We start from the raw sequence: 144,179 nt of genomic DNA, 5'->3' as shown, positions 1-144,179 counted from the left end.
ACTGACCGCTCTCTTAACCAATCGTGGAGCCGATTCAAGGAGAAAGTCCCGCCTTTCAGGAGAAACAGCCAATCAGCTTGCAAAGGAGGGTCAGTGTGGGAAAGCCCCCCCCGTCGCTGTGAGTTCAGGCAGCTTGTTAGAGCAGCTGATGTTAAAACATACATGGATATACAGCAATTTTTCTAAAAGAAAGGTAACGGTAGGCTAATCATGTAAACTGTGATGAGATTTTTCTGATAGCTGCTTAAAAATACAACTTGTGACTTTAGAAAAAAATACAGCTTGTGACTCTAGAACTAGAAATGTGGAGAGGACCGAAATTAACTGAACTGATCAGGGGTGGAGTGATCAAAAGAAAGAAGTATTAATTAAAAATTATTGTGTAGGCCCCTTAGGACTCATTTTTACTGATGGAACATATCTGGTCCATGTCCTTTTAGTAAAAGCTCATGATACTATTTTTAGTTCACCTACAGTCATTTTGCAGAATTTGTGCACCCTTTGTTCAATTTTAAATCCATTAAATAAATAAAAGCTATATCATATAAAAGAGTGCATTTATTACAAAAAGACATGAAATCTTAATTTTTTAAAAAATAAATAGAAAAGGGTTTTTAATTTGGCTGTATTAAAAGAATGACATATGTAGGAATGTCCACAACATTTCAGATTCTGATCATCTATTTGTAGTGTGTAAGTGGTTCACATGTCGTTATTTTAGATTTTTTGTAAACCCGTCTTAAAATGTAAGGGATACTGAACCTTCGTTGGGCTGGTGGGACGGCTTTAGGAGTACAGAGGAAAATATCCCTTATTCTTAAATCTAAAACTTGACAGGTATGTGAGAATCACTGGTAAGAAACCCAGAAATGTAAATATTTTCTTTGTTAAAAGTGACGATTAGCACTATATTACCATAGTTTACTGTGTAGTTTCAATGTTTTATAGCCAAATTCTTCATAACAAGCATACAAAAGATCGCTAGTAGTTTATCTCAGCAGCTAGCTAGCTAGCTAACTTTCCTGTTCCACCTTAAATGTTGCAACAGAGGACAGGGGATGCAGCATTTAAGGCGGAACGGAAAAATAAAATTAAAACTAATCAAAACTAATTTCAGCTCCCCTTCACAGAGGAATTAAAGAATGAACAAAAATAATTCGTTTCTGCACTCTGAAGAAAAATATTGCTCTAAAGATAACTAGTTAAGCAGCAGCTATAGGTTACTGAACCATAGTGATCCTGATGAAGTATCGGTACTTGAAGGGTTGTCCCAATTCTTAAGGTGGAGGATTTTACCCCTTCCCCTCGTAGCTCTGTTCCGAGGGGAAGGGTTACACTCGAAAACAAGGGTTAGGGGTAAGTGGTAGGGCTAAGGGGTGAAATGGGATTGGACCCTAATGTACGTGTGCTATTTGGGACAGCACCGTGTTCACCTGTGTCCGGTCCAATATAGAGGTGCAGTTCCCCGCTGTGTCCGCTAGGTGTCCCCTGTAGAGAGAGAGAGGCGCGTGGGCCGGTGGAGGGAGGGACTCTGACAGGCGGCGGACTTCAGCTTGGTGTGTTTTTCTGAAACGGACCAAATAAAGGCCAGCATATCCGAAATGTGCAGCGCGGTGGAGGAAAGCGCGCTGATTAAAGCGCTGAAAGAGCTGGTGAGCGCTGGTCGCGCTTTTCTCGGCGGGGTGGAGAAGGAGCTGGTCCAGGGTGAGTCTCTCAGACCGAGCTTAAACTCACTAAACCCTTCAGAAGCTGAAGAGGAGAGGAGGAGGCCCAGCTGCTGCTCCTGCAGTCCAGCACAGGTTTCACCCCCTCCCCACTGGACCCAGGAGATCTTATTGCTCTCTGTTTCTCTCGGGAAATATTTTTATTTGTGTGTTGTTTTTCTGTTACTGCAGTTCCCACCTCTCACATAACTCCCTGTGTATGAAGTAGATCTGTAACAACACCATACTTCTAATTCTATATAGCAGAAATAAGATTTTTGGGGGTAAAAGGAAAACACTGTACAGTAACTAATATACTAATGTCTTATGGGAGATTTTTTTTCTTTAGGAACGTTTTAAAGACGATTATTTGAATCAACAATGCTTTATCATTATTGCCCTAACAAAAGTGATCTACACACAAACCCTGTTTAAGTAAGTTTACAATAAGAATGTAAGAATACATTATTTTGTACATATACATATTTTAATTTATAACCCACTTGTACGCTTCATTGTATTGGATGTAGATAGGCCTTATAACATTTTTATATAAATAAATAATTAAATAAATATAAAACACATTTGATATGGCATGGAATTTGTGTATAATACCCAATAGATGTACAGTATATTAAAGCAGTGATTCTTTATAACTGCAGTGTGGACTAGCCCCACATTTAAGTACTTTTTAAAAATATATATATTTATTTTCTCCCCAATTTACAAGGCCAATTACCCAACCCACTCATTAGCACTCCCCTTATCACTAGTGTTGCCCCAACACCAGAGGGTGAAGACTAGCACATGCCTCATCCAACACATGTGAAGTCAGACTCTATTTTTGAACTGCTGCTGATGCAGCATTACAACACACTCTGAGGAAAGCGCAGCGACTCGGTTCTGATACATCAGCTCACAGATGCCTTGTGCTGAGCGACTTCACACTGTAGAGTGATGAGGGCCATCTACCCACCCAGTGTGCTCTCTTACAAGAACAGGATTCGAATCGGCAATCTCCTGATCGTAGCAACGCTTAGCCCACTGGACCACTCGGAGCCCCACGTTTTAGTACTTTGATTTAAAATTAACTCTTACCAACTTTGACACATTATTTTGCTTATATTATGAAAAAATAAATATGCACCAAAAAGGTAATTTGCATAGAATAACCAATCCAGCTTTGCCCCACAACACTTAAATAAATGCTTAAAAACCTGTAATGGTTCTGTGGCAACAAATGTTTTTTGATCCTTTAGTCCATTATTTCTCCTGTTAGTTCAAGTTTACATTAAGCTGTATCCTGAAACACATTTGTCCACAGATGTTGCAGCTGGGCCTGTAGATCTTGGCTTACCATCTGTATTGTCCTGGTGAAAAATAGCAGTTGGTAGCCACAGAAGAATGTCCTGCATATAACACTGAGCTGTTAATGGCCTTTGTATCAATATTGGGGTGATGACTGTCATACTGTATGTGATTGCTTCCCAGATCATCACCGATTCGTTGTAGGGTTGTAGGGTTGCCTGGTATCCACTTTTTGTTTTACAGTTTCATAACACTGCCACAATATACAGTTTTACGGAGTCAAGGATTTGCATCAACGCCGCAATTCCTGTGTTACGTGGCTACAAAACCATCCAATTCTGGGTTACTTTTAAACTGAAAAATAATCAAATACGTCATTCAGTTTGTTAGTGCACACACATTTACTTCAGTCATACAGTAAATGTTAAACCATCAGTCTGACGATTTAGAAATAGTTAGCACAGCTAAATCAAAAGGTTTTACATTCACATTTAAATATGTATTACAGGTGGATCTCAGGAAGATATCGCTAATCAGATAATCCATCCAATGTTTGGCCTGATGGCGGCAGGTGCCACTTTCTTCAACAGGTAAGAGGAACATGTCCTGCTTTCAGACTTTTGGTCCAATCATATTTTAAGTTTGTTTCCTGCATATTGTTGACATTGTCTCTGTAGGAATGTTGTTTTTCTTGGTATGTCATGGTATCTCTACATTTTTCATGTTTTTTCAGTCTTTCTGTGAAAACCAAGGGTGAAGCAGAGAGTCTGTGGGAGCAGCACTTTCAGTAAGAACAAAGGATGAGCTTTATTGTCACACTGTATTAAACATGATTTCTCCTTTTTGCATTTGATTTCTTTCCATGAGGTTCAGTTATAAAACCTGCACAGATTTATTTTCTAGAAATGGTTAAAATATTTGCACCACCAGTTTCCTTTCTTTCAGTCTTTATACCTTAGAATCAATCAGGTTATACAGATGTAAAATAATATTTCCAGAATTTGTTTGATACATTGCAGCTTACTTTTAAATCATGTTACATAGGTAAATTTAACGTTGGCATTCTTGCCCATGGACTCTTAGTAGTGTAAAAGTGTAGGCTTAGTAGTATTAGTTCTGTAACCTGTGTCCAGTCAGGTAATAAAACACTAGTCTGCCCTGCCAGTCTACTAGAGGAAAGATAAATATAAATGAGCTGTACTATAGGAATACAGTGTTCAGTGATCATTACATACAATTTTATAATAAGTAGATAATAAGTTATAATAATAATAATAAGATAATAATAATAATAAGATAATAAAATTATAATACTACTTATTATAATTTTATAATAAGTAGTAGCAAATGCTGTTCAATTCCAAGTAAAAATGACCCCATGGTTCAAAGATTGTCCCTATAGCTATGCACATAAAAAGTTACATTAAATTCTCATTTTGTTTAGCTTATTTTTTAAGCATTGTTTGTTGTTGCACACAAACTTACTTCAATTAAGATTTAATTAACTGCACTTTATAAGAGAGATACATAAACAAGCTTTAGTGATTGGCTGTCATTTAATGAGCTGAAGCTCCTAAAAAACAACTCCAAACAACTCCTGAGAATGTGAATGGGAATGAAATTAAGAAACAATGTATTGTTATTATAGTAAAGTTTAGTAAGCAACTTCCTAAAATAAATTATGTTTAAAGTAATTGAAAATAAATGGTTTAATGAAAGTGCATATGGGCTGCTGGTGTTTTGCTCATTAGTTGTACCAAAATGTTTTGTTTCTGTGAATAAAATGTGCTATTACACTTTAATCATAATAACTAGACAAATAAACGGAAGCACAGATAACTCTGTAACTATTAAAAGTTTCCTACAGTTTTAAAAGATGAGGAAAAATGTGGGTGTTGCTGACCCACATGGCAACGCCTTTAACTCAGCCTAACATCGGTAAAGTTTCAGCAGTAAAGAGAAGACTTTAATTTTTTATTTTTAATAACAACACTTTGTCCTGTCCATTAGGAACTCAGAGGTCCGGGACAACGTTGAAGAATTGCTACAGCTGGAAGTATGTGATATTCAATACCGTATTATTTTAGTGTACTCATGTGTGTTATCAACGTATCTATTGAGCAGTACCTTAGAAAAGGTGTGTACAAGAAGGATGCGAGTTCCTAGCTGGGTGGTAAGATTTTCAGAATGCATTGTCTTTGATAGGTTGTACTGAGTAATTCAGATATATTATCTTTGTTCTGACAGGCAGAGTGGGATGGGTTTCTGGCCCGCTTGGACTCTCAGACCCAGATGAGTGATCAGACACTTTCACTTGTTCCGCCAGCACACGCTTTAAGCCCTGACATACAGCTCACTAATGTTAGGACTAAAAAGTAAGTATTACACACTTCACTGTGTTTACATCAGTTTAAAGCACTTAACTCAATTAAAAATCAACAGTTAACTTAATACTTTACAGACTGCTAACACGGATATCATTAAGGAAATGTCAGGAGGAATGATTAGTGTTAGAATTAGTTAATTAGCTTAAGGTTTTTAATTTTTGCAATAAAATGAAAACATCTGTGGCTGGGGATTAATGGTGGCCATGTTTCCCGTCTTCTGAATGATTTGATTAATGATACTGAGTTCACATTTCATTTTCATATTTTTAAACAGATGTGATTTAAGGAAATTATTATTTGTAAACAATTGTAGTGTAACATACTCTGCACAAGATTTGATTTAATTTACGATTCTGAATTCACAATTTAATTTGTTTCCTAATATTTGGAACACATTTTGAATACAATCATTTTTTTTTATTTTCCTTAACTGTATAAACAAATCTAAATGCACCTTATATAAATACTCCTTGTATAAATATTTGTATAAATGCTGTAAATAAGTACTTTTACTCGAGATCACTTAAAAATATCATTGCATCATTGTATCCGAGCTGATCAGTAGTGGACGGATATCGAAATAAATAAATGTAAATACTCTACTTAAAAAGATTTTTCATCTTTACAGAAGTTAGAATTTTGAATTAAAATAAGACATTTAGAATGTGCTGGAGCCTTATGCAAATGCTAATACATACATGCTTTAGAAATCATAGCACATTTACCATTTCCACGAAACTAATATTTTAAGAAACGTCACTTCTAAATGCAGAATGCCTTTTTTTCTTGGTAACATATAAAAGTTACTAAAAACGAAGATAAACTGTTTGACTGTATAGTTGTATTGACTGTATAGTTATACAAACACATATTGAACTGGATTAGTCTGGGCTAATGCTGAGCAATAAGATACTTTAATCAGATCAAGGGGCAAAATAAACTGGTTGGGAATGTCTGTTGAATATTGTGGGTGTTAATATAAGAGAACATTGAGTGCTGTGTGTGTGTGTGTGTGTGTGTGTGTGTGTGTGTGGTGTGGTTTTGTGAGATTAGAAGTGTATCTCTGGGTCAGTTTCTGGGCAAGGGGCAGAAACTGCTGCTGGTTCTGCTCAGGCATTTCGGATGACTGCCGTGACGAGACCACCTGACTGAGCTTCAGGACAACAAGGTAAGAGGACTGAACATCAAACACAAGGTGTATGTTGACTAGCGCTACTTTTAATTTTTTTTTTTTATTATTATTATTATTTATTTTTTTGACAGAACAACTGTCCAGACTATACCTGTCATAAAAAGTATGTTATTATTATGTTATCTGAAGATACATGGACATGACCTTAGTAACATTTGCTGCCCATAATCTTTTTTTTCTTCTTAGCATTAAGCTAGACCCATTAATGTAATTGAGTAGGTATTTATTTTATGCATGTTTAATTATTTATAATTGTTTCTATTCCAATTACAGTGTCTAAATATTCTTATTAAACATTCTTTGCTTGTAAAGTGCATTATATTACATTAGTATTATTGTTAATATTATTATTAATATTATAATTATTATAGAATTGCATAATGTTTATATCAGCTGCTTATAATGATTTAAAAAAAATAGTAGTGGTTATCTCAATTATTTATGTGATAATATATCATCCAAATGAAATTTTAGTTATTGTAACAGTCCGAGGCAGGAGTGATGTTGAGCATTTTTTATTTTAACCCGTAGTGATGTTGTCTTTGTAAATGTGTTCTGTTTTGTTACCTCATTCTACTCATTAATGTGGTCTATTGAAGAGTAGTGTGCATGTGCACAGAACTAGTATAATATAGCAACCGTACTTTAAAAATATTTTCTTGTGGTTATTTTGTTTTATGTATTTTTAAATAAGTATGATTTTGTTAATATTGATTTACAAAGACACACTGAATAGGCTGGTGTCGCTTTTTCCATATAGTCTATTATCAGTTTATCTTCTTTAAATTAACCTTTTTATACAGTGATTTTATTTTATTAAAATAACACAAAATATAATATTTTAATTCTGAGCTGTAATTATATGGTAGAGTACCAATCCATTACTGATTTATAGATTTATCTGTATCTTCAATAAGAAGCACTTTTTTATTTAAATATATTAAATTGGCATTGTATCAGTCACTGGATTTATATCAGACAGTCCTGTTATTTATTATCGTATTTTTAGCTTTATTGTGTAATTGCTATGGTTTCAGATTCTTAATTTGAGTCTGGACACTGCTGACCTTGCAGTCCTCAGTTTCTCTTTGATTGTTTCCATGTTTTGCTACATTCTCTGGCAGAGTCCTGCTGTGCAGTGATACGGCTGCCAGAAACTGTGGAATTTAATTTCCATTTGGAACATTTTCTGCTGCCTTTTAGTGCCAAGAAACTTTCACTTCCTATCTCTCTCCCTCTGCCCCTCTCTCTCCCTCTCTCCCTCTGCCCCTCTCTCTTCCTCTCTCCCTCTGCCCTTCTCTCTCCCTCTCTCCCTCTGCCCTTCTCTCTCCCTCTCTCCCTCTGCCCTTCTCTCTCCCTCTCTCCCTCTGCCCCTCTCTCTCTCTCTCTTTTCAGGCTGTCCTCGAGGCTCGGTCTGTGCAGGTTGTGGTGGTTTCGTACGGTTCTTTGGAGGGAGCAGAGTTTTGGTTGACTCAGACCGGCTATGAGTTCGACATGGTCTTTGATCCTGAGCGTAAGGTTAGAAAGGTCATAGATCACACTCATATCACTCAAGTATCTGATATCTCTTACTCTTTAAAATTCACATATCTAGTCATGGTGCATCAAGGTGACTAAAGTTTGAAGCCATATGTGCTGAAAGCTGAATGTGCTTATGATTATAAATAATTCATATATAGCTCTGGACAAAAATGAGACCACTTAAAAATGATGAGTTTCTTTGATTTTACCAAATTGAAAATCTCTGGAATATAATCAAGAGGAAGATGGATGATCAACAGAAGTGTTCTCTTAATTTTTTCCAGAGCTGTAGTTCGAGATTACAGAAATAATGTCAGGTAATGACAGTTTTTTTAGCCTATGCTGCCTAAATGCCTAAAAAGCCCAGTTTTTTTTAGGATAATATGTTTGGTTGCTGGGCAGCATCTGCTTTGACAGCAATAGGAACATGGCTTTGAAGTTGTGCCACCTGACTCAGCAGTGCGGTTATAGCTCTGCCTCAGATGTTTGGCTCTAGGCCCTTTGGATGTTTATAGTTGTCTGTTTATACACTTGATTGCGTCTGATTCACAGTTAATTAAAGCTTAGTGTACAACCTGTACCCACACACAATTTATGGAGCATTTCTCTTTCCAACACAAACTGTGTTTTAGGAAGGACAACAAACTTGAAACCTTACCAACCATGAATTTGTATTTAGTTAATTTGTTTTTAATCTGTTATACCTACCTTGTTCTGTTTGGAATTTTGATTTGAGCCAAAATATCAGGTGTGAAAGCACTTATCCAAGTTTCTGGATAAGTTTATCTTATTTTGCTATTTATAGGTAAATGTTTGAGTAAAATGAACATTGTTATTTTATTCTATAAACTACAGACAACATTTCTCCCAAATTCCAAATAAAAATATTGTCATTTAGAACATTTATGTGCAGAAATTGAGAAATAACTAAAATAACAAAAAAGATGCAGAGCTTTTAGACCTTAAATAATGCAAGTTCATATTTATAAAGTTTTAATAGTTCAGAAATCAATATTTGGTGGAATAAACCTGGTTTTTAATCACAGTTTTCATGCATCTTGGCATTTTCTCCTCCACCAGTCTTACACACTGCTTTTGGATAACTTTATGCCACTCCTGGTGCAACAATTCAAGCAGTGCAGTTTGTTGTGAGGGCTTGTGATCATCCATCTTCCTCTTGATTATATTCCAGAGGTTTTCAATGTGGTAAAATCAAAGAAACTTGTCATTTTTAAGTGGTCTCTTATTTTGTTCCAGAGCTGTAAGTTAATGGCCGTGAGATAACTTCTTCTTCTCTGTTGCTTTAGGTCTATCAGGCATTCTCTCTGGGCTCCTCCTTTGCTAAAGTTACGAGGTTTAGCAACATGCTACGCTACTCGGAATACTATGTGTCGAGGCGGAGCTTTCCCCAGATTCCACCGCAGTTTATTGAAGACCTTTTTCAGGTATGATTTCTCATTTGGCGCTGTTTAGCTTGGGCTACATCTGCAGCAACACTGCTACGTCAGTTGCAAATCACTGACGTGTGTATGAATAGGTTCCCTGTAGCTGCAGGTACAAGTCTGTAAATGTTTCTGATTAAATCTTGGAAACATCAGGCTTGCATCTTTTCAGGAATGTTACTCATGTGAACAGAACGAGCTCCGGTAACCCAAAGGAAACAAAATTCCTCGGAAATCTTGCTTAAGACTAACCGAAACAAAAACATGTTTTCTTTCATTCTTTCTCCCTGTCTTGTTATCGTATTCCCTGTTGGTCATGTTTTCTTTATTTCATTTTCTCACTCGCTATCAATCTTCCTCCTGTTCTCTCTCTCTTTCTCTCTCTAATAGATGGGTGGTGATTTTGTGCTGGATGAAGGAGGTACAGTGATCTTTTCCCACCAGTGTGAGAGCCCAGTGGACCGGCCTTCGGTTCAAAACATCCTGGCTGCCCTGTCGGCCTCTTCTTAACACTTGATTCTTCTGCTTGGAGCAACAGTTCATATCCCCCATGCCTCATTTTCTTCAAATGCCAGTGATAAGACAGTGTTTACTGTCTTACATTCGTGTCTTTAATTTTGCACATAAATTAATATAGGCTATGTAACATTGGTAACAAGAAACGAAAATTAGTTTTTTACCACACCAATTGGCATTGTGTTAATTGTTCGGCTCTTGTCATAATTTTTTCCTGCTTAGAATCTGAAACAGCTGAAACTACTACAACACTTGTCATATAAATAAAGGATTTTAATGTTGAGCTTTTGCAGTTTAAAAAGTCATATACAAAAAATAAGAGACCACTGCAGTTTCTAAATCAGTTTCTCTGATTTTGCTATTTATAGGTATGAACATTGTTGTTTTGTTCTATAAACTACGAACATTTCTCCCAAATTCCAAACTAAAATTGTCATTAAGAGCATTTATTTGCAGAAAATGAGAAATGGCTGAAAAAAAGATGCAGAGCTTTCAGACCTCTAATAATGCAAAAAAAAACAAGTTCGTATTCATAAAGTTTTAAGAGTTAGAAATCAATATTTGGTGTAATAACCCTGGTTTTTAATCACAGTTTTCATGCGTCTTGGCATGTTCTCCTCCACCAGTCTTACACACTGCTTTTGAATAACTTTATGCCACTTCTGGTGCAAAAATTTAAGCAGTTTAGCTTAGTTTGATGGCTTGGGATCATCCATCTTCCTCTTGATTATATTACAGAGGTGTTCAATTTGGTAAATTTAAAGAAACTCATCATTTTTAAGAGGACTTATTTTTTTCCAGAGCTGTATAATCCTAAAGTTTGGCTGAAATCACACTGTCAGCCGAGTATCTGCAATAAAAATCATTTGTACTGTCACACAGTGTCTGGAAAATCAGCCACGTGTACCAAGGTGTTTTTTTTTCCCAGAGCTCTACCTCAGTAATCATCAACAGCAAAACAGCTGCTTAGAGGCTTTTCCTGCTTTAACACCTTATTCACCCAGTAATGATCAAGACCTTCAGGAGTCCAGTCAGTTTGAGTTCATTTGAGAAGTAGCTTAGCATACGTTCACTTTTCAGAGAAGAAGTGAATTCTGCAGACTCCAGAAAGAGACATAACTGTACCAGAGGCTGTGAGAATGACGAGGTGACTCTAATTCAGGTAGAAGAGTCACTTCTGAAACAATTGCACATCTTCTGGTCCACTCAGCTTCTCTCTTATAGAGTCTGCAGGTGCGCTTATTCTAATTAATTCTGGCTAATCAACACAGCCATGTATTATTAATCACACTATTTTTACAGATCACACTAATTTCAGTATGACTAGCACAATATACATTTTTACAGCTGCTGAATAAATGTGAAGCATGGAACAATGGATAATAAATGTTTTAATGGTTTAAAACAATATTTCTAGTGCTGGAGATTTATTGTGAAACCTAAAAAAATATGAAAATAATACCCAATTTATTCTTTTAATATATAACACTTTTTGTATTATTAGAGTATGTGTTGGGGTACACTGATAAGCATATTTTAATGGTTTACAATTTCCTTTTAAAGTTTTTTTTATAGAGTTTTAAAATATTTTGTTGTTTTGTGTCATGTCTTAATTAAAACAATCAAAACGGTTCTATTTTAAAAAAAAGCAAGTTAATTTTGAATGTTATTGATGAATGTTTGAATGTTATTTCTGATACGAACAAACTGTTCATTGGAAGAAAAAATATAGTTTTTATACATCCACAAAAAAGATTAACACTTCACTATCCTGTGTGTGGAATGTAGCCACGGTTAAATAAGTAAACGTAAATTTCTATGATATTTATGCTCTATTTAAGTAATTGTCATATACAGTAGTGGGGTTTTGCAGACTGATGTTGACTGTTCTCTTCCAGAGCTCATCATCAAAAAGCTCTTTTTAAGAATTCATCAAATCACTGAATCAGCCACTTTACACCCCAATTTACACGGCCAATTACCCAACCCACTCATCAGGTCTCCCCCTATCACTAGTGATGCCCCAACACACCAGGAGGGTGAAGACTGACACATGCCTCCTTCAATACATGTGAAGTCAGACTCCACCTCTTTTCAAACTGCTGCTGAAGCAGCATTTCCAAGTAGCATCACAGCGCATTCGGAGGAAAGTGCGGCGACGTGGTTCAGGTACATCAGTTCACAGATGCTTTGTGCTGATCGACATCACCCTGTATTGTGATGTGTGAAAAGAGCGCCATCTACCCAACCAGAGAGAACAAGGTCACTCTTAAAAGTTTTTTTTAAGTATCCCTCTGATAAGTGTGTTCTGTTTTTTTTAGCCTGTAGATGACCTTCATTTGCTGTCATATATTAATATTTTTAATGAACTGCTAGCAAATGTAATGTCAGCATCCAATCCAGTTCTTCTGTGTCATTAATTTGTAATGAATTAAGGAGTTGAGCCTGTAAATTAGGAGATTGTATAAACAAATAAATAGCTTTAATTTCTCTTAAATGTCTTAGTCTTTGAAAAAAAAAGATTGATTCTGAATTAAATAATAATAATAATGTTTATTTTAAACCCTTACTCATTAATAAAAGGATATTTTCCCTCATTAGCTACATGTGCGACAACTGCAAGTAAACAACACTGGATAGCTGCCCCCCATACCTTTACATACAATAAAACAAAACAAGAAATGCTGTAAAATTCCCAACTCCTCTCGTCTAACCTGCTTTGGCCGGGTGGTCAAAGGTCAAGCATCGAACTCGCACAGGTAGTACATACGCCGGTCGCAGTAATTGTCCCACCAGTCGCCATCGTCTGATGACATGGCCACACAGTTCTCCCGCTTGCCGCCGTCTGGCTGGCTGGACAGGAAGTGCTTCCTCCACTGGAAGTATGTGACTCGGGTGGTGTCCTCAAACAGGTAAAGACCCTCCGAGCGCAGGTCGTTGATGCCCAGCCACACAGGCCAGTTTCCGGGGTGGAACTCAGACTTCACGTAATCTGCCAGGGCCTCCTGTTCCCGGCGGTCCCGGGGCATGGCCATGCGCCCCCCGCGCTCCTGACAATTCTGAGATGCTCCTGCATATGTCTCGTATATCCGGTAGACCAAGAAGCACTTGTTTCCCACCTTCTTGCCTTTTACACAGCCTGCCACACAGAGAAAGAGCACAGATTAAAGCACTTCTTTAGAGTATATTTGTATTTATGATTTTAGTCTATCAGACTAACACTACTTTCGCCTTGTGTATATAATCTTATATTATTAATTAATACAGTGTAAATCATCACACAAATTTTAAATTATCACACACTTGCCTCAAATCATCCAAATTTGTCTTAAATTATCACATTTATTTAATATAATCCCACATTTGTCTAAAGTAATTCCACACCTGTCTCAAATGATCCCGCATTTGTTTCAAATTATGTTTTTATAATCACACTTGTCTCAAATGATCACTTTTCTAAAATAATCCCAGATTTGTCTTAAATGATCCTGCACTTGTTTCAAATTATGTTTTTAATTTATCACACTTGTCTTAAATAATGATAGTCTTGCACTTGTCTCAAATTATCACACGTCTCATATAATCCCTCTCTTGTCTCAAATAATCTCACACCTGTATAAAATTATCACTTTTCTAAAATAATCACACATTTGTTTTAAATAAATCCACACCTGTCTTAAATGATTCCACTTGTCTCAAATAATCCCGTACTTGTCTCAAATGATCCCACTTGTCTCCAATAATCACGCATTGTCTCACATATTCCCACACTTGCATCAAATCTCACACTTGTTTCAAATCATCACACACCTGCCTCAAATAATCACAAACCTGCCTCAAATCATCAGACTTCCCTCAAAACCCAATGAGTAATTAAATAAAATTTAGGCTTCAAAATGGCTTCATTAAAAGTATCCTTTGTGTGATCAACAGATTATAAGAGACTAAAATTCTGATTTTCAGGGATACATCAGATTTTATTCTGGTTCATTTTAAACACAATTAAGAAACAAAATATAGGTAAAGATGACCTGGCAGTTTAGCTGCACCAGACTCAATACCCTGGAAATAACTGGAATGCTGCTGTGCATCAGAAATGTATTTTGCACATGATTCTGGTCCTGTTTACCTCAGTTTTTGAAAATATATAGTATAAAATAGCGGCTGTCTCTAACATACAGTTTAAGGTCTGTGGGTGTAAACTACACAAGGTTCTGAAAGTGAGTGGAAAAAAGTAAGCCAATAATATCCTGGAAAAGGCTATAGCTTATAAAAAATTTATAACAAGTGGGGAATCTGTTTCATGCACATATATTTTATGCATGTCTTTATGGCACTATTTATATCTATGTGACGTATGTTGGCATCATTCACAGAACACTGACAAAAACACCATTCAGTCTAATTGCAAATTGCGGCACAGTTTTATAGTCGCTTCTTAAAGTTGAGTTTCCAGCTCATCTACTGAGCTCAGAAACAACAGACATTAATTAGCCATCTTTGTAATATTGGCACAGTCACATGACAAAATACGCTACTACATCCAATAGAAGTAACCTTTTAAATGCATACAACTACATATGATTGGAATTAAGAACTAACTTTTTAACAACTATAAATCAAGCTATGTAGTAGAGTTTTTGACTGTTCTGCAAAGCTTTTGAATGTCTCTACAGTGGCCCAGAAAGGCACATCACGTCAACATTTACAAAAAAAAACAAAAAGATGACAATGCAACCACATTAAGAAAACGCAGCATTTCAGAAATGCTGCCTTAAAGGAAAGCAAATACATTTGACACACGTAAATGCTCCCGGCTGCTAGAGGGCGCTGCAAATACTACTAAAAAAACCTCCACAGCCCACACCAAATTACCAAATTTCTAGAATTACGCCCATGAATAAACTTCTGTTCTCCGCTCACATGTCTAGGCTCAGCCAGCACAGTAAAGCTAGCTTCTGGCACAACGTCAACAGCTAAACAGCGCCCTCTAGCAGCCAGGAGAATTTACGGTGTGGCATATGTATTTGCTTTCCCTTAGCGCAGCTTTTCTAAAATGCTGCATTTTTTTTATTGTGGTTGCGTTTCCATTTTTTGTTTGCTTTGTAAATGTTGTTGTGATGTGCCTTTCTGGGCCACCGTATGTCTCCACTTGTGTGGGACCATAGAAGATTCAGCAGATAGATTACTGTACATTAAGGATTGGGTTTTCCTGAAAAGCAGCTTCAGATTTTTTATCCTGCTCTTTGTTCTTATAAGCTTACATAAGTACCTGGTCAGGGGTTGCTGCAGATGACTGTCTTAGTGCAGTAATAACCACATGCCTGCTGAGTGTCCTCCGCTGCTCTCTGCTGAGCCGGTGAGAGAACTGAATAGTTATTTTTTGTGGAACACTGCCTGTGACTGTGCTCCGAGATTTGGCAGTAAGCACAAGAGTGTTGGGTCAGCCAGGGTGCTGTTTCTGAAGCTCTGCCACAGGATGAATACTGTTTTCATCCAGTTAAGTACCATTTGACCCATGCTCCACCCATGAAAATGCTGCTAAGATTAATGGAACATCTTCTGCAAACTAATAATACAGTACTGGTGTGAATTACCCTCTGTAGTACTATTCATACACGATTTGTTTTACTGATTATTGCTTGTTTAGATTGTAGATTCCTACTGGATTAACATCAACTGATATATAAAATCACAGTGGAACTTCTCCAACTCTACTAATCCTTATACTTCATTCCACCCTCTTTAAAACAGTCCTGTATGACTCAAACTCAAAGGTCTCATTCAATCATTTTTTAATTCATTTTGAAAATGAAGTTGTGGTGTCTAGAATAAATAAATGCCATGTGAGCTGTTTTTCTTGAAAAAAAAAAAGATCCGATGATGCGGTTTAACGGTGCAGTCCAGTGGAGGAATGGGTGGGGGTGGGGGTATATATGCAAACATATTGCCTCTGATTGGCTAACGGTGAGGCAGCGAGATGAACAACAGGTAGAAACTGCCACTGACCTAGTCTTAGAGTCTCTGTAAAATGTGAAATCCACCGGAGATCCTATTTAAACCTATGTAAACAAGCAGAGCTGAGTAGTCCAGGTCCAGAAAGTAAAAATTCACACCGGGGTTGGCTGAGCCGCAGCAGAGCTGTGCATTTTTATTTTTAACTACTGTAAACAGGACTGTTCTAAACATATACCTACCTAGCTCAATTGTACTTTGCTGGTGGTGTTCCATATACACTAATTTCTATCCTAATTGTTCCTTAGCTCTGAATTAATGGGGAAAGCATTTACCACTAATGTGATTTTTGCACAAATAACAGAGGAACAAACTGATACACTGGACTCTATAAAAAGTAATATATAACAGATTGTGTAATGAAAAACAATATCTGATCCGCATTTTGTAAGTTGCAGAAAGCCACTTAAAACTAGCCCATCGCTACTGTATGCTCTGCTTATCCTGTATGACTTTTAAAAGCCAGTCAGATGCCTTGCAAATGACTGTACTGGACTTCCTGTGATAAAAACGAACACAGCTGGAATATAGCTTTGGCTAAAATGCTGGAAAACAGCTGATTTACTTGATTACTAAACCTGTCATTTAGATGTTTATATCTAAAAACCTTAGTTGCAGAACAAAAACTAAATCCAGTGAGCTCTGCTGAGTGAATGTGATATTTGAATAATGAATGTTATTTACTTTTTGTTTTCAGCACCTGCCCACTGACATCTATTATGAACATTACAAGACATTTAAAGCTGATGACTTTACATTTTGGGATTTGGGGGATTGAGGGCCCCCTCTGGTGAGAATGTGTAATTGCACAGAGCATGCAGAGGAATCATTTTAAACTGGGCAGGTGTGATGCGGTCTCCTTTTAGAGCCGATGAATCCGATTCCATGTTATGTTCAGTCAGAGAGAGAGAGAGAGAGAGAGAGAGAGAGAGAGAAAGCGCTCAGTCAGAAACTTCACTTCAACTACACACTTTGTTTTATACTATAATTGAATGAGCTACTGAGGTCTGAGTTTCCCCCTCTGAAGTCTCCATTGCACCACCAGCAGCTCGTGTTCAGTAAAACTGAGCCGGTGTGACATAAGTACGTAAAGACGCCTGACCTGAAGAACTCCCGCAAAAACTGACATGACACCCCAGTTTTTAGAATTAATATATAAGGCTTAGCAGTGTTCCAGCACACTGGTTCCTTCCTTTGGTTCCTTCCTTTGTTCCTTCTCCCCTCAGAAATGCTTCTGCTTTCAGTTTAGAAACAAAATACTATGGACTAAGGGAAGTAATGTGAAGGAACCACGCACCCTCCAGACGGCCAATCTCTTTGCGGTTGTCCTTGCAGTAGGTCGAGACCTGCTCGATAGACTCCTCAACAGTGGTCACTTTGTTCTCCAGCCGAATCAGCCTTTCCAGCTGCTGGATCACCTTGACGTCCAGTGTGTAGTGACCCACGTTCAGTTTGTGGATCGCCTGGTCCATTGAGGCCAGCCTGGACACTGAAAACAAAGAGAAAGGACCCTCAGAAGTGTTCACTTGTACTTATTACGTAATATTTTAAGCCCTATGCTTTATGATTTGATGTTTCGACAGGATTGTGGCTGTTTTATTTGTACTGGGGAATATACATTGTATATATGGATCAATTGATTGGCCATATATCAGTATTGGGCTATTTTCTAGCAAAATATGCAAACAGTGCAGACAACATTTAACCACCACAAGAAACAAAAGAACCAAAAGAACATCAGCAACAGTCAGAAGGCTAAAGAAATCACATCCAATCCAGTGTGAATTAAATTTTTCTGCTGGCTGTTTCCACTTTGAGCTCTACAGCGCAGTTCTGAATGCGAAGCAACTGTGTTTTAAATGTGGTTGATTTCAAAAAGTAAAGAACATTTAACTTTGGCAGACAATCCAGTAACATTACAGAAACCCTGCCTGAAGACGCTTTACCAATTTTCTTGGACATTACCTGTATTCTTCACCTGTATTCACAGTCAGCCAATCACAATGAAGAGTAACTGCCTTTGGCCCTAAAAACTTTGATCTCAGTTCATCTCTAATGAATGATGTTTATTGTCCACTGACAAGAAAATATCTAGTACTGAACAGGATTTCTGATAAGATTCAGCAAGCACAAATTTATTTAAATATTTTATGTGCTTCTTTTTAGGCAACAATTGTGTCTTTTTTTCTTCCCCATTGTTAAAATATATAAATTCATTAACTTTAATAAGATACTCAAATATCAAAAGTTAGCAGAATGCACTTCCCTTGAGCTGACAATACAAAAAGGGGATTCAATGGATGGCTTTTGGCTCTATACCCAAGGTTGGGTGTTATCAAAATCTGCTAAACTGCTTTCTATTTTTACTACTGTTATGTAAAACATTCTTATATATGAAGCAAACATTTAAAATTAACGTTTAAACGGTCACTTTTCATGCATACCCAGAGTCAGTCTGATGTTCACAAACATTCATAAAGAGTACTGAGAGTGTTTTGAGTCTATGTGTGCAGTCTATAAAAGATCTATAAACATCTATAAAAGAGTCCAAAATCTATAATAGAGTGTTAGAACTGAAATGACCACTCTTCCAAGTCTAGGGAGGTGTGGAGTAAACACAGGAAACATTTGAAATTACTGACATCAGTGATGAATCACATATTTCATTTTTTTAATGTGTGGCAGCTGCTTTAAATCAGACTTTTGGAGGAGAAAGTCTAAAACTGCACTTATTTTAGGGTTTCAGTACATGTCTCCAAGGAAAAGCTTCCTGAAGTACAGGATTTTACTGCCTAAAGCAAAAGGTTGTTTGGTGCAGAGTCGCTACAGATCAGTCAGTTAAAGTTAAAGTTATGTGGCTAACATGTAATGGAGGCTTGGACCCTCTCCAAATAAAATTACAGAATGTTTATATATATTATTTTTAAATAGCTTTGCTTCTTTTGTTTCTGAAACTGTAAGATATTAGTCTAGCTAAAAACAATAGTATTAGAAAACTAAACTTCTACCAGTAAAAAGCGAATCTGCTAGCAAAAAAAGCTAAACTGAACAGAGGAGCTTCTTTTTGTTTCCATCAGGAATCATGTGAAGAACTGAAGATAAACCCTCATTTTTTTTACAACTGTCACTAAAACATTTGCCTTACCTTTGATAGGATTGTTCAGAACATTAAAAAGCTAGTCGAACATTTAGGCTTGAAAATGACAAGCCAAATGTGCACAATCGAAGTTAGCTTTGAGCTAAAAGCAACCATTAAAGTTAGCTACACCAAACATGAAAGAGTTCCGATGAGGCGGTGTGTTCATCACAAACAGCGTTAGGTACAGAATCTGAGAGTGTCTTTTGCTGCCAGCTCAGCTGATTTGCATGTTAAGTGTGGCTTGCATGCGCCTGTCCTGTAGAAGAACAGGCATGCCGTTGCTGGGCTAAACTGTGTGAAATACAATGGCATTTTTGGACGCACACACATAGTTGTAGGTGTTTTCCAAGTCAGACATGGCAACCGTTGGTTCAGGTTCGGGTAAGGGTTCAGGCACAGGTTCAGGCTCGGGTTCAGGCTCCTCCTCCTCCTCAATGTCTGGTGTGTCCCCTCTCCCTCTATGACCGGCATCGTTCTGCAAAACATGTTAGCCATCACATTCACACAACAGTCTGAATCTTTGAAATAAATCTTCCTAAAAGATCTGTATGAATTTCTGTTTAAATAAACTTGCTGTAAACATTGTAAGTACTGGAACAGTGAGGCCGATCCCTTAATTTTTTCTGTAGGCTAAAAAAAATTTTGGTTTCACATTAAAAGTTTCTAAGAATTTGAGACAAAAGATCAATTATTCAGAAAATTTCACCTTTGTTCTGAAGCCACCCATTTTTCATGGAAGCTAAATTATTGGAAAATCTAAATGTCAAGTATGTTATGTAGCTCAGGTCTGTTCTGATACATTGATTATTCACACAAAATATAGAGTATATGTCTATACTCATTTTCAGATTTGGGTTTTGCATGTGCAGACAGCATTTATTGCATTTATACTTAAATGAGTAACAACATGAAAACCAGAGAGCTGACTATGTTTGATAAACAAGCATTTGTAAAGCTGAGAGAAGGTGGAACATCAATCAGAGCATAAATATTGTCCATTGCCAGTTCAACCGACTGGAATGTCCTGAATAAGAAAGTCATCACTGGTGTACTAAGTGTACTAATTATTTAATATCAAACAGGTAGATCAAACAGATGATGGCAGAAACATTGTGAGTTCTGTAAAGATAGACCTGTTTTGACATCAGCAACTCTTTACAGAGGGCAGGAGTGAAGGTAACATAATCTACTCTTCATAGAAGACTTCATGAACAGTTCACCTGTACAATGTACAGATGTTTTACCAGTATATTCAAACAACTAATAAACCAGAAGAGTAGGAAGGCCAGGGTGGAATTTGCCAGACTAGGTTTTAAGAACTGATGAGACAAAGATTATCCTTAACTTATGTAATTATGGAAAGACTGAAGTTCTTACACATGCATTTCTGGACATGCTGAGCGAATCACTGAGAGTGAAAAAAAAAAACAAGTGGACTGATATTACAGGATTTTACACAATAACTATTATGGTTATTATGATTGTTGTCCTGCCAGGTTTACAAAATTACATAGCTCTCAGCAGCATGCTGAGCCCAGAGTAGAAATAATAGAAATACTGTCAGGGAGGCATCAATATGATTTTAAAGACATGAAAAATGCCAGTCTAGGAAATGACTGTGTTCAGTCTAGGAAATGACTCAATTTGACAAATATGAACAAATGCAATTGTTGCAAGAATGGACAAAGCATTGACACAAACATCAGTTTTTGTACAAAACATAACAATTTAAGTTGGAGCACTACAGAGCTGTGAGATGCCAGTTCCTCATGCTGTCCTATTGTGATCGACCCTTAGTAAAACTAGTCAGGTTGAACAAGACAAGTATGCTAATGTTAGATTGATTTCATCACAAGAATTATACACAGTATAATATTACTGCCAAATCTTTGACAAAATAAAATGTAAAATATTAAATAGGATTTATTTAGTTTTTTATTTGGTTAAATGTTATTTGTGCTAGTATTTGGTAAAGCTTGTCCAACCTAGCAACAGTTGCCATGAAAGAATTTGTGGGCAGAGCTTGGAAAGTCTGGAAAACTGATTTATTTATTTATTTTTTTGCATTAGCTTTTGTTACCCATTAAAATGTATAACAATGTGTGTATATAAAGGTCTTACCTGGACGTCAGAGACAGTCTGGTCTTGGGTCAGTGTTGTACTGTTTCCTACATTATCTGTGCAGGACACACAGGTCAAACCCACCAACACCACCAGGAGCACAGCTAACACCATCTTCTTCCCTCAGGTCACTGTAATTATAGCTGGACACGTCTCTGCCGGTTTCCTCTCTTTTGATTTTTGTCTCTCTTTCACTTTCTCTCTCTCTTTCCTTACCGCCACCTTCCTTCTCCCCTCTCAACTGACTTCACCCTCTCTTTCTCTTTCTCTCCTCTTTCTCGCTCCCTCTCCTCCTGCCGCCCCGTCCTTTAGTAAATCTCCACCGACAACAGGAAACTCCTGTCCCACCTCCTACTTCCACGCTTTGTGTCTCCTTTAAACACTCACACACACACTCCCTCTTATACACACATACACACACACTCATACAAACAGAGAGTGCCTTGTGTTAATTCTTTAGGGGGTGTCATCACTGTTGGAGCCCCTCGGGCCCGTGTTGTTGGGGAGTGTGTGTGTGTGTGTGTGTGTGTGTGTGTGTGTGTGTGTGCGTGCAGTTTGTGGCCGCTAAAGAAGCCACTAATGAGTTAGTTTCTGCAGCAGCTGAGATCCTTCTTCACATGGAAGGAATTTCCATGGCTGGGCCACACAAAACGCTCCTGCTCTCACAGACACACGCTCTCAGTTCCACAGACTCACGTGGGTTTTTATATACAGAGTGAGGATGTGAGGTCATGTCCACATGTCCACTATAAACTATATATACTGATCAGCCATAACATTAACACCACCTGCCCAATACTAAGTATGTCCTCAACACAAAAGACCTGACCGTCCTCGATTAACATTTACCAGTTAAATGGAAAGGCAGAAGTTCTTACACATGCATTTTTGGACAAGCTGAAAGATTAAGAAACATCACTGGGATTGAATGAACCATGTGGACTGATAATACAGGATTTTACAAAATGACTCAGGTTATGCAACATGATGCAGTTCTCGTGAGTCCCAGTCAGTGGAGCATCAATATGATTTTGAAGACTGGAAGAATGTCAAATTTGATGGCTAATGTATTCAGTCTGGGAAATGATTAAACTTTACAAATAGGAACCAATGCTATTGTTACTCGAATCAGTTTCTCTGATTTTGCTATTTATAGGTATATGTTTGAGCAAAATGAACATTGTTGTTTTATTTTATAAACTACAGACAACATTTCTCCCAAATTCCAAATAAAAATGTTGTCATTTAGAGCATTTATTTGCAGAAAATGAGAAATGGCTGAAATAACAAATAAGATGCAGAGATTTCAGATATGCAAAAAAAACAAGATTTTATTTAAGTTTTTAGAGTTAAGAAATCAATATTTGGTGGAATAAAACTGTTTTTTAATCAATGTTTTCATGCACCTTGGCATGTTCTCTTTCACCAGTCTTACACACTGCTTTTGGATAACTTTATGCCACTCCTGCAGACAAACCAAGTCTCCCTGAAGCTGCGGGAGTCTCCCGCATTTCGGTAGTGGCTCCCTGATGCCCGCGAGTCGCATATAATCTCCCGGAATTCAGAACAGGGGACAGACTTTTTTTCTCTAATCGCGTGTGGGAAGGAGAGAGAGAAAACAGAGAGGGTTCTGATTGGCCTGTTTTCTGCAAAGAGTCTGTGAGACAGCCAATCAGTTTTTAGTGTGGGCGGGCAGTGTTTTTCCCCCCTCCCGGACGGGATTTGTTCAGTCAGTGAGAGAAAGCAGATCATGGCGGAGGCAATATTAATAATTATTATAATATGATATTAAATGATTTTGATGTTTTGCAATTTTTTGTGATATTGTAACTGTCAATTTTTGTCAAATAAAGGCTTTTTTTCCAAAAAAAAGGAAAGCAGAGGCCGGGCCTTCCAAAAAGAAAAAAGATAAAACTAATTTCACCTCTGAATACTATAAATTTAATTTTTAAAAAAGTATAATTAATTAATATAAAAGTTTTGTTTAGTTTTCCTTTGGGTGTGTGTGTGGGGGGGGGGATGTTAACCTCCCTGAAATCAACTTTTGCCACTTGGGATGTCTGCTCCTGGTGCAAAAATTTGAGCAGTTCAGCTTGGTTTGATAGCTTGTGATAATATATCTTCCTCTTGATTATATTTCAGAGGTTTTCAATTTGGTAAAATCAAAGAAACTCATTTTTAAGTGGTCTCTTTTTTTTCTAGAGCTGTAAGTCTGTAAATTGTGAGGTTAGGCCTCCATGAGTAGCATCAACAAGCTTTAAATGCCCATGACTCGACTCAACTGTAGCTTTTTTGGTAGGTATTGACAACTGCGTTCCAAAAACACCACAAAAGACCTTCCTGATGTTTCATAGATGTTCTATATTTTGAAAAACAGTGCCATTTTGGACGCACACACATAGTTGTAGGTATTTTCCGAGCTAGACATGGCAGCCTTCAGTTCGGGTTCAGGCATATGTTTATGCTCAGCAGTCAGAGATGTTCATGAGCTACAGACTTAGGGCTGTGAAAATGTTAAGTATTAGTATTTTAGTATTATTAATGTTATTCAATGGCATGGATTCCACAAGACCTCTGAAATTGTCTTGGTGCTTCTGGCACCAAGTCACATAAGTTTGTAAGTTGTGAGGTAAGGCCTCCACGAATAGCATCAACAAGCTTTGAATGCCCATAACTCAATGTCAATCACTTGTTTAACAGAAAGTCTACAGTGCAAATTATAGAGGATGAGAGTGTCTGTTGCTGCCAGCCAGCTGATTTGCATGTTAAGCATCGCTTGCAAGGTGCTGTGCTGTGGAAAAACAGGCATGCCGTGTTTTTGTGGAAAACACTGGCATTTTTGGAAGCACACACATAGTTGTGGTGTTTTCCAAATCAGACACCGTCAACTTGGATTCGGATATGTGTTTAGGCTCCGGGTTCCGCCTCAGCTATGGGTTCAGGCTTAGACCATGTTTCCCATGCTTATAGACCAGCTATAACATACAAGGTTCCCACAGGTCCGTAAAAAGTCTTAAATTGTCTTAAATTTTAATCCGGGTAATTAGGTCTTAAATTGTCTTAAATTTACTGTCTTACATTTGCTGTAGGTATTACATTTTCAGATGTAGCTACATTATCTAGCTACATTAGTGGGGAGAGAACTAAGGTTAGTGGAGAGCTAGCTAACATAGTTACATTAGCAATAAGCTAGCTAACATGCTGACATAACAATAGTAGCGAGTTAGCTACGTTGCCAGGGAGAGAACTAAGGTTAGCGGCAAGCTAGCTAACATAGCAACGTTAGCAGAGAGTTAGCTATGTTACTGGGGAGAGAACTAATGTTAGCGGCAAGCTAGCTAACATAGTAACGTTAGCCGAGAGTTAGCTATGTTACTGGGGAGAGAACTAATTTTAGCGGCAAGCTAGCTAACATCACAACGTTAGCGTTGAGTTAGCTACGTTACCGGGGAGAGAACTAAGGTTAGTGGCAAGCTAGCGGCGAGCTAGATAGCATAGTAACATTAGCGGAGGGCTAGCTAACATAGTAACGTTAGCAGAGGGCTAGATTACATAGTAAAGTTAGCAGCAAGTTAGCTACGTTACCGGGGAGGGAATTAAGGTTAATGGAGAGCTAGCTAACATAGTAAAGTTAGCGGCGAGTTAGCAACGTTACCAGTGAGAGAACTAAGGTTAGCGGCAAACTAGCTAACATTAGCGATGAGTTAGATAACATAGTAACATTAGCGGCGAGTTAACTATGTTACAGGGGAGAGAACTAATGTTAGCGGCAAGCTATAGCTAACATAGTAACGTTAGCGTTGAGTTAGCTACGTTACCGGGGAGAGAACTAAGGTAAGTGGCAGGCTAGCTAACATTAGCGATGAGCTAGATAACATAGTAACATTAGCGGCGAGTTAGCTATGTTAAGGTTAAGTTTTGATTTTTACTACAAAACAAAATAATTTCTACCAAAGAAAATATGGCTAGATTTTTGGGTCCTAAATGTATTGCAGTCTAAAATTATCTTAAAAAGCATGAAATTTGACTTTTAAAATGGTGCCAGAACCTACATAATTTATACTGGTCAGGAGCTAAGCTAAGTTAACCACCTTAAAGTTAAATTTAGCTTTTTTCAGGAAGTTATGGAAATGTAATAAAATCTTCAAAAGAGCATTTTTCATGAACACACACACAGAGACACACAGTCTGTATTTTGGATGGGAGTGAGGATGTAAGGGGTGGAGTCTGGCCTCAGACAGATCCGTTCATTACATAACTCACTCCACTTCTGTAAATCTCTCCCAGATGAGAAAGTAGGCTGTACACAGAAAGTGAAAGCATGCCCACAACAAAGAAAACCCATTAATACATGATCACACACTCATTCAGCTCCATCCCCTACAGTTAATGAGCCCATTGGTGCATAGAGGGAACCTCTATAAGAGCCAAGGCTATTAAATGTTTCTGCTGTAAGCACCACAACCATGTGTGCTGCCAATGCTAAACTCACTTTAGTGGGTTTCAGTAGTAGAGCTGTAGAGAAACAACCAACGTCCAGACTTCAGATTACAATGGACACTCTGGCTTTACCAGGTTGGTTCATTGTTTCCACAATGTGTTTTTTATTAGCTTTTTTTGTGTGTAGCCCAGCTGATGGAGTATTAAACCCAACATGGCCAATGAGCTAATTATCAGCATTATTTAACAGCACCTGAGGAAGTCCAATAAAGCCAGTTACAAGCTCTTATACATATACATATATATATATATATATATATATATATATATATATATATATATATATATATATATATATATATATAAACATAATGCTTAAACTGACTTGAATTAGTGATAAAACACAGACACATAAGCTGCGTTCAGAATTCCTTTTGTAGACATAATGCACTATATGGTGTGTCTGACATTTTTAGTGCTGACTAAAAACACAACAGTATATTTATTGTCTATATATTTATTGTTTTGTTAAACACGTTTATTTATTTTTTGTTTGTATTGGAACACCAAAAAACATGCAAAACTTAAAGGTCTTCTGAATTTGAAAATATATATTTTTTTAGCAAAACATTTTAGACTAGTTCAGAAAAGTAAGCTTGGAACATTATGACAATATTTTGTTGAAGTAATTAGCAAAACAATATTTTAAATATCTAAAAAAAAAAAAAAAAAGGTTAAAAGACGTACAAAAACACGTTTGAAATCACCGTAGCGCCCCCTTAAGGCTAATTGGGCTAACTTCTTGCAGCTGAGTAATGGGTAGGACTGCTAGCAGTTGACCAAGTTTAATGTCTCGAGGCCTTAAGGTTTAGTCTGTGCGATTAATAGTAAAATTAAGTTGAAGTGGAGGAATAATAAAAATCTGAACAAATACAATAAATATGAAAAAGTAATAACAATAAACTGACCTAGAAAAATATTCCAAAATTACCGGGAATATGTGTTTACAATGAATTCCATTTAAAGTAAAGGAGGGGACTTATTCTCATTTATAGCTTATGTTTTGAATAGTTTTTTTTATGACAATGATGATATATAAACTAGATTAATAAACTAAAACATGAACAGTGAGATATCTGGACTGACCTTCTGCTAATTTAAAGTTTTTTTTTTCCACAGAGAAATTTAGAAGTGGTTCAAGTAGGTCAGGGGTCAATGAGCTTTTCAAACAAAAATGTATGTCCCAGTAATTAGTGCTAAAGAAATTCAAATTAATAAAACGACAAGGGTGCCCAAATGTAGGCACCTGCCTAATTTAGTTTAAAGAATTATTGCACACTTTCTGTAAATCCTATAAACTTTATTTTACTTCTCAAATATCTGTGTTCTTATATGATATATTTAACTGAAATTGCTGATCCAAACAACCAATGATTTATAAAGGAAAATTATGACAATTATCAGAGGTGCCCAACTGTATGTATGTATGTATTTACTCTCTGGAATTAATTGGTCACCCAAAATCACTGTTTAAAGTTGTGTAGAGTGTTATGAAGCAGCAGCAGAGAGGAAACTTCTAACCAGGTACAGAAAGAGTTCAGTAAACTTCACTAAATCAGTTTTTCTACTTCAACCATATACATTTTCCAGCTTTATATCAATTTACACTCACTTCTACACTGCCGCAGCTTTTCTTCAAAACATTGCTACACACATTTTGAGACATTAACAGACTGGGAAGGTTAAACAGCCGGTCTGAGGGACTCGACAGCTGAGGAGGCTGAGGAGCTCTCACTGCTGATTACTAATATATCTCACCACAGCCCTTTACACAGAGTCTGCTCACCCTGTTTCCCTCGGTACAGCAGATACTGACTGTGAGCCGCTAGAGGGAGCCCGCGAGTGAGACCCGAATCATAAACAGGAGTAAACGGAGCTTAAACTCAGGGAGAGCAGCAGCAGGTTTATCACATGCAGAAGTGTTTTAATAATATAACCTCAAAAATACAGAACAAAGTGTGTCTTTAACATGGAACACGTGTTTTTAGTGTCCAATTAAATGACGATTCTATATTTTATGGGATGGCTGACAACCCTAGTTGACAATGCATATCCCATCAGCATGAAAACATGTCCAGACTGGTGGAACAAGTGCAGGGGGCTAGGCTAAAAACTCTAATTCATAATAGTTTACTGTTTTCTTTGTTCAGTATATAACCTTTATTTTAGAGAGTAATTAATAAAGTAGCGCTAATAAAACATGCCCTTTTGTCATCTCCAAATGTCCCTTTGAGCATCGCCTTTAATCAACTTTTGGAATCTCCAAGTGTCCTTTTGGGTATCTTCTGGTACCCTTTGGGTATCTCCAAATGTCCCTTTCAACCTCTTTATTTTTTCCACCAACCGCACAAAACTGCGGGGTTTATACCGCAGTGTGAACCGAACCTTAATATTGTATCGTTACACCCCTATCTGGAAGTGAAAAAAAGAATTGAAATCAGCTAAATAAAATTAGACACTATAAACAAAAAAGTTATGACTTCAAAAACATAAAATCTGCACCTGAAAACTATTTCTGAATAACCATATATGAAATCTAAAAAAAAATAAAAGTCTTAAGCTTGTAAGGCATATCATTATAATATAATATAATCAATGTTGTACAAGTCCAGCTTTTCTGAACTAGTTCAAGTTCAGTTCATACATGCTCAAAGTGAACAGTTCACGTTCAAAGTTCACAATTTTTATTCTGAACTAGTTTAAAGTTCAGTTCATTTTACTTTTCTCGTGAGATATTCAAATAAATACTTTTTTCACACTACAAGCTAGAAATCACTATATGTTCTTTGAAACTGCTCATTGTAGACATTTGCTCATGACACTGCAATTGTGGGTTTCTTACCAGGTGATGAAACTTGCAGCAGTACAGACAAGGTAGACCAGTTCTATACTTAGTGAAATGAAATCTACCAGCATTTAATTAAAAAAAGAATATATAATATGAAATATGTATTTTTTTTTTAATTGCAGCGCTTTCTCTGACTCTCGTCATTGGTCTGTCACTCTCTCTCGCTCCTCCAGCCCTCCGCGCTGCTATGTGGCGTTGCTATTGCGCGCACACAATGTCAAAACCATTTCTGTCTGGTGATACATGATGTAAGCGGCACCAGCGAGAATAAATACGTTCATTTACAGTGATGTCTGCCGTTCATGACACATAATGTGAACTAATTCACGTTCAAGTTCTTTATGAAAAAATGTGTTGCGTTTAGTTCAGCGTTCACGAAAAAATGAGCATGTTCAATGAACGCGTTCTTTTGAACTCGTTCACGCACAACACTGAAGATAATCTAATATATAAATACAAAATACAAATAAGTGCAGAAAATGTTTTTTAGCTTGCACAAGTTTGATTAAATTTGGGAATTGTTTTAAATAAGTGATTTGTTTTCATTTTCACACTCTTGTGTCAGGTGCAAAATTTATTTACTTATTTTTCTGGTTTTAATTTTTTTTCCACTTTTTGACTTTAATCAAACTCAGGCTCTTGCTGCTTTATTCAAAAAGACAATTTGCACATTTTTATTTCCCATGAAAAGACTACTTAAAGTTCAAATCTGTTCATTATTTATTTGACCTTATGGATACACAGAGCACCTTATTTAATGTCATGGCATCTATCAGTTAAAAAAAGTAGAGTTTTTATTTGTTTATTATTTATTTTTATTATTTATTTTAATGTAAAGTTGTAAACAATACTAATATCACTAAAATATCAGAGGTCTTCATTGGCCCCTAAAGGATAAAAAAAGGCTAAAAAAAAGATAACTGGACTCGTAAATTGAGGTACCCAATATTTATTATCTTTTTGCATTAACAATATCAGAATGCAGGAATACCAGCTCTAACACATGGTTTATTTCATGTGTACAAGTGTTTTGCCTCGTCCACAAGCCTCAACAACACTTTCCTCATCCTTGCCTGCTTTGCCAGATGCCCAGCGCAAGCAAAAATCTCTGATTTTTCAGATCTGCTGTGCTTAGTCCCAGTTCCTGCCCACCCCATTTCTCTAGGACACCTCAGTAAGCTTATCAAAACTATCCTAGGCCGAGTCAGGTGTGTCAGAGCGGAAAATCCACAAAAACGTGCTGAGTGTGCGGTCCTGGGATTAAAAACAGCTGCTTTAGTTTGTATTGCTTGAATCCAAATTGTTTTCCTTCAATATCTGACCAGATGTTTGCTGAAAAGGCTTTTCACCATGAACACTAACAGATAAAATCAGCAAAAAAGTAAGGTATGGAACATATATTTTACAATATGACAGCTGAGGTGTTATATAACATATTTAATAATTATTGGTGAAATTATATCTGGACAGTTTAATTTTTTGTTGATGATTGTGACATCCAGTACCTGTTAGCCTAGCATGTCTTTTCTTAACTTGAGAAACAAATTTTAGGTACCAAACATGTCTTGTGTAATCTACTACATCTGGTGATCAATCACAATTAACTGACATTTCACCAAAGTATTTCTTTTGTTTTAACCTGCCAAGGCATAATCAACAGTTAGTTTAATGTTACAGACTAAATTGAAGTGAATGGAATTTTATATCCCATTGTTTACACAGAGAAAACCGGGTGTTTGGAAAAGAAACATGCCGGAATAAGTAGAATAATAAGCATTTATCAAAATGCATCTGGCCCTCAAAAAAAAAAAAAAAAGCCCAAGTTTTAAATGTACCAGTAACAATATGATGAATCTAATTCTGGAGCTACAGCTCAGGCCACAAACAGCAATCAACACACAGACTAAACCTTCAGGCACAGCCTGTTATTTTACTGTACACATGCAACTTTTAATACATCTGGTCCTTGCTCAGTCTTTCTCCTGCCAAGATAAGGAAACATATCGTTTTAGAGGATTTGGGACGAGGCCTCATAAATACAAATCTGAACAAAAAAAAAAAAGAGTCAAGAGCGCAATACATGATCATAAACAAAAAACAACAAACAAACGAATGAAAGACAGGTTGTGTATAAAAAGTCTACAAAATTGACATATGCTTGTAGTGTAAAATGCATCACTTTAAAACCATGCTAGTGTACATCCATATCTGCTCTCTAAAGCATTGCAGCACTAGTACTGAGGTCTAAATAACAAAGAGAAAGAAGGAAACGCCAGGCAGTGAGGCAGAGCTACAAGGCAGACTGCTCAGTAAAGAGAAGAAACAAACAAGAAACACTCAAAGGAATACCACATCTAAAAATGCTCACACGCTAACAAGGCAAACCAGCCATTTCTTTATCCTTGCATAAATCCTGCAATGCTTTCGAACTAGCACTTTTGGGTAAAGTATCGCTTCATCACCTTCCACATAGACCCCTTTCAGGGTCTTATCCAGTTCACATGGAGATCGAATGGTAGCTGTACATATTATTGCCCTATTACTCACACATTCATCCATGTTCATTCATTTAACAACATGAAAGAAAAGGTTTAGCATAGGGCTGCACGATATATAATTGGTTAATTACTGACTGATATCTGATGGACTAAATACATTTTCAAATTGATGCACCTTTCATCCTATTTATTAAAATAATATTTTTAACACACTGAAAGAAATACTACACTCTTAATATGCAGCAATATAATCGCAATATTAGATTTTATCCATATCGTGCAGTCCTAGTGTATAGTAAGTGTGTATGAACAGGAATTGAGCTAAGAAAGAGTGAATAACTGTATCTGCGTCCAAAACCGTGCCCTATTCACTATATAGTGCACTACATAAAAAAAAATCCATTTTAAAACCCGATAGAAAATCTAGTGCCAAATTTTCTGTGCACTGTAACAACACATGTTGTGTTTCAACATAAACTGAACCTGAACATGAAAAGCAACTGAAATGCTGTATAAATGTTTCAATCAGAGCCTTTTGGATTGTTTCATGTAGGGAATAGTGAATAAAGCAGAGTATCAGACACAGTTGGTATTTTAAAGCTACAATCAGTAAGATTCAGGAATACATTCCTTCATTTGAGTATTAGAGTTCACTATAATCAAAATCTGAAATAAGTTGAAAACGTTAGAGTTGAACAATGGGGGAAAATTAAATAGAGAATGAATTTAGATGTCTTCCACTGATTAACATCTTAATTTTTTGGATGCTGTCAACTTATTTAGAATGCTGTCAAAGTATTTTCACCGCCATGCCCTATTTCAATAACGCACAGTAAGAATTGAGGATCGATAGGTAAAAACATAGTTCAGTATACATAACAGACTGACTGTAGCTTTAATTAGAATCTATAAATAATGAGGAACTGCTCTGTAGTGTGAGAAGGTTGTAGGTCCGTTATCTCAGGAATGGATCCACTGCTCCACGTGTGTGTTTAAGTGTTACCAGTTGTCCAAGAAGTCAAAGCCAGTCTTCAGGATAGAGCTACTTGTATTAAACTGTGTTAGAGAAGAATAAAACAGAAAAATGAGAATTAATCATTTTTAAACAAGTAAAAGCTTTTCACACACTGGCCTCAAATCATAAACATCTCAAACAAAATTGCTTATGTGATTTCGGACTCTATCTACATAGTCAAAACACATAATCGTAATCGTTTTCTTTTTTTTGTTTGGGTTAACCTTCAACTAGAGCTGGGTATCATTTTTAAAAAATTTATGTCGGTACAATACTTTGATTTCGTTACTGATACCCAAAATCATTTTCTAAATTGTAACCAAGAAATACAAAAAATTATAATTATTCTCACAAAACATACTTATTTAACAGCCAACATGAGTAATCTTATTCTCACCCTGTCTCCCTGAGACTACATCTTTTTGGATCTTGTTGGAACGAACAGTGAGCATGTTTGTGACATTTCAAAACATTTCAGTTTTAAAAGTTCTTTTTAAAAGATATTAGCATTACACTGACAAAATCTAATTAAATTATATTAGTGGTGTCAATCACTTAAAAATGAATTATAATAGTGTTTTTTTTTTAAGTGCTAGTACCCTGTATTTTTGAGATGGTGGTTTGGTTAGGCAGACTATAGCTCTTTTAACTCTAGTCTAATGTCTCAGGAGAGACAGGGGGGGGTGATGGACAGCATGAATGAGAGAGAGGTAGAGACAGCGCGAGCGAAAGAGGGAACATTTTATACCCAGCCCTACTTATAACTCTTAATGATATTATATAACGCATCTCTTTGTGTGTGACAGAAAGAGAGACGACAAGAGATCCAGAGAACAAACAAATAAATCAATAGATAAGAAGGACAAAAAAAATACATAGGTAAAGTAAAGTGAAGAAAAACACTGGAATTCTAAGACACTTGCAAGTAGAAGACAAAAAAGGGATAGAAATAGAAAACAAAACAGTGGGAGAAAGAGTAAAAAAAAAAAAAAAAAAAAAAAAAAAAAGGTAATACATACATGAAAACAGGGAGAAAGAGAGGGACAGTAAAAAGAGATAATAAAGAAAATAAAGAGTCAAAATTATAGAGTTAGAAGGTAAAAGAAATAAACACATGGCCCTCACTTGTGAGAAGGTAGGGCTGGCAGCTGGTGTCGTGTTTTCTGTTCTCTCTGGCTGTTTAGCTGGAATGGGGTGAGGCTGAGTCTTGGTGGTTAATCCTGGGCTAAACACATCATCCAGCGGGCTGTTGGCAGCGGGCAGCGTGCTCTGGGATCTCTCCCAGCCTCCAGATGGCGCCGGAGGGAGGAGGACAGGGGCAGGGGCGACATTCAGGGCTGCAGGGGTGACGCTGATGGGTGCAGGTGGAGGTGGGGGAGGTGCCGGAGGTTTAGGGGCCCTCTGCTTTGCGGGTCGAGGGACTTGAGGGACCTGAGGAACCTGTGGAGCCTGATGCTCCTCCCCGCCGGCGTCCGACCGCAGGTACGAAGGCAGCGGCTTTTCTCCTTTCTCCAGAGACTTTATCTGACTAGGGGTCAGAGACTGGAAATCTGCCTTTTCTCCCTCCAGCCTGGAACGTTCAGCACTGATTTTCCAGAACGAGGACTCCTCCTCCCGCCGGCTGCTTTGGGATGTCTTGGGTTTGGATTCGGGCACAGAGGACGAGAGGACTGTCTCTGGAGCTCCAGAGATTACACTAAAATCCAGCTGACTCTGTGTGCAAAAAGAAACGCATGAGATTACCACAAGTGTATTGGTTAGACTGGCTATTTTACGGCAGTTCCTAAAGATCAATTTGATTGGCTGAGGCACATTTAGATCTACCATGAAATATTCAGACATATTTGGAACCAGTAACTATTTGGACATGATGAGTTTCTTTGATTTTAAGGAAATTGATAACCTCTGGAATCTAATCAAGAGGACGATGGATGATCACAAGCCATCAAACCAAGCTGAACTGCTTGAATTTTTGCACCAGGAGTGGCATAAAGTTATCCAAAAGCAGTGTGTAAGACTGGTGGAGGAGAACATGCCAAGATGCATGAAAACTGTGATTAAAAAACATGGTTATTCCACCATATATTGATTTCTGAACTTTACAAATATGATCTTGTTTTCTTTGCATTATTTAAGGTCTAAAAGCTCTGCAGCTTTTTTGTTATTTTAGTGATTTCTTATTTTCTGCAAATAAATGCTCTAAATGACAAAATTTTATTTGGAATTTGGGGAAAATGTTTTCTGTAGTTTATAGAATAAAACATCAATATTGCTATAAATAAAGAAACTGAAGTGGTCCCTTATTTTTAGCCTAATATTTACTGTGAAGTTTGTGAAGGATATGTCTATAAACATAAAATAAATAATTACATCACATTATTTATTCATTTATTTTGTTACATTATTGTTATTTTATACAAAATCAGAGCATTGGCAACTGCTGAATACAAAATAGACAAAAGTTACAGATTTTTACTGCATGTTTGAAACTGTTGTTTTGTTTGGATCTGATTTTTTCATTTTGCTGACCAGACAATCAAAAAATCACTCTGTGTACAATCTACTGATACATATGCCAAAAATGTGGGTTGACAGTCTGGACACAGTCTGTCAATCATTCTTAGTCAAAACAAAGTTTAACCACTGTACCTCAGTTTTTTTTACAGTAAATAGTTTGGAATGAAGCATTGTGACACTATGTTAGTCTGTGTCTATACTGACAAATGACAAAACCCTGCTGTTTTTCTTAATTCACTGGAACAGCCATGTAGGCCAAATGCTTATATTTAGCAGCGGTGTCCCACATACTTTGGTCTCCCAGGAGAAGGGTGCTGAGTGCTCGTCCTGCCAAGTTAAATCCTTTAAAGAGAAGAAAAGGAGGATGTTAGGAGCTGCCATTACATTAAATACAATTTTAGAAACAGAAACAGAGTTACACCCATAGCACTACATCACAGACTGGGTCTGGTCCAGTAAAGTTTCTGTGGTAGCTCGCTGGACTGGCCTAACTTTAGAAATGATATGACACACTGAAGAGGTGAAAAACAACGACATTAGTTAAGAATATAGAGAAAATATGAGCTCAGTCTGTGTATATAGACTCTGTAGAGCTGTTAGTGTGGGAAAGTGACAGAAACCATCACTGCTTCTATAATTAATTAAAGCTTTAGGTTATCTAATAGCTAGCTCAGGCTAACAACACAAACAGAGTATAAACAGATCAGATCTACAGAAAGAGCTCAGAACACTGTCTGTCTGTCTGTCTGTCTGACCTCCTCTCCGAAGTGTACGATCTTCTGTCCGGTCTGGATCAGCAGTTTGGGGTAGCAGATCACCTCCTCCCGGTCCAGTCGGTGCATGGCGTACCGGGCGCGGACCTTAGGGTCCATCATGCCGTCGTCTATGGCCGTGTCCTGCTCGGCCGGGCTCATGTCCTCCCAGGCCGGCCCGAACTGCTCCTTGATCTTCTCCCGCTCCTGCATGATCTTCCGGGCCATGGAGTTGATGGAGGAGAAATACTCGAACTTCTTCGCCTCCATCACGGGCCCGTCCACCCCGCAGCCTGCCAGCGCCGTGGCCGCCATTTTGTGAACAGCTGGATGTGGGAAAACAAACGAAGCGGTGACGGAGGAGCTGCCGCGGTCCCGTGTCAGGAGGGGCGCGCTCCAACACGGAGAGCTGTGCACTAACTAGGAGGCATATCGAGTGCACTAGTACCCGAGACCTCAGTTAACCCCCTTAACAGGACAGCATCTTTGACAGTTTTCTGCCTGATATTACACACCTAAATCTTGAAGATTTCTTTTCAAGTGTAAATCTGGGCTGATGCACTTACTGTTCACACACACACACTTGACTTCTCCCACCAACCACAAAGCAGAACAGATATTTACACAAATAAACAAAACATTATTTTTCCTTTTACTGTTGTAGTATTATGATTTTAACTGCAACATTACATTATATAATTTTAAAACTATTAAAACCTTTTACCTATTTAGTATATATTATAAGCTTACACAAGCATTACATAAAAAGGTTTCATGTTTGATAACACACGTTCCTACAAAGTCTAATTGTAATTGTAATATAAATTATTTTAAAAATATTTACGTAAATCTGCAACTTTAAAAATGTAATGAATAACAATCATAAAATTGGCTCTGTCCTAAACTTTATTTTAAAATCAGTATTTCCCTGAATACAACTCAAACATGTCCCCCAAACCTTTCATTTCGTTATGTTTTTACGTCTATATTTTCAAACATGCAGAATTTGATTCCTTGTTTTGATTCCTGTTGCTGATCTGAATTCTTTTTTTTTCTCCCAAATGATTTTTATTGATGACTTCAAGGAAAAAGCAGACCAGCATACAGTCAAAATATTTGTTCATCCATTTTCATATTTAACAAAGAATATACATTTAACACACAACAAAATGGTAAAACTTTAAAATAGAAGCTAAAAGAAGGAAAGTCTAGAAGTAAATTCCAAAAAGAAAATAGTAAACAAAAAAACATAAAAAAATAATAATAAAAAAATAATAAAAGAAAATAAAAGAAAAAGAAAGAAAAAAGAATTAACCCTCCTCCCCCTCAATTGTTAGCTCAGTAAGAGTCGATCTGAAATAATTAAGTGGAGTAGAGATATGACCATATTTGGTGTTCTATGTCTAAGAAATTTGAATGGCCATAAATGCCCATAAATGAGAGAAATTTTGTGTTTCTAGTTTGTTGTTTTAGTACATTAAGCCACATTATGCCTATGGCCAAAATATCATGAAATGTCTTCATTTTGGTTGGTACAAAATAATTTTAATTTTGATGTGAACAGAACAGCCACCACATTTAGTGTACATAATCACACTCTGATAAAGCTGGATGATACATTTTGCTGCTCATGATTCAGTTTAACAGTACAGTTGGGTCAGTGTTCTATAAGGTGTGATTGATATCCTTGATAGGCATATTGTCTTTAAACCAAGGACATGTATCATGATACAATACAATCATTGTATATTGTCCAGCTCTAATTAAGCCTTTTACTTATTATAGGCTTCAGTGGTTCTCAAGCTTGGCTGGCTTTTTTTTAGTGTTTTCCTGCTGTAACGCACCCAGTTTGCCAATTATTTTACGTAAACAATAATAACCTGTGGGGAAGTGCTTCTCCAGAACCAGGATTGAGAAGCTCACAGCAGCTAATGCTCACTTTGTATTTATATCTGCCTTTTACAAGTTCTAAAATAATACAAGCTACACTGCCCAACATGACCAGACTGAAAGTGGTTTTCACCTCTTTGAATACTTTAATGATAATCTTTAAAGAAGAATTTTAACTATAAAGATGTAACATCAGTTAAATATCCCAACCTTCATATTTTTTATTTTTCAAGGACTGAGTGCACTTTCTGCATGTGTACAATTAATATTAATTAATAATATTAATTTCATAACCAGATTGTGGTAAAATATCACAGTAATTACAGTAACCATTTTAGAAAATCAAAATGTGAACATTGTTTTTACCCTTGCCATGACAGGGTAAAGGCATTCATGACTGAAAATGAACAGAAAAAAAAAAATAAAGTAATTAAGGTCAGTATAAGGTTTATCAATTTAATTGTCTGACCATTTAAAGAAAATAACCATTTGGTAATATATGGGTTTTCCAAAAATGGGGTTTTGTCAATTTTTCAAATTTTCTTTTTTTATTTCTGCACATCACATTATAATTTTTGGATTAATTAAAAAATATATATAATCCTGTCATCATTTTCAGAATTTTCTATCTAAAAGTAAGTTGCATTATACCATCAGATTTTTGTTACAAAAATTCTAATTCACTAATTCTGTTAGTGAAAGGCAGACATGAAAAAACTAAAGACTGGAAAATCCATAGACTGTATATAGCTGGACAGAGCATCGTCTCTTAAAAGTGAAGCCACCACAGGTCGGGCGCCCCCTGCTGTTCGGTTGCAGAAAGCTGTGTAACCCCACCCATCCCCATAGGTTTCAATGGCAAAACAGACAACTTTCTGTTACGTTTTTTTTCTAATATACTGTAATTCTACCTCCATTATTTAAATGTAACAGCTACTTACATTTAATCGGCAACATGGCGGAAGATTTTGGCTTCATTTTCATAGAATGAATGGGAACGGCGACACGGAGTCCATCTTTTTTACAGTCTCTGGGAAAAACAGATCAATTTCTTCTTCAAGAAAATATATGAAAACATTAAATAATAAAATGTAATACACCAATTTCTATGTTCAAATTTAGCCTGAAACGGTCAGAAATATTAAACTGATAAACGTTACTGACCGAATTAAGGTAGGGAAATATTGTGTCTGTGTTGTCTTATAAATATAAATAGTCATATTTTCGAATGTTCTGAAGGCCAGAAGGCACAGTATTATGATAATTACTCTTAACTACACCAGCGTACCGTGCTTTTATTCACAGTAACCAGTGAGAAGAGGCGGTTGAGAGAGGACTTTTATTTTGAAATGCGCTGCGCTCATTCTCCGCTGGGTGTTGTGAGGGCTGAGCTACAGTAAATGACAGGGTGTAGCTTGCTGTTTAGCTAGCTGTGGAGCTAGTGGCGATGCCTCAATCAGAATGATATCGCAGAGGGAAAGAGGGGAACTCGCTCGATTCTACACTGTTACAGACCCCAAGAAGCACAGGAAGGGCTACACGGTGTATAAAGTCACAGCCAGGGTGAGTGTCAGTGCGCGGATCTGACTGTAAACACAGGACTGAGCGAGCCCGGGTCACACTGTGACTGACTGTGGGTTAATAACGCCCGCGGTAGAGTGAGAACCTAACGTACACTCACTGACAGAGATTTGGATTACTGTGATTTTTATGGCTTCGTTAAAACAGCTCACCACAGGCTATTGTATCAGTCAGGTGACAGAGGTGTCTTTCAGCGCGTTGTTTACAGTGAATGAGAGATGTCAGAGTGAAAAACGCCACTCAGCTCAGCTGTGTTAGCATTAGCTTTAGCATTAGCTGTAGCTCTGCTCCCCCAGTGTCAGAGCGGCTCATTCAGTCACTGTTTACTCTTCACACAGCCTTCTGGAAACTTTCATTTCAGCGTTCCGCCTTTAAAACAGCCCTTATTTAATAAAACTTCAGTCATTTCATCAGTAACAGCTCCACCTGTCACAACTACTGTTTTTATTGGGCGATTTGTGGTCCCAGAAATAACACATTTTAAGCAACATTATTGTTATTTTAGACCATTGTGTGTGTCGTGGATATAATGACAATACAATAATGCAGTACACACTTTTAAAGCATAATTAACTTTTAATTGTTAAGAATATTCAGTCATTGCAATAAATGTATAAGAATTTTGAAGCACAGCAGTCAGTTAATGGTGAGGTTTGCGCAGATGTCAGGAGGAATTTTGGTCCACTCTTCTCTGCAGATCATCTCTATATCATTAAGATTTTAAATATGTTGCTTGGCAATTCAGAGCGTTAGCTCCCTCCGTAGATTTTTCATGCGATTAATGTCTGGAGACTGGCTGGGCCGCTCCATGACCTAAATGTGCTTCTTTTTGAGGCACTCATTTCTTGCTTTGGCTGTATTTTGGGTCATTGTCATGCTGGAAGACCCAGCCACGACCCATTTTTAATGTCCTGGCGGAAGGAAGGAGTTTGTCACTCAGGACAACTATTGCACCAACAGTTGTCTCCTTCTCACCAAGCATCTTATGTATAGTTTTGTAGCACATTCCAGCCTTGTGCAGGTCTATGAACCTGTCCCTGACATCATTAGAAACCTGATATGTGATCTATGCAGTGTGTGTTCCAGACCTTAAAATATGTGTGTTGCACTACAGTGCTTGCTTTACCCAGCAATGAACAGCTCTGGAAAGATTGACCTGAGATTTAGCTAATTATACCAAGCTGGTCGTTTTTTTTTTGGAGAGTACACTTCTAGGTCTGTTCAGGTCATGTAAGAAAATAGCCACAGTAGAGTGTCAAAGTTTACACAAGCTGTAAACATGCATTTGTGATTAGAATGTAGATCACTGTTATCATTGCCTGCTTTGTTGTGGAGAAGCAGTGTCTCTTCCTTGGAGACGTGACCCAGTTTATCTTGCCCTTTGAGACTGGCCTGTGTTGTTGTTGAGCTCAGACGCTTTTCTTTAGTACAATGAGGTTTGTTTGATTTAGGGTGAGCTTATTACGCAATTAATCTCATATTAGGGTCACTATAAAAGTTGGTTCTTTAGATCAGTGTAAGAAACAGCTGACCTATTGTTTACCTTAAATGCCCAAAATGGAAAAAAATCTGACATTTTTTAATTTTTACCTTTAATTGCAGTATTTTGGTAAAGTAAAAAAAAACAAAAAAAAACAACAACATGTAAACATGCAAAATAAACATGTAATAAAAATTCTAATAAAATTACATATAAATTTTAATCAATCAAGGCAAATAAAATGCAACTAAATAGATTTTATATGATGGAACTGTGCTATCCTCAAAGCTGAGAAGCTTTATACCCCTCTAGTCCACGCCTGAATTTTGGCATGGTGCCAAAAGGTTTATGTTTATCTGTGTTTGTGTGAATTTTTCACGTTTGTGTCAGCAATGTGTTCAACTTCATGTAGCCAAACACATTCACATTAGTAGAAGTGTCATAACCATTTGAACGTTTAGTGTATTTTCAGTCTGGTGGGTACAAAGCTCTTGACAGGTTCTGTATGTACTTTTGATGGGAGATGGAGAGTCAGGCTAGAGTTGAATATGCATTATTTAACCAGGGATAACAGGATGATTCTGTACCAGAGACAGTTCATCATGCTCATTTCTATTGCCTGATATTGCTCTGCTGGTAACCCCCCTGGTGGTAACCGGTGACAGTGCACTTTATACTCCATATAGTTCTGCACTCACCTGCACAGATATTTAATGTTGATTTAAACATTTCTAATTTATTTCACAAGTTATAAATAATTCAGTCCAAGGCAGTAATCTGTGCTAGTCTCATTTAAAGATCTAGACGTATTCTATTTTGGGTTCAGGATTTAGATTGTATCCTGTATTCCCATCCTCCTCCACTCCCAGAATGTACAATAAAGTTTACGTGCATTTTTCTTCAGTTACTCATCAAAATACTGGGAATATTGGTTCTGCAGTCAGTTCTGCTTCTGCAGTTGCACATATATAATCCCATGATGCAGATATGTTGCTTTGATCCATAATTCAAAAGTTTCATATTTATTATAATCTATTTTTATTAGTAAGGCTGAGGAGGTATTTAAGTGCAGCTCTAATCTGCTGTATATAAAAATAATAAATGACAGTAAGTCATATCACATCACATAAAAAAATTCAAAACCCTTTAAAGATTCCAGTGAAATTAAGTCATGACTCAAATATTGTGATAATAAATTGTATTTAGGCCTGTCACAGTAATTCCATTTTCAACTCATACATTATATGGACATAACCTCAGAATTACTTTTGCTCACCTTAAAATAAACCTTTGTCTTTTTTTTACATAGCTAGGAAGGTACATGAACGTGAATAGAAATTCTGATGTCTAACATTCTTATTAGATATTTTTGCCCAATATAATTAATTCAAACGTCATTGCTCTTTTTTAACCTTACTGTTATGTTCATTGGTCAGGAACAGCATTATTAACAGAATTATTCTATAAATATTTAGTACAATGGTGTTTAATGAACAGGTAGTGGTTTGTTTAGGATAATTCATTAGTTTTTTTTTTAAACATGTTCAAACTTTTTTTTTAATGTCTCAATACTTTAATACTTGCAAATATGTAAGATAAACCAGTTTTCATATTATATGTTGATTACATTAATTTAGGCAAGCAGAAGAACTTTCATAGTAAAAAAAATACTTTGAACTTTTTTCTTCAAAACGTGTCAATTTGACCCGAAACATAACAGGAGGGTTAAGGTAGTCGTTAAATGTATTAAAATGCCACTGTTGTAAATAGGGACGCACCTATGTGGGAATTCTGGGGTGATGCCAGTATCCAATATTACACATGTATATGCTGATATTCACATTTATAATTTACATAGAGACTAGACACCTGTATGTAGAACTTTATGCAAGCAAAAAGAAATTTAGAGTTTTAATTTTTTTTTTTATTGGTTTCACTTTGATGTGGCCCAGTTTATCCAGTTTACATAGACTGTTCACAGTTTAGAAATCTCTCTTTTTTTAAAGCTCACCTTCCGCGAAAATCCGATTTTTCTTGTTTTTTGTGGAATACAGTAGGTCTCTCCGAGTTGAATGTGTACACCTGCACATTAAACTGTTTTGCAGCCCCCATTGTCTGCAGGAGCTAAGCAAAGAAATCCCCCCTCCCCCCCTCCGAAAAACGGGTGAATTTTGAATTATCTTTCTGCCTACATAGGCAGAAACTCACAGACCAGCCCACCTTGGCTCGAGAAACTCCCAGAGGCGGAGCTGAAGCGACGCAACATCACCGCTCATCAGTTAGGAGGTGGGAGGCAGTGAGCGGCAGAGCGGTGGAGGGGCGTCGCAGTGCTCCTAGCCAATCAGAGGAGAGATATTTGCATGCTGTTTGCATGTATGAATATTCATGAGCAAAGCTGGAATCCGGTCATTTTGGACACACCCCTAAAACAGTCCATTAAAAAAGAGCTATACAGAGACACCTGAGCACTTTTTTTTTTACAAAAACGGCTCACATGTCATTCATTCATACTAGAGACCACAACTAGACATTTTAAAATGAAAGAAAAAACGACGGAAGGTGACCTTTAAATTAACATGTTAAATAAAACAATATATATCTTGACAATAATAAAATAAATAAAAAAAAAGATCTTAAATCAATCATTTTTAAAGGTTTTTTTGGACAACTATAGTAGTAGCGCAACCAGCATTGCTTGGTCATGTTCTAGCATACAATAACTACATCAGCAAGTATTGGTTTGAAATATCTTCAACCAGATATTTGCATTGGCCCGATACCATCATTTTTAAAATAGAGAAAAAAGAAAAAAAAGCTATTATCGGCCGATACTGTTATAATCTCTTGATATAAAGTATGCTGTGTTATAGTTATGAATAAATAGCATTTCTTCACTAATGAAGTAAGGTTTTTGCCATAACATATCGTATATCAACATTTCTCTTAAGCATATTGAGATATATGCATAAAATTGGTTTAAGAATGGAAATAATATTGTTTTCACAGTTCTTTTTGGGACATTATATTGTCCAAAATTTTGTGTTGCTTTTTGTGACCAAGCTATAACTAGTACTGTGTTTCCTGTGGTGACTTTCACCTCTGCTTTTTATTTGTGTGTGTGTGTGTGTGTGTGTAAATCAGCACCCAGTTCAGTGATATACGTCTGTGCATCCAGGACACTGTTTGGTTCACTATGAGGCAGCGCCCTGCTCTGTCTCTGTTCAGCACTGTTTCGTCAGTGTGTATAGACCCTTCATTGTTCTTCTACAACCCCCATATTCTACACACACACACACTGTTAGTACAGCGTACAGACTTTCAGAGAGACACATGGTCAGCTAACCTAATAAGACCATGCTGTTTCATGTAGCAATATTACAAACTTTTCAATAGAGATTTCCAATAGAGACTAATGTAGCTGATTTCTCATTATGACTTACTGATAGTAGGATACAAGCAACAGAGAAACTCTGAAGAGATTTCCTGCCTAATAACTGATTTGATTTACTGCTGTTTTCACAGATCATCTCGAGGAAGAACCCAGAAGACGTGCAGGAGGTGAGAACATGTGTGATAACAGACATTACAGAGTGCAGATGAATGCAGTTATACTAATACTTAAAGGTCTGGTGTCAGATCATCAAGAAAAAAAAAATCAAAACCAAAAACGTTTTTTGCTGATAACTAATTAGTTTGCGGTGGTGTGTGGTTTGGGTTTCAACCCCTATTCAGTAACTATTTAAATAGTTTATCCAGTTTATCCAGTTTACATAGACTGTTCACAGTTTTAAAATCTCTCTCTTTTTTATTAACAGGTTAAATAAAACAATAAATGCATAGGCATTTTTGATGTACGTTACACTAATCAGCATATGTCTAAAACCTTTTCATTTTATTTTTTACACTTCTCCTTTTGCACTGTGTTTAATGTAAAAGCTGTATGGTCTGTAGAAGGGGTCTGCTCACTGCTCATATCATTTTCCACAAAGAAAAAAAAAATTAAATAATTTGAAATGAAATATAAAGGAAAAAAAATATCTTCCGCATCACTTGAAATGATGCTGTCTGTTTACAATAAAAAGTTATATAAGACCTGAGAGTTGTGATCGAGATTCGCTTATGTATTTTAGGAATAACAAGATTATACTGTATATATTATTTCCAATATGTCCATGCCCTACTTAAAGGACACTCACACACACACACTAATACACAAGAAAAGGGCCCTAATGTGGCGACTGTGATTTGAATTACAGAGTGGAGTTAGCGAGTGCTAGAGTGAACAGCCCAAACAAACACACACACACACACACACACACATTGTGGGTTGATTTGATCTGGAAGAGGAGCGATGGTCTCGTGCTGCAGCGTTTTGTTTCCCTCATGATGTAGCTCCAACACAGTGGACCAACACCAGCTGACACCAAATGACATGTCTATACAAACCATCACTGATTGGTGAAAACTTCACACTAGACCTCAAGCAGCTCTGACTGTGTGTCTCCACTCTTCCTCCAGAATCTGATCCCTTAATTTTCTAAATGAAATGTAAAATTTACTGATGATCAGTGATGGTTTGGAGAGACATGTCATCTGCTGGTGTTGATCCACTATGTTCTATCATGTCAGTGCAGTGTTTTCCTGAAAAATCTTACAGCACTTTTTTGTTCCCTTCTGCTGATTTCATTTTGGACTGTACACTGCCCATAGTGGCAAAAGTAGCAATCGGTCTTATATAATATTCTAATTTTCTGAGACACTGATTTTTGAGTTTTTATTGGCTGTGAGTCATAATCATCAACAATAAAATAAAAAAACTCTTAAAATAGATCACTCTTTTTGTGTTTGGCCCATGTTATTTATGCCATATTTGTATTTTGATAGATAATAATAATAATAATTTTAAAACCCATTTATTCCAGTAATCAAAAGTTCAGCGAAGACCCAGAGTGCTCTTTTGTGCTCAGTGTTTTTTTGTTTTTTTGTGAGCATCATAATTAGTCTTGATTAATCCATAGTTTAGTGCTGCAACTTTTGAGTAAATATTCATTAATTAACTGCAAGTTTTCCAGGTTGCCTGGGTGCCAAAATATTATGCTTGTGATTCTAAAAATGTCTTTAAATATTGTGATATATTATTTTGTACGCCATGTTGACCATTCTCTTGATAATGTTAAAATATCACTTTATTGCCAACCCCTACTGATTTGCACACAGGGAAAGAACTGGTTAGATGAATTAGTTAGATGGTTTGTTTGCACATTGCATTCTTCTCAACTCTCTTTCTCTGGCTTTCTATTTTTCTTTTTCTCTTTTGCATACTCTTTCACTCTTTCACTTTCTCTTTCTCTCTCACTCAACACTCTCTCTCTCTCTCTCTCTCTCTCTCTCTCTCTCTGTGTAGATCACAGTGTGGAAGCGATACAGTGATTTTAAGAAGCTGCACAAAGATCTCTGGCAGATTCACCGAAATCTCTATAGGCAGTCTGAGCTTTTCCCTCCGTTCGCCAAGGCCAAAGTCTTTGGTAAGCTGTGTGTGCGTGCATATATACTGTATATGTGTGTGTGAACAGGAAGGCTGGAGTGGGAGGAGCTGTGTTTTTTGCTTGTTGGTTGTTTTGTCAGATCTTGTTTTAAATCTGAAGAGATGCCAGAGCCAAACTCACATTTCACACCATTACGCTAATTAATACATTTATGATCTAGGCCATGTTAATAAGAGCTGTTAGGTTGCCAAATACTTTAAGATTTCTTCATCTTTTATCCTAAGTTTTGTACTTTTACGACAGCTATAAAGCATTCCTTCAATGAGTTTAGTCTTTATTGGCTGTTTTTCACTCTGCCCAGCTACAAACGTCTCCACAGAGCTTGATCTCATTACAGGAAAAGCCCTTAACTGTGTTTGAAAGAAGCCCACGTATGAATGGTGTCTGTGTGCTTGGGTGGGTGGGTGCGTTTGCAGGCCGGTTTGATGAGTCTGTGATTGAGGAGAGGAGGCAGTGTTCAGAGGACTTGTTGCAGTTCAGCGCGAACATTCCAGCTCTCTACGGCAGCCAGCATATACAGGACTTCTTTAAGGTATATATACACACAAACACACACAGGTTTCTTTGTTATTGTTTTGCACAATGGCTCATGTATGCTATGACGAGTGTTGCTGTCCTACAAAACTTTCTATCTCTGTTTTTTCTGTTTCCGTTTTCATTTTTTGACATGATCTGGATCTCGGCGATTGTCCATTACATTGTATCAACCTTTAATCGTGAACGGACCCATAGACATGTTTCAAAATTAAGTTGGAAGTTTTTCCTTCTCCTGTCAACCAACAATATATATACAGCTCTTGACAAAATAAGAGACTTAAAAATTATGTGTTTCTTTGATTTTACCAAATTAAAAACCTCCGGAAAATAATCAAAAGGAAGATGGATGATCACAAGCCATCAAACTGCTTGAATTTTTGCTCCAGGAGTGACATAAAGTTATCCAAAAGCAGTGTGTAAGACTGGTGGAGGAGAACATGCCAAGATGCATGAAAACTGTGATTAAAAACCAGGGTTATTCCACTGAATATTGATTTCTGATCTCTTAAAACGTTACGAATATGAACTTGTTTTCTTTGCATTATTTGAGGTCTGCATAAGCTCTAAATATGTTTTGTTATTTCAGACATTTCTTATTTTCTGCAAATAAATGCTCTAAATGACCATAATTTCATTTGGAAAAAATGTTGTCTGTAGTTTATAGAATAAAACAACCAAGTTCATTTTACTCAAACATTTACCTATAAATAGCAAAATCAGAGAAACTGATTCACAATTTTGTCTAGAGCTGTATATATAAGTACCACTTTGTATAGTATGAAAAATATGTGCATTGTAAATCCTCACTGTCAATCATAAACCTTCCTAAAGCCTGTTTCTTAAAAAAAAAAAAAAACGTTTATTTTAAAGTTATGTATCATTTCAATTGGACCAGACGTCATGAAATTTTAACAAAATGTAAAGTATAATAACTGTTAATAACTAATAATAACTGATAATAACTGCTAGTCTACAAGTGGAAAAGAGCAAAAATGGAGAAATTAAGTTTTTGGTTCACAACTACAATAAGCATGTACCTAAATGTAACAAACTGTAGGTGTGAAAATGCGCTTTGGTATCAGTCCGTGCCGTTTTAGGTGTCCCACTGATATCATCAAATAGTTGCATTCTTCTTTTGTGAGGCTTCTTCAAAGCTTCTTCAGTTGTTGTTGTTTGTTTTGGGGGTTTCTTCCTTCAGTCTAAATTCTCGTAGTTTATCCTCTGATAAAGACCTTTGTTTTGGGTGCGTGATGAAGTTCCTCTTGATTAGATTTGCATTTATCTGTGAACTTCTGTACTCATTCTGCTGATGCCAGAACATTTTTTCTGTTTATAAGCAACTTCTAGCCTATGTTTCCAATACTTTCTGCTGATAAGTGGTTTGTATGTTGTGGTGTGGGCTTCCATATTTCTGCTCTCAAGGTTTTTGTCTATACTACACTCCTGGTTAAACATGTGCAGTGTTAAAAGTATACGTTTCTTAGGAAACCATTGGAGATTCTTCAATTTGAAAGTTTAAGAAAAATGCTTCCTGAAGGTTCTTCAAAGCACCTTTATAGGTTCCTCCACAGTTTTAAATGAAAGAAATTTACACAGAATCCAGTCATTTTAATAGTGTACAGTATTTAAATTGTTTTCTCCACAATTTCTCACAGTGTTTCTAATACACTGCTGCTTTAAGTCATGCACAACTAATGTTGGTTTATCCTTTTTTATTAACTAACACTGTATTCAAATGTGAAACCCTGTTTAAAGATTAAAGATTAAAGACTCATTTATACTCTCTTCACTCCCTTGTATGTTCTTCACACTGGTATGCATGCTAAGCAATACATCCAGTAGAGGGCAGTTAAGAGTCAGATAACAACATGACTACACCGTGTCAACAATAAACAAACCTGGTGACAGGTTGTGTTCATGTGCTTATGTACTATTAACAAATGTATTAATATCGATAACAATAACAATAATCACAGTACAGAGTCAGTGTTTGCGTAGTCAGTTAATTGGTAAAATTGAATTCAAATGCAAGTTGGTCCAAAAGTCCATTTGCATTAATTATTCCCAACATAATCTCATTTTTCTAAATCCACTTTTGAAAATCAGGAGTTTTTGGGTTCTTCCACGTATGCAATTTTATCCTTATTCTAACTTTTAGTTATTTAGCTTGCTGGCTTTTTCTCATATTGTGACTTTAAAAAGTCAGGCTAAGGCCTGAGGCGTTTCACAAGCTGAATCAATAGGAACTGTCAGCTGAATCATGTTTTTACGCTTTATGCATTCTCTGCACAGCACTCATCCAACATGAGCTCTTCCAGACTGTCAAAAGAAAGTAACTCATGTCCACAATGCAGGAAAAGCTTTAAGAAGATAGCCAGCAAGTCTCAGCTTGAGGTTTCCACAGTGCAGAATGATTTTAATCCTAATGCAGGCTGCATTAGGTTCACAAAATTTAACATTTCAAAAGTTAAAGAAGTGCAATGAGAAGGCAAGTTCTGTGAGTCGATCTGGTTAAAATAGAGCTTTTTGGCCACAATCAGCAAAAATTCATTTAGATATTAAACAAAGAGACTCTGCTCAGACTCAAATGGGAACTTTTAAAATGGTACAGTCCAAAAGCCTCATAGAAAAGTGGTTTCCAAACAAGCTGTATATCTGAGATGACTCAAGATATCTATGTGTTAAAGATGAGTGTGGAAAAATGTCAGATTCAGTCATTTTTTGACTAAAATAATTTGTCTGAAAATGGAAGAAAAGCAAGTGATAATAAAAGTGAAAAGGCTGAATCATTTCTAACAAACTGTATTGTGCTCTTTTGGTATGATTTGTGGGGATGGCAAAAGTAATGACAACCTGCAACAATTTTTTTTTTATGTTTGACCTTTGTCTGAATATTTCATTTTATGTAGTTTATGTTAGTTTAGGTTTTTTTTTTTTCAAAAATGAGCAAAAAAGAGGATTTGTTAAGTCTAATTTTTGTCAAACTTTTGCAAGGGCAAAGGGCAAAAGGCCCTTTTGCACAGACCACAATGATGATTATAATTATTTGTATTACATGGAAGACATAGAGGCACTTCTTACTCTAAATTATAAGATGACAATAATGTGTGTGTTTTATTGTCTTCTAAGGCTTTAGTAAAAACTGAATTAAACCTGACCCCAGATCTTGTCTTATCGTATCGTATACAATAATATTGCCAAAATTTGACACAATAAAAAAAAAACTCCCTATCGGGCTATTGCAATATTATTTTCTTTATTCTTTTTTTTTTTTTTATTTGTTTTGCTGTTTTCTGTGTTTTTTAATTTTTAATTATTTGTTTGCAGTTTACATTTCATTTTACCCTATATTTTTCTTTTATTTTTTTATTTTGTAACACTATTATCTATTTGCAAAAGTCAGGGTCCTGGTAAGTTACTGTTAATGAAATAGACAAACATTTAAACTTTTTTTTTTTTTTTTTGTTAAAGTAGTATATTCTTGAAATTAACTTTGAAAACGTTGTCAAATTTGTCATATTGCAAGAATATTGTTTTTTACAAAAATATCCGGAAATATTGTGATATTACTTTAGCGCCATATCGTCCACCCCTACACTGATCTTTAACTTAGTGACTAAAATAAAATGACTTCAGAGTTGCTTCTAAAGGAGTATCTCTGGTCTTACTAAGAACTCAGGACTTTTTTTTCTGAAAATATACCAGAACATACACACACACACACACACAAACACATACACACACACAGTGTGAGTTTGTTCTGCTCACAGACTGCTTATGCAAGACTCATTTGTTCCAACCCAAACACCCCAAGCACTTCTTTAAGAAACACTCAGATATAATATACACTCAGAGTCAGCAGGCTTCTTTATAGGTACACGCGCATGGTCTCTCTCGCCGCTTCTCTCTCGCGCACACACACACACATAAGGGCACACACACTGACTCTGTCACTTCCTGCATTCCAGTTTCTATTGCTGTCACTGTTCTGCTGGTTTTGTGTTCTCTGTTTAAACTCACTGTGTTCTCAGCAGCACTGACTGAGATAAATTCTTGTTCTGTTTTTGTTTGTTTGTTGGTTTTGTTTAGGACGGAGAGGTGCAGGACGGCTCCGATCTTATTGGGCCGGCAGAACCCTTCTCTGACTTCTTGGCCGACAGCCTATCAGACAGCAGCTCTGACGGTGTGTGTTTGTGTCAGGTTTTAATATGCTGATGTGGTGCTAAACTTTGCTGGTCATATATTAGTAATTTTTTGGGGGGTTTATTCTTTTGGTTTTTGGGCGCTGCAGCCAAAAATTTAATTGACCAGCAGAGGGCAACCCCATACCATGCCCAGCTCATCTTACACTCATCATCATATTTTCTGCTGGAGAAAATATTCAATTTTCAATTTTCTGACATAATAACTATTAAAAAACATTCATAAAATGTAGATTTGTATTGTAAACTAAGTGTATTATAACTAGGGAACTGTTGCTATATTGGTAAGGCTATGTATTGTGGTATTTAAAAAAAGAAGACCATATATCCAAATATAGACTGATGTGTCAGTTTGTATTTTTGTCTATGTTTAGTGCATGGTTAGATCATGTATTCATGTGTAGGGCTGGGTATAGTTACAAGATAAATTTGTTATCGATACCGATACCCAAACGATACTTTTTTCAATACCTTTTTTAGAAATTGTAACCAAAAAATACGAAAAGCGATATTTATTATCACACAGTGCATAATATTAAGATATTTAAGAAATATCAGAATTAGATTGGAAAAATTAAATTATATTCATATTAGTGGTGTTATAATTATGATTCACGTTTTTAAATGCTGGTAATCCCATATAGTTTTTGAAAGGGGGACAGTAATAATAGTGTAGTGTAGTGCTGTCGGGTGGTATTTATTAGCGCTAAGCACTGCTAACTATCCCTAGAGCTGCTGCTAACTATTGCTAGCGCTGCTGCTAATCGCTCTGTGGAAAATATTGGAAATCTAAGCTTACAGTAAATAAACAGAAGCACTTCACTCACCCAAATAAACAGTTTTCATGAAAGAAATCTGTGTAGATTACCATTCAGTGCTCATTTGACGTTGAAAGATTTATTTATTTTATTTTTTTTTAAAGAATTACAATTTGTTTACTTAGCCACCCCCAGCGGAGAGACCTGCTGAATTTGAGAAAAATGTTGACACCGCTGTTCCTTACTAGTGTCCCTTAAAATGCGCCTTAAAATCCGAAAATAGATTATTGATAGTGCCCCTTATAATCCGATGCGCCTTAAATAAAATCCATAAAATACGATAATCAACACTACAGGGAGAGCTTTCCTGGATCTACTACTTTTATTATATTTATAAAAAATCACCTGGTTTCAGTAGATTGAAGTCCTGGTCCTACTATATTCGTATTGTGCATATATAAACATATATATTTTGACTATAACACATTTGATCCAAGTAATCAGCTAATAATAAAACTCCATATCGCTCCAGAACCAGGGATTGTATAAATCTTGTATAACTCCATGCTCAGTACCATCACGTTTGCGTGTTTTTGCACTTGTGCTGTTTGATCTTTGGCCATTTTTTTTGCTTTCTTATACTCTTTTTTTCCCACTTTGTCTTCTGTGCAGTTCATAAGGACATTGGTGGAGTGGACGATTTGACCGTTACCAGTCAGTCAGAATATGGAGGTTGGTGGGCTTTCACGTTGTACAGAATAGAGACACACAGTATCATATTTACTTCAGTGCTAGTGCTAAAGCTGCTCTTAAATTTTGTTTAATTTGTTTAATTTCTCAGGTCCGTCCAGTGACAGTGATTTGATTTCCCTGCTGGTCGATGGAGACTCCCTAGCCGAGCTGGACGATGGAATGGCCTCAGGTCGCAGTTCCCCAAACCTCACAGCAGGTGGCAGCAGGAGGGACGTATCCCCCAGCAGGCCGGAGCTAGAGCCCAGTCGGGTCAGCAAGGCGGCGCTGTTTCCCTCCAGCCTTTGCAAGAAGGACTACCTAGAAAAGGCCAGCGAGCAGATTGGATTGGCTGTCCAGAAAGAGGTGGAGCAGGACTTCGCAGCTGCATTTTCCTACTACCGCAGTGGAGTGGATTTACTACTACAAGGAGTCCAAGGTATACACACACAGATTTCATTCTTTCTCAGGAAGTGCGGTTATATAGTATAGTACTAGTATGTATTAATACTTTACGGTATATAAGTACTAGTATAGAAAGAATCCCCAAAAATAACAACAAAAAATATAAACCCAGGATTCCTTCTATTTTATTTGGTCAGACACTTGAACAAGTACAAATGGTAGCTTTTAGTTTGTTTATACACACACACACACACACACATGCATACACACACAAATGCAGACACATCAGCTTCATCCAGTCCACCATAACTTCATCAGTTTAACACTTTCAGAGCTGAATTATGTGTCATGTTGAAAAATAAATAAATAAATAAAAATAAATGCTGTTTTCTAATATAGAATCTAATATTTTAATAATTGATGTATATTAACATTAAATCCAATTAACAAAAATAAGTAGCTGTTTGTTTTTGTCTATGTCTATTGGACTGGAAGCCTGTGCTTAACATTTTTATTTTAGATTTGATATTGACCTTTTTGTTCACAAGCCATCCCTAAACACTAAAGTAAACATGCAAAAAAAGTGTTCTAAATTACATACAATTATTAAAAATGAGCTCTTCTAATTTGCCTTTTTGGCTCTAGTGCTGTCTTTTATTTCAATGTCTATTCTGTCTATTCTGATTAAAATCATGTTTGAATTAGTGTTACGTGCAGCAAACCATTTGAAAAGTAATATCGGGAAAATACCTGTGCATTCTCAGTCATTTCAAATCCCAAAGTGAGAGCAGTGAGAATAAAGTGAGAGCAGTTAAAGAATAGAGAGAGATAAAAACTCTCTCTCTCAGTATGTTTCACTCACTGTAGGTGTGACAGAAAGAGAGGAAGACAAGAAAGATGAGGGGCAGGGAAAAAAAGAGACTAATTGTCATATTAAAGCTCCTGAATCACTACATTTCCCACAATATCACACAAATCCAGCCAATCATGGTTTCCGCGTGACAAGCACTTCATGGCATGAATTATGAACTGCCCTCAATTGTGTTTCTATACATGTGTCTAATGTAAAACATGGAGTATCTGATTCCACAGCCTAACAGTGTAACTACCTACAGTGGCAGGCAAGCATTTTAACAACCCTGTTGCTGTAAAAAAACAATGTAGGTTGTTAGACTGTGAGGGCCATAACTAAACCTTTCACATTTGCTTCTGGAGGTAGTTCAGTGTTCATTTGGAGAAATGTTTAAGATCACTATCCTGCTGTAGAAGATACTCTCTCTTTTTGTCTTCAGCTTTTTTGTTTTACAGATGTTGTGATGTTTTGTTCCGGAATTTGCTGACCGAAAATGGCATTTTTAGTGTTCGGCTGATAGAAATAAAGGGCCTAAATAATTTATACCAAAAAAATCACTCGTTTAAGTCATATTGCTGAATAATAAAATAATAAAATCCTCTTATAATAGGGTTTGTTTTGTGGCAGATTGAAACATGTAATGTGTTTTGTTGGTATGTCTGCTGCAATATTAAAACTCTCTATGGCGTAGTGTTGCCCTCAGGCAACAAAACCAATTTTTTAGTTATTATATCATACCATACTATACCTTATTTATTAATTAATTAATTAATTAATTAATTAATTTACTTATTATTTACTTACTTACGTACTTAAAAAGTTATCTTTAATATACAGTAATGTGAAAAAGTGTGTGTTTGTCACTCCTAAATGTTTTAGATCATCAAACTAATTTTAAATATTAGTCAAAGACAACACAAGTAAACACAAAATGCAGTTTTAAAAGGTTTTTATTATTATGTATCAGCAATAAGCATATTAAAGATGTTATCAGTATTTAAATCAATAAATACTGTGTATCGTAAAAAAGGTTTTTAAATATTGTGATGTAATATTTTGATAAGTGCGTGATTGCATACACCAAGGGGGTAGTGGCTTTTATAGTGCTTATATATCATTCAAAATTGTATTTTATCGACTGATATTAAGGAACTTATTTTGATATATGTCGTTTTTTGCCATGTCATCCAGCCCAACCTAGTGCAAGTTTCCTTAAACGCTATATCTTTAACTTTATGTCTTTTGGGGATCTGATCATCTTCCACTTATTTTTTCCACTATTCACTATTCACAGTAACACACATGTAGATTTTTGCATGCTGCTGTTTGTGTGTTTGGTTATTATACTGTATGTATGTGTGGCTTAGGGAGAGAATGAATTTAAGCTGGATCTTTTCTGGAAGTTAATTTACCGTTTGTGCCGAGAAGTCATTAGCTAATGAACGGCTTTGTGGTGTCATTAGGATGGCGCTATAGCTGCCATTTGAACCTTGCCTGATGGCTTCTTTGGCACAGACACGCGCACGCAAACCTTATTGTTCTTAAACCAGTGCCACGCTGTGTTTACCTGGCGCCGTCTGAATGCTTTGGCTTGTTTATTTGTGCGTGTTTACTCGTTAATGTGTTTGTGTTTGTTTACGGGGCGCGACAGCTCCTGGTGAGAGCAGGTGAGCGAGAGTGGAGTTATTAGAGATGATAAAGCAGCCGAAGGCCTCCGTCGCCGCGCAGCTAAACCCTGCAGGGCTGCTTTTGTGAATGGCTTCAGCCGGAGCTTTTAGTACCTGCCAGGCCTCTTTAGCTCTGTGTGTCGCGTGAATAAGAGACAACGGCGGGAGAAATGGAGGAAGTGTGTTATGGCTTTTTGCTGGCTGCCATCCATCCCCCGGTGTTTTGAGTGTGCCGTCATTGCTGGAATCGGTGTTGATTTGAGAATCCTTTAAAGCTGTAGGTTGTCCTCAAGTAATTTTTTCACTACTATTTTTTCCTCCATTATACGTAGCTGGTCACTGACCCTTCTCTTTTTCAGGATGTGTTCACAGTTTGCTTAGTTAATTTCACACAGGAGGAAAATGTAGCTGATATGAACTGAATGTTTTTACCATTTCCAAATATTCTCAATAGCCTCATTTATCAAATCCCATTGTTTTATTGTCACATCACAGTAACACAGGTGTACAGAAAACAGGAGACTGAAAAGCTCTCTCTCTCACAGTAGCAAAAACACAATAAACATATTGTAATTTCTGCACTATAAAGTGCATTGAAATCCTTTTATTTTCCCAAAAATCATCAGTGCACCTTTAAACCCTCCTGTTATATTTTCCGGGTCAATTTGACCTGTTTTGAAGTTTGAAGATCTAGGAAAAATAGCTAAAAGTATTATTTCTCAGTGTGAAACTTTCTCTGCTTGCCTCAATTAGTCTAGTCAACATGTAATATGTTATAAAATGCTTCATTTCACATATTTGCAACCACCCCCTGTAAAAAATAAAACTAAAACATAGTTGTAATGTTATGATTTAATGCTATGTAAAACTATTGTTTTATATGTTGGTCTTTTAAAAAGTGATAAAGTAGTGAAACATTTAAAAAGTTTAAACATGTATTTTTTTTCATGAAAAACGAGTGAATTATTCTAATAGAACCATTACCTGTTAGAGTTAAGCAACACTATTGCACTAAATATTTATAAAATAATTAGCATTGGAGTTAGTAAAAAAAACACTGCTTGATAGGACTTTTTGGGGGGTTTTAGAAATCTAGGGGGGTTAATCTGTTGCTCCTTATGTATGAATTCTACCAGTCAGGTTGTAAGGAGCAGCAAATCCACTCTGCTGAAGTGCAGCGTTATACAGGAGTTTCAGTTTAGTTCTTCAGCAGTATTAGCATTAGCCGCTAACCGTGCTAAGCACTAGCTCTTTTGCTGTTCAGAGGTGAGTATATCAGACTGTAGCCTGCTGCCAACCCCAGCTAGCACTGCTGGAATATTAGCATTAGCCGCTAATATAGTAGCTAACTTTTTTGTTGTTCAGAGTTGAGTATATCAGACTGTAGTCTGCGTGTTTACCATGTTAAAAAGGGCTACATGGGATGAACCGCTAGCTGATAACGCCCTGGCTTACCAGAACACTCAGAGTTCCTCAGTGTAGCTCTGTCTGGCGGCACTAGCCGCTAACCGCAGCTAGTGCTGGCAGTTAGCTGCTAATGCCTTTAATAAAATAGTTTGGAGATCAAAGCTTACTATAAATAAGTGGAAATGCTTTACTCACCCAAATAAACAGTTTTTAGGAGAGGAATCTGTGTAGATTAACATCCAGCACTCATTTCACTCATTTTTTTTAGAATTACAGTTTTGTTTATTTAACTTAGCCTAGCCTTACATAAGTTACCCACCACTTCAACAAACTATTAAAATTAATGCATCAGTGTGCTTCTGCCACAATTCCTGCTATTCCACATATATTACTCTGCAATAAAGGCCAGATTTGTGAAGAGCACGACTTTTTATAGTTGTCCTGTCGACAGATTCTTCCACCTGAGCTGTGGATTTCTGCAGCTGCTCCAGAGTGACCATGGTCCTCTTGGCTGCTTCTCTTTCTAGTGCTCTCCTTGCTTGAATATTCATTTTAAAAACAGCATGTCTGGGAGGTCCTGGGACCTTTTTCTGGCTGTATTTTTTTTTACTCTTTACCTGAGCAATAGTGGAGTTGCTAATGATGCTTATACAAGATTTATTGCAAATATACAAACTAAGTTATCATCTGCTCATTCACAAAATGTTTAAAGAAAGAAACACAGACAAAAGAGTGTAACAGAATCCACTCAAAAAATAGAGATTGCACCAAAATGTGCATTTTAAAAGTACTTTTTAGCATGCTTTGTGCTATTACACATTCTCACCAAACACTTCCAGACTGTCACTTGTGATGTGTTGAATTGGTGATACACTTTCTTAACACAGTCGTGCTTGTGTGTGTGTGTATGTCAGGTGAGGCGAGTCCGAGCCGGAGAGAGGCTGTGAAGAAGAAGACTGCCGAGTATCTGATGCGCGCTGAGCTCATCTCCAGCACGCACCTCAAAGACAGCATGGGCCAGAACTCCACTCAGAACCGGGTGAGTCCAGCAGATAACACAGCTGGTCATTCACTGACCAGTGTACCGTGACTTGCAAAAGTATTCATACCCCTTGATTTTTTTTACATTTTGTCACCTTACACCCACAAACATAAACATGTATTTTATTGTGATTTTAAGTGATAGACCGACACAAAATAGCAAATATTTGTGAAGTGGAACGAAAAATTATACAAAAAAAATATATAAAAAAATTTGTTAAAATAAAAATCTGAAAAGTGTGACGTGCTAAAGTATTCATCCCCCCCTATATCAATACTTCATAGAGCCACCTTTCACTGCAATTACAGCTGCAAGTCTTTTAGGGTATATCTCTACCAGCTTTGCACATCCGGAGACTCAGATTTTTTGCTCATTCTTCTTTACAAAACAGCTCAAGCTCAGTCAGGTGGGAACAGCAGTTTTCATGTCTTGCCACAGAAGCTCATTGGTATTTAGGTCAGGACTTTGACTGGGCCATTCTAACACATGAATATTCTTTGATTTAAACCATTCCAGTGTATTAGGGTTTTTTTTTTTTAAGGGTTGTTGTCTTGAATCTTCTTCCCAGTCTCATGTCTTTTGCAGCTTCCACCAAGTTATCTCTGCAGGATTGCCCTGTATTTAGCTCCATCCATCTTCCCATTAACTCTGACCAGCTTCTCTGTCCCTGCTGAAGAAAAGCATCCCCACAGCATGATGCTGCCACCACCATGTTTCACTTTGGGGATGGTGTGTTCAGGGTGATGAGCAGTGATACTTTTCCATCAGGCATAGCACTTTATATTTAGGCTAAAAAGTTCAACTTTGGTCTCATCTGACCACAGAACCTTCTTCCACATGTTTGCTGTACAAACAGCACTTCTTATGTCTTTCTTTCAACATTGGGTTTCTTCTTGCCACTCTTCCATAAACGCCAGATTTGTGAAGAGCATGACTTATTGTTGCCCTGTCGACAGATTCTTCCACATGATCTGTGGATTTCTGCAGCTCCTTCAGAGTGACCATGGGCCTCTTGGCTGCTTCTCTTACTAGTGCTCTTCTTGCTCGATCTGTCAGTTTGAGTTGACGGCCATGACTTGTTAGGTTTGCAGTTGTAGAATACTTTTCCCATTTTTTGGATGATGAATTAGAGTGTTAGAGTGCTGCTTGGGAAGCTTGGGATATGTTGAGACTAAATTACACACATTTGGACTCTATTAACATATTCAGTGACTTTTGAAGACTGTTGACTGCACTGGATTTTATTTAGGGGGTTCAGAGTGAATACTTTTGCACATCACACTTTTCAGATTTTTATTATAATTAATTTCACTTCACAATTATGTGCTTCTTTGTGTTGGTTTATCACTTAAAATCTATAAAATACAATTGTGGTTGTAAGGTGAAAAAATGTGAAATATAATCATTACTTAATGGTGATTAGCTTTTTTTAAAACACCTATGATCCCTTTGCCACTTTCTTAGTTTTCTGTCCTTTTCTTTTTTGTCTGGTATCTCTTTTTCCTCTTGGATCTCTTACTCTCTTGTTCATCTCTCTCCCTGTTGTATCCTTCTCTCTCTCTCTCTCTCTCTCTCTCTCTATCTTATGTTTATCTCTTTAAATTGTATCTCTAATATCTCTTTTATCTGTCTATTATGTACTGTCTCTTGTTTTACCTTGTGTCTCTCCTGTGTCTGTGTCTTATATCTTCTTCTCTCTCTTTTATCTCTCTCTTTCATATCTGTAGGCGCTGGCCGCTCAGTGTTGTAAGGGATCGTGGGGTCAGCAGACTCAGGCTGATGAACTTTCCAACTACAGAGTACTAGGGGTCATCGACAAGGTGAGAAGGTCTAATGTGAAATGGTACTTTGTTTTTATTATTTATGTGATAAAAGGGTTTTCTCTCTCTCTCTCTCTCCCTCTCTCCCTCTCTGTCTCTCCCCCTCTCTCTCTCCCTCTCCCTCTCTCTCCCTCTCCCTCTCTCCCTCTCTCTCCCTCTCCCTCTCTCCCTCTCTCTGTCTCTCTCTCTCTGCTCTCTCTGTCTCCCTCTCTCTCTCTCTCTCTCTCTCTCTCTCTCTCTCTCTGTCTGTGCCTGTGTGTACGCTCTGCTCCATTCTGTTCCATTCATATCCATTTAGGCAGCACCTGTTCAGGTTTCTCAAGGGGCATTTATACACACACACACACACACACACACACACTCACACTCACACACACACCGAGAATAGAGATAACTGATGGGGTTGATAAAGACGTCAGTTGTGTGTTTCTGTTCTGCATTAAATTATCTATGTCTCTTCAGCTGTAATTTTATATTTCTTGATATACTTTTTAAAATCTTGTGTAACTTTTAAATTTGACCCTGCGTTATAAACATTTTTGAATACATGTCTGTAAGCCACTTGTAGCATTGTTATGATTTCTAATTCTGTACATTACATCAGAGGTTTAAGAGCTAAAGGCCATCTAATGCTTCATCATTTTAGTCAGCTTCATTTGTACACCTCTAGGAATTTCCTGCAAGAAAGGAAAACCAGTATGTGGTCGTTATCTGTTTGTGTTTATGTTCTTCAGGTCCTGCTGGTGATGGACAAGAGAACTCAGGAGATGTTTGTTCTAAAGGTAAGCACCAGCGAGAGGCTGTAAAATCAGTTTAGTTATGCTGAAGAGTATTGAATCCACACACCAACACTTTGGAGATTAGCTTTTCTGGTAATAGTGTATCTGAGCTCCAACATGACTGCTTTAGTTAAAATGAGCAGTTGTATTTTCCATTCTCTAGCTAAAGATGTGTGTGAGAGAGACAGAGCAAGGAAGACATTTCTGCATTGAATTGAGTGTGTGTGTGTGTGTGATGCCATTATTTGTGGTCTCCTGTGGTCTGGACAGGCTCCAGATGCCAGCTGTTAGCATGGTCACAGATGATGCTAGTGTCCCCCACACACACATACACCACTTTGGCTCTGATAAGTGAGGTGTGTGTGTGTGTGTGTAACAGTCCAGATATCATTAGTTATCATTGGTTTATGATTCATTACTATTAAGATGAGGAAATCATTTATTCATGTAAAGCCTTTATGTACAGTTTAGTGCAAATGTCTGGGCACCCCTGCTCAAATGTCAAGTGATTTTTGATATAGTATGTTAAATAAAATAAAAGTCCTCTGCAAAGATCATGAAAACGCACAATTACAGTTTTTATGTTTTTGTTAAATTTAACCTTTGGGGAAAAATATAAAAGAGAAAAAACACAAATTATAGAACATTTCAATTTTCAGTTTCCAGTATGTTCATTGTAGTATATAAATCAAACATATGCTTTATAAATAGCAGAAAATGCCTTATTTTCTTCTTTATAATAATCACTCGCTTATTAAGACCTAAGACCAGGGTTGCTCACACTTTTTATTAAACTTATGTAATTAAAGATAAATATATGCAAAGATAGTAATTCTGGTCGAGCACATATACAGCTCTGGAAAAAATTAAGAGACCACTTCAGTTTTTGAATCAGTTTCTCTGATATTGCTATTTGTAGGTATATGTTTGAGTAAAATGAACATTGTTGTTTTATTCTATAAACTACAGACAACATTTCTCTCAAATTATAAATAAACTTATTGAAATTTAGAGCATTTTTTGCAGAAAACAAGAAATGGTTAATTTAACAAAAAAGATGCAGAGCTTTCAAACCCCAAATAATGCAAAGAAAACAAATTCATATTCAAAAAGCTTTAAGAGTTTAAAAATCACAGTTTTTGTGCATCTTGGCATGTTCTCCTCCACCAGTCTTACACACTGCTTTTGGACAATTTATGCCGCTCCTGTGCAAAAATTCAAGCAGTTCAACTTGGTTTGATGGCTTGTGATTATTCATCTTCCTCTTGATTATATTCCAGAGGTTTTCAGTTAGATACAATCAAAGAAACTCATGATTTTAAAGTGATACTTTTCCAGAGCTTTATATGACTTTCAAATTGTCGGTAGAACATCCTAATGTTGTTCTTAAAAGCATAATATTGAGTTAATATTATGATAATACAAAATAAAAATAAACAATAATGAAGTAATTATGAAAAAAAGAAGTAAATTAATTAAAATAATGTAAATATATAAAATGTATATATTTTGTCAGTTAATTCGTATTGAGTGAAAAATGTTTTGCTTTTTTTAGTGTATAATATTAAAAATTTCTGTTCCAATTTGTTATCCTGCAGTGATCCACCGATTAAATACACTTTATTTGATGAAAGTCCGCTATTAGCTGTATTGTATTGGCTTGCCACATTTGTCACAGTATTGAAGAATTTATTGGTTTACACAATATTAGCATAAAAATCGCATTTTGTGTGAAATGTGCTTTATTGTTTAAGGAGTTTGGAATGTTTTTGTGTATTATTCAGGTAAAGAATGGGACAGGAATAAATCTATTTACCTGTGTTTTAGGGGCTGAGGAAGAGTAGCGAGTGTGGGCGAGTGAAGAAGACCGTTGTCCCGCGGACGGTGCCCAACATGGTGCGGCTCAGGAAGTTCATCGTCTGTGAAGACTCCATCTTCCTGCTGTTGCACTATGCTGAGGGTAAGTGTCACACATACAGTTAACTTCAACAATATACTTCATAAAGCAGAAGTACATGATACCATTACTTTTATTAGGTGTTGTAATATTGAAATAATTTTTTTTGCAGGACATTATTCACGATGTAAAGTAACATATGACGTTGGAAGAACATTTCTAACTGTTGTCCGTCTCGCTTGCATCGCAGTTTTGTTAGCCAATGAGAGGCGGTATGTTTGCATGTATAAATATTCATGCGCAAGAGCCAAAACCCCCCCCCACACTCCTTCACGGGACTAAAGCAGCATTATACTGGATCACCGGAGCGCTTTTTTTTTCTCTCACAAAAACCAGCTCACATGACATTCATTCGTACTAGAGACGACAATTAGACATTTTAAAATGAATGAAAAAGACCTTTAAGTAAGTGACCTGCAGAAAATCTCTTTCTTTACAGCATTCTGCCTTCGTTCCTCGCTCTCTTTTCTTCCCTGTCTTCTTTCTGCTCTGTATAAGCTCTCACTCTGCCTCAGTCTATTTCTCTCTCTCTTTCTTTCTCTTTTCCTCGTCTGTCTCTGTCAGCTCACTCTGCTCTCTCTCTGCTCTCAGCGTCTCCAGTCATTTTCAGCCAGTTAGCCTTTTGGCTCTCTTACTTGAGTGTTTATTGAGAGCCCCCTTACCCCTCCCACCCACGTCTATTTCCTTGGCTCGTCATGGCAAGTCCTCTCTCTTTCTTTCTGACACGCGCTCCCTCCCTCATTCACGCACTTTCACTCACACACACACACACACATGGATACACACAAATGCTCGCTCGTCTCTCTCTGTCCTTGTTAAGCTTGTGTCACAGGTCATTATCTATGGTAGCAGGTGCTGCTCTGGATCATTAACTAAGCTAACACCTGCGTCTCCTTGTTCTCCGCTGTGTGTGTGTGTGTGTGTGAGTGTGTGTGTTTGTGCGTGTGTGTGCGCGCGCTCTGACACATCTGTGTTCAGGGTTGTGTTTATATTGGAATGAATACACCACTTAATCTCAGAGCCATTTGTGCGACATCATGTGCCTGTGTTAATAAGTTGCCTGAAACCTCTCAAGTAGCCTAAAGCGCCGCTTCTTATCACCGCTGGAGAGTGTGTGTGTGTGTGTGTGTTTTGTGGTGCTTGCCAAGTGCAGTTTAATTGTGCTGATTTTCTGTTGTTGTGAGTTTATTGCGGGTCCCTTTTGTTTACTTGAACAGAAGTTCATGGTCTTTGTTACAGTCATCAGTAAGCAGTCCAAGATCATTATTGCCCATACTTCAGGTTCTTAAGGTGAGAGGGGACAATATGGAGGGCCCTAGCCCCACACTCCCCTTGTACACTTCTTTTTTTGGCTCTGGGTTTGACTGCTAAACAGCTCTCAAAGTGACACTGAGATAAGCCCCAGTTGCTCATTTAAATAATAAGTGAACTTCTTCACCCGCTTTATGACTCAATTTTACCATTCCACCTTAAATGCTGCAGCAGTTACACTACATGTCCAAATGTTTGTGAACTCCCATACTGATGATGGCATTTAGCTACTTTGAGATGCAGCTATTGCTAACATAGATGTGAAAGGTACTGTAGAGAAGAACTGCCAATAGAATAACACACTCTGGAGCAGATAAACATGAACCTATTACCACTGTGCCTAAAGCCCTGTCCGGACAGGATTAGTTTCTCAGGGGGTCCTGGGGTAATTTTCTCTTTTATAGGGGGGTTACTCATTGATTTTATTCCTGTCAGGGAACAACCATGTATGTGTTTTTCTCAGACATCCTCTGAGAAATTTACAGGCTGAATTATGTACTATTTTTCGATAAACTCCGTGGTCCTCTGGTAATTTTAGTCCCGTCTGGAGTCACATCTCTGAGTTTCGTCACCTAATGAAATAAATGATTTGTCCACTGCCATGCACTGTAATTACATCTTGGACGCGCGTTTTCACAGAGATCCACGTAAACGCAACAGCGAGTGGAAATGGAGGAGCTACTGAACGTGAAGTCATGTGACCGAGAAAGCCTAAAAACTCACTGGTCCTCATGTTTTTTTAATTGCAGTCCGGATGCAGGACTGAAATCACTGAGTAGAAGTGTGAAATATTTTTCACAGACGTCCCCCTGAGAAACTAATCCTGTCCGGATAGGGCTTAATACAAGGCTTGGGCTAATGGGGTGCAAAGCCCTCCAGTATTGAGCAGTAAAGCAGTGGAATTCTATGAAAAGCTCTGGTATTCCCTGGAATTACTATGCTCCATCCAGGTGCTAACATTAAGTTGGAAAGTTAAGTCTGTTTTCTCCACAGTTGCCCCAAATTGGTGGGCGAACGTTTTAGGGGTGTAAGTGCTTTTTGAAGAGCTCAATCTAAAAGAAGGGTATAGAACCAATCTATAGAAGGGTAACCTTCTATTTTTAGCTGACTCCAACCCCCCCCTCAATTTTGACAAAATGCTATTTAAAAAAAAGGGAGGAGTAGTTTGGGAGGGGAACTGGGTGATGTATGGGTTTAGGGTTGGGACAGACAGGAGAGCTAATAGGGCTAAGCGGTGTGCCTCTGACGGCGGCGTGCCTCTGATAATGCCATCATGGGGCCGGTATTAGTGAGACACAGACACATCATCCTCACCTATAGCTCAGTTGAACCTGTGAGGGCACTGCAGAGGCAGAGATGACCAAAAAAAAAGTGTTTTGTAAAGGTTAGTTCTTAATTTCCTTCAATATGATCTAATTTCAATATTGAAATGAATGGTCTTAAAGCCACCTCATGTGGTGTATGTAGTCATGAACTGTTGGAGCTAAAGAATATGATACATATATTATGTAACAATATTTTAAGACATTTTTACAACACAAATTACACTCCCTGGCCAAAACAAAAAGTCTCCACCTGGATTTAAGTAAGTAAATTATATGGGGTTGATGCTGCAGTTGGTCAGGTCTAGGTTCAGCAACAGTATGTGCTGAAAGAATGAGGTCAGCTGACTACCTGAATATACTGAATATAGACCAGATTATTACATTAATGTTTTTTTTCCTCCCTGATGACACGGCCATATTCAGACTCTACCATCATTAATGCTGAAAGATCTGAAATAAATGAAATAAATCTTGTGACATTGCAGAAGCTAAAGGTGGTCACACAAAGTATTAGAGTGTGTGACAATGCTGGCAAAATGCATCAGCATTGGCAGATTTCTTCACGCATATTTCAGTACTGACTATTTTACATACCATAAGAAAAGTTATCAACATATGATTAAAATATCATCCTGGGGCCTTTCAAAATCCACACTTGACGAAATGGCAGCAGTTTAACGTTCTCAAATAACCTTCTGCCTGGAGAACCACCCCCGGTACTTTTAGTGCTGAGGCAGGGATGTTGAGATCAGTACCACTGTGTTTTGGGCTGAAGTCAGTCCAAACAAACGCAGAGATCGGACGGGGAGTTTTGGGCTCCTGACCCGAGTGACATTCGCGGAGCCCGATTGGCTGCTTTTTTGTTTGTTTGTTTGCTTTGTTCGTAGACTGGAATAATTTGGGCTGCAGCGGTGTCATTATCTTAGCAGTGAAGAGCCAATTCATTCTGTTAACACAGCAGATGTTACCCTCCAATCACTCACAACACAGCTGTGTGAGGGTGTGCGTGTGTGGGGTGTGTGTGTGTGAGAGAGAGAGAGAGAGAGAGAGAGAGAGAGAGAGTGTGTGTGCATTTAGGCTTGCAATCTGTTAGAAACGAGATGGTATCATTTAAAACCCTGGCTCTTTACATTGTAGTGACCTTTTTCGTTCTGCTGGTGCGGATTGGTGATTTGCCTTACACAGCATTCTGCTCTATTGATATCAGCTGCCCAGTGGAGTACAACTGCTTCTCTAGACTTGGATATAAAGTCATAATTTGGCAAGACACACTTTTGCACAGTTTTCCCCTTCTTACCTCAGATGTAGTCGATTAACCAAGAGGTATTTGGTGTCTGTCGTTTTTTCCATTGGAGCGACAAAATGAAAGTAATTTGCAGGTAGTGGGAAATCGTTTAATAGCAATTAGCATCATGATAAGGGCGCAGAAAGGACATGCTCAGATCACCCGTAACGTTAGAACTATTTAGAGTCAGCATCTTTATCTACAGTAGCATCTCTCAAGGATTCGGAAATATTAGGCAATAAGTAAACAGTCAGTTTCTTATTTTACTTTATGTTTGAGTAAAATAAACATTGTTGTTTAATTCTTTAAACTACGGACAACATTTCTCCCAAATTCCAAATAAAAATATTGTCGTTTAGAGCATTTATTCGCAGAAAATGAGAAATGGTTAAAATAAAAAAAGACGCAGAAATTTCAGACCTAAATAATGCAAAAAAAACAAGTTCATATTAATGAATTTTTAGGAGTTCAGAAATCAATATTTGATGGAATAACCCTGGTTTTTAATCACAGTTTTCATACATCTTGGCATGTTCTCCTCCACCAGTCTTACACACTGCTTTTGGATAACTTTATGTCACTTCTAATGCAAAAAATCAAACAGTTTAACTTTATTTAATGGCTTGTGATCATCCATTTTCCTTTCGAGGTTTTCAGTTTGGTAAAATCAAAGAAGCTCATTATTTTTAAGGGCTCTCTTATTTTTTTTTTCAGAGCTGTATAGGAGTGGGAATCACACCATCACAATATGTTGCCCCTCATATCGATATCACAGTACTGTGATTCTGTGATAATCAAATATCACAAGACAATTCTCTATGATGCTTCATAGCAGCTGTGTTACTGCAGAGCAAAATGTAGATCAAATAATTTTAAATAAGCAAATACCAGGATTTATGGATTTATTGGTGTCAGATTCTCAGAATTTCACAACCAGGGTTCTTCATTTGATTATGAAGCAGTAACTTTAGTAAGTCACACTGGGAGGGTGAGTCTTAAAGAGTTTAAAGTACCTATGTTTTCATATGAAGATTGGTGCGTTACAGTCAAATTGATACAACATATTGACATATCGATATATTGTCCACCTTAAGTGATAGTGATAAAAGAAGGACAAATGGGCACACAACAATAGACAAACACAGTCTGCTATGGTGCTCCCTCCATGCTTCACAGTTGGGATTCTTTTTTTCCTCCAAAGAATGCATTGTACATTTTTGTGTACTTTTTACGTGTGTAGAGTCTTTTGTGGGCATTTAGCCTTGGAATAAAAAAAGCTTCTTAAAATAAATGAACTTTTTTGTCTTATGTTTCTAGGAGGCAAACTGTGGTCTCACATCACCAAGTACCTCCATCAGGGCACTCCAGAGGAGAGCTTCGATATCCCCTTCATCCAGAAGTCCCACACGGCGAGCGTGCGCTGTGCTGAACGTCTGGACCCGGCCTTGGCCAGCTCGGACAGTGCTGGATCTCACCCCAGCCTGGAGCAGGAGGAGGAGGAGGAGGAGGAGGAAGAGGGCACTGCTTCACTTGGCCTTCCCCAGCTGAGCACCCTGAGCCTGAGGGATAACAGCTTGCAGGCCCCTCCACCAGGCTCTGGAGACACGTCTGAGGAAGAGTGTACAAACAGCTACTTGACTCTATGCAATGAATATGAACAGGTAGGAGTGTAAAGGTGCATTGATCTGATGAGATGGATAGCACTGATGTAAATTCATGATAGAATGTTACCTCAGTGGGGTGTAGTTATCTTGTGAGTAAGGCTGAACACTGGCCAGAGTACTCATGGGCACTATCGTTGTGCATTATCTGAGTTGGAGTGAAAAAAAATACAAAAATCAAGCCTGACTCTACCGGGCCCCATGTACGTTCAGTACATTTTCATAAACTGTCATGAGCCCGATTTAAACCCAACATTTGACAGTGACAGTGACAGTGGCTTGTAATGATGGTGATTAGCATTGACTGGCTAGAATGTTTGGTATCACTTTAAAATAAGGCTCTTTATAAAGGGTTCATAAAGGAGTTTATTAATGGTTATGAATTAAGTTGGAAATACTTTAAAAAACATTAATGAGCACTTACAACACATAAATAGAAATAGAAATTAACAGTGACAATGACTTTTTTAACATATCTAATAGAAAAAAAAAGAAAGTCAGTTGAATTAAATCATTTTCTAAACCAACATAATCATATAAAATTGTTCAAATTATTTAGAAATTTAATTAAACCATTAAATAACATCCTTAGGAGGTATTATTAAATCAAACTATTATGAATCATTCCCTAAATGAACCAATGGATCTTTTCCTTAGGAACTGCCATCAATTTGAATCACGGTAAATAATTTAAGAAAGAGTTATTAAATGACTAACAAAAACAAAAGCTACAATCAGCTCAAATGTACTGTACATTGTTTCCTAAAATGTTTATAATGTCCTAGAGAACTGTAGTCAAATTCAGACCTAGTCAGCAGTTTCTTAAATAATAAATAAATCACTTGTTAATGAGCTGTAATTAAATTGAATAATTGTGAAGTTGTTTCCTTAAAAGATCTTGATTCATTTCCTAAAGAACTGTAATTAAATTGAGTTTAATTGTGACTGCAGGAAAAGATAGAACCCGGGACTCTGGGTGACGAAGAGAAGGAGGATGCTGAGGAGGCGGAGGAAGACTCCTGCATCACCGCAGGCGAGGGTTCCGGCATTGCCGCAGCTACGTCCTTGTCCCGCACGCGTTCTTTGATAAGCGGCGACAGCTTGTGCTCTCCAATCACAACACAGGAGCTGCGGTTCTTCACAGAGGATGAGGATCTTAGTGACCCGCGCACTCTGGATACTCTAGACTCTCTGGACCGATCCAAACGTTCCCCGATGGAGCTGTTCCGTATAGACAGCAAAGACAGCGCCGACCTCTCCCGAGGCCTGTTCTCAACCTCTGACCTGGGCTCGGAGGTCACGGAGGACCCTCTGGAGGTGGGTGAGGTTGTGGAGGTCAAAGGTCACGTGACGGACCTCTGGCGCTTCGACAGTGATCAAGGTTCTAATGAGTCTGTACCGGTGATCTCCTTCAAAGACGCCATGGTGGAGGACGAGGGACGGCCTCCTGACTTGTTAGTCAACCTGCCCCGAGTCAGAGGGGGCACTGGGGTCACCGTGGATGATTTGGAGGAGGAGCTTGTGGCAGCAGGCGTGGCTTTTGCAGTAGAAGCTAAGCCCTCTCCGAAATTTGGCAAACCTGACGTGCTGCAGCTGGGAGAGGAGGCGGGGCTAGACCTGTCACTCAAGGCGAATAATGATGAGGTAGACGGGCTTGCTTTCTCTAATTTAGATAAAGATTCCAATACGGATCCTCCTTCTATTCGCAGTAATGCTGTGCCTAACAAACTTTCAAGCTCTCTTTCTCCCTCCAACTCACTCACTCCATTACCACAGTTCTCTGAACTGCTGCACTCCACCGACCCCAGGACCGAGGCCTGCCCCACACTGCTGAAACTGTCTGCACAAACGGGGTCCGAGGTCCCGGAGATCACAGGGGCTCGGGTGGAGAGAGAGGGGCGCAGCGTCACAGAACTGTTCCGTGAGCTGGACGAGCTGGCCGAGGTGGCGCTGCACACGCACATCCCAGAGACGCTGGTCAGGAGCTGGGCCGTGGACATGCTGCTGGCCCTGGATGCTCTCCATCAGGAGGGTGTTATCTGCAAAGACCTTAACCCTAACAACATACTGCTGGATCACAGAGGTATGAACAGAATCCTCTTGCCTTGACATTCTTATGATACTTAATAATAGCCAGAGCAGAATCAGTAACGTGTTATTATTTTTTTAACACAGTTAATCACGCCACCAAGTTTGACCCCAACTTCCCCCGTTATTTGCACCACCCCTTCTTATATACTGCTGTTATCTGAAGATAATATACAGCTATGAACAAACACTGCTGTTACTGTTAATTTGCAGAGGCAAATTTTCTGCGTTCTGCATTAAAGGAGCTTCACACTGCACAGATATAAGAGCTGGAACACAGAATTTTCTCCCTATATTTACTTCCTTGCTCCCACTTCAGACAGTTCTGACCAATCACAGGAGACAATGGGCTTACATAGTTTTTGGTGCTTCAAGCTCCAAACACTCCAAGTAAACGAATTCATCAACTGAACCGGACCATTAAAACCAACTACATGTGTGAAAATGTGCCCTTTTATACCCAGCTAATTAAATTGTAATTCAGATAAGCTTACAACCAAGCTGAGATGTTCACCATAAAGTAAAAAAAAAGTTTCTTGTATCATATTTATCATGCATTCTTTGTTCCAGCGCCCCACGTTGGTATATACTAATATTTTAATTGACACCGCTAATATAAATATTATTACATTTTACATTTCTTACATCCATTCTTTTATGTACATTTAAATATCCACTATAAAAACTTGCGTCTTAAAAAGAACAAATGTGAATAATTGCAGTTACTCAAAGAAAATTGTTGTGATTAATCTAATTAATTTTTTTATTGATTGACACTATTTAAAATATTGAGCACAATAAATACAGTAAAAGTTTAGATACATATTACTTAGAATAAATATTTGTAGGGGATTGGCTTAATCGCAGTGACTTATTTTGATGGACTGTCAGGCTTGAATATTTACATAAAAACATGATTTGTAAACAGAAGCCATGTCATGTCACATATTATTAATCAAAAAATGTTTGAGCACATATAATTATTTTACAGTTTTATTTTAAATGGTCTATTTACCTTATTTAGCCCTGCAACAAGGAGGGCCCCATGTTTGTTTGCCTTGTGTTGGAATTTCTGGTTCAGCAGCGTATCATTGATATAGATTACACCCACAGTGATGAATACGTACAGAATGAGTAATGTAATAAACTCCAGAGTTGGGACGATCGATCGGCTATGTATTAGTATTGGCCGATTTCCAGCCAAAATACACGATCGGTGATCAGCCTATATTCCTCTGATTTAGCTGGTCTGATTAAGGAGTTAAGAGCTAAGCAGTTAGGCAGTGCTGTGTGTGTATCACTGTTGGAGATGCAAGGTTAAAAGCTAAAAGCAACATCATTCCTAAATTTCTTTTGGGATAAATAAAGGATCCATCCAGCCATCCATCCATAGGGCCTCCATGAAGATTTCACATTTTTTAGCTTCTAAAAATGTAAATGTAAATGTAAGCTAAAAATGAAAATTAAATATTTAATTTACTTTAAAATCTATGAATTCAAGTAAATTGACAGAAAAACCCAAACTGCTATGGAAATTCCAGAAAGACCTACTCAGATCACTGATGGAAAAAAGCAGTGAATAGTTCCGCTGTCAAACACTGTTTTGACAGATTTGGATTGATTGTGGAGGAGACTCTACAGAATTAATATTATCTATTTCTTTGTAGACTGTACTGGGATCTGACTCTCTGAAAAGAGCCTGCAAATTATAAAACAGACAATGATGTTATGTGTTCTTGACATTTTATTCAAACCACACAGACAAAAGCAGAGCGTAAACCGTAAACGCATGTCTAGGTCAGCTAGTCTAGTTAGCTAACCTATGTTAACTAGCTAGCTAACTGTAACTAAGTGAATAACAAAGATTAGAGATTTCTCAGTGAGCTATTTAAGACACCTGTTAGCTAGTATATAATTTATAAAAAAACCTCTATTAATCTCCATAATCCAAATACCTGAACTAGTTGTAGTTTAGAAGCCTCCGAGCTTTGCAGCTCTGGTGCTTAGCCTTTAAAGGAAGCTGCAGTTCCTCGTCCAACCTCTAGATGGAAATTCGGAGCTGGAGCAAGGAACCTCAACAGCCACTCAGTTCTACAGCACAGGAAGATTCTCATCAGCTCAGCTCAGTCTGCAGATTTATGCTTTCTGCAGTTCATATGTGTAGGACTAATATGCCTTGAGGTAAAAAAAGAGAGTAAAGGTTTTAACCTCATTAACCGGATAATACCGTTCTCTACAGTTCATCTTTCAGCCCTGTGATGTCTGTGATGCACATTTTTGATGCATGCTATTTTTATTTTATATGAAGCGATTTTGTCATGATTACAATATAGCAATATGTAAAATTACACTGTTATCGTAAAAAAGGTAGATTATTATAATCACACATTTGAAAGCTCCACAAATCAGTTTATGCCCAGATCAGACTACACGATTTTAGCCCGATTTTGACCCGATTTTGTTACCGCCGACAAATTGTGTGCGTCGGATCCGAATTTCAGTGTCGCGAGCGATAAAGCTCCGTGTAGTTACATCTTTACCATACCTCAAGTTCAGTCTGGAGTACAAAAAGCATGTAATGTCCATTTGGGTCACCCAGGAACGAGCCCACAGTCGCTTCTCCCTCTTTTTTGTTTTTCTGAGCACAAAAGAGCTTCCATCATGCAAAGGGCTTCTGTAGCAATGATTGTTAGATTCTAAGCTTCTCTCCCGCAATGACCTACGAACTCACGCAAGGACGCGGATTATGATTGGTCGGTGACTAACATGTAGTGTTGCCAGTCCCACAAGAACGACACAAAACGAAGATAACTGGTTAATCTGACATGGTGAACATCGTGAGGGACAAAAACGTTGTGTAGTCTGAACTTGGCATCAGATGCTGCGCACTAGGATTGAGTGAAATATTGAGGTTTTAAGAAATATTGATATATTTTCATTAGAGATATGAGACAATGTAATTTATATCGATATAGACTATACTGCATTCCAGTCAGCACCAACAGTTCTTCCTGTTTGTCTCTACATAGCTTACCTCACCCCCTTCCTCTTTCACTTATTTAGTGATAATAATAAAAAAAAAAAAATTATTTGGATAATCTGTTATTTATAATTGATGTAATTTAAGTTGCAATTCAGTTGTTAATGACATAAAATGCTGATTGAATTACTAGGCTCCTGTAATATACAGGATATGGCACTGAAAGATAAAAGTGCCAAAAGTACCTTTGATAGAAGTGTATTTTTGTTATTACCTTATGGGATGAAAAAAAAATAGAAATCCATTCAGAGAAAAAAAAAAGTTAAGATAATAGTTTTGATCCATATCGCCCAGCTTTACTACTCACTTTCGATTATGAGGGGGCGCAGATTTCAGGAAAAGCACAGCACACTGCATGTAACATTTTTCTTAAAAAATTCAGAATTGAAGTTAAAAGGTCAGTTTTAACACTCTACTTTTTAATAAAATATGCTGTTTAAATCGAGCACGGGCTCATAATGACCGTTTGTGGGGGCGGGGTCACGTAAAGTTTCGGTTTCATCTTTACCATCATCACAGAACCTATCAAGCAGTTCCTGAAAGCAGTGGCTGAAAGCTGAGCTCAGCGCTGTGGATTTGTTTGAGCTTGCTGTAAAAAAAACGTTATTATTAAGAATTCCCATCTGGCCATTTAGACTGATTCACAATGCCATATATGGTATATGGGTATGTATTTCAGTACCACACAGGAAAGCATTTCAGATCAAATCAGAGATTATTCAGACATGCATGTATCTGGTTATAAGTGGTTTGGGCCCCCAAACATGCCTTTGCTGAGCTGCAGTGTTTGGAATGTGAGAATTGTATTATTATCATTATTGTTTGCTACTCTTTTGGCTAATATTGTGATGCTAGTTATTCTCACACTGCTGGCAGCGTGTTTTGAAATCTGTTGCATTTCCTGCTTTTACATCACTTATCTATGCATGTGTGTGATCTGGGCTGTTAGTGATATATCTGACCCTCCGTGCCCCCTCTCAGGGTTAGATCCCCTGCACAGAGATCAGAGCGCTAATAGGGTCCAGTGGTTAATAACAGCATTGCTGCCAACGACACACTGCTAGCACTCAAACCACAGCAATTACGGCTCCCTCATTCAGAGGAGTGTGTGTGTGTGTGTGTGTGTGTTTGTGTGTGTGTGTGTGTGAGAGAGAGAGAGAGAGAGAAAACGGTGGGGGCAGATTCATTTCATGTTGGGAGCAGATTGTAATTTTGTCGGGCTGTGTTTTAGTGGAGATGTGGGGTAGCTTTCAGCTTAATTAGCCAAACCATTTACTCTCGTGCTTCGTCTCTTCCTCTCCGTCGGTCTGTTCTCCTGTCTGTCTTGCTCTCTTCCTCTCGCTCATTCATTCTGTTATCTCTTTTTGCTTTCTCTCCTTTACCCTCTCTCGCTTTCACAGTTGCTGGTGATTTAAGTGCATTGGTTTTATTTTGCTAAAGAAAGGCAGCGCATGTTGTACTTACAACAAGTGCTGCAATGTAAGCTTTGTTTTGCAACATTTATCAATGCAATTTTTGATAAAATAGCAATGTAGGCAATTTTTTTTATATTTATTATTTTAAGTGGTATTAATTTACAGTCATGAACGAAAGTGTAAAGAAAAAATAAATAGCAGTTACACGTTTTGTAATCACATGTTTTTTTTGTGTGTGTGTGTGTGTATTGGAACAACATAAAAAATAACAGAAGAAAAAAAGTCAAAATTTATATAATTTTATACAAAACTTCCAAAATGGGTCGTGCAAAAATTTGGCACCTTTTCAAAACTGTGGGAAAATAACTGTGCTTCAAGCATGTGATGCTTGTTTAAACACACATGTGGGCAATATAAAAATCACACCTGAAACCAGATAAAAAGGAGAGAAGTTGATTTAATCTTTGTCATACTAAGCATAGAGAACAGAAAGGGTTGGAGACAACTGGCTGAGGACAAATATCAACAATCTCAAGGTTACAAGTCTCTTGAGATCCTGATGTTTCTTTGTTCATAATATGCAACATAGCCTAGAAGTTTACAACCCATATTCTCACTAAACCTCAATGGTAGAGATAATTTAATTAAAGGTTGTGATGCAGGATAGTCTAAATGGTGGATAAGCAATCAAGCCCCAATCAAGTTCCAGAGAAATTCAAGCTGACCTGCAGGCTCAGGGTGCATCAGTGTCAACTCAAACAATTTGTCAACATTTGAATGAAATGAAAGACTATGGCAGAAGACCCAGGAGGTCTCCACAGCTGACACATAAAATACATTAAAAAGCTAGACTACAGTTTACCAAAATGTTTGTGAGAATTCCAAAATCCTTCTGGGGCAACCTTCTTGGATCTTGTGGACAGATCAGAGCAAGCTAGAGCTTTTTGGTAAAGCACATCATTCTACTGTTTACTGAGACTGAAATACAGTATATAAGTTGTGTTTTATTTATTTTTTATTTTTTTGCTGCCTCTGGCACTGTGTGCAAGGCATCATGAAATCTGAAGATTACCAAAATAATTTGGGGGCAATGTAGGGCCCAGTGTCAGAAAGATAGGTCTGTATTTTAGTTCATGGGTCTTGCAGCAGGACAATGACCCCAAACATACTTCAAAAAGTACCCAGAGATGTATGGAAACAAAGCGCTGAAGAGGTTTGAAAATACCAGCAATTCCAGTTGCAGCTTGTTGATGGTTATAGGATGTGATTGATTTATGTTATTTTGTGCAATCAACTATTAAATTGAGGTTGCCCTCAATTTTGAAGTTTGAAGTCAATTTGGGCTTTTTTTCAGTTTTTGTGATGTTCCAAATATGCATGAAAGAGAAATAAACGCATGTATAACTTACCATGTGTTATTGCTATAATTTTCTATGAGAAATACTTTATTTCTGGAAGGTTTCAGGGGTGTTGATGATTTTTAAAACCTGGTTTCAAGGTAAACATGAACCTAAGCATAAAAAAACACATGAATAAATGGTCTTTTCAGTTCGAGTTCTTATCAGAAAAGTATTGTTTAGTATGTAATATTTTGTAGACTGATGAGTAGTAGATTATCTTAGCCCAGTTGTTTCACATGCAATGTTATATCTGCTAGTTGGTAGCTAAGCTATCAGTTTCCACAGTTTATGTAAGAACAATAAAGAAGAAGGGCAGGATGAATACTAAATTGCTAAATTGCTATGAGATGGAGCCTCTCTAAATCCCGACAGTGTCCCCTGCAGGAACAAGCCACACATTTTAACAGTGACCTTATTGGATGCCTAAAGTTCACCTATATGCACATGTTTAGCAAAGATACTAACCAGCAGTAGTGCTATTGTAGTGTAGTATTAGTCCACAAGGGTTTACTGATGGCCTCATCACACTGTTAATGCTGATTCATACATACTTACATGATGATGCATAACAGCTTTGGTTGTTTATTGGCTACATGTACACATGCATGCCCTCACCTTTTGTGGCTGTGTGCCAGTTTTAGCAAACACACTCGTCAGTGATGGTGAAGTGGTGTTCCACATCTGCGTCTGCAGTAGGCATGACCCAGCATTTAGACTGCCCACGCCAATCAATCCCTGCCCCCCCTGCCTACAGTGAACATGTGAGCATCAGAACTGGACTTTGTAGCCATGAAAGGAGGTCTGATCCATGGTGTCCTCCACTTCACATCTTAAAGGACTTGAAGTATTTGACTTTGAACATATCTGTGCGAAATAAACTGCGTCTTTAGAGGTCTTGTAGAGGGAGCTGTTTAGGTGGCATGTAAAGGACCGTTGGGATTTTATCTTATGTTATAAAAGAGTGTTCAAGAGTCCACCTTTTGTTTCTCACATTGTCACTCATCTGTCTCTCTCTCTCACTCCCTTCAGGTCATGTAGAGTTGACGTATTTCTGCAGCTGGAATGAAGTAGAGGAGTCATGTGATCCTGACGCCGTCAGTAAGATGTTCTGTGCACCAGGTTAGTCCGTCCTTCTGTCAATGTGATCTGAATGTTTGGTCTGAAGCAGTGAGAGCTTTTAACTGCCTTTCATAATCTGATTATGGAAGAATATCTGAGCTTGTCAGTAATTCAGTTAACACATACACATAATTTGTGCGTATTTTTCACAGATTTTCTCAGCTCACAAACTATCAACTATCAAGGTGACGATCAAAAAAAATCCAAAAACTTCTTATGTTCTTACTTGAAATGAATTGTAAACATCACATTTCATTTTTTTTCTTTTATTATTACAAAACAAAAATGCTCCCATGTTTTAGGTTTTTGCTGTGGTATCTTTTCTGTTTTAGTATTGGCCTAATCCCATTTCACCCTTTGGACCTACCACTTACTCCTACCCCTTCTTTTCAAGTGTATTCCTTCTTCTTACACTAAGAGTTGGTACAACCCTTCAAGCAATAACGTGTTAAAGTTCAGTAATCTAGCTGCTGGTTAACTAGTTAATTTTAGGGCTTTATTGTATGCCTTCAGAAAGGGGGGAGATAGTGGAGAAATTAATTATTATTGTCCATTCCTTAATTCCTCTATTAAGGGGAGCTGAAATGAGCTTTGACTAGCTTTTATTTAAATTTTTTTTCCCCCCATTCCACCTGCAAATGCTGCAGCCCCTGCCTTCTGTTGCACTATTTAAACCTCCTGTTATGTTCTGGGTCAAATTGACCTGTTTTAAGGTTTGAAGATCTAGGAAAAGAAGTATTTTTTTTAGTGTGAAACTTTTTCTGCATGCCTCAATTAGTGTAATCAACATGCAATGTGAAAATGGTTACATTTTTTCACATATTTGCAACCAACCCCTGCAAAAACAAAAACTAAAACCAAACTGCAATGTTATGTTTCAATATTATCTAAATTATAAAAATCTCCGTATGAAACCCCAGGGTTAACAAGCTCAACTTTTCCGCCCCTACCCCTCTAGCCTAACACGAATCAGGACACCCCTACCCCTCGGCATGCACGCGCAAAACAGAGGAGTAGGGGTAAGTGGTAAGAGCTAAGGGGTGAAATGAGATTGGGCCATTGAGTACTTAGGGAGGTATCGTATAGAAAGTCATAATTTTGGTTTTCTGACTACATTAGCAACTTGTGGGTGCTGTGTGTTAAACATTGCTTACTTATTTGCATTACCAAGGTCTGTTTTCTGTTTTCAAAAATCCAGAATACTCGGGTTAAGAGTTTACACTAAGATAATACAAGTCTCTCTTTTAGATGTCTAGCTCTTACTCTGGTATTACAAATCAGAGTATGCTTTTTTCATGACATCTTAAATAAGCAGATTTGCTTGACCTGCATTTTTTTGGTAGGTCAACAAACAGGTTAACAAATTAGATGAGAAATCTGGTGTGTTGGAAGAAGTAAAGGCAATGAAATGTGCATAAAAAATATAAATAAACTGCTCCGAACTGTTGTCAGAAGGTTGCTTCTTTAGCCGTGAAGCCAATTTTGTCATCAAGTAACTAACAATTAGCATGCAAGACATGTTTTAGCATGGAAAAAACAGCTGGTTTGTGCCTTGAAAATGGAATTGCTCTACAAGATCTCCAGACACGTGCCTTGTGTTATTATGATGTTAAGCATATTGCTCCTTGGTTTTAGTGCATGTTTTTCCTTCTCTTATCAAAATTGAGGGCATTACAACTAGCAGAAGCGTCCAGAAACTAAAGCATTGCTCCTACTTATGGTAGGATTTAATAAAAATATCTGGATGCTGATGAGATACACTACTTTCAATTCCCAAGATGTTTCAGTCATTTAAAAAAAAAGAAAAAAAAATAGTGTTCTGGGAATTGGAAAGGTTTTTAAGCAGTGCATATCCATATAAACACACACACACACACACACACACACAAACACACACGCACACACACACACGCAGACAAGCCATAGTGCTTGCAGTCATGCTAGGTGGCTTAAGGATGCTCTTTTAGGCTGTGGCACTTTTTAATAAGTATGAAAGCAGGATTTCTGATACCCCAAAAGCTATACGAGAGCTAACCAAAGCTCTGCCATATGGTTCAATCTCCGTTAAAGGCTTACAGAGTCTTCAAACCAAGTGAGTGTGACCTCACAGGATTTAACTCCGCAAAGAAATGATAGTGTGTTGGTATGTGTGTGTGTGTGTGTGTGTGTGTGTAGTCAGCATTTGAAGCCTTTATTTAGCCGACTTGCAGAAATATTCAACCCCTTTAGACATAATCAGAATGATCTGCGGTGTACATTTTATTCTGATGTTTTCTTCTGGGTAAAAGACTGACTTTGTCCATCTGTCTTTCATTATTTCTTTAATACTTTCTGACTGTCTGTCTGTCTTTTGTTATTCCTTTAATTCTTTTTTTCTGTCTGTCTGTCTGTCTTTCGTTATTTCTTTAATTCTTTCTTTCTGTCTGTCTTTCGTTATTTCTTTAATTCTTTCTGTCTGACTGTCTGTTTGTTTCGTTAGCTCTTTAATTCTTTCTGTCTGTCTGTCTGTCTTTCATTATTTATTTAATACTTTCTGTCTGTCTGTCTGTCTTTTGTTATTTCTTTAATTCTTTCTGTCTGCATGTCTGTGTCTGTCTGTCTTTCATTATCTCTTGAATTCTTTCTTTCTGTCTGTCTGTCTGTCTTTTGTTATTTCTTTAATAATTTCTTTCTGTCTGTCTGTCTTTCGTTATTTCTTTAATTCTTTATTTCTTTCTGTCTGTCTGTCTGTCTTTTGTTATTTCTTTAATAATTTCTTTCTGTCTGTCTGTCTTTCGTTATTTCTTTAATTCTTTATTTATTTATTTCTGTCTGTCTGTCTTTCGTTATTTCTTTAATTCTTTCTTTCTGACTGTCTGTCTGAATATCTTTCTTCATTTCTTTCTTTTTCTTTCTTTCATAATTTATTTCTTTTTCTTTCTTTCATAATTTATTTCTTTTTCTTTCGTTCATAATTTCAATGTAAAGTCTTTTGTTATTTCTGTCTGTCCTTTCTTTCTTTCTTTTTTTGTCTGTCCATCTGTTGTTATTTCTGTGTCTGTGTCTTTCTTTCTTTCTTTCTTTCTTTCTTTCTTTCTTTCTTTCTTTCTTTCTTTCTTTCTTTCTTTCTTTCTTTCTTTCTTTCTTTCTTTCTTATTCTCTCCATCTCCAAAAATACCTCTTAGTAAAACAGGTATTTTCTTTATTTCTTTCTTACTAAGTTTCATCATTTCTATTTCTTCTTTTCTTTTATAATTTCTTTGTGTCTGACTTCTGTCGTTTCTTTCTTTCTTTCTTTCTTTCTTTCTTTCTTTCTTTCTTTCTTTCTTTCTTTCTTTCTTTCTCAAAAAAACTTTTATTAATATGGTTCTAGATGGTTTTTGTGTTTGTAATTTAATATCTTGTGGAATAATGTGTGGTAATTTGCCCCCTAGAGGGAGCCACATCACAAAATTGCTCAGTTCTTTAAGTCAGGGGTTGAATGTGAAATTTACCCGCCTGTGTGTAAACTGTGCTCCTTCACACTGGATTTACTGTTTAACTCTGTTTAACTGCTCTGTGTTCAGTTCCTTTATTTCACTTCATTACTTTATTATAGTTACAATCAACACTATCAACACTTTAATCACTGAGACCACTGTACAGATATGATACTGAGGATATTGCTCTCAGGCTGAGGGAGGAAAACACACGTCTCATATTAATATTAATAATATTGTGGCGTTTTTAATAATTTTCTTTGATTTTGTTTAATGATTTAAAGCAACACATAATATTAATATACCAAATTTCTCTCTCAGACATCTCTCATGATTTCTTGGATTCTTTTTTCATCTTTCTTTTTACTACTTTTTTCTTTCTTTTTCTTTAACTCTTTTCTCTTTTTTCATTTTTTTCTTTCTTTCCACTGTAAAACCCTTTCTGTTTTTCTCTCTACAGCCCCTCTCTCTATCCTCCTGTCTGTCTCACTGTGTCTATCACACACACACACACACACACACACACTGTAAAAAGCATGTTTTTTTAAGAGGCGAATAACAGAAGGGTGGTCTGGGAAAAAGTAGATTATGTGGAGTGTTGATTTCACACACCTGCATAAAATCATTTCCATTCTTTTTCTTTCTCTCTCCCTCTTTTGTTCTCTCTATCTCCACCTCTCCCTTTGTTTCTCAGTGTCTATCTCTCTTAATCACTCTCACTTTCTTTTTTTAACCCCTCTCTATCTTTTTCTGATCACTTTCTGAATAGTAATCTTATCTGCTGTTCATTGTGAATGTGAGTGTAATCAGTCATTATCTCAGTTAAATCATGATCTGCAGATGTTTATTTTCTACTTTCCCTTCTTTTTTATTTTTTATTTATTTATTTATTTAGCAACTTTATTAATACGTTTTTAGACTACCAATCTCATTTCAGTCATTTCACACTCCCCTCTTAGCCCTTGGCTCTTTTTTTTACATTGCACTTATATTTCTTAGTTAATTGAGGTATTTGAAATAACATACCTTACTAATAGAACTGAACAATATGGTGCTAATTTATCGTATTGAGATAAATTTAACATTGTGATTAATTCTAAGCTTTTCTAAGTATATCATGGATTTCTTCAGTGCTTAAAAATACACTGACCAACTGTACTGTACTATTTTATTACAAATAGTGTATTCAGGCTTGTTTAATTGAATGGAGTGCAGCACATTTTGAATAAAAATCACTTTTTTGAAATAAATGAAGTGTTAAATTAGCATTTTAAAGAAACTGCTAATAAGCTACTAATGCATTTTTTTCTTTTTGGGGAAATATGATGATAAATATTGTGTATTGCAATGTTATATGATTTTTTTACCCTGTTGTACAGCCCCCCTCACAGTAGTAAAGAAAATAGCTGATTTCTCTACTCATTTTAAATGCTTATTTATCTGCAGACAAGTTACTTTTATATGATTTTGAAAATAGTGATTTAAGTGTTGTGTGAGTGGTGGTGTACATGTGTTGTGTTGTACAAGCAGTGGTTGTACGAGCTGTTTGTGTGTGTGTGTGTGTATGTGTGTGTGTGTGTCTTGAGGCACTTCTCCTGTGGTGAGTTACGCTGCCGGCTGCTTCCTCACAGGGACAATAGCGCGGTTCTTTAGGGAAATGAAATGTTTCACCTGTTCCTCCAGTGCGTCTGCCTGAGGAGAGCAGCACTTCCCTCTCAGGCCTCTAAAGGGAACAGCAAGCAGCGATGGCTTTCAATCACACACACTCGGAGCTGCACGCCCACGCCAAGCCTGGATGTTCATGCCAAATAGAGGAACTCGTTCCTTCTCACTCCACGCAAGATTACTGAACAACTCAACAACCGATTGTTGAACTAACTTGAAGTGTTGCTGACCGCAGTCCGCTCACAGGGAACTTGTAGTAGCGCGGAGTGAATGGAGGTTGACGGAGGCCCTTCTTTACTGAGCGTGACGTGATTAGATTAGACTTAATAACCCCCAGTCTGAGTCATTTAATGCTGAAGACCAGGCCTTACTTTTCTAGGGTAGAAGTTAGGGGAGGGCGATATGCCACTAAAATAATATCACGATATTTCATGGTATTTTCACGATAACAATACTCTTGGTGATATGACAAAACACTGAATAAAAAAAAAAATACATCAAAAATACACTACTGCAACAAAATGAAAATTAAATGTTATTACTGCATACAATATGATATAGCATAGCAATAACTGAGATGTAAAAAAAAAAGATCAGACTTGTAACAAAACCCAATGATCCATGTCATGATATTAATAATAATACACTCCATATATCTAGGATTAAAGTAACTTAAATGATACTGGACAGATATATAATCTGCCTCAAGTTTATATATAATTCTGCTAAAAACAGCAAAAAAGTTGTACCCTGATGTGATAATTAGTGGTTGGTGATATGGCACGATATTTCAGGGTATAATATCGTTCACAATATTCAAAAATGTTGGCGATATTATTGCGTACGATATGCTATGGCATACCCCTACTAGCAGTGTAATGCATGTAGTTTATGACTAATTTCAAAATCTGCATTGACCATAAGGCTGGGCCATATAACTGACAACTCATATCTCCATACACTTATATAGCAATATATAATGAAAACATAAGAAATATATGAAAAAGAAAATAAAGTTAACATTTAAATATACATTTGTAGCACCAAAAAGACTGCATGCTGTATGATGAAATACTAAATATGAAATTAAATTGCACACAAGTAACTAGCAGACTTGATGTTACGATATTGTCATTTTTAATATATTGGATAAATTCTGTAATACTGTATTACTATATGTTATACCACATTTTTCTGATTGTAAGGTGCATAAAAAAATCTTTAATTTTCACAAAAATCGACAGTGTGGACGGATCTTTTAATCCGGTGCACTTTATGTTTGAATTTTACCAGTTAGGTTATAAGGAGCAGTAAAGCCACTCTGCTGAAGTACAGCATTATAAAGGAGATTCAGTGAGTTTTTTCCAGCACCGAGGCTGGAGCAGTATTAGCATTAGCCGCTAACCACAGCGCTAACTCTTAAAGCATTCAGAGGCGAGTATATCAGTATAGTAGTAGTCTGTAGTCTGCGTGTTTACTATGTTAACACAAGTTACATGGGACGAACCGCCACCTGATAGCACCCTGAGTTATCGGAACGCTCAGGGTTCCTCAGTGTAGCGCTGTGGGACGGCATTTACTAGCACTAAGCGCTGCTAACCATGCTGTTGAAAATATTGGAAGTCAAAGCTTACTGTAAATGAAAGACGCGCTTTACTCACCCAAATAGACAGTTTTTAGGAGGGAAATGTGTGTAAATATAAATGTATGTAGAAATATTCTTCTTACTACTTTCAAATTTGTAGAAATTTCAACTAGACTGCCCTAATATTATGTATTTCATACTTGACTGCCATTAAATCAGTTGTACACAGAGTACTGTCCAACTTTAATTTGTGGACATGTTTTCGTTGTGTTTAGGCGTGCAAATACAATTTTAGGTGTTATCAACTCATGCTGAAAACACTTACCTGGGCATATACTCCCAGCACACTCCTCCACCGTACTAAAACAGCCTGAAACAAGAGCACCAGAGCATGTTTTTCACAAAAACGGCTCGCATGGCATTCAAAATGCATTAAAAACAATGAAATTAGCCCTTTAATAATGTTTTAATATTGACACAGGAAAACTACATTGTTGAATTATACACTAAGGATGGAAAGACAGTTTAGAGGAGAATAATAAAGGTAAAACGGCCTTTTTTGCCTTTGAAAGGTGCAATTCGAAAAAAGAAAAAACAATTGGGGCAAACAATTGTAAAAAAAAAAAAAAAAAAAAAAAAAGGCAATGAATATCAGAAGACTGTTTGGCTTCTGAAATGCAGGGGTTCCTTAAACCTTTCACAGTCTGGATCCCTTCTTGTGTGGTGCACAATAATTTCCCACAGGATTCCCACAGACTTACTGCACATTGCATAAACCCTAACAACCACCTTGTAGCCCTACAGTAATAACTAGAACACTGTAGAACTCTTGACTTGAACAGCTTGACTTGATGCCACTTTAAACTAAGACTCCATTATAAAGAGTTTATAAATAATGTATAAGGGAGTTTAATAATGGTTAATAATTAGGTTGTGAATACTTACTATATATTAATTATGTTAATATAGACCACGTTATGATTATTGGATAAATAATTAATCTGGGTAGTTAAAGTTAACAACAGATATGCTTTTAATGCTGCTGACTGATGGAACAGACAAAGTAAGATAAGCATTCAGAAAGATGTGAGGTTTAACAGTAGTATAAATGAATGTGGAATCACTATTGCTGTTCTTGCTGTCGTAACTGCTTATTAATGATGTATTATTATAAAGTATTTACAACCCAAATAATAACTGATAAACTAAAAATAAATTAATTAATTAAAGTAGTGCCCTCATTTCTTGTCTTATTTCTAAAAAAAAATCTGACCTCCTGCAAGGACCCACTTTAAGAATCATGCGACATGTTTGATTAGTACTATGTTGAACCTTAAGGAACCATAAGGCCACAAAACTAAAACAGCTTATTAATGGTATATTATTATAAAGTATTTATAACCTAATTAATAACTGTAATAAACAAAAAAAATAAGTGGTACCCTTATTTCTTGTCTTATGTCCAAAAAATAGAATCTGACCTCCTGCAAGGACCCACTTTAAGAATCATGCGACATGTTTGATTAGCACTATAGTAAACCTTAAGGAACCTTAAGGCCACAAAACTAAAACAGCGTGAAACAGGAAGACTGGAGCAGGATATTCACAAAAAACGGCTCACATGGCATTCAAAATTAATGAAAAAAATAAAAAATAAAATGAGACCTTTAATAATGTTTAGCGACTGTTTGATTAGTACTACAGTGAACCTTAAGGAATCAGAGAGTTGAGAACCTTTACACGTTTTCTGTTTTAATAGTTTGTACTTATTATTAAACTCTCTTATCTCTGTACTCTTTACTTCTCTCTCTTTCCAGTTCTCTCCCTTGTTCTCTCGCTCTCTCTTTCTCTCTTTCGTTCTCTCCCTCCGTCCCTCTCTCTCGCTTTCTCTTGTCTCCTCTTGTTTGCAGCGCGGTATAATGGTTTCCTTCCCTGGAGTCTCGTAGACATTAATCCTTTGTGATGACAATCGACCTTGCTGAGAGACTTCTGTGTGTTTGTGTGTGTGTGTGTCTGTGTGTGTGTGTGTGCGTGCATGCCCAGCATCACCCTGAGCCACCCCCCATCTCAGACACACACACAGGTACAGCGCGAGTCTGTTTGATGATGATCCTTTAGATAACGCTGTCACAACATCTCTGCCGTGTCTTTTTCACGGAGCAGCGCTGCTCAGTTGCAGCGGGGGGCTGCGGGGCGCTTTCAGCCTGACCCTCAGCAGCCTCGCCCCGGCTGGAAGAGAGCGGCGGAGCGGCTGAGGGTGGACCACGCTGGGCCCCTCGCTCCAGGCTGTGGCTCTACTTGACTCTGTGCTGGAGGAGCTGGTGAGCCATCTGGTCCCCCTGCTGAAGCCCTCAAGCCTTGGAACTGGAGCTAAACCCCCTGTCAGTCTCAGTCTAACTCTCCACCCCCAGAAACCCTGGATGGTCTCAGGGGAGTGTGCGTAAGGGGGGGGGGGGGGCCCGCCCCAAGCTTCGGCCAGAGAGGAAGGACAACGACACCTTCAGAGAGGAACTCAACTGACTCAGAGCGCTGTGCTTCCAAAGTGCAGAAGCAAAAAAAAAAACAAGGACGTTCTGTAGAACTGAGAGTAGTTTAGAGGAAAACATTCGACAAGTTCTACAGTTTTCCCCTGTTCTCAAATGCGGAGGATCTGATAAGACATACAGTACAGGCCAAAAGTTTGGACACACCTTCTCATTCAGTGCGTTTTCTTTATTTTCATGACTATTTACATTGTAGATTCTCACTGAAGGCATCAAAACTATGAATGAACACATGATGAGTTTTATGTACTTAATAAAAAAAATGAGCTGGCCTCCACAGTCACCGGACCTGAACCCAATCCCAATCGAGTGAAGGGAAAGGGGCCAACAAGCGCTAAACACCTCTGGGAACTCCTTCAAGACTTTTGGAAAACCATTTCAGGAGAACACCTCTTGAAGCTCATTGAGAAAATGCCAAGAGTGTGTAAAGCAGTAATCGGAGCAAAGGGTGGCTATTTTGAAGAAACTAGAATATAAAACATGTTTTCAGTTATTTCACCTTTTTTTATTAAGTACATAAAAATCCACATGTGTTCATTCATATTTTTGATGCCTTCAGTGAGAATCTACAATGTTAATAGTAGAAAATAAAGAAAATGCATTGAAAAACAGAAGGTCTGTCCAAACTTTTGGCCTGTATGGTACATGACCTTTGCTTTTAAGTTTCAGACTGGTGGGGGACTTATGGGACTCAAATTATGTGGAGATTTAAAGTCTCTAAATCTTTAAAGACTCTATTTGATGTTTTGTAAACGTGAACTACTCTGTTGATGTTTAAAAGAGTTCAGAAACTGTACACCTACAGTATACTTCTCTGACAAACTCACATGTTGATACATCATTCAATGTGAAGTGCTAGCAATCTGTTTTATCTCATTAGCTCGCTGACATCCCTCTTTGATTTATTTATTGTTATTAACAAAACATGTCTTCAAATCGTTTTGCCTGTGCTCTGTTACATTGTTACATTGCTAATATAGATCAAATAGTTTTTTTGATCATAGTCTTTTTTTCTGTATCGCTGCTTTTATTTACTTTTATTTAATATATTTGTGTCGATACCTCTTTTTTTGGTAACACTTTGTAATAAAACAACAATGGGCACAGGAATGTCAAGATTTTGGTCAGAATTTTGCTGAGTTGGGGGTTGAAAAGAGTTTTGTCAGGTTTGGTGGAAGAGCTTTGTCAAGTTTGAAGAAAGAGTTTTGTCGAGTTTGAGGAAAGAGTTTTGTCGAGTTTAGGGAAAGTTTTGTAAAATTTGGGGAAAGAGTTTTGTCAAGTTTAAGTAAAGAGTTTTGAGTTGTTGAGTTGGGGATTGAACCTGACAGTTTGTTGAATTTGGGGAAAGAGTTTTTTTCAAGTTTGGGGAAAAAGTTTTGTCAAGTTTGGGGAAAAAGTTTTGTCAAGTTTGGGGAAAGAGTTTTGTTAAGTTTGGTGGTAATTTTTTCTCAAGTTTGGGGAAAGAGTTCAAGTTTGGGGAAAGAGTTTTGTCAAGTTAGGTGGGAAAGTTTTTTTTTAATTGGGGAAAGAGTTTAGTCAAGTTTGGGGAAAGAAATTTGTCAAGTTTGAAGAATGAGTTTTTTCAGGTTTGGGGAAAGAGTTTTGTTAAGTTTGGGGAAAGAGTTTTGTCAAGTTTGAGAGGAGTTTTGTCAAGTTTGAGGAAAGAGTTTTGTCAAGTTTAAGGGAAGAATTTTGTCAACTTTTAGGAAAGAGTTTTGTCAGGTTTGAGGAAAGAGTTTTGTCATGTTTGAGCAGTGGCATGCAGTGAATATAGTGGGTACCCCTTCTGCAAATCAGAGTTTTGTCAGGTTTGGTGGAAAGAGTTTTGTCAAGTTTAGGGAAAGATTTTTTTTTAGTTTGCGGACAGAGTTTGAAGAGATTAGACACAGAATTTTGTTGTTTTGGAGCTTGGACTTTAGAGTTTTGATTGAGTTTTCTGACAGAATATTGTGAAATCGGACAGAATTTTGCTGAATTTTGGGACAGAGCTTTTTTGATGTGAAGTACAGAATTTCATTGGGTATGTGTACATTTTTTGCTGAGTTTTGGAGACCAAGTTTGGTTAAATTTTTGAGTTTCGAGACAGTTTTGTTGAGTTTTTGGGTACATAGTTTTGTCAAGTTTGGAGAGAGAGATTTGTTGAATTGGGGGACAGAATTTTACTAGGTTTGTGTAGAGAGATTTATGGACTTTTGGAGACAAAGATTTGTTAAGTTTGCAGATAGAGATTTTATAAGGTTGGGGACAGAGCTGGGTTCAGTTTAACCTAGTCTGTAGGTTTAAGGCTTTTTAGTTCTGGATGATGTAGATATGCATTTTGGATAGGTTAATTGGTGGAGCGTAAGGTTTTATGTGTTGTCAACTAAATAAACCCATAGAAACAGCTTTCAGACACTGAACCTGTCTTGTCTGATTGTCTTTCTGTTGAGATAAAGTGACAGGTGTTTTATTCTTTGCTGCTGCTTTAATGTACAGCGTACCTAGGATGCGGGGGTCAGTGTGCGGTTGACCTGCGGCCTGTGTGTTTGTTCAGGGCTTGGGCTGTAATGAAGCAAAGGTCATGTGGAGCAGAACATTCAGGTGCATGTAAATGTATAGACAGTGGAAAACATAATGAAGAATGATTTAGATTTAATTAAACTCTTTCTGTGTGCTTTCGGGTTCAGTCTGCTTTTAAAGCATTTGTCCAGCGTTGTCTGAATGCTAAGGTCAGGCATACGGAGGTCTGGCCTTGCAAATTGTTTTGCTGTGTGTGTGTGGGTGTGTGTGTGTGTGGAGGGGGGGTGTGGAGTGTAGTAGTTGACCGTTTTATTATGTAAATCACCTGCTTTACAAAACAAGGCCTTCTGTTCCTCTTCATGTGTTTGTGAGTGTCTTTTTGTTTCTGTGTGTGTGTGTGTCTGTGTGTGTGTCTTTTTGTGTGTGTGTGTTCAAGCCATGTTCCTGATTTACATATTCCTTTCTTAAGAAGCAGGAAACAGACACTCCAGAAAAGAGAAATGGTTTTCCAGTGAAATGTGTCCGCTTTCATTTGTAAAACTGTCTCTAACCGTTATTACTCTCTCTCACTCTCACTGTCTCTGTCTGTCAATCTCCCAGAGGTGGGCGGGATTTCTGAAGAGACGGCAGCCTGTGATTGGTGGAGTTTGGGAGCGGTTCTCTATGAGCTTCTGACTGGAAAGGTAAGGGGATCTGGTTTTCCTCTGTAAACGCACTGCTGTCGTAACACAACATAAGATCTCTGAAATGGGGAAGGGAAACATGTTTTAACTGTAATTAATACGTCAATGCAGGGCTTCCCAAACTGTTTGACAGCTAGATCCCACATGTACTGATAGAGGCAGTTTCCCAGATTGCACTAAGCTTTTGGGCTACAGTGTTTGGAATGGAGATTTCCTGTTATAAGGAAAATAAAATCTATTAGTAGGCTTAATCCCTGTCTGGGAAACGTCGCCATAGTTTTCAACTTCTACCAAAGCAAGGCTCTCATTTTTAGTCCAATTTTACTCAATATTGCTGTTCTTTATATTGAGTAATACAAGCACATCTGCACACTATAGTTCAGGTAGATGCTAAAGTTTGGTTTAGCTCATCGATGAAAGAAAAAACACCGTAAGTAAAATATTTCCCTAAAAAGATTACCCGTAACAATCCCTTAAAGATAAGTGTGATGCAGAAAAAGTACCAGTGTCAGGTTGCATGAAACACCTTTATTGTTCCCTTCAGTTTAAGACTCAAAGAATTTAAGATTTTCCCCTTACATAAAATAATGACTTAAGTGTCTTCCATAAAATCCCTTAGACGTTTCACTGAACTAGGGGAAAATGGTAATGAATTTACTGCAGTGACGGAGGGTTTACTTCAGTGACGGTCCACTGTAACCATAACAACGACTCATGAAGAAAAAGAAACATTCACTGAACATCGCTGTTTAGAAAGCCAGGGTTACTAAGTCTATCGATTTTGCAATAATCTTATAATATCCTCCAATTAAAAAAATTAAAGGCAGATTTTTCACTCTCTCTCTCTCTCTCTCTCTCTCTCTCTATCTCTCTCTCTCTCTCTCATTCAACAATCACTCAAACATGAAAGTGTAAAGAAATGTTTGCCCCCACTTTACGTTGGGTTTATTCTTATTCTAAATGTTTGAATTTAACATATTTAAAGTACTTGCCTGATAAAGGATTATATGTAGGCTGTATGGCTTATCAGTCTCAAAGTCATTTGTTTGTTCAGGTGTTAAGGTAAACTCTCCCATAAATTATTAAAACGGAAAAAAAACGTTAACTTTGAAATTCAGGTTTTTGATGATTTCTTATAAGATAATATAACATTTTTATGCAGCATACGTATTTATGCTGCATAATTTTTTTATGTATTTAAGGGGTGGTTAAGAGCAATCTTAAGGGGCAATTTCACTTAATGTGTTTTATGCCACTGGTAGAGACATACAACTGACAATATGAATATTTTAGATTAATATAAAACTATATAGCCTACATTTCATTAAGTTTCAGATAAATATGGTAAATACAGAAGTTCAGAAACAGGAATAAACTAAAAGTAAAAGAAGAAAAATCTAAGTTTATGTGGTCATGTCTGTGTGAGTGCAGTCAGAAAAGGAAGGGTGTGTCTGCCTCTCGCTATTGACAGTTTGACCGATCTAGTATCTTCTGTACTTACATTTTTTAATTGGTTAAAAGCGGTTATTAAAAACATTGGTTAAAACAGCTGTGATTAATGAATGTTTATGAATGTTAATGCATCGTTATCTGGAAAAAGTTTAATTACAGCAGTAAATCCCTTATTGTTTTTCTTTACTTAAGTGAAATGTCTGAGGGTAAGGAAAATCTTCCCCCTTAAGAAAAAAAATAAAATTGAAATTGGGGTTAGGTTTATGTAATGTTGAGAAGTTTTCGTTTGGATTTTGAGATTCATGAATAAAATTAGGATGAAGATTAGGTATAGGGTATTAATGATCTAGACCACTACATAAACACTGTTGCTTTCTTTACATGCACATGCACATACACACACACACACACACACACACACACATACACACACGTTTGTGTGAGGAGTAGTGTTGCCTGCAGCTATGACTGGCAGTGGGAGAAGAGACATTCTTTTTTAGCATGATCAAACAGAACGTACACAGACACACACACACACACACACACACACACACACACACACACACACACACACACAGGCCATTATCATTATCCTTTTCACCCTCAAGCAGCTTTTTAACTATAATACAAACATAATTTGTAACTTATTGCCAGTGAACTCACTCCTGGCCCCTTGAGAGACACACATACACGCGCACACACACATATAGCGATTTTCCACCAGCGTGGAATGGGCTTCCTTCGGTTTGCACACTTAATTTTGAAGCATTCGGTGCATTTCCACCAGTAAAAATAGGTTCTGGAGCCTGATAGTAAATTTCCAGCTGGAACCAAAGAATAGTAGGTTTTTCAGCACCAGCTGAACTCCCTCTGTTGTTGATGCATTCCAATACATTCCAATGAAACTGGTGCAAATGTGGGCTGGTTCACTGAAAATGAAAATCACCAAGCTCTTTATAAGCCTGAATGAAACCAGATCCAGAACTGGAGTTGTTTTGCTCAAAAATAGCTAACAGGGACTTTAATAGTTGGAGATGACAGATAAACTATTAGTTGTAATGCAGCGATTTTGTGAGGCTACTCACGATCCAATAGAAACATTACATGTCCAGAAGTATCCAAATATTCATTTTAATTAGCCAGTTTAGGTACTTTAAACGCATGTGATGGGCATGACTCAGGCTTTTTAGTGTGCGGACACCCTGTGGACACCCACAGGAGCTTTTATAACAGGCTTTCTTCAAGATTTTAGAGTGTGTCTGTGGGAATTTTAGCATTTGTGAGGTTAGATACTGATCTTTGACTCTCATTCTCCATTCTAGTTCATGTGAAAGTTGTTTCATGAGCTTGATATCCAGGCTCTGTGAGAGCCAGTCAATTTCATACATACCAAACTCACCCAGTCTTACCATTATGGGTTTCTCTTTGTACACTGGGGCACAGCTATGCTGGAATAGAAACAAGTCTTCCTAAAATTATTTTGAACATGAAAACACTTGTCCAAAATGTTTTGGAATTCTAAATTTGAAACCTACACTAGCTCCTTAAAATCAACCCCTAAGCATTTTCCCTCCTCCACCAAACTTTACAGCTGACACAGTGTATCATCACCAACTAACTGTGGTATAATACTGTATATTGCATGTTACTGCTGTCTTTTACAAGCTGAGTACCAACTTTTTGAGCACAGAACATACTTTAGCCTGTAATTGGATACAGGTGTTTACTTGGCTGTTGTTCTTTTATTGAACAAATTATTTTTACCAAGATAGAAATTAGATTAGAAATTGTATTCAGAATAGCATCAAATGGACTACTTTGTTGTGATTGTAATGTATACATTGAAATATTCTATTCTGATTGAGCTGTTAGTCTGTTAAATTATTAATGGATTATCAGGTTGTGGTATATTATGCAAATGTGGCTATTTACTGAACATCTCATTTACATCTCAAGTTCAGCCCTGTACCATTCAGCAGATCCTACAGCTGTCATTGCTGGCCTGCCTGTGTGTTTCTGGAGGTTTCTGTGGAACCGTGTTGTAGGACGGGCTGTAATATTAATTTGTAATTATATTATTGTATTATTATATTAATAGTGTGTAATTTTTCTGTGTGTTTGTGTAGTCTCTCCATCAGTGCCATCCTGCAGGGATCAGCAGACACACTTCTCTAAACATTCCGGATTTCGTGTCGGAGGAGGCCAGGTCTCTGCTGGAGCAGGTACACATTAACTGACCAATGAATAGTCTGAGATTGTCCTGTTGTTGTTGTTGTTGTTGTTGTTTGGTCTCTTTAGCATAGATACAGAGAGCAGCAGTATCAGTGTGCTGATCAGTGATAGGAGTCGCTAGTTTGAACAGACTAATGACCGACTGCTCTTATCAGACTCCCACTGCCTCACTCTGCTTATCTTAACTCCCTCTTTCCTTCTCTTCTTCCTCTCTCTCTCTCTTGTCTTTCTTTTGATTTCTTTTTTAGTTTTTTTTCTTGCCCTTTTTGTTTATTTTCTGTTTATTTCACCTTAACTCTTTTATTTCACTCTCTCCTTCTCTCCCTCTCTCTTACTCTCCTCGCCTGCTCACCTTTGTATTTTCTGTCTTTCTTCTTTTTGTAATTCTTTCTCCTTTCCATTTTTCCTGTTTTTCTTTTTACTTTTTTTCTTCTTTCTTCTCATCTGCTCACCTTTGTTTTTTTCTTGTTCTATGTTTTTCTGTTGTTTTTTTGCTCTTTTACCATTTTTATTTGATTTCTTTTTCCTTTTCTTTTTGCTTCCTACCTTTCTCACCATCTTTCTTTCTTTCTTTCTTTCTTTTGTTCCTTGTTATTTTTTCTCTGTTCCTTTTTCTACTTCTCTTGTTTTGCTTTCCTTCTCTTTTCCATTCTCTTTTTTTTGGTTCTTTCTTTGGTTCATGTAGATTGTTTTAATTTACCTTTAAATTTCTTTTCCTGTTTATTTTTGGCTTTCTCTCGTTTTCTCTTATTTTTCTCTCTCCCTATCTCCCTCTCTTACTCTCCTCACCTTTGTATTTTCTTTTTTCTTTCTTATTTAAATTCTTTCTCCTTTTTTCGTTTTTTTTTTTTTTCGTTTTTCTTTTTACCTCCTTTTTTCTCATCTGTGAGAATTTGTGATCTGTTTTTTTTTTCTTTTTTTTCCTTGCTTTTCTGTTTTTTAATCTTTTACCTTTTCCTTCCATTGCTTTTTCCTTTTCTTTTTTGCTTCCTACCATTTCTTTCTTTCTTTCTTTTTCTTTCTTTCTATCTGACCTTTTCATCATACATTCTCTTTTTTGCCCTTTCTTTTATGTGTACTTTCTTTTTCTACTTCTCATTTTTTGTTGTTTTTTCTTCTCTTTTCCCCTTTCCCCCCCTCTTCTCTTAGCCCATCTTTATCTCTTTTTTTGGTTCTTTCTTTTTCTGTTTTTCATTTAGATTTTTTTATTTTAATTTTTATTTTGAATTTCTAGATCTCTCTCTCATTTAAATGTAAACATTTCCCTGCTCTTTCTTTCTGTCTTTCTTTCTTTCTTTTCTCTTTTTGTCAAATGTTACTTACTTTTTTGACTATAATTCCTATTCCTTTGAATATAATTATCTCTATTTGATGCTCATGCTGTTTCTGTGTGTGTGTGTGTGTGTGTGTGTGTGTGTGTGTGTGTGTGTGTGTGTGTGTGTGTGTGTGTGCAGTTGTTGCAGTATAACCCGGTGGAGAGGCTGGGGGCAGGCGTGGCCGGAGTGGAGGATATAAAGTCTCACCCGTTCTTTGCTCGAGTGGACTGGCCTAAATGACTCTGCCTGTAACGTGTGAACAGACTGCCTGAACTGTAAACTGACGTCTGAACTCTACAGTGTGAGTGAATGTGTGTGTGTTTGCGTGTTTCTGTGAGAAAGGACTTTTCTGGTTTCCTGATCATCTCCATCTCCAAGTCTCTTCTGAAGATCAGAAGATCACCTGCAGGACGTCTCTGCCTGTCTCAGCCTGAACCATACACACTCCGCTGGATCTAGAGTCTTTAGTGTTCAGGTAAAAAACTCTAAAACCAAAAGACACTGAAGAAATCTGGACAGGCAACATCCCTCTCTCTTTACACCAAGCTGTCCATCTTCGTTCAACATCTTTTACAGCACAGGTGCCAGGCTTTCACATTCCCTGCTGCTGTCCCTCAACATTCCTTAATATTCTGTCCTTCCAGAACTTAGACATGATCACAAGAATCTGAGAGAAAAGTTTATCTTAGCATCAGTCTCTCCTTCACTCCCTGTCATGTGTAAAAAAAACTCTATGAGCACAATTATTGCACATTATACTGCATTCATAAGGCATTAGCCTAATAAAACTGCTTAAAGTATTATAGTCATGTATATTATGTTATAAGATTTGTGATCATAATACGTCATAAGCTGTAAATTGTACACCTGGGGAAGAATATCAGATATCTAATCTCTTCCCATGATCAAATTTGGTCACTTTACTCAGAGTGTACAAAGACATGTTATAATACTTAAATACGTAATAAAAACAATACATAATACATAAATTACTGTAATTATAATATTCAGAATAAGGACTATATCATTTATTAGTGGTCAAATGTATTTATAGCTTGGTTTAGCAGGCAGCTTTAGTACTGCCTATTTTTACACTGTGCAACCTTTTCTTGGTATTGAGCTATAACATATTATAAACATCTTATGAAACATTATCATCACAATTTATAAAGCATAATATACATATACATGCCTTTTTAATGGCTATTATACATTTTTATAAATAGGTATAGCCATGTATATATTGCCTATTATACCACAGTTAGTTCCGACCGTGCAGTGTGATTGGCTGAGAGGCGTTCTATGAGTACCATTATCAGCCGGTAATGCACTGAAACCAAAACTCTCCATGTATTTCTTCGCCACATACAGGTAACCTAGCAACGATGCAGCTCTTACAAGCCAAACAGCGCAGCTACAAACAGAGCAGCAATGGAACTATTTTAACTCACAGAGTTTTTGTAACCTAACAGATTGTATTTTCTCTTCTCTTTAACTCAAAATATTTCCGTCAACAGTGACAATGGAACTGTGGTGTAATCCCAATAATACACTCGAGGTTCATGCTATAGCACTCCCTCTCGTGTGTTATTGGTTAAATCAATGCAAAATAATGTGTAATAAATGTGTTCATATTCATAGCAAACCCTTTCTGAATGCATCCCAACTTTTAATTACATAGATTTGTTTTAATTAGCTTAATTCCTCTATAAGAATATAGAAAAAATATTATCTGCACCACCAAACAGATGTTTATTGTGAAGTGCTAAGTTCTGGACGTTGTTAAAGGCCAGCGATCAGCACCAGTCCTGCTCTGAAACTCTTTCATCTCATGTTTATTAAAGTGAGAGGTGGAAACTGTTAACGCTGCACATGAACTTCATCACTGCACTCAAAGAATCTCTGACTTTTGTGCAATATGACATTTAAAGTCACCTAATTGGATCATAGCTTGTTTCTGTTTTAGGGTATTATTATTATTTTTATTATTATTATAATATATACATTTTTTTTGTTGCACTCGAACGTGGTGCCAAGCCGAGGCCAACTTCTCTGCAATTATGTGAGCTGGATGATGAATATTGAAGACCAGTTAACATGTGCCTGGCCTTCACCATTACACATTTGACACTTATTAGCTCCCAATTTAGCAGCAGCAGCAGCAGCAGCAGCAGAAGAGCGGTGGTCTGCTCTGTGTTTTGGCTCTGTGGAGCTGCAGTGATTAGAATAAAAAGCTTTAAATATTCACTGTTAAACTCCTCTAAGATCAGCAGAGCAAAACAAATAGTCTCAGAAACGCAGCCGCTGCCTGGACCTGCAGAAATGACCGTTTCTTTCTCCTGACCCGAGCGCTTGACCTGCAGTCAGCTGATGTGTCCCATACTCTGCCCACAATGTGTCTTTTTATACATATGGCTGTATTTTTTATTAACCCACCTTCTCTTTTGATTTCCTTTTCATTCACTTCTTTAACGTTCAGTTTTTTCGGGTTTTATTACTTTGTTTCATTCTTTCCTTTTGTATGTCTTTCTTTTGTACGGTTGTACTGTTTTGTTCTTTAAATTTATTTCTATTGTTTTATTTCTTTCTTTCCCATTGCATTCTGTTTTCCCTTTTGCTTGCTTTCATTTTTCCCCCCTCTTACTTTTTGAAAATATTTTTGTAATTCATTCTCTTTTTCTAGTTTACTTCATCTTTTTACCTCCTTCTCTGTCCTTTTCTGACACATTTTCACCCTTTATTTCTGACTTTCTGTTTTCTTACTTTTCTGTTTTTGCGCTTTACATTTCTTAATTTCTTTCCTTTGCTTTTGCCTTTTCTTTTTTGTTTCTTCACTCTTTCTCCCCTTCCCTTCTTTCGTTCTTTATCTTTTTCTTTCTTTTTGTCATTTTTGCTCACTTTTTTTCTTTATTTCTTTCTTTCCCATTGCATTCTGTTTTCCCTTTTGCTTACTTTCTTTTTTCCCTCTTGCTTTTTGAAAATCTTTGTCATTCTCTTTTTCTGACACCTTTTCCCCTTTTTTCCATTCTTTCTTTTTTCTTACTTTTCTCTTTTTTTTTGCTCTTTAACTTTATTTCTTTCTTTTTCCTTTTTTATTTCTATTGCTTTATTCTGTTCTTTTTTTGTTGTCTCTCTCTCCCTCAATTTCTTTTTTCTCTTCTTTTTTTCTTTCTTTCTTTCTTAATTTTTTTTTTTATAACCTTTGTAGATAGTATTTTTTTTTCGACCATTGCTGCAAAAGAATGCATTTGTGTGCGGGGCATGGGCAGATCAGTGGACTTCTAAACGCCAGAAATGGCCAATAACTGGTTGCCATGTATCAAAGGACCATGTTTTTTGCGATTTATGAGAGAAATCAAGGCTCGACAACCAGCAATATTTTATGAAACACAGAACGGCTTACGATTTAAGGGTGTGTGAGTGTGTTTTAACAAGGCTGAGAATCCTGATGGTGCTGTTTACTGAGAGGCTGATCAGACTGTGTGAATGTGGACAAAAGAGAGATGATGAACTTTAATGGCTGAAATAAGCATTATTATTTCCTATTTAAGAAAGCAACAGTCTGCTTGTGTGGTCCTGCAGAATGTGTGGAGACGTGGTGTGTATGAGCTGTTGGTTAATGTATGTAATAATACTCTGTTTACTGAATCTTGCACTGCGAGCATGTACAGAAGAACTGATGATTATTGTGTAGCGTGACCCTCTCTCACGTCAGACGTTCTGACACCATGTGTGCTGATATGAACACTGTCCGTGGACCTTTTTCACATTTATAGGAAAAGAGCACCTGTCCGAACTGTTGGTTATATTTATTCACAGCAAGAGGCAGCTTGGCTTAATTTAGCTGTTACTACAAGTAAAAACACACAAAATGAAGCTTATTCCTAAACCTTCTGAACTTTACTTAAATGTGTGAGAAGTCTAAAATGGAAAGAAAGTAGGAATAATTGACTTTAATTGACTTGTGACAAGAAAATAATATAAATAATCTTTTGCTTAAAGGAAGAATATCTCAAACCAAACTGTGCACTAATGTGCAGTGTTATGGGCATTTCACTTAGAATAATACAAATAAATAGCAGTGGAATTTTGCTTTAATTTCTCTGTACTGGATTAATAAAGTCAGTAAATCAACACTATCAGTGCATCGAGAAGTGAGCTCTGTATCCACGGTTATGTTTTTCCCGCACCCTGTATGCTCATTGTTGGACCTCTCATGTCTGGACTACATTTCAATAAACTCCCTCAATAATGAACACTCCACTTGACTAATCTCTCCATCATTGTTTTTGTTATCATTGATTTTTGTTTGTTGTTCTTACTGGCTAAGATGTCATTGAGTACACTCTCCAAAAAAATAGGATGTTTTTTAGTAATAGTAAGTATCTACAAGGCATTTAAGGTATACTGTCCTAATAAAATATTACCATCTTTCATGGTGGAGCTAGTGCTGGGTGATTATTTTTATTTATTTTTTTTACAATTAATTTGGTTAATTCGAATTAGTGCTGGGCGGTATAACGGTTTCATTCGGTATACCACAGGGGGAACTAGAACCAGTATGTGTTTCTTTCATACCGCCATACCACTAGAGGGCGCTGCGGAGCGCCATGCGGAACAGAACCGTCAAAGAAGAGAGTCAAACTGTGGTCTAGCTCCATCCTGCAGAGAAATCAGAACACCTCCTGCTTCTGTTTCTACTGTATGAGTGTTTTTATCCCAGTAAAATAGAGCAGTTACTACAACCCTTTTAAATATATTAATACTGTAGCTTGAGGTATGATTTGAACGTATTTTTTGAATGAAAAAAGGGAATTGTGGCTGATTTAATACTGTAATGCCTCTAATGGCTTCAGGAATAACATAATAAATTGATATTAACCTTGTATCTAACTTGTGCAATAGAACTTTTGAGAAATACCGCTTTAAAAAAAACTTAAACATTGATTATTTTAGATTTGTTTATATTGTTTATGGAACTATTTTTTTAAATATTCAATTTTGTAAAGGGAGCCGTATTAAATTTGTAAGCGTATTTATTTTTAAGGTCTATTGTTTACATTCTTTAGCTGTTTTTCTGATAATAAAGTCTGATTTTTTCATATATTGTTTAATTTTGTGGGACAAAGTAAACCCAATACTAATCAAACCCTTAATTTAAAGCCTTAGTGTTTTATAGTATATATATTCCTAACAATAAAAAAGTAATCCAAAATTAATAATAAAAATACTGATATACCGTGAAATGTCAGAATTTTGAAAAATACCGTGTTATGCATTTTTGGCCATACCGTCCAGCACTAATTCGAATTGAAGTTTTAATGCCATTTTCAAAATAAGGTAATCGCCATTTTACATTTTATCTTTTTAATCTAAAATATCCGAAAACGCTACTCATTTCTGAAGCGTTTATCCGACTTACCTTGCTTACCGGCGCCTCCTACAGACTAATGTGTGAATATTTTTTAAAACATTCCGCTCAGTCCAAGGGAAAAAGTTCCAGCAGTGTTCCATCACTTTCGACACAAACACCTGGTGGGATAAACCATATATTTAGCTAAAAAAAAAACATTGAATGACTTGTAAAAACTGCAGCGTCATTTTTATCAAAATTCTCCAAAAATCTCCATTTTAGGCATGCTCCTCTTTATGACCTACTTTAAATCAGAATGACCCAATATGTCAGAGGTTCCTAATGACTACCATAGTAAACTCACAAACATGCACAGAAAGAGAGAAATCATTCCAGTGTTTCTTACACTCATGACTTTTAATAGGCATAATAATAATGTAGATGATTAATATAGATTATTATACTAAAAGGTACATTTGTATATGACAGACTATAGTCTTATCAGCTGTAGTATGTGCTGGTGTGTGTGTTATATGTGGTGGTCAGGGTGCATGTGTTGTCTGTTATCAGTGTATGTTTGAACCAAAGTCAGTGTAACAACAGCTCTTAAGAAATGTCAGCAGTCCTTACACTCAGGGGAGAACACACACACACACACACACACACACACACACACACACACACACACACACACACTGGAGCTGCAGTCGCAGTGATCTCCCAGAATGCTGCTGACACTCCGCTGCCATGGATCTGTCCTTCATGTTAAACTGCACCCCTCCAATGCACACACACACACACACACACACACACACACACACATACACACACAAATAAACATTGCTGTCCACTGCACATACAAAAAGCTACATGGTCTAATTAAATGTCTGGGATAGGGCTGCATGATACCGTTTTTATATCATGTAACACAGTAACACTTTATAACAACTTTTATTAACATATTTCTAACCAATGATCAGTAGATGTGAACAAAGCAGTAGTTCATCAGAATTTGAATATTAACAAATGCTCACACATGACTCTTATTTATCAGCATGGATATTTATATTAATAAATGTTAGCAAATCATTAGCTCATTTACAAATGTGATAGCAACTTTTAACTTAAAATGTGAAAAATAACAGTTATTAATCATTAGTTAATGGTATATTAATGAAAGTTATTATAAAGTGTTACTGTGTACATGTGCTTTTTAGCACAGTTCCGCTCAATTTTGCGCAGATATTTCCAGTTACAGCCGGAATCACGCTTTTAATTGCAGAAAATTGCTTATATTTACCTTTTGAAAGGCTATTTAAATGCTTAATTATTGTTTTTTTTTTGCTCTTTTCCTCTGGGTTTTGAGTGCTTGGCTGACTCTAAAGCGCTGACTCAGCTCTCGGACAGTCCGATCTCTGTTGTGAGACAGCATGAAGGTTTGTAACAGTTATGCTTCAGTCAAGATAAACATCTACCAGTGAGCCATATGCATATGAGCACATGTTAATGTTTCTACTGGCTTTAATTCAGCATGTGCCGTTTTGTTTTGCATAAAGGAAAGACGTCAAATATTACTTTGCTTGTGTTATACTGGCCTGTCCTAAGGGGATGCACAATGTATTTAAATATACTTGAAAACTGTACTGACTGTGCACAATGTGTTCTACTCATTTGAAGAAATGATCATTTTAACTATCCTTTTAAATGGTTGCCATGAGTCTTCACAGTGGTATGAAATGATTTTCCTTTATAAATCTTTGGTTTTTCAGATCAACAATTTCAGTTAAATATGTCATATAGCAGACGTGTGCAAACAATTATTTAAACAAAATTAGGCAGGTGCATAATATTTGCAAAATTTGTTTGGTAAGCTTATTGACCCTTGACCTACATACACAGGTGAATTCAATTATGAGAAAGTGACCAACTGCAAGTTTTTCAACATTGGAGCCTCAAAACACAACTCTCAAATTATCTGAAAATAAAGATTGTTCAACATCATGGTTTAATGGAAGAATACAAAGAGCAATCTCAGCGATTTCAGCTGTCAGTTTCCACTGTGAGGAACAGAGTGAGGAAATGGAAGAACCACAGACACAGTTCTAGTTAAGACCTGAAGTGGCAGAACAAGAAAAATCTCAGATAATCAGAGGAGAAGGATGGTGAGAACAGTCATAATCAACCCACAGAGCAGCTCCAAACACCTACATCATCATCTTGCTGCAGATGGAGTCACTGTGCATCCTTCAGCTATTCAGTGCACTTTACACAAGGAGAGGATGTATGGGAGAGAAATGCAGAAGAAGCCTTTTCTGAGCACACGCCACAAACAGAGTCGCTTGAGGTATGCTAAAGCTAAAGCACATTTGAACAAGCCAGCTTCATTTTGGAATAAGGTTTTGTGGACTGATGAAACTAAAATTGAGTTATTTGGATGACAGTATACATGGAGGAAAAAGAACACAGCATTCCAACACAAACACTTTACTGCTCCCCACAGTAAAATTAGTTGGGCTGAGTGGTCAGTGCAGGTACTGGGAATCTTGATAAAGTTGAGGGTCTCATGGGTTTTAGTCAATATCAGCAGATTCTTGAGAACAATGTTTAAGAATCAGTGACATTTGAAAGTTGAAGTTGCGCCGGTGCTGGATACTCAAACAAGACAACGACCCTAAACACTAAACTCTGCTCTAAATCTACTAAAGTATTCATGCAGAGGAACAAGTACCATGTTCTGGAATGATCATCTCATCTCAGTCCCCAGACCTGAATATTATTGAAAGTCTGAGGTGTGATTTAAAGCGGACTGTTCATGCTCAGAAAACATCAAACCTGAGTGAACTGGAGATGATTTGTAAAGAAGAATGGTCCAAAATATCTTCAGCCAGAAGCCTCTCGTTTGGAAGCTATAGGAAGAGTTTAGAGGCTGTTATTTCTGCAAAAGCAGGATCTATTAAATATTGATGTAATTTTTCTGTTGGGGTGCCAAAATTTATGCACCTGCTTAATTTAGTTTAAAGAATTATTAAAGCACACTTTCTGTAAGTACTATAAACTTCATTTTACTTCTCAAATATCACTGTGTTTGTCTGCTATATGATATATTTAACTGCTGATCTGAACAACCAATTATCTATAAAGGAAAATCATGAAAATTATCAGGGGTGCCAAAACCTTTTCAGTAAAATATGTTAATATTTGAACACATTTGGTACGAAAATGTTTATGTTTATGTGCTACAGAGAAAGTGTGTGCTCTTGCAATAAGTGCAAATTAAAATAGGTAAATTTGTTTATTATAAAGGGTCTCCAAAAACATTTAGTGTCATTTCTATTGGTTTTCAATGTTTCTGTGTGTATCACATTCCTAGTGCACGGCACAGGAATATAAACACAATAGAGAGCTTTGTCTATATTCTGCTGTGTGTGTGTGTGTGTTAGTGTGTGTTTAATGAACTTGAAGGACTTTAATGGGGATCGTTGGACATTAAAGATTTATCTGACCTGAAGTAGAGTCGCTCTTCTCTAAAGGATCCTTCACTCTTTCACGCTCAAATGAGTTTGATCTTTTTGTTTGAGGTGTGTGTGTGCTCCTCAAAGGTGAGTGTGTGTGAGGTGAAAGGTGTTTAAGGGGCTGTGCTGTGTGTGTGAAGTTTGTACTGCTAAACACTGGGAATAGAAAGATGTGCCTCTGCAATGGTAATGTGTGTGTGTCTGTGTGTGTGTGTGTGTGTGTGTGTGCGCACTTCCAGTATTACAGGAGTGTGTCCATTATTAATGTGGTGTGTGTGTAAGTCACACACATTTTGCTCTCTGACTCTGGCTCTGCTGAGGGGCATAATTACCATCATTACTGTCTACAGGAGTTAAAGGTAACCTGTCAATCACTGGTGTGTGTGAGAGGTTTGTCAGTGTCACTGTGTGCGCTGCCATCAAAGCTACACTCCAAGTTGAATATTTATTAGGACTTTTCATAAATGAAGCTTCAGCTTCCTCGTTGCCGAGCTCCAGGTCTGAGGGAAGCTTCCTCGAAAAGAACAATGCGTTTCACACAGTTTCACACATTAAGCCTAAATGTAGCTGTTCAGCCAAGATCGGATTATAAATACTGACTAACATAGAAATAATTTATAATAATCTTCAAAAAGTTAAAAAAAAGGATGTCTCTCTTTAGAACCACGACAAAGGAAGTATTTTTTGCATGGTTAAAGTGCATCTCCATGATGGACTATAGGCTGTTAACATGGTGGTGGTAGTAGTGTGATGCTCTGAGGCTGTTTCAGGAAATGGACAACTTGTTGTAATTGAGGGAACCATCTAACCATAAAAGGAGAATGGTTGTTCATCATTTTGTAAACTTAAGCTCAGGTGTAGATGGGTTCTGCAGCAGGACAATGACCCGAAGCACACTACCAGGTCCACCTGAATGGCAAAAAAACCCCAAAAAAACTCTAATTCAGTGATCTAAAGCAGGGCTACATAGAAACACTTAAAAAAACACACAAAAAAACGGCTCACATGGCTTTCATTCATACTACCTGATGACCCGTGAGAAGAGCTTGCACTGAAGTTTGTGTTTAGAGTTTGGATGAAGGGGATTGGTGTGGTCCTGCTGTTCTTGTAGTAATTTGTCTCATGAGTTTTTGCAGACGTCTGAGTACTTGCCAGTTAAGGCACGGACCACGAACATAGTGCTTAGGTAGGGTTCTGTGGTTATTGTTTTGTTGCCATAGTTAAAGGAAGTGAGCATAGATTAAGGAGGGATTCTGTTTGTTCATTGGTTATTTTTTCGGTAGGTCTGGATACTTGGCAGTTGAGGCAATGGACCATGAACATAGTGTTAGGCTGTGCTTCTGGATTCTTGTCGAGCCAGTATCAGATTGTGGTGGTTTTGCTATTGTTGTTAGTTGAGTGAGTAGTAGATCCTGGCTGAGCCCTATGCATAACCCCAGCTGTTAGGTGCAGGATTTGTCAATTTCCTGTATTACATTACTAGAGACCACAACTAGTTTAAAATGAATGGAAAAAGGATAGAACGAGACTTTTACGCTACCTACAATTTTTCACATTGCTCATAATAATTATAATTTAATAATGTAAAGAAATAAAAAAGCACACAAGTTGCTACAATTGCTTACAATGATGTTTCTTAGGTGAAGTCCCTACACAGCCTTTTAGTTAGACTCTTCCATACAAGTGACCAACAGGCTACTGAGAAGAAATCCTTATAGGACTGTCTTACATAGGACTGACTGTTCTGTCTTAACTGTAGGCTAGACCTCAGACCACAGTTACACTGTTTCTTAGGGTCTGAGGGGTTAGACAGTAGACTCTAACAGCAGTAAGTCTGGTGTGCTCGACTCCACAGCAGCTAAAAGCCTGGTAAGACTTTTGTCAGACAGACTTTAGTGAAGGAGCGCACGCCTCGGGCTGTGTTCCTCACACCCAGGATCAGAGACGAGCATTAGCAGTGTCGCTTACACACAGTCGCACGTTCCACACATTACCACTGCAGGTGTCTTAGACCACAGCTGTCCCTGTGTGTGTCCTCAGCGATCAGTGCTGTGTGTTTGTGTGTTTATGGGCATGCCTAAGGCCTATGAATAACAACATTAGTTCTCTAGTCATATCAATGTGCCGGGTCTGTCTGAGGCATTTCTTTACGCTACAGTACACCCACCTTCTGCGACTGTGTGTGTCCTCTCCTTACCCTCGCCCCGCTCCCTTGGGGCCCTGGGCACCAGCCGGGTTGTCAGCGGCAGGCTCTTGCGTGTGTGTGTGCCTGTGTCTGTGTGTGTGTGTGTGTATGTGTGTGTGTGTGTGTGTATATGTGGCTCTTGCTGCGACTCCCTGAGATCCACCCAGACACCTCTATTATATCACTTACCCGGCCTGCAGAGGAGCAAGGCAGGATGAAGACAAGTGTGTGTGTGTGTGTGTGTGTGTGTGTGTGGGAAAGAGATGCCTGAGGTGATTTGGACTCCTCAAGAACACAGTGTTAATCTCAGCTTTGGCAGCGAGCAGAGATATCTGTGTATGTGTGTGTGAGCATCCTGTGGAGCGCAGTTTTAGTCCTCACAGCCTCTTCAGACCTGGCACAGTACTGTGTGTGTGTGTATGTGTTTTTATATATTTTTTTAAGGTATAGACTTATAGAAGTTTAGGATCATTATTTATATATATGGAAAAAAATGGTCAAATTAACGAAAAATAAAAAATGCAGTCCTTTTCAAACCTCAATTCATGCAAAAAAACAAAAACAAAAACAAGTTCATATTTATTTAGAAACAACAGTACTAAAGGAAGAGTTCAGAATAAACCGTCCTGTTATGATCTGGGTCAAATTGACAGGTTTTAAAGCTTGAAGATCTAATAAAAATAGTTAAAAAGCATTTTTTCATTATAAATATTCGTCTGCTTGCCTTAATTAGTGTAATCAACATATAATATGAAAATGGTTAATCTCACATTTTTGCAGCCACCCCCCCTACAAAAACTAAAACTAAAATAAAATTAAAATATTATATTTCAATGTTATGTAAAACTACTGTTTTATATATTGGTCTTTTAAAAGGAATAAAGTAATGAAACATAAAAAAAAGTATGAACATATTTTTTTTTATGAAAATTGAAGCATAACCTGTTAGGTAAGAAACACTATTGCACTAAATATTGATATAATAATTAGTAATGGAGTTAATTAAATATTCACACTGTTTGATAGTTTTTTTTGTGTTTCATTTTTTGGATAATTAAACATGCACTAGGTCAAACTGACCTGGGAACAACATTGCTGTTCCTGACAAATGAACATAACAGGAGGGTTAATACTTGGTAAAATAACCAACCTGTGATTTTCAAAGTCAAAGTCAAAGTGGTTTTTATTGTCATTTCAGCTATATACAGAGTACACAGTGAAACGAAACAACGTTCCTCCAGGGACCATGGTGCACATAAACACAGTGTAGACAGAACAATAGTGCAACAGTACAAAAGTGCAGACAGACAATACAACACCATACAGACAAAGAATAATAAATAACAAGACAGTGTGCAAATTTTGCAGTGTGCAAAAAGGACCAGGTGAGGTAGTAATTACCTCTATTACACAGTGTGCAATAGAGTCCAGTGAGGTAGTAGGGTTTTTTTAGTGCTTTCCATTTTCTGGGGTAAGTGGGGTAAGAGTGTGTGTGCATGTACAGAAAAACCATCAGTTCAGTCTCTGCAGTTGAGGAGTCTGATGGCTTGGGGGTAGAAGCTGTTGCAGAATCTGGTCGTGCTGGACCGGATGCTGCGGTACCTTCTTCCCGAAGGCAGGAGGGAGAACAGTTCTTGTGAGGGATGGGTGGGGTCATTCACAATGCTGGTTGCTTTGTGGATGCTGCGGGTGGTGTAAATGTCCGTGATGGAGGGGAGAGAGACGCCGATGATCCTCTCAGCTGTCCTCACAATACGCTGGAGGGTCTTGCGGTCAGAGACGGTGCAGGTCCCAAACCAGGCAGTGATGCAGCTGCTTAGGATGCTCTCAATGGTCCCTCTATAGAAGAGTGTGAGGATGGGTGGAGGGAGACGGGCCTTTCTCAGCTTCCGGAGGAAGTAGAGACGCTGCTGGGCTTTCTTGGCTGTAGAGCTGGTGTTCAGGGTCCAGGTGAGGTTATCTGCTAAGTGGACACCAAGGAACTTGGTGCTCTTAACAATCTCCACAGAGGATTTTTAATCACAGCTTTCATGTGTCTCGGCATGCTCTCCACCAGTCTTTCACACTGCTTTTGGATAACTTTATGCCACTCCTGGTGCAAAACTTCAAGCAGTTCAGTTTGGTTTGATAACTTGTGATCATCTATCTTCCTCTTGATTACATTCCATATGTTTTTTAATTGGGTTTAGGTCTGGAGATTGGGCTGACCACGACAGGGTCTTGATCTAGGGGTCCTTCATCCACACCTTAATTGCTTAATTAATCTAGCTGTGTGAAATTGAGCATTGTCCTGCTGGAAAGAAAAAACAGTCCTCAGAATTGGGGAACATTTCCAGAGCAGAAGGAAAGCGAGTTTTCTTCCAGGATTACCTTGTATGCAACTTGATTTATGCGGCATTCGCAAAGAACGAACTGCCTAATTACATATAACGTATAAAAATATAGTAGTAATATATAAAACATACGGGGTATGTTCTCATGTTTGCACTCACATACATATAATACATATGGAACATTTTAATTACATGTAATTATATATAATACATACATATAAAATTGATTAGGCATTATTATAACACATCGACTTTCATACATTTGAACCATTGTTATCATATATAGGTACCAATATGCATACAGTATGACACATAAGGGACACATAAATATATACCATATTTACTAATACATTTTGAACAGATATTTCACATGTATCACTCTCTTTCTCTCTCTGTCTTTCTGGCTCTGTGTTTCTGTACTGATCAGTGCTCTTGTGTGACTGAGCGCCGTGTGTTCTGTGCCAAATGGCACACACTCTCTGTTCTAATAGCCAGCTGTGCAGCCCCAGAATCACTCCTGATTTCTGATTGTCTCCAACTCTGCTGAAGTGCCCTCCTACGACTCTCTCTAGCACACTCGCGCACACACACACACACACCTCTGACCCCTGATCACAGATGCATTAAATGAATTATATCTCTTAACAAGGGGCTACACGCTCAGAATACTACTTTAGCTTTCACCGTTTTTATTGACGTGGCAGGATGGACTTCACTGGAAAAGTCAAATCAATTAAAAAAATAGGTGTTTTAAACTCAGCCTTTCTGTAATTTTTAGGTTTTTTTTTTTTTTTTTTTTTTTTTACAAAAAGCTTTTACAATAATTGATTTTTGTCTTTGTGATCATTCAGGCATGCGTTTGAACTAAGATTAGCTGTGCCTTTTGTAAATGCAGTGTGTGTCTGTATTTAAATAGTTTGCCTCAAACTAATAGTTGGAGTCTATACATTTTTCGACATATTTGTTATGCCTTTATGGCATAGTGTTGCCCTCAGGCAACAAACCACTTTTTTGATTGTTACACTCTCCCTTCATTTTTTTAGACACAAAAAAAGAATGTTTAAAGCCTATTTAAAAACCTATAGCCTACTCACTATTTTGTTTTCATTTACTCTCTAAAACAGGTATTTTTATATGTGTTGCCCCAGGGCAACATTATGCAGTTAGATCTCATGGGAATTGTGCTGAAGCAGTAGATCTCAAAGTTTTTGATTGATATATTAACAGCGACCCCCAAGCTCCTCAACAAATATATCTCACTATAGAGGGTTAAGAAAGGACTATGAAGGTAAATTATAAACAGCTTTTACATGCTGATAACTGTCAAAAAGGCTTCTAAAAGACAGAAAACTAAAACTGGAAGTGTGTATGTATGGGTTCTATTTTTCTTTGCTTATCTGCCTCATAGGGCTTTGTCACCTTTTCATAATATTTTCCAAATTTCATACAAATAAACTGCTTCTCACACATTCCTCACGACTCCTAAATTACACACCTTCTATAATAGTGAACATCTCCAATCATTTTTTAACACAAGCACATCATCTGGACTTGCTCACCCCACAACCCACTCCTTCACCAGAAGTACAGAGTGGGATCTTCCATTATGTGACTGGCACACACCATTTTCACAATTTGTGATTCTCCACCAAAAATAAAACAATGGGAATGATAGGGATTGTCAAGTCTATAAACTTGGTGGAGGTAGCATCACAGCACAGTTGCCCAAGGCTGTCAGTGGTGCTGAATCACTTATGTTGACTGATAATGTGACTGACTATATTAAAAGCAGATGGCATTAGAATGATGACATGCCATGTGTGTTGGGACAGTAGCCAGTATTGTGTCCCATGAATTTCACCATGTCCTATGGAGGCTTAAGCACACTATACTGACACATGGGATATGTGTGTGGGTCTCCTGCATTAAATGAAAATGTGTGTACTGCTAGTGTTGCTTGTTTGTTTGCATAGACTATTCTAGCCAGATGCTGCCAAACACGATCATTCCCTTCTGCTGTACTGTCCTTTGTGTGAGTTAATGCCTTATATGGAATATTCTTGGGACACACATGACACTGTGGATGAGGGAATGTTAAATATCTATATATCTTCAGAATGTCCTATCCATCTGACACCTTGCTCCAACTCTAATAAGTCACGTCATCTTCCCATGTGCACAACCGATGTTCAGTGTCACTCATAAGATAATGGTCCCATGCATAACATGTGCCATCCATTGTTGTATTATTCTGTTATTTGGATTTTCCTGAAGAATGTAAACAATCGATAAAAAGAAACATTTTAAATAGCTTCATAAAAACTATAAATAACCCTAAAATACTCAACATGCAAGTACTCAAAAGACATATATTTCAAAAGCTTTATTGCACAAATAAGACACTAGTTTAATATCAATTTTCAGTTTGTTATTACTAAAGCCATTAGAGGCATTAAAGTACACAATTCCCTTGGTTCTACAGTTAATAAATACATTGTAGTTCAGTGTACATTAAAATTGCAGCGTGAGGCTCCACAGTGTTAGTATGCTTCTTTGATGGCAGGCTACACTTCTACACGACGCTCCGCAGTGCCTCTAGTGGTATGGCGGTGTGGGAAAAACGCATACCGCCTGAAGTTTATGAACCGGTATACAGCCCAGCACTACTTTCAAGCTTTGTTTAGTTTAGTGGTTCTTAGACCTGGTCTTGGAGTAGCTATGTTTTACACTTTTTAGTATTTATACTAATTAGAGCACATATAATTCAACTAAGGAGCTAACAGATGAGCTCTTGCTGAGGTTAACTGACAGTGAACTGAGTGTGTTACAGCAGAAATAGCAAAAAATGTAATCTTACGTAGCAAGTGAAACAGTCTGAAATCTCGTTCAAATATCTGACATTTCTCCTTTTTGCATTGTTGTCAAAATTGTGTATGACAATTCAACTTATTTTTTACCTTTTTGTAGATAAAATCACTTAGATCAATTTAGAAATGTTATTAAATCTTAAAATATTACTGAAAATGAGAAGAATTAGATACATAGACCACATTTAAGAGCATTGCAGTGAGGAGCAGTTGTTTTTCAGGGCAACGATTGAGAACCACTAGATTTGTGTATTTCCCTGCTGTTAAAATCAGGTACATAAAAAAGTCAGGAAACCAAATTTCTGACCAGATATCGATGTTCATTGGCACTATTAATTTCGGTGGGTTGCTTTTGAGGACAACTACCTTTGATTAGAGCATATAATCGCATGCTTTATTGTCCGTTTGGCCATTTCCCCAAAAGAAACACAGCAATACTATAGTGTGTTTTGCTGCTCAGTTTGACTAAGGGAGCCTGTTCTGGCGTAAATGCGGATATGAGGAACTACATATAACAAACCTTTCATTCAAAACTCAGCCATCATTTTTGATCTGCTCTATCTTCACTGCAGATTTCTTCTGTTAATTTCCAGATTTTGCAGAGGCCTGGTTTAGTGAATTATGAAGATTGAATCAGTTACACATATTCACAAATCCTCTTAGAATTGTCCAGATGCTGTATAAATGTTCTATACTCTGCCCAAATTGCCTGGTTGCTGCACCGCTGACTTGAGTGTGTAGACATTCATCACAGACCCACTTAGCCTTAGCTTTGAAAGCTCTTTAAACACATATGCTGCTGCATTATGATTTAATCAGTCTATACGCTCAACGTATACTGGCTGATCAGCCTAAAGGGAATTAGGCCCAGACACTTAGCTGTGCTTTGCGATCAGTTTAACCCTTTAACTGAGAGACTGCGTATCAGTTAACCCTGTTAACCCCTCCGTATGTGTGTGCAGAGGAGTAATAACCTCTTCTTTATTCTCATGGGGAATGTTCTGCTCCATCGGAGTGTATTGCTGCTCCAGTTCATACACACAGAGCTTGTAGATGACCTGATTTGGTACTGTCTGTGCTGACATTAGTAGTGTGTGTGTGTGTGTGTGTGTCTGTGTGTGTGTTCTGATTAATACAGATTACTTACACCCACCAAAAAACAGGCATTACTTTCTAATATGAACTGCTTAAGGGCTGAAAAAGGGCAGAGATAATCACGCTGAAGAGGAGAGCATTACATACAGTCACGCATCCCCCCCGCTATACCCCTCTCAGTGTGCATTTACAGTGTACTACCCTGCCAAAAAAAGGAAGAATATAATAATAAATGAGTGTGTATGTAGTATGTGTAATCCTACACGTTCTTGAAGCGTGTGTGACACCCTATATTACAATATGGACATTATTCATGTCGGTCTCAAAACATTTGCTGGTATATTTGAATTGTTGAAAGATTCCTTAATTAGTTTCCTTAAAAAAATACATTTAATTTAATACCCAAATACTTTTAGGTGGCTCTTGTCTGTGGTGCTGTTAACTTGCAGTTTTTAAGGCTGGTAACTCTAATGGTAACTCTTGTAGATTTTTTTCCTGAGTAGTTCTGATGAGAGCCAGTTTCATCAGGACCAATACCCTTTTTGATTGTCTTTGCGACCGCAAATATCTTTCAAATACTTTCAAATATCTTGACATTTTTCGGATTGACTGACCATCATTTCTTTAAATATTTAATTTTCTTTATTTAGTTGCCATAATATGGATGAGAATATTACTCAAATAGAGCTATTCACTGTATACCAACTCTACCCTGTCACAACTTTACAACATTTACACACTTTAAAGGTAAACAATTTAATTAACTAAATTTTGACAGGCACAGCTGTTAAATAAAAGCTATCCCAGGTGACCACCTCATAAAGCTGAATGAGAAAATGCTTTCCCTACATTGTTTGGATGTTTAAATGTATTAATGTTCAATGCAGATTTTGTTCAATAGTGAAAAACCACTGAATTTAAGGTGAAATAAAAAAATGACTGGTACTGTATATAACAGATCGTAAATATATTAGAAAAAGGATTTTTTTGGACTAAATTAGCCAAACAAATGATCCATTTCTGAAACAAATAACAAAAGGTTTACATGGGAGACGCACAATGTAGCTGCAATTATAGAGCGACCCATACGCTACAGCATATACAGCTCAGGGAAAGTGTTAATGTGAGTGTATTAAACCCAGAGTGTTGTGTATGTATGTGTGTGTGTGTGTGTGTGCTTGACCCTTATCTCTGCCCTTTCCTTTAGTCATGTTTTTTACTGTGATTTTTCTCAGAAGCTGTTAGAAGTGCTGCTTCATGCCTCTTAAACCTGTTCTCTGCCCCTCTTATCAACAAGGCCAAAAAACTCACAAACAACAACAAAACACATAGACTTCACTTACCTAGCAGATGGTCCACTTATTCACTTGCAAAATTGTAAACATAACATATTTCGCTTAGTTCTGTCTATCAAGCAAACTAGCCACACCTAACTGTCTAGCTTACCAACTAGATATACCTAACCTAATTATCTAAGTAACTAAGTAACAAAACTTAACTCACTAGCTAGCCAACTAGCTAAACCTTACCTAACAAACTATACAATTACTCAAACAAAAAAGCCTTTTTTTTTCTAAAACATTTACCATCAATGTGAGTACCAGTCAATTTTTAGGATTCAGCTTAAATTAAGTGTTTTTCCTTAGTAATTCTAACTAGCTAGTCAACTAGCTAAACCTTACCTAACTAGCTATCTAGTCTAAGAAACAAGCTGAAAGAGGTGAGAGCCAAAATAGCTAACGGCGCAGCGGCTAATCGCACTGAGATGGAGGCTATGAGGAATACTGTTAGCAGTGTGGAGGAGGGCTTGTCCGCATGGTCAGGAGAGGTAACTGCGTTGCAGACCGCAGTGACTGATCTGAAAACGGAGCTAGCCAAGCTGAGAGAGTGGAGCTAAACCTAACCTAACTAGCTAGCTAGTCAACTAGCTAAACCTAACCTAACTAGCTAGCTAGCCAACTATCTAAACCTGACCTAACTAACAAGAACAGCTAAAGATGTTTGTATGCGCAATATTTTACATTTCGCTAGTTGCTAGCCAACTAATTATGTCCTCACTTGCTCTTGTTCCTGAATGCAGCTGAAACCTCAAAGCAACACTTCAAAATCTAGTACAAAGTCTTTCCTGGCCTGTAGAGACAGTTATTCTGCCCCTCAAAAAAATAATAAAAATAAAAGAAATGAATAAATAAATAAATAAATAAAAGAAATAGTTTATTTGAAGTTTTTAGTACTCAATTTTGGGGGACACAGTAAATATACAGGTGTCCCAATACTCCATGTAAATGGTAAGTTGCATTTAGAAGAATAATAAATTGTATGTACAACGTTTACTGTAAATATATGGTTGAAAACAAAAAAGTTAAATTGTTTAAATGCCCAAAGGAAAATCACCCAATCAGCATTACGCTTTATGTGACATCTATGAAGAATACGTTCTCCTTATTGTTTAGGATTTTGGGAACTAAACTAAATTAGCCTTTAAATTATTTAGAAATTTAGATACAGGGAAAAATGCTTGTCTGTACCTTATAGAAGTTCTAGATAAGTTCCTGAATTAAAAAAAAAAAATGTTAATCAGTTGTTAGAAATGAAAAACAGGGTTGGAACCTCTTGTCTGCTCCATACATACAAGAACATTTATCTAATAATGTCTTTTTCTGTACATGCAGTCTATAACAGTAAAAAAAATGCATTTAAAAAGAGTTTAGCACTGACATGTGAAAGTGATGGGTAAATGCTGACTAGCATTTATGTTCAAGTGTAACATTTGGGTAGAAAATTATTTGTTGTGATAATTCTGGTAGCATATGAAGGCGGAATTATTTAAGTGTGAACCCTCCTGCCTCTTTGTCTCACTGGGCAACAGGGCAAGTGTAGCAACCCAACCGCAAACCACTTACACCCCCAGCAGAAGGCAGATGCCTCCATGCACTGGCATTTTGCCCAGCTGGGCTGCAAAGCTGCCACTCACTCGCCTCTAAACCCTAATCTCAGATTTACCCCTCCTCCTCTCTTGTCTTTGCTCTACCTCTCTTTCTCTTTTCCCTCATCTGTAAATGGTGCAATCTGAGTATTTTTTTAAATGCATTTATCCGCCCAGAAAATCTGTTATTAGGGTCTGAAGAAAGCAGTCTGCATAATACCTCAATCAGCCAATCAGACAGGGCTGACAAGGCTGCCTGATTTGGGGTCTCAGAGGCCCTCTGGCCTCCACTCACTCTGAGGATGATCCCAGCTTGTTAGCTTTAGCTGTGTTAGCTTAAGCCTCATTTCTGACTTATAAACACGAAGTAGAAGACAGATATTTTACATTGCAGTTACAATGGTGTGGACTTAACTATTTTATAAATATAGCCAGTATCTACAGCTTTTCTGAAATCATGACCCACATCCCAGTATGAGTCTGATGCCTCTCCACAAACGTAAGGAAGTACCACAGAGGGAAACTAAGAAACTAAGAAGAAACTTGATAAGAACATAAGAAAAAAATTAAAAAAGGACCAATAATTAAAAGAAGACTATTTCTAACAGCTTAAGGATTTTGAGAGGAATAAAGGCTGAAAGGAAGAAAAAATGAAAATAACTCAAAATGAGAAGCACTATAAGAACACAAAAAAGGGGAATCATGACTCAAATGAGAAACTCACTAAGAACATAAGGATGAACAGCTCAGATAAAATAAGATCTAATCAAGGAGCTCTATAAGAGCATTAGGAAGAACAATTCAAAGGAACAATGACTCAAAAGGTGAAGCTCTCTAAGAATATAAAGAAGAACATCTAAGAAACACCATGACTCAAAAGGTGAAACTTTCTAAAAACACAAGAAAGGACCACTGAAATGAATGTAGGCATAAAAGGAGCAACTTTCAATAGTATATAGGAAAGAACCATTAAGAAGGACTCAAACGATAAACTCTCTTAGAAGGTAGAACCACTGTAATGAACCTGCACTCAAAATGAGAAACTCTTTAAATACATAATGGAGGACCACTGAAAAGAACATACACTCAATAGAAACAACTTTCATTAGAATAAACGGAAGAACCGCTGAAATGAACAAAGCCTCAAACAAGAGACTCTAAAATCATAAGATCAAATCATTGTGAAAAAACAAGACTCAAAAGGAGAGACTTTAATGAGAATACAGGAAAGAAGCTTACATGACACTGAAAAATAATTATTGAGAGAAACCAACACTCAATATAAATATATATAACATAAGAGCACAAGGAAGTACCACTAAGAGGACACAAGACTAAAAGGTAAAGCTCTTTAAGAACATGACCAGGAACCACTGAGTCGAACCAAGACTTAAAATAGCATGAAGAAGAACCAATAAGATAATCCTTGATTCAAAAGCATGAGGATGAAACCTTGAGAAGAACATAGACGCAAAAGAAACAATTTTCTTAAAAATATAAAAGCAAACAAATGTTACTTAAAAGAGAAACTCTCTAAGAACAATAGAAAGAACCACTGAGAAGAACCAGAACTGTAAAAACAAACTCTCTCTGAAGGGAGAATGACTGAGAGGGAACAAGGGTGAATAAAGAAACTTTATAATGAGAACATGAAGAAGAAATTCTGAGTGGAATCAAGACTAAGAACCATGAAGACAAACCAATAAGATGTACCAAGTATAAAAAGGGAAAACTCTAAAAGCATGAAGAAGGGAAGGATCAGTAAGAGAAACCAAGTTTCAAAATAAATATCTCTCTAAGAGCGCAGTATGGAGTATGGAGAGTATGGAGAGGAAGCAAGACTAAAATAAGAAACTCTTTAAGATAATGATAAGGAATCACGGTCTAAAAGCATTAAGGAACAACAACTGAGAGCTTTGCATCATGCAGTTCTTTCCGATATGTAACAAAGGCATGTGTGTTAGCATTAGCGCAAGTGGATTTGAAGGCTCACAATAGTCAAGGTTTCCAATTGGACCTCCTACACCAAGGCATGATGGCCCATTAGACGTCCACCTATGAGTCATGGCGAAATCGAGAGTGCTCCTTCACCGCCAGAGTCCTAGAAGCACACCTGTGAAATTAGCATGGATGTTGGCCGCTAGCGCGCTAAAGACTCCTTGGAAGCGGAGCGCTGGCGAATATTAATAAACACACACCTGTAAACATCAATGGCCGTAAGATTAGCATCATCTAAATGTGTGGGGTCTTGAGGGGAAGAAAGGAGAATGGGAAAGGGACGAGAGAGCCAGAAAAAGAGCCACCTTTTTTGTTTATCATCGTTAGCGGGGGACGAGAACATCCATTCAGCGCCCGCTCCTTGATCAACGAGGACGTGGAGAAAAAAAGAGAGAGAGAGAGACAGAAACATTCAGCAGAACAAAAAGGGGTTTTGGTTCAGAATAAACACGCATTATTCTCCCAAACAAACCGGCGACGGAGTCTTCTGCAATGAAGACATGATGTGTCATGATAATTAGAAAGCCGGACAAAAGGGGCTCGTTAATGAGCATGCAAATTTATGCGCCCCCCCCAACCCAACCCAACATTTCTGAAGCAGGCAGAGATGCATACGGCTTTTTTCCCCCCCTCTCTCCCCCTCACTAACTGTCCCATTTATCCTCATTGCTCCACGCTCAAAAAGCTGGCGGATGAGTGCAGTCGCTAATGTAGTGCAGGTCGAGAGAGGAAGGGATGGAGGGATGAAAAAACAGAGAGAGACGGAGAGAAAGAGAATGTGCGGTACACCTACAGCGCATCTCGGAGCCTCATCACCCCCCAACACACAAAAACAAAGCTGTGGGCACCCCCATACCCCAATAACAAGAACACACACACACACATACACACACACACACACATAAACACAAAGCCTTCATAGTAATTACTTCCAGATGCAGTCATAGGCTTTCAGTGGGAGCGACGTGGGTCAGGGGTGCATGTGTGCCTGCGTTTTTGTGTGTACATGTGTGCGATAATTACTGTGGTGTGTGAGCGAGCGGTTGGGTCGACTTCAGAAATATGTGTGAATTTGTGTGTGTGTATTTTGACGCTACTGTTGAAAAGTTCGGAAAAAAAGGTTTTCTACGATTTAAACCCAATTCTGTTAGATAAATAAAAGATAAGTAATAGTAATTTAATAATAGTTCTGTTCATCTTCATATCTGTCAAATAATTACATTTTTAAAAAGTGTTAAATAAGTGTTAAATATGATAAACAGAGTTAGATATTATTTTAAACAATAATTTTATAAGCATAAACATTTCAGACAAACATCAACTTCGAAATATGAAAGATAAATAAATGAGTTTGGCAGCATAGCAGATTAGTGGTATAGCAGATTATGTGTAAGTCTCACAGCTCCAGGAGCCAATAGGGTTGTATGTTCTCCAAAAAACACACATGGTAAGTGAAGCGATTGTACTAAGGTACTAAATAAGCTGTAAGTGGTTTGGTAAAGAGTGTATGGTGCCGTATAATGGACTGGTGTCCCATCCATCCCAATCCACTGATGAGCAGATCATCATACCAAACCTGAAATTTGTCTGAACACCAGCTTTAACACAACACTGAAACATACAGCTCTGGAAACAATTAAAAGAGGTATATGTTTGAGTAAAATGAACTTTGTTTTTTATTCTGTAAATTACGAACATTTCTCCCAGATACCAAATAAAAATGTTGTCATTTAGAGTATTTATTTGCAGGTACTAATTGAAGAATGGCTGAAGATGCAGAGCTTTCAGACCTCAAATAATGCAAAGAAAACAAGTTCATATTCAGTTTTAAGAGATCAGAAATCAATATTTGATGGAATAACCCTGGTTTTTAATCACATTTTCATGCATCTTGGCATGCTCTCCTCCACCAGTCTTACACACTGCTTTTGGATAACTTTATGCCTTTACTCCTGGTGCAAACATGCAAGCAGTACAGCTTGGTTTGATGGCTTGTGATCATCCATCTTCCTCTTGATTATAGAAACTCATCATTTTTTTAAGTGGTCTATTTTTTTCCAGAGCTTTATGTGACATATCAGATATACCTTTTTGAACAAAGACAGAAACCTGGTCAGTGTCACACTCATTTCACTCATCACATACCTTTCCTTGCTTTATGTTTTATGTTGTGTAAAACTGCTTATTTCTCAATGTAAATGCCAATATATATATATATATATATATATATATATATATATATATATATATATATATATATATATATATATATATATATATATATATATAAACAACCTTACGTTAAATTAAAAGATTATTTTTTTAATTTGAATCATTTCTGTTGGTCTTTCACTGGGAAAACTTTGAACAGTAAAAATTCATACATATTGAGAAACAGTACATTTGATTGTAGATACATGATATGATTATTTGACAAGGGCCAGCTTGTGATGATGGCTAGAAAACTTGCTCAGATAATCTCCAAAACAGCAGACTTGTTGGGCACTTCTGGTGTACAGTGGTCAGTACCTACCAAAGTGCTTCATTGTAGGAAAACCAGAGGACTGCAGACAGTGCCAGAGGTGCTCAAAGCTCGCTGAGGCTCCTGAAGGTCCCACTTCACAGTACGTAAAGACGTAAAGGTCCTGATGTAACATAAGTATTCTTGCCAGTTAGAGATAAATACCAATATAATGTATGTTTCTTTGTATGTTTGATGCAGCATAGTTGTTTAAATTTCCTGCAAACTCTGTTTAACAATATATTTTCAAGATTTACTCTGAATTAATACATTCTTACAGATTTAGAAGGATGTTAACCTTCACTTTAAAGTGTGTTTTATACAGTTTTTTTTAATGTGGTGGATGTTCACAAATGCTCTGTCCTCCCTGTCATCCTGGAATAACTGAAGTCACTTGCTGCATGTTTAGCAATTAATAGTATTGGTTTCTTAATAGAAATAGAGTCTCCATATGTAGCTTCAGGTAAAGCTTAAGCTGTCCACTCTTTCATGGTAAAATATCACAGTAATTAAACTAAAAAAAAAACATATAAATCTTTAAAAGTGAACAAGATCACCATGAATAATTTAACATGTTTGTTGAACTCTAGATCACCCATGTTTTCACGAAATGGCAAATTTGTTTTCAATAATTGTCCATCCAATAAATACAATAAATATTCAAAAGAATGAAATATTGTAACCCGTAAGAGTTCAGACCCATTTCTGTATATTGATACCAAATTCAAAGTTGAATCAGATAAATTCAGGGAGCAACTCCTTCATGTTTTTTTTCTAATTGTGGGCACATATTAATATTTTAATGTTAAATCATGACGTAACAAACGACACAAAAACTAACTTAATAAACCTACATTCTCTAAACATGGTCGGATGAACGAGGCACATTCACACACTGTCCTGCAATACAGGACATATATAGGGTGTTCAGTATACAGCTCTGGATAAAAAATAAGAGATCACTTAAAAAAGTTTCTTTGATTTTGCCAAATTGAAAACCTCTGGAATAGAAACAAGAGGAAGATGGATGATCACAAGCCATCAAACCAAACTGAACTGCTTGAATTTTTGGAGTGGCATAAAGTTATCCAAAAGCAGTGTGTAAGACTGGTGGAGGAGAACATGCCAAGATGCATGAAAACTGTGATTAAAAAACACAATTATTCCACCAAATACTGATTTCTGATCTCTTAAGGGGGGGGGGGGATTTGGGAGAGAAATGTTGTCCATAGTTTGTAGAATAAAACATATACATATACAAATAGTAAAATCAGAGAAACTGATTCAGAAACTGAAGTGGTCTCTTAATTTTTTTCCTGAGCTATATGTCACATATGGACTTCAGTGCTTTAAGAAACTTTCTACATATTTTAAAAGGTCTCTTTTGGGGTCTTGGTTTAAGAATTATTTTTTTTTATTTTATTTTTTATTCTGAGGGCCAGAAGGCACAGTATTTTGATCATAACCCATACCACAGGACCTTGTGGTCAGATATCTGTTGAGGCGGCAGGTGGTTTTGATATTCAAACTTTTAGAATCACTTGCTTTATTAGAGTTATTTTTTTTATATAAATAATAAAATATGTAAAATGCATATACAAATGCACACACAAAACACTATGTGTACATAATGTATTAGTAATTCTTTCTTACTGTGGATATTGTTTAAACAGTGTCAATATATACAGTATACACTCTCGATGTCTATATTCAACAGTCTTTGTTCTATCATCCTCTTTTTGTGTGTGCGTATGTTGGAGCAGACCGTATGAAGGAGAGGGCCTAGAGCAGTGCATTGTGGGTAGGCTAAGGTGGCCAGGGTGTGCTCTCTCTGAGCAGATGGCATGTGGGCATTCCAGCCGTCCATATTGTGTTTTTTGGACGCGAGCAAAGGAGGAAGAAAACTTCATCCTGCATCTCCATTATTCCTCAATTACCAGCACACTCCCTCGATCGCTCTTAGTCCACCGCTTCCTACCTTCACGTCTCGCTGCTTTTTTCAGACGCTCTCAGTATCCATCAGCTGCTGCTCTGTGTTCTCACCTCGCTCACATTTAGCTCATCTCTGCCTGGCCAACTTCCTAAACTCCTGTAAATGGCAGATGTGCTGCATTTATTCTCATTTCTGATCTGTCCCTGCTGTTTTCTCTCTTATGTTGTGGTTCTTTTCCTCCCTCTCATCTCTCTTTCTCTCTCTGTTCTCTCATAAACAAACTTATCTGTGCCCCCCCTCCAAAGGAAAACACACCCACACCCACAACCCACAACCCAAATAATGTATGCATGCAAATGAAGCTCATTAGTCATTCATGTGTAATTCCTTTTAACCCCTATAAACTCTAGTGACCCATATGTGGACCTACATTTCAGTTCCTCACACTCATATCAACGTAACACTCTCAATACTCAATTACAGATTACATTACGTAGTTATTAGTAGTAGTTAATGATCATTACTGTATAATAATGCAGCAGTGACAGAATACTTCATAGGAGATACCAAATCACTTATAAGCACCGGACCTGGGGCGACAGAGCGTTTTCCATAGCTGCCCCCTCCCTGTGGAACTCTCTCCCAAAACACATCCGCGCCTGCTCTGATCTTCCCACTTTTAAATCTCTCCTCAAAACTCACCTTTTCAGATCTGCTTTCAACGCATGATGCAACATTTCTGTGTGCCTCTTCTTTTTTCCTCTCCTCCCTTTTTCTTCATCTGTTTTTAACTCTTTAAATTACATTTTGAATTTTCTATCTTTTATGCATTGATTGTTTTGCTCTATTTGATTTCTATTGTATGGTATTGATGATGTTGATGATGATGATGATGATGATGATGATGTTGATTATTTCCTATGTATTTTCATATTGTGTTTTTTTTTTTAATTTTTTTTATGCAATGTAAAGCGTCTTTGAGTATCCTGAAAAGCGCTATAAAAATAAAATGTATTATTATTATTATTATTATTATTATAACACTTCATAGTATATACACTTCATAGTAAATACACAGTATTTATTTAATACCAGTAACTGTAGAACATAAAGCATCTTTTGTAGTAGTTACTGGATCAGCTGAATAATTCATGGTTGTTAATTAATAGTTTAGAAGACACTAAGTAACTTAAAATAACCATACTTTTTAATAATCAATAATAGTTATTAAATAGTTAATAAATCATTTAGATTAATTGCTGAGTATTGTGTAGTATTTATTGAAGAATTGAATAATTCATACTAGTTACTAAATACTTTTATTAGTTACTAACTAATTAATTGTAGTTTCCTGAATAATTCATAGTGGTTGCTAAAGAATCCATAGTAGTTAGTAAATACTTTTAGTTGTTACTGAACAGTAAATAGTAGTGTCATGAATAGTTCATAGTAGTTACTAAATAATTTAAAGTAGTTGCTGAATACCTGTAGTAGTTTTTGAATAATTCATAATAGTTATAAAATACTTTTAGTATATATTGAACAATAAAAAGCAGTTACTGAATAATCTATAGCAGTTTTTGCTACCATAGTAACCATAGTAGTTAGTAACTAAATAAATTATTTAATAGTTACTAAATAATGCATTGTAGTTTACTGAATTATTCATACTAGTGGCTAATTTAGAGTACTTGCTGAATATTTCATAGTAGTTACTAAGTATGCTAGGTAGTTACTGAATAATAAATAGTTGTTTTCTGAATAATTCATAGCAATTAAAAACTTTTAGTAATTACTAAATAATTAATAGTAGTTACTGGATACTTTGAGTACTTATTAAATAATGTATAGTATTTTAATTAGTAATTCATAGTAGTTAGTGAAAATAGTATACTGAGCAATTTTAGAAATTATTGACCAATTAATATTATAAATATTTATATACTAACTATTTTTAGTAGTTACTGAAAACTTCTAGTAGTTACTGAACTTTTCATAATAGGTAGGAACTAAAAAATCAAGAGAAAATACTGAAAAAAACATCAAAGATTTTGAATTGACTAGTAGATATTATTTATAGTAGCTTCTGAAAGTTTTCTATTAGCACAGGTTTGTTGTATTTACATAATTTATGGTAGACATCGTTTTTCACTTTGAAACAAATGGTTTGGTTGTTAAGTTATTGTAGTGTTATTTTTGGCTGAGACATAAAATAATAATAATTTTGCAAATTTGCAAATTCTTCTCTTTATGTTAAGTTAATTTAAATTCAACCTGAAAACCTCTGATGCAAAATGAATATTTCATATTAATGTATAACAAAAATGAAAGTAAATGTAGGCTAATGTCTTTGAAATGTATATTGCATTTAAACCAATATATCTGTACAATAGTAATAATTGTATGTTTTGCGGGTTAGTCAGCGTTTTAATGATTTTTATTCATTTTGCTACTTTTCAAACTCAGTCTCCCGCTCCGGACATCAACTCTGTTCTAATACCCACAGGTTACTGCACAGGGCTGCTGAGAATGAAGATTAATTGCCTCCAATTATTAATTAATTGTTCTGTTGAGCGCGTTGTGTGTGTCTGTGTTAATTCGCATGTGTGAAGGCACAATGGGCTGGAGAATGAGATTACTGTTTGTGTGTGTGTGTGTGTGTGTGTGTTTGTGAGCTGTTTGTCAGGTAGAGATGAGTGTGTTGCTGAGACAATAAGAACGGACGTGGTAACAAAGAGATGCTTACAGACAGCACTTAGGCCTTATTTTATCCAAATAAATGAGGTGAACGCCCTTTGAAACACACACGCGCAGACACACACACATACGCACACACGCACACAAAATCACTGTTTTGCGTTTACTTCATTAGCATTCCGTGTTTTCCACCATAATTACAGCTTCTCACTTTTCTGCCACTTGAAGGAAAAGAAATGAGGCAAACAAAGCACTAATCTACGGTGCATATCCACCATGTGTGTATGTGTGTGTTTAAGAGTGTGTATGTGTGTGTGTGTGCATTTGTCTGGTCTGTATAAGAGAGAAAGAGGTAGAGTGGGTATTTCCAGTGATTGTGACCCTTTCTGAAATTGCACTTTTCCCCGTCCCCCTCAGTGGTCCGTACACATTAGACGATTACAATGGAACGGGTCACTAATGCACCACCTTGTTTCTCTGTCTGTCTCTCTCTCCCTCTCTCTCTCTTTCTCTCCCTCCTCCCCCCTACTCTCTCTCTCTAAATTCAGTAATTACCCATCTGCTGGGGTGCCCATAATAGCACTCTCAAGGGTTCTCCAGCGTGTGTGTATGTATGTGTGTGTGTGTGTGTGTGTGTAATAGCAGGACAGTAGTCTCAGTAACAAAGCATTACCATCTCTGATGCTCATCTCACTAAGTTTCAATGACACCCTTTTTCTCTCACATCTCATCATCTTTCCCTCCCTCCTTCCTTCCTTCACTCATTCACTCCTCCACTTACGCCTTGTCTCGCTCTTTTCAGACCCAGTAAAGGGACCTAAACGCTGCTTCTTGGCTTGGATGTATGGTTCTAGGAAAGTCCTGTAATTGGTTGAAAACCTTTACATTATGTGTTATATAAAAGTTATTTGCACTCTTCACACACCTCCTTAAAGAGAACCAATCAAAGGCTTCGCTCCAAAGAACGCTTTTTGGTACTTTTTAACTTTTAAATGTGCAGTAATAGCATAGTGTGTGAGAACGGACTCGACAAACATGAACATATACCAGTTTTTCTTATCCTATTTTTCATCCGTCGATCATCCATTAATTCCAGACAGTGGTGTTTCAAGTTATACCATAGAATAATCTATTTTGGTTCCTTACAGAAACGTTCTACACTGTGGGGCTCCGAGTGGTCCAGCATGTTAAGCGATGCCACTATGATCAGGAGATCACCAGTTTGAATCCTGTTCATGTAGCTTGTCATCAGCTGCCGGAGCCCTGAGAGAGCACAATTGGCCTTGCTCTTTCTGGGTGGGTCCAAAGGGCGATGTCAAACATTACGAGGCGTCTGTGAGTTGATGTATCAGAACCGAGTCGCTGCGTTTTCCTCCGAGTGAACTGTGATGCTACTCAGCAATGCTGCATCAGCAGCAGTTAGAAAATAGGTGGAGTCTGATTTCACATGTATCGGAGGAGGCATGTCCTAGGCTTCACCCTCCTGGTGTGTTGGAGCATTACTAGTGATAGGGGAAGTCTTAATAAGTGGGTTGGTTAATTGGCCATGTAAATTGGGGAGAAAATGGGATAAAAATTAGCAATAAAATTACATAAAAAAAGAATTCTTTCAACACTGTAAAAGGTGGATCAGAGTTCCAGGAATAGAAATTTTAACTGACGTAAAATATGTAAACCAAAAATGATACTTCAAATACTTATTTAAACCATTCATTCAGCTTAAAGAAGAATGATTTAGAATGAATTAATTAATTCACTAAACAGTTCCTCAAAACCCTCAGGAGTTTACTGTGTCATCCCAATCCATATAGCCAGGCAATCTTAGACCAGTCTAAAAAAAAAAAACAGGTACCACATTTTCTGCTGACACAGAAATTTGCTCAGACTTTTTTAAAACACCAAAGTTAGAGATTCAATTCTTATTCCCAAAATGAAATCCATAATTTTCTTTTGCATTAATGTTTAAGATTTTGTGGAGTGCCACATGGCTCAATTGTGGGACCCATTAAAATGCTCTCAATAATAATAGGAATAAATGTGGGTTTGCCCACATTTGAGTTGAAAACCTTACTTTATGTGTTATATAAAAGTTATTCACACTTTTCACACACCTCCTTAAATACCCATTGAGAGGCATTGCTCCAAAGAATGCTTTAAGGTACTTTTTATTTATTAAATGTGCAGTACTAGCATGGTGTGTGAGACAGTACTCAACAAACATGAACAAACACCCATTTTCCTATCTGTCTTCTTATTCTTTTATTGCTTAAAATGAGTGTTTCTGGTAATACAATAAAATATTCTATTTTGAATCCTTAAAGAACATTTTAACACTGTGAAAAGTGAAACCGAGTTAAACAGTTTTACAGTTATTATTCCTAAATCAAAAACAATCATATATTTGTACTACTGTTTAAGATTTTGAGGAGTGCCACTTGGCTCAATTCTAGGACCCATTAAAACAATCTCAATAATAATAGGAAAAAACTGTGTATTTGCAAACAGAGATTAAAATAAGTTAAGAAAATAAGGCATTCAAACTTTTATAAGATTTTGTGCAGTGTACTCTTATCACATGGCAAAACCAGTAAAATAGAACGAAGAGTGACAGGAACAATCATGTGTTTTTAATGAAATCTGTCTAAAGCTTCTAGAAACTAAGGTTTTGAATCTGGTTACAGAGCACCCTGATTTCACCAGATATATAAAACCCTTTGTCAAAGGAGGGATTACGGAAAACAGAATCTTCGGAATAAATTAGCAGTGAGTCTGGGCCCTAAAAACTAGAGAAAAACTGAAGAAAATGTGTGTTTACATAATCTTTAGGCTTTTAAGGTTAATTGTAAAGGTTATGTATGTATTCACAAAATAAAATATTGTTGGGACATCTGGGAATTATTTCCCTAACACACACACAAACAAATGTGGGTTCTATGACTGCAAATGTGTTTAATCAGTATCAACACCAGATGAAGAAAAGGATATTAATTCATGATTGTTGAAAGCAAGAAAAATGGATGAACCTAAGAATCTGAAACACTTTGGACAGGACCACATTGTGATTTTTAGATGACTGGGTTAGAATACAGTATATCCAGAGTAGCCTTGTTGGGTGTTTCTGGACAACCAGTAAATAAGAGACACTTGGTCACAGGTGCCCAAGCCTATACATGTGGGGAATAAAGACTAACCATTCTGTTTAGACCCATCAAAAGACACATTTAGCACAAACTACAGTAAAAGTAGGAGAATAGACTGTTCTCCTATAGAGTTTCTAAATAGTGGAACAAACTACCTTCCACTACCAGATCAGGAGAATCTCTCACTATCTTTAGGAAACTCCTGAAGACAGAGCTCTTCAAAGAGCTCTTACTCTCCTAACACCTCTAACTAACTAACTACTTTTAACCTCATTTCATAGTATTTCCATTTGATCTCCTTTAGGCCCTTAAATGTTTTTTTGCCTTGAGCCTCTATGTCTTCTATTACTAAATGTACATCATTATTGTAAACTACTTTGAACAAAAGCGTAAAATTGTGGAGTCCATCCATCCTTCAACAAGTCAGAGCTGTTTTGCAAGCTCTTTGCATTAGAGGAATCATTATTATTTAAAAGTGATGAATTCCAGAAAATCGTAACAAAACAGTTTATATTTGAGCCTAAACACATGAGACTCCTTAGGAAAAACAATCTGCAAAAGAAAAACAGTGGTTGGTGAGTTTCTGCTGCTACTCCATGGAGAGAATATAACGTACTGAATCTCAGTGTGGGGTTCAAAAAGCCCAGTAGATCATTGGCTGCTCACTGACCTCCTAAGCAGCCAATATACTGAAAGACCCTAACCACAACGATAGGATTTCACCCCTTACTTATGAATATTCATGCCATGCAAACGTATTGCCTCTGATTGGCTAGCATGGCTTGCTCCATGGCTCTGCAGTGGCCAAGATGGCCATAAATCCTCATTTACGGGTTGACGTCAGTCCGGTGGCTTTTCCTGATTCACTTGTTTTTTTGTCTATTTTTTTATTGGCTAATTGCAGGTGATGTGTGTTGAAGAACAGTTCCATGTGCAGCATGCATTAGCAACTTAGGGTGTACTCACACTAAACACACTCTTACACCACCCACTGCTCAGTGGGCTTGCTGGTGTTGTGCCATATTCAGCACCCCTGCCATGAAAAGCACCCTCTCTTGGGAGATAATTGGAGATAGTGTTTGTTTACAGGAAAGTTACATCAATGAAATCATCTTGATTGTGCTCGAGTCCAAACAGTGTTCTAAGTAACAAAACTTGTATTGTTCAGAACATAACAACCTCTGCTTTGATTGGCTACTTTACAGAAGTTCAATTATATAAAAATAAAAAGTTGTATTCCTGCACCATTTGTGCTTACCAGATAAAGCTGCTGTTTTACTTGAGGCTCAGGACATGTCAGTTTAATGCATGAACTAACTTGTTTTCTGAATTATTTCTTAGAACCATAGATCCAAGATCCAAGCAAAGAACCATTAAAATACCTAATACCACTCAAGTTGGCAGTCAATGAAAACTTAAAATGGAATTGAATAAAATTCAATTGAATAAACTGGAATTGAGTCTGATTAGCTTTAATCAAGTGTACATAGATCTTTGCAAGTTAATCTGGCTCTAAAAGATAAATCCAAACAGTTTCCTTTTTCTTTAAACACTGCATGATTATGAACCCATTCTTTTGTTCTTATTGTAAATGACTCATAGCAACATGGCTGGATCATCCGCACTAGGTAATCAGGCCAGATTGTACAGCGAGAGAGAGAGAGATAGAGAGAGAGAGAGAGGGAGAGAGAGAGAGATAACAGGGATGAGTGGAGAACAGAAAAGAGACATTACATGATTTGCCAGCGCTAGAATTACCTGCAGAAGTATCAGCCTTCTGTTGGTTCTTCATGCCAACTGTTTGAAGAGCCTATTTCTTTGTGCGCTGTCAGAAGAAAACATACTCTACATATTTATTCAAAACAGTGTAAATTTGCCTTCACATAGGTACATTTACTAAAGACATACCTTGAGGGTACCACACCAGTGACAAGAGGGATACCACTCACTAACAGTTTTGTACTAATGCTTCTGGAAGTGTAGACTTTTTTATTTTTTTATTTTAATGATCTATAGGTGAGCCATCAAGAGGGCACCATGCAGATTGATTTAAAGAGGGAGGATGAGGTTGCACGGTGCAACTGCGTAGCTATGATGGTATGGACGCCTGCCTGTTGTCAGGATTGTATTCAGTCAGTAGCACGCCTGTGTTTTCCGCCACCAAGAATGCCAGAAATTTACCTTAACACACCTCACTTTCAGACCACCACGGCAATAAACAAAGATACAGGGGTTGGAAAATGAAACTTAAACACCTGATAATTTACTGTTCCGACGGACAGTTCTGGTGGAAACAGGAGAGTTGAGGTGCATATTAAATTCTGCCTGATTTGGGCAGCCGTGGTTTTATGTTTTTTTCACCTGAACATCCCCTTCAGACAGCTTCCTCTTGTGTCCACAGTTAATCCTGTTGGATATGGTTTGTCCTTCTTGGTGCTGTGCTGACATTACCCAGGATACCGTGGCTCTTGATGCATCACAAAGACTTGCTGTCCTGCTCACAGATGCGCTAGCAAGACGTGCACCAACAATTAGTCCTCTTTTGAACTCTGGTATGTCACCCATAATGTTGTGTGCATTGCAATATTTTGAGCAGAACTGTGCTCTTACCCTGATAATTGAACCTTCAAACTCTGCTCTTACTGGTGCAATGTGCAGTTAATGAAGATTGGCCACCAGGCTGCTCAAATTTCCAATCTGTTTATTCTGGCTGTTTATTCTGAGGACATGGGTGTGATTAAGACAAAAAATATCTTAATTAAATGATGATCCAGTGCATTGCTTCCTTTTCTCATCATGCTGGTGACCAATGACCGTATACCCTTTCTTTGTTAGACACCACATCCAGTTCACCTGGACGTTAAAGTATGAATGTGTGTAACATCAAACTGTCCCACTAATGTTCAGGATTTTGAGTGTGAAAAAGGCTTTCCTGTGCAATTCTATGACTCTCTACATTAAAACGCCTGAACACTTCATTAAACACTTCACTTCATTAGTACTGATGGCAGACTGTGCTTGTTTGGCCCAGTTCATTACAGCAATAACCCAGAGGCCTCCAGTCTAAACGATTGTGTGACTTTGACCTGGGAAGTGATGAGCTCAGAGGTGCTGGAGCCTCCTCTGGCAAGTGAAGAGCAGGGACTGAAGTGCTGGCTGTCATTTTCATTTGGGATTGAGAGGAAAAAGAATGGATAGAATTGGAGAGAGAGAGCTGAGAGGAAGACAGAGACCACATGTGATCCAGCAGAGAGGTAGAGAGATGAAAGGAGGAGTCCAGGAAAGAGAAAAATGGAGAAAAGCATAGCAGGAGTAGACAGAGATACTGTAGTAAAGATGTGCACTGCCCAGTTAATTTATGGGTCTTTTTGATTTATTAAGAGACCGAATCACATCCCAATCCATTAACAGGGTTTTTCCTCTCGAACTGACCTTAATCCACTCCAAGCAAGACTCCTCTACCAGCTCTGCCTTTTGTTCTGCGAGTCGCAAAAATCAGATTCTGCTCATTTTGCATGGTAATGAATTAAGAAGGCTATTAGGAGTCATTTTAAACTTACTGTTTACTCTCAAGACAATGCTATTTAGTGAATTAACTAATGAGCCGGTTAGGAGTACACATGCATAAGCATATCAAAGAGTACATTTCCATAATTATCAGGACTATCAAGTTTATTAATAAGACAGTTCAATTCGGTCAACACGAGGATGATCAGGATTAAATTAACATAATTGGTAATTAAGGAACATCCCGTATGCCGTTTCTTCCAGTCTTTTAGCCATCTTTCAGCAAACGGGAAACAACAAGGTGAAATGACCCAATTAGCCACATGGAGGCAGGAAGCGTCCCTTTGTGCCGAGCAGCACAGCCTCAAATATTAACATAAGGGCAGCTAAGGGTTATGGGGGAGTACAGGAGAGTTCTTGTTACTTAACCATCAGCTGCTCACCTCACATTAAACATGTTCCTTCTTTTAATGAGAAGGAGAGACCCCTCTTTCAGTCCTGAGAGGTCTAATCAGGTCCTGTCATTCATTAGCAGAACTGTGTTAATCCATGCAGATGACAATTGAAAGCCAACTCAAGATGTTAGATTCAGTGAGATGAATCAGAGTGAATAAGTCAGTTGCTGTTCAGAGTAGATTCTACGTGTCCCCAAGCGAACAGATCTAGTAAAAGAACCTCCCTTTTGTTCTATGAAAGCTTACGTTCCAGTCTAGTTTGAGAACTGCCCCTGTTTTGATGCAGACAGACCTACTCCAGGTGATATGTTAGTGAACCCTCCAGCAGTGATTAGTTTCAAGCCTGTTCCTGGAAACCTTTTACAGGGGGTTGGTTTTAGACCAGTGAAACAGAAGAAAAGTTTGTTGAGCTGTGGTAACAATACCCCTGCCTTTATTCTGTGTATTCTTTATTCTATTTACTAGCACTGAAACCCTAGCTAAAGTAGCCACATCTTTACCATACCTCAAGTTCTCTCTCGAGTACACACAGCCCATGATGTTCTCTTTGGGTCACCCAGGAACGATCCCACAGTCGCTTCTTTTTTTTTTTCTGAGCACAAAAGCACTACCATCATGCAAAGGGCTTTTGTAGCTATAACCGCCAGATTCTATCCTCTAACTCACGTGAGGAATCGGACGATGACTGGTCGGTGACTAACGTGTAGTCTTGCCAGTCCCCCGAGCACGACACAAAATAACTGCTTAATCTGACATAGTGAACATCATGAGGGACAAAAATGTTGTGTAGTCTGAGCTTGGCATTAGTGAAAGAATGGGTTTTCACACTTTAGCCTGTGTCTGTCTTGTGTTTTTCATTTGTTTGGTCCTTTCTGTGTTTGTTCTGCTCCTCAGAATCATTTGTAACCCCGCCCTGTGTTACCTTCCCTAGGTGTTTCCAGCCTTCAGTGTGTGTGTATATATAGCCCCTTTCTTTCAGTGTTCCTTGGTCTGGTCTTATGCGTCCAATACAGACCAACATGGAGCAGTGCTGAACAAAACAGAACAGTGCTGAGCAATACAGACCAATACAGAGCAGTTACTGACCAATACTGACCAATAAGGAGCAGTACTGACCAATTCAGGGCAATACAAAACAACAATACCAACCAATTAAAAAAATAACTTTAGTGGGGTCAGAAAGTTGGGTGATCACCATTAAAATCATGATGTAAAGCAAACGACAGCAACAATTGTATAACCTGTATTTTAACATTTTGTTCTATAAATGGTGTCAGAAATGGTTATACAGAATGTAGTTCTCCTATAGTTTGTAAATATGGTGAAATGAACAAACACAGATTCACACACTCTCTTCTAATGATGCTCTCTGCATGTTCTGTAAATGTCACTTAGAGACCTCATGAGTTAGGTGAAGTGAAAGTGAAGGACAGAGATCTGTTATGATATTGTCACAGCTTTTAAAAGGTCGACAACACATACGTTAACATGGACTATTTTGAGTTAAACTCCACTTGAGGTTACAAACTTTGACTACTTTTTCTCATCCTGACGGGGACTGACTAGTAGTCTTTTATTTTATGGTTTCATTTCAGTGTCCATTTGACGAAGCACTGCTTTTAAGTTTACCTAACGTTAATAGACATGTTATTAGAATAGAATCAGTTTAGCAAATATTAATATAATGAAACTTGTTTTGTTAAAATGTTTGGCCACCTGATCTTACAGGATATTTTACAGGTTATTTTGCACAACACGTGCCTCGAAAACATCATAACAGGAAACTTCTATCATTTCTATAACTAGTATAGATATGTTTCCATTTTCCACAGAATCTCCAGTGTGTATGTCTGTTCACGTGGGAGTGTTGTCTTTTCCATGACCTTTACTAGAGGCAGAAACAAGGCTCAAAAATAACAAAAAATAACAGTCAGATTTGGACTTTTCCACTGTCCTTTGTGAAAAAAAACAACAACACATCACCCTCTCCTCTGAGTGTCCACTCCCTTACTGCTGTGTTCTCCATCTGCAGAAAGTGATTAACACAAGCCTGTGCATTAATCTGTTTTTGAAATGAATTTTAATCCATCCCTCAAATATTTACAATGTTGTGCTCTCGCCCCGGCCGGTCGGAGAGAGGGCCTCGGGGGTGACAAACACGAGCGAGGCAAATATCAGAGTCATGGGCGTCGCCGTCATCGCTGTCATCATTGCGGAGATGGCTAAAGATTATAATCCTAATGCATGTTTATCAAATACCCAATTGACATGAGACGGTGGTGGACGGGCTGCGCTCTGTGTTTTGTTCGCTTAAATGCAGATGAGGGATTAGGCTGTCTCTGGGCATTTGTGTGTGTGTGTGTGTGTGTGTGTGGGAAAGACAGAGAGACAGATCTCTAGAGGAACAGGGGCATGGCTCTATCTGTCTATGTGTTAGAATGTGGTTAGCTGTGCTTGAGGGTCTACAGGGCTTTTTTTTGTTGTTGTCGCTGTTATTGTGTGCATTTTTGTGTATGCAAAGAAACTCTTGCAAGGGGGGGGGGTTGGTTGAGTGGGGGCTTCTTTGTGTATGAGTGTGTGTGTGTGTGTATGTGTGTGTGTGTGCGCATGCAGACGCACTATGAAATGTTTACAGATGTAAGAGTAATCAGGGCCTGGTAGGGCTTCCCCAGGGCAGGCTCCAGTGAGCAGAGCTAACCTATTTTCTTTGGCAAGGTTGGGGAGTCACAAAGAGACTTTTTTCATCTCACTCACTATCTATCTCCAGCGCACTCGCTCTCTTTCTTTGTATCCCTCTCTCCCTCTTTTCCTCCCTCTGTCTGTCTGTTGTTGTAATACGCTGCAATAGTAGATAGATGTGTCTGGTTTAAGGGGGTTTAAAATGTGTGTGCACGCGCACGTTTAATTTGGGTCAGCGGAAGACACACTGACCTATCCAAAGGCACTGTCCGTTCTCCTTCAACTTTGGTAAACACCTTTGGCTGAAATAATGGCTCCATTTGCATACAGTGGCTCCAGGATCTGCTCAGTCAACAGAAGGTCTTTTTCGCCCTGGAAAAATACACGGATACTTCTAGAATCCTCCATATTGGTCTTCTTCACCTCTTCTGTCCCTATTAATCCACTGACCAATCAAAGACTATTTAAGAAAAACTAATCAAAGGTGTGGAAAGTGTAGACAGTCATTAGGTAGGTAGAAGCCTATGTAATGGGGTTTAAAATGCTTCTGTAGAAGTTGAGGTATCAACTCAAGCTCAACTCAAATGTAAAAGTATACAAGTAAAAGTAATATAAGGAGTTAAAAATGGCATTAAGAATATAGGTAACGCTTTCTTTTACAGTACCCTAAGTTCTAGGTATTAACCAGGTAATAGTGAGGTACAAACTCGGAAGTACTAAGTAATTATTTTGGGTAACAAGATGGTAAGTACCAGAAAAGTCTTGCCTAATTACACTGAAATGGAACTAGGTAATAAACAGGTACATGGGTGGTACAAAGTCCAAAGTACTAGGTAATTATGTTGGTTAACAAGATGGTAAGAACCAGACAGTTCAATTTAATTACACTGAAATATCTCACAGGTTCTAGGTAATAACCAGGTAAGTGTGAGGTACTAACCCCAGTAACATGATGATAAGTAACAATACAGTCTCCTTACCCTGAAATATCTCGCAGGTTCTAGGTAATAACCAGGTAAGTGTGAGGTACTAACCCCAGTAACATGATGATAAGTACCAATACCAGAGAAATAAGCTCTGCTTTCTTTTACAGTCCTTTTACTCCTTTATTAAGCAGAAAGTTCTGTTAGTTACACAGTGTTTTATATGGTACTTACAGAAGGATGTTCTACAGAGGGTTATTTGTTGAACTACATGGTAAGAACTGAGTAAAACCAGAAAAATAAGCTCTGCTTTCTTTTACAGTCCATTTACTCCTTTATTAAGCAGAAAGTTCTGTTAGTTACACAGTGTTTTATATGGTACTTACAGAAGGATGTTCTACAGAGGGTTATTTGTTGAACTAAATGGTAAGAACTCAGTAAAGAGAAATAAGCTATTTCTTCTCTGTTATCAGGTATTGACCTTTTATTTTTAAATCAAATAAATAGAGACTGATTAAAATGAACAGTATTGGTACTTATCATCATGTTACTGGGGTTAGTACCTCACACTTACCTGGTTATTACCTAGAACCTGCGAGATATTTCAGTGTAAGGAAACTGTATTGTTACTTATCATCATGTTACTGGGGTTAGTACCTCACACCTGGTTATTACCTAGAACCTGTGAGACATTTCAGTGTAATTAAATTGAACTGTCCTTGTTCTTACCATCTTGTTAACTAACATAATTACCTAGTACTTTAGAGTTTGTACCACCCATGTACCTGTTTATTACCTAGTTCCATTTCAGTGTAATTAGGCAAGACTGTCCTGGTGCTTACCATCTTGTTACCCAAAATAATTACTTAGTACTTCCGAGTTTGTACCTCACTATTACCTGGTTAATACCTAGACATTTCAGTGTAATTAGGCAAGACTTTCCTGGTACTTACCATCTCGTTACCCAAAATAATTACTTAGTACTTCAGAGTTTGTACCTCACTATTACCTGGTTAATACCTAGAACTTAGGGTACTGTAAAAGAAAGCGTTACCAGAATATAAGCTCAGGCCACACCGCAGCAGTCTATAGTTAATTACCCCCGGTCAGTGTAAGGCTTATTCATTTATTTTTCTGACTGTTTGAGGCTAAATGCAAAAACAGAAAATTGTATGTTAAAAACAGAGGTGGAAAGTAATGAATGATTTACTCAAGTTACTGTAATTGAGTAAATTTTATGAGTAATTTGTCATTTTTAAAGTAGTTTTTAAAATAGGTAATTTTACTTTTACTCAAGTACATTTTGACACAAGTCATTTACTTTGCTACATTGGAAAACTCCCCGTTACTGAGTAAAAAATAAAATGCTGGGGGAAAAAAACAATTGTCTGAATTAAAAAATAATAATAATTGGCATGGATGCGCCGGCGCACGGATGCTCGCGCGTGGAATAACGAGGCAATGACGTCCTCATGCAATACAAAATGTGCCCCGCCGGGTTTTCATCCATTTTTCCTTTTTTTCTTCATCTCTGCACCTCACAATTCAGATTTTTCCATTTTAGCATTTTGCAAGGATTAAACCATCAGATTTGTTTTACAAGATATAAGGATTGACAATTCTGAAATTTTCACTTTCCTTGAAATTCTGTTTGCCAAAGGCTGAAATGAAAAAAATAACTGTATTAGTGAAAAATTGGATGAAAACCTATTTTTTCTTCCATTCTTCTACTGAATGCAAAAAAATAATGATTCAATTTTATACCCAAATTGGTATATTTGAATTTAGGTTGATATAGTCAAAAAATTAAACTGCTAAACTTTACACTGGCCCCTCCCCAAAACACACTTCACTAAATGCCATAACCAATAGTGTTATATTCAATAGTTAATGTTGATATATTTGTGATGCATTAGGCTGTTCCCTGTTTCAGCTGCATATATGCTCATTAGAAATGAATGTATTTTAGTAGAATGTAAATATATTTAAAAAGTTTAGGTGGGAGATTGCACTTGAGTTCTCTTGAGTCTTTGCACAGGTCATCTTCATACTAGGCTACATATGTCTGCTGTGTTCTTGCTGGAGTTTGACTTTACCTATCCAGGTGTGATGGATTGTGTATAAACCAATAGGGTGTCGGAATGGTATATGTTTAAACTTCTCTACATCCAATCACAGTCAGATTCACTTTATCTGAATGGAGTGATTTATCTGGATAGGTTTTTGTTAATGATGACAAGCCATAATGAAAACAAGCCAAAATTAAATAGAAGTAACAAAGCTATTTTTAAATGTAAGGAGTAGAAAGCTGTCTAAAAAATAATTACTCCAGGACAGTATGGATAAACACAATTTCTGCTTTCGTAAAATAACAAAGAAACCTCTGTAATTAATGACTTGATGAGTCTAAAGCAGGTTTATGATTTTCTGCATATACTGGGATGGAAGCTCTAATTCTTTTCAGGCAAGCAAGTGTTTGTTTGACTAGCTCAATAACATGAAAAATGGTGTCACTGTTTTCAAGTGGTCCTTTCCCAATGTAATAAACTCTCAACAGACAATCAGGGATATATCAGTGAAGTGGCAGCACTGAAGTACTGATCAACAAATTTTACTCCATAATCAACATCTGTTTTCAACATGTAGAGTTATGACATCATGTATCATGTCTTTCCATATTCAGCTCTATTTAAACCCTCATTCTCACTTCATATTTTTGTCAAACAACCGCCAAACCTCACGCTCCCTATCTCCTCCTTTCTTCCCCATAATCTCACCTCTTACAGAGGGGGATTTAGCTTCATGGACCCATCTAGAAGCCCCTCCAGACCCCAGACTCCCAAACATACACTGTTCTTTAGGGGCTCGGGTCATTCTAGCAACATGATTTCAAATATATATAGATATTTCAGCAAATGTAATTTAAGAAGTGTTTTTATTTTATTTGCAAAAGAAAACTTGTTGAGGTTAAGCTTTTTAATTGGTTTGGCGTAGAACAGTCACATGACAGAGTGAGCTAGCTAGACAGATTATTAACACAGTGGCTAAACACATGACAGACACACGTGGATACTAAATACACAGTGTATTAAGTAATAGGCTAAACCTAAAGGGCAAAAAAAGGCAGCAGAGACAAGCAACATACCAGAGTGGGCAGGCAAGGAGATCACACACATGAGATCCAACAAAGAGTAGTAGGGCAAGCGAAAAGGGTTGCCAAAAATAGGTTGATAACAAAAGGACAAGGGCAAAGTAAGAGTTTTGGGTAGAAGTCCTATAAAAAAGGGGCTCAATACTGGGCAACTTGGAACTGAAACAGGGAGCTTTTTATACTAGGAGGACCAGGTGAAAATGATCAGAAGTCCGGCGAAATGGGTTCCTTTGAAGTAATAAAACACAACAGCTCTGCTTACATTTTTTAGAAACATTTTCTAAACCTCTCAGGTTCAACCACCCCCCCCCCCCCCCCCACCTCCGCTGATGTCCAACCATCTTGGCCTCACCACTATCAGAGGCACACTGCTGCTGCTGCAGCTCAGCCAATCAGCTCTCCCCCCTGCCCCACTTCTAAACCCATACATCACCCTGTGCCCCTCCCACACTACCCTCCCATTTTTTTGCCTTTTGTTTTAAATCTGGGTGTTTAGTGGCCCTTCAAGGCAAAGTTGAAGGTTGGTCCCTTCATGGCAATGCACTATATACACTATTTGGAATCTGAATTTGATTGCATTCAGCAAAAAGAGCATTAATAGGGTCAGTATGTTGCATGATCACCAGCTCATCCCATCCCCAAATCCCTAACTAACTCATCCATAAGGTTTCAGATGGAGGTGGTTCCACAGGTCCACTGATTTACAGCTCAACAATAAGGCTAGCCCACACCTGCCATTAGACATGGTACAAAGAGTTTCATTTATTTAATTTTTTTTTGCTTCAGAGAGTCCTAATTTATTGGCAATACTCCTCAACAGGGACTACTAGTCAATCTGTGTCAGCAATTGATGCAATATAAAAGTAATGCAACTTATTGAATTTACATTCAAATAATATTTTAATATTTCTGACTAGATTATCTTTAATCAACATGGAGAAGGTACATGCCGAACTTTTTTTGTCTTGTCTGATTGGCTACATTTCAGGTAAAGGGGAAGTTGAAGTTTTTTTTGCCAAACAACTCCTTTAGTGCTCCTGAACTGTGCGTCATTGTGTTTTTAAACAGGGATGAGTTCCATTGTTAAGTGACATTATTGAAATAATCAGATGGTCAGACATCTTCGTACGAGTGTCACGTTTTTTTTCTTTTTTTTTTCGGGTCTTTGTCACAAAGTGATTTGTTCTCCGGGATCATGCGAAGCCTTTAGCACGCGTTCGCTTTCAAACGCTGCTCTCAGAGAGACCCAATCTTTAGGAGAGCTGTGGTATCACACCTCCATTCAGGCTGGAGTATTTCTCTCCCTGCGCTCGAGTGCGTCCACAGCGATTACATGGCGAGCGTTGCGCCGGCTGTCCTTTTGTTTAAACAGCGTCCACTAGACTCCTCTGCTCTCGTCCTCCTCTCGTCCCTCTCTCCCTCTCTCTCCCTCTCTCGTCCCTCTGTTTTCCTCCACTTCATCGCGCCATCCTCCATTCTTTGGGAATCATTAACGGTAACCCATCAGGCCACTTCTCCTGCTCTAAGTGGTCAGTCTATTAGGAATATAATTAGCATACCGCCTCCAGACAGCCTGGCTTCTGTCAGATGAGAGAGTTTATATAATGTTGAAAAAAAAAAGATATACACTGTATATAAGAATTATTTCTAAGGCCAGATATATCCTTCTAGGTATCTTGTGTTTGTTTGATATTTGTTTTGATAGATTTCAACTACAACAATCTAGTCTGTTTTTAAAATGAACAGGTTTATTGTTGTATTAAAGCTAAGCCTTGAGTGATTTATGAGAAAACTGGATGAAAAAAACTGGATGAACATTTGTTACCTGATAATTAAGTGTCATCCTGAACTGAAAACCTTCTTATTGGTCTTATTGGTCTTCTTATTGATTCTAAAAAACTCTTAGAATCAATTCACAACTATGTGCTGACTTGTCAAACCACCTGTTTCCAATGAATTTATAATGTTATATATGCAGGTGGCAACTGCATGCATAAGGCATCCCAAGATGCATTGCGTTCTAAAGTTTTACAACATCAGTAAACAGTTATTTACTGGATTTTGGACTCTATTACTTTTCTCTATATTTATGGATTTACTCTAAAAATACACAAATTAATTAGTTCTACACCTTCACCTACAACTAAACCTAAAATAACTGAATTGTAACCTTAAATATCATCTTATCAACACCTAAACCTAATTTTAATCTAATCTTAAACGGCTCCTTAATCCACACCTAAACCTAATTTTAATCTAATCTTAAACGGCTCCTTAATCCACACCTAAACCTAATTTTAATCTAATCTTAAACGGCTCCTTAATCCACACCTAAACCTAAATGTAACTTGTGCCTTAAGGTGCACCTCAAACACTGAGAAGTAGGCTCCACAGACAGTTTTTAATTTTTATACATTAGGTGTTACTGTCAATTTACTATGAAAATGTTGAAGCTAGGTAACTCAACCTGTGGTGGCAATTATGTATTAAGACTTGTTTGGTGTCAGAAGGTTGCCTCCTTAGTTTTACTATTAATTAAGCAGCTTATTCTTTCTTTTCATATCTTTTAGCATATTTGGTAACACTTAATCTTAAGTAACTAATTAACTATTTAAGTAACTAATGGACTAATTAATTAACTAATTAATGGACTAATAAGTAAGTAATTATTTATTGACAGAAGTTAATGCATTTTTAAACATGATACATTTCATTGCTTCAAAAACTTTAAATAATAATGAATAAAAACATTAATCCCACTTTATAATAAGTGTCTCTAATAACCGTGTAGTTACACATCAACAACCCATGTTATAACAGTGTAACTACTGGTGAAGTACACATTGTTACAGATTAATTACAGTTGTACAGGTTAATATACATAAAGTGTTATGTAATTACACATGCGTATCAGTGTCAGTTATACCTAGCAGAATATTTTGTCCATCCTCCCATAATGAAATATGAATAATGGTGATATTTAGTATTAAAAGACAACCTCAGCCCTAATTGCATACCACACAAAAGAGCTGTTGGAGAAAATGAAATGTATACACAACTTATTCCACACACACACTGTGACACTATGACTAGATACACTTACTATAGAGTATTACAAATTAGTCAAAATTTACAGTAACACATGTGTACTGCACTAGTAGTTACACTGTCATTATATGGATCGTTTATGTTTAACTACATAGTTATTAAAGACACTTATTATAAAGTGGGACTGACTAACATCAGTTAAAACAATAAATAATCCTTATAATTGGCCATTATAATTATTAATAAATAATTCATCATGTTTAAACTAGTGTTATTTAATAATTAGTTGAGACATTTGGTCATAAGAACACTTATTGTAAAGTGTAACCATATATTTACATATCATCACTTTACAGGAGAGAGATTAAACCTTCTTAACTTTCAATGGAAGTCAATGTAAAAATAGATTATTTCAAGTAATTTTAAAGAATTTCTATTAATCCATTCATCAACAATTTGTGAGAAGGTGTTAGAGTTTGTGTGGTACTTGTTTTTCATTGGACAGTGATGCTGTATACAGAATGCTTAGTTTACAATGGGGGAGAAGTTGCATTTAAGGGTATGATGTAGAATAAACAGTAATAGCGATAGCAGCAGAATTACAGTTTAAAAAAATGCTAAATTGTACATGATAATTGGTGGAGTGAAAGCTTCCATTACTTTTGTCCACATTAACCTTGTAGCTGCAGCGTAAACCTGAAAAAAAGCAAACATCTCACACCTCACATGACTTGATTAGCTGTTTACGGAAAATGGTCAAATGGTAAAATGAATTCTGTTCTGCTGAACTATCGCTTTAATGTGTCTGGAGGACGCAGATTACTTGCTTTGTGAAATAAACCTTCTCTTTGTTTCCGGGGAGCAGTGTGTTCTGCGAGAGGACAGACAAAGAGCACAACGTTTTAGTGTTTGGGTGTGAACTGAAACTGTTGTAATTATTTCCACCATTCGTTCCCCCTGAAAAAATACACACACACACACACACACACACATATCCATATAGACACACACACACACACACACACACACACACACACAAAACAGGGGTGACTTCACACAGGCTGGCACTGACTAACTTACCTGGCGGAGAGAGTGAGAGAAAAAGAGAGAGAGAGAGGGTTGTTGGAGGAGGGGTGAGGTTAGACGCTGGGCATAGTGGCCTGGAGTGAGGTTAGCCAAAGGAGAAATAAGCAAGGACAGTCCCTCTCTCTCTTTCTCTCTCTCTCTTACTCTCTCTCTCTCTCTCTTTCTATCTCTCTCTTATGCATATAAAAGAACCAAATGAACAAACACCTTGTATTTTCTCTCGCTATCTTTCTTCCTTCCTCTTTTTGTTTAAGAAAATCAAACAAATATAGTAAAAGAATGAACAGGTACATTATTCTTTCTAAACATAGGCACCTGAATAGTTATGGCTTGTATCCACTGTTCTAACCGAACCCTTTTCAGTTGCTTTACATAATATAAAGGTTCTTAAAAGGTGTTAAAAATGTTCTTCACAGTCACTCATCTCTAGAACACCCTTCTTAAAGGTTCTTAAGAGAGAAGCAGAAGTGCCTCTCATGTTCTGAAGAGTGTAGACCAGGATAAAGGGGAGAAGAAGAGGAGGTAAACAAAGCAGAGCAGTGGACAGTGAACACTGCAGGTAATATATTCCCAGTTTAGTGTGTGATATATAGACAGCAGTGGGTCTACTCTCATAAAAAAAAACAACCTGGCAAACAGTGATGGATGAATAGAGAGAGAGAGAGACAGATTGATGGATGAATAGAGAGAGAGAGAGAGAGAGAGAGAGTGTGTGTGGTGACAGAAAGTAGGTAGGGAATCTGTGTGAAAGAGGAGCTGATGGTCGTCATGTAGCATTCATCCACATAAACTGTCCGTCCCTGCTGAGCTTGTCGGGTTGCCAGGTTGTAGGTGTGTGTTCCTGTTTAGGTGTTGTGCCACGTGCATGTGTGACTATTTGTGTTATGACCACGCTGAAAAACCTTGCATTGTTTTTGACAGTTTACTTATCTTGCAGTTGTTTTTTGAAGAGACAAGATTTTTTACTTGATTAAAACTCGATTTAAACTTTTCTATATTGTTCTACATTTGCAAGAAAAAGTATGTGAACCCTGTGGGATTACTTGGATTTCTGCTTAAATTGGTCATTAAATGTGTTTTGATCTTCACAACAATGGACAAACACAAAAAAGTATATGTTTGCATGGTTTTATTGAACACAACATGGTAACATTCACAGTGAGGGGAAAACGTATGTGAACCCCTAGGCTAATGACTTTTCTAAGAGCTAATTGGATCCAGGATGTGATGAGATTGGATGTGTTGGTTAAAGCTGCCCTGCCTTATAAAAACCACCTTATGAAAAAACACACACCAGTTTTGAGTTTGCTGTTCCTAAAGAGCTCCTAGAAGACCTACGTTCAGGAATTGTTGACTTGCATAAGGCTGGAAAGGGATACAAATATCTCAAAAAGTCTTGATGTTCATGTGTTCATGGTAAGACTACAAATGGAGAAAGTTCAGCACTGTTTCTACTCTCGCTAGGCGTGGTCGTTCTGAAAGATGATTGCAAGAGCACAGCGCATAATGATCAATGAGGTGAGGAAAAATCCTAGAGTTTCAGCTAAAGACTTACAGAAATCTCTGGCACATGCTAACTTTTTTTGGACAAATCTACAATAAGAAAAACATGAAACAAGAATGGAGTTCATGCAAGGACACCAAGGATTGCCGTTATCAATGGAAAAATTAATTCCCAAGTTTGCCAAAACATTTTTTTTGTCCACCAACTGAAGCTCAACAGAGGATGGATGATGCAACAGGACAATGACCCAAAACATAGAAGTAAATCAACAACTGAATGGCTTCAACAGAAGAAAATACGCCTTCTGGAGAGTCCTGAACTGAAACAGTTTTGTGAAGAAGAATGATCCAAAATTCCTCCTGACCGTTATGAAGGTCTGTTCTGCAACTACAGGAAACATTTGGTTGAGGTTATTGCTGTCAAAGAAGGGTCAACAAGTTATTAAATCCAAAGGCTCACATACTTTTTCCACCCTGCACTGTGAATGTTAACATGTTGTGTTCAATAAAACCATACAAACATATATATTTTTGTGTGGTATTAGTTTAAGCAGACTGTGTTTGTCTATTGTTGTGACTTAGATGAAGATCAAACCAATTTATGCAGAAATCCAAGTAATCCCAAAGGGTTCACATACTTTTTCTTGCAACTGTATATTGAGTCTATGTCACCCCTGATCAATGAAAAACAAGTATAACAAGCGTTTTTGTCAATTTTTAGTTTAGTACATAATTTGAACACACAAACTATCCCTTATATCCTGTCTAAAGTTCTTGATAGACGCACTAATAGACTTTTTCTCAAATTTCTTGAAACAAACTCTCTCCTGTAAAGCTGCTGTTTTGGAGATACATTTTTTTATTGGACAGTGATGACATCACTGATGTTAAGAATAAGAACAAAAAGAAGTGTTCTAAGAGAAGATGAAGGATACCAAAAACAATAAATGATTAGAAGGTTGCTCTGATGTTGGAAAGTTTTGGTCATATTTACTGAGCTACACATACAGAATTAAAGCTCTGCATCTTTTTTATTTTGTTGACCATTTCTAATTTTCTGCAA

The 144,179-nt window shown here is 37.3% G+C and overlaps 4 protein-coding genes across 4 annotated transcripts; 2 read left to right on the top strand and 2 right to left on the bottom strand.

Moving 5' to 3' along the window:
* The first annotated feature begins 1,508 nt into the window (after nucleotides 1-1,508).
* Nucleotides 1,509-11,477, top strand: selenol (selenoprotein L). The gene is made up of 9 exons (XM_015605857.3): nucleotides 1,509-1,704; nucleotides 3,520-3,601; nucleotides 3,745-3,798; nucleotides 5,022-5,067; nucleotides 5,259-5,386; nucleotides 6,452-6,566; nucleotides 7,986-8,108; nucleotides 9,419-9,556; nucleotides 9,944-11,477. Exons 1-9 carry the CDS (start codon nucleotides 1,602-1,604, stop codon nucleotides 10,061-10,063), a joined length of 909 nt encoding a protein of 302 aa, XP_015461343.3. The 5' UTR covers nucleotides 1,509-1,601; the 3' UTR covers nucleotides 10,064-11,477.
* A 1,125-nt stretch (nucleotides 11,478-12,602) lies between these two features.
* clec11a (C-type lectin domain containing 11A) lies at nucleotides 12,603-21,738 on the bottom strand. Its single transcript, XM_007229963.4, has 4 exons — nucleotides 21,345-21,738; nucleotides 19,548-19,698; nucleotides 17,382-17,573; nucleotides 12,603-13,208 (listed from the first exon to the last, which is right to left on the bottom strand). The coding sequence occupies exons 1-4, from the start codon at nucleotides 21,456-21,458 to the stop codon at nucleotides 12,808-12,810; spliced, it is 858 nt and encodes a 285-aa protein (XP_007230025.2). The 5' UTR covers nucleotides 21,459-21,738; the 3' UTR covers nucleotides 12,603-12,807.
* A 7,887-nt stretch (nucleotides 21,739-29,625) lies between these two features.
* On the bottom strand, nucleotides 29,626-35,819 carry c1h1orf198 (chromosome 1 C1orf198 homolog). Its single transcript, XM_007229960.4, has 4 exons — nucleotides 35,478-35,819; nucleotides 35,014-35,064; nucleotides 33,331-33,918; nucleotides 29,626-32,246 (listed from the first exon to the last, which is right to left on the bottom strand). Exons 1-4 carry the CDS (start codon nucleotides 35,787-35,789, stop codon nucleotides 32,190-32,192), a joined length of 1,008 nt encoding a protein of 335 aa, XP_007230022.3. The 5' UTR covers nucleotides 35,790-35,819; the 3' UTR covers nucleotides 29,626-32,189.
* Nucleotides 35,820-38,736: 2,917 nt separating this feature from the next.
* On the top strand, nucleotides 38,737-98,465 carry rps6kc1 (ribosomal protein S6 kinase polypeptide 1). Its single transcript, XM_007229959.4, has 17 exons — nucleotides 38,737-38,927; nucleotides 43,948-43,983; nucleotides 45,830-45,950; nucleotides 46,388-46,503; nucleotides 50,598-50,691; nucleotides 52,141-52,200; nucleotides 52,310-52,636; nucleotides 57,444-57,568; nucleotides 59,299-59,391; nucleotides 60,126-60,173; nucleotides 61,998-62,130; nucleotides 67,366-67,709; nucleotides 68,661-69,792; nucleotides 76,682-76,771; nucleotides 89,122-89,204; nucleotides 92,783-92,878; nucleotides 94,343-98,465. Exons 1-17 carry the CDS (start codon nucleotides 38,826-38,828, stop codon nucleotides 94,442-94,444), a joined length of 3,102 nt encoding a protein of 1,033 aa, XP_007230021.3. The 5' UTR covers nucleotides 38,737-38,825; the 3' UTR covers nucleotides 94,445-98,465.
* Nucleotides 98,466-144,179: the final 45,714 nt, after the last annotated feature.

The sequence above is a fragment of the Astyanax mexicanus genome, chromosome 1 (genome assembly GCF_023375975.1).
Source record: "Astyanax mexicanus isolate ESR-SI-001 chromosome 1, AstMex3_surface, whole genome shotgun sequence".
In the NCBI taxonomy this organism is placed as follows: domain Eukaryota; kingdom Metazoa; phylum Chordata; class Actinopteri; order Characiformes; family Acestrorhamphidae; genus Astyanax; species Astyanax mexicanus.
The sequence above is the reverse complement of the archived record's forward strand: the minus strand, read 5'-3'. Positions and strand labels throughout refer to the sequence as shown.

What these genes read in the sequence shown, in the direction of transcription:
- c1h1orf198 (XM_007229960.4), bottom strand. Translation starts at nt 35,789, where the DNA reads ATGGCGGCCACGGCGCTGGCAGGCTGCGGGGTGGACGGGCCCGTGATG. An exon ending in CCTTCTCCTGGGAGACCAAA is followed by an intron (nt 33,919 to 35,013) that starts GTATGTGGGACA and finishes TTTTGCACACAG; the next exon opens with AGTCAGCTGGATTTTAGTGT. An exon ending in CCAGCCCTACCTTCTCACAA is followed by an intron (nt 32,247 to 33,330) that starts GTGAGGGCCATG and finishes TCTCTAACACAG; the next exon opens with TTTAATACAAGTAGCTCTAT.
- clec11a (XM_007229963.4), bottom strand. Translation starts at nt 21,458, where the DNA reads ATGGTGTTAGCTGTGCTCCTGGTGGTGTTGGTGGGTTTGACCTGTGTG. An exon ending in AGACTGTCTCTGACGTCCAG is followed by an intron (nt 19,699 to 21,344) that starts GTAAGACCTTTA and finishes CATGTTTTGCAG; the next exon opens with AACGATGCCGGTCATAGAGG. An exon ending in AGAGATTGGCCGTCTGGAGG is followed by an intron (nt 13,209 to 17,381) that starts GTGCGTGGTTCC and finishes TCTGTGTGGCAG; the next exon opens with GCTGTGTAAAAGGCAAGAAG.
- rps6kc1 (XM_007229959.4), top strand. Translation starts at nt 38,826, where the DNA reads ATGATATCGCAGAGGGAAAGAGGGGAACTCGCTCGATTCTACACTGTT. An exon ending in AGAACTCCACTCAGAACCGG is followed by an intron (nt 57,569 to 59,298) that starts GTGAGTCCAGCA and finishes TCATATCTGTAG; the next exon opens with GCGCTGGCCGCTCAGTGTTG. An exon ending in CCAGGTCTCTGCTGGAGCAG is followed by an intron (nt 92,879 to 94,342) that starts GTACACATTAAC and finishes GTGTGTGTGCAG; the next exon opens with TTGTTGCAGTATAACCCGGT.